At 38.3% G+C, this 121896-nt stretch overlaps 9 protein-coding genes across 19 annotated transcripts; 3 read left to right on the forward strand and 6 right to left on the reverse strand.

Moving 5' to 3' along the window:
* Nucleotides 1–20392: 20392 nt before the first annotated feature.
* Nucleotides 20393–33087, reverse strand: LOC121193374 (myosin light chain kinase 2, skeletal/cardiac muscle-like). 2 transcript variants are annotated; one of them, XM_041055620.1, is made up of 15 exons: nt 31354–33087; nt 28677–28814; nt 28173–28269; nt 27461–27905; nt 26763–27100; nt 25006–25111; nt 24410–24503; nt 23876–23985; nt 23434–23575; nt 23270–23340; nt 23056–23184; nt 22825–22977; nt 22626–22704; nt 22416–22470; nt 20393–22127 (listed from the first exon to the last, which is right to left on the reverse strand). In XM_041055620.1, the coding sequence occupies exons 1-14, from the start codon at nt 31897–31899 to the stop codon at nt 22417–22419; spliced, it is 2502 nt and encodes an 833-aa protein (XP_040911554.1). In that variant the 5' UTR covers nt 31900–33087; the 3' UTR covers nt 20393–22127; nt 22416. The 2 variants fall into 2 exon arrangements, with proteins under 2 accessions (XP_040911554.1, XP_040911555.1); XM_041055621.1 differs by lacking the exon at nt 28677–28814 and having other exon boundaries at nt 20398–22127; nt 31354–33060.
* Nucleotides 33088–44077: 10990 nt separating this feature from the next.
* On the forward strand, nt 44078–49283 carry wrnip1 (WRN helicase interacting protein 1). The gene is made up of 7 exons (XM_041056071.1): nt 44078–44741; nt 45416–45610; nt 46329–46567; nt 46927–47150; nt 48019–48174; nt 48246–48325; nt 48465–49283. The coding sequence occupies exons 1-7, from the start codon at nt 44088–44090 to the stop codon at nt 48744–48746; spliced, it is 1830 nt and encodes a 609-aa protein (XP_040912005.1). The 5' UTR covers nt 44078–44087; the 3' UTR covers nt 48747–49283.
* Nucleotides 49284–49461: 178 nt separating this feature from the next.
* Nucleotides 49462–51196, reverse strand: LOC121193658 (chymotrypsin-like elastase family member 3B). Its single transcript, XM_041056072.1, has 7 exons — nt 51077–51196; nt 50821–50909; nt 50642–50724; nt 50321–50446; nt 49962–50072; nt 49675–49817; nt 49462–49584 (listed from the first exon to the last, which is right to left on the reverse strand). Exons 1-7 carry the CDS (start codon nt 51114–51116, stop codon nt 49580–49582), a joined length of 597 nt encoding a protein of 198 aa, XP_040912006.1. The 5' UTR covers nt 51117–51196; the 3' UTR covers nt 49462–49579.
* Nucleotides 51197–51837: 641 nt separating this feature from the next.
* dhx30 (DEAH (Asp-Glu-Ala-His) box helicase 30) lies at nt 51838–60704 on the forward strand. Of its 3 annotated transcripts, none has more exons than XR_005895220.1 (20): nt 51838–52010; nt 52656–52792; nt 52901–53011; nt 53125–53391; nt 53484–53633; nt 53713–53865; nt 54246–54707; nt 55061–55444; nt 55581–55659; nt 55753–55857; nt 55960–56135; nt 56250–56456; nt 56552–56633; nt 56723–56916; nt 57018–57177; nt 57805–57962; nt 58338–58441; nt 58528–58667; nt 59080–59404; nt 60398–60704. XR_005895220.1 is itself a non-coding variant. In XM_041054350.1 (19 exons), exons 1-19 carry the CDS (start codon nt 51839–51841, stop codon nt 59337–59339), a joined length of 3501 nt encoding a protein of 1166 aa, XP_040910284.1. In that variant the 5' UTR covers nt 51838; the 3' UTR covers nt 59340–59770. The 3 variants fall into 3 exon arrangements, 1 of the variants encoding a protein (XP_040910284.1); XR_005895221.1 differs by having other exon boundaries at nt 59080–59401; XM_041054350.1 differs by lacking the exon at nt 60398–60704 and having other exon boundaries at nt 59080–59770.
* Nucleotides 59759–71467, reverse strand: LOC121192611 (alanine aminotransferase 2-like). Its single transcript, XM_041054354.1, has 12 exons — nt 71442–71467; nt 63301–63390; nt 63100–63189; nt 62865–62973; nt 62514–62647; nt 61722–61965; nt 61553–61632; nt 61309–61445; nt 60683–60857; nt 60375–60530; nt 60165–60277; nt 59759–59947 (listed from the first exon to the last, which is right to left on the reverse strand). The coding sequence occupies exons 2-12, from the start codon at nt 63364–63366 to the stop codon at nt 59857–59859; spliced, it is 1395 nt and encodes a 464-aa protein (XP_040910288.1). The 5' UTR covers nt 63367–63390; nt 71442–71467; the 3' UTR covers nt 59759–59856.
* LOC121192612 (ranBP-type and C3HC4-type zinc finger-containing protein 1-like) lies at nt 65101–73552 on the forward strand. Of its 6 annotated transcripts, none has more exons than XR_005895223.1 (10): nt 65130–65582; nt 67936–68110; nt 69136–69228; nt 69330–69471; nt 69557–69647; nt 69744–70029; nt 70735–70838; nt 71068–71166; nt 73163–73230; nt 73414–73552. XR_005895223.1 is itself a non-coding variant. In XM_041054357.1 (9 exons), the coding sequence occupies exons 1-9, from the start codon at nt 65319–65321 to the stop codon at nt 71308–71310; spliced, it is 1305 nt and encodes a 434-aa protein (XP_040910291.1). In that variant the 5' UTR covers nt 65101–65318; the 3' UTR covers nt 71311–71907. The 6 variants fall into 6 exon arrangements, 4 of the variants coding, with proteins under 4 accessions (XP_040910291.1, XP_040910290.1, XP_040910289.1 ...); XR_005895222.1 differs by having other exon boundaries at nt 65132–65582; nt 71065–71166; XM_041054357.1 differs by lacking the exons at nt 73163–73230; nt 73414–73552 and adding an exon at nt 71260–71907 and having other exon boundaries at nt 65101–65582; nt 69333–69471; nt 71065–71166.
* Nucleotides 72532–103521, reverse strand: gpaa1 (glycosylphosphatidylinositol anchor attachment 1). Of its 2 annotated transcripts, none has more exons than XM_041054352.1 (13): nt 103441–103521; nt 102992–103112; nt 102536–102715; nt 102255–102366; nt 76296–76443; nt 75979–76080; nt 75633–75829; nt 75328–75524; nt 75040–75193; nt 74814–74885; nt 74519–74712; nt 73855–74028; nt 72532–73766 (listed from the first exon to the last, which is right to left on the reverse strand). In XM_041054352.1, exons 2-13 carry the CDS (start codon nt 103063–103065, stop codon nt 73523–73525), a joined length of 1848 nt encoding a protein of 615 aa, XP_040910286.1. In that variant the 5' UTR covers nt 103066–103112; nt 103441–103521; the 3' UTR covers nt 72532–73522. The 2 variants fall into 2 exon arrangements, with proteins under 2 accessions (XP_040910286.1, XP_040910285.1); XM_041054351.1 differs by having other exon boundaries at nt 74519–74715.
* A 749-nt stretch (nt 103522–104270) lies between these two features.
* exosc4 (exosome component 4) lies at nt 104271–105628 on the reverse strand. Its single transcript, XM_041055429.1, has 3 exons — nt 105422–105628; nt 104893–105099; nt 104271–104783 (listed from the first exon to the last, which is right to left on the reverse strand). The coding sequence occupies exons 1-3, from the start codon at nt 105590–105592 to the stop codon at nt 104424–104426; spliced, it is 738 nt and encodes a 245-aa protein (XP_040911363.1). The 5' UTR covers nt 105593–105628; the 3' UTR covers nt 104271–104423.
* Nucleotides 105629–106592: 964 nt separating this feature from the next.
* On the reverse strand, nt 106593–116729 carry prkacbb (protein kinase, cAMP-dependent, catalytic, beta b). 2 transcript variants are annotated; one of them, XM_041054860.1, is made up of 10 exons: nt 116344–116729; nt 112202–112263; nt 111995–112123; nt 111610–111708; nt 111424–111506; nt 111090–111216; nt 110900–110995; nt 110017–110139; nt 109680–109844; nt 106593–108128 (listed from the first exon to the last, which is right to left on the reverse strand). In XM_041054860.1, exons 1-10 carry the CDS (start codon nt 116387–116389, stop codon nt 108003–108005), a joined length of 1056 nt encoding a protein of 351 aa, XP_040910794.1. In that variant the 5' UTR covers nt 116390–116729; the 3' UTR covers nt 106593–108002. The 2 variants fall into 2 exon arrangements, with proteins under 2 accessions (XP_040910794.1, XP_040910795.1); XM_041054861.1 differs by lacking the exons at nt 112202–112263; nt 116344–116729 and adding an exon at nt 115497–116236 and having other exon boundaries at nt 111995–112121.
* Nucleotides 116730–121896: the final 5167 nt, after the last annotated feature.

Genomic DNA, 121896 nt, shown 5'->3' on the forward strand with positions numbered 1-121896 from the left:
CATTACTCAGTCCCTGCAGAGCTTTGACACATCTGTGCTGCCAGCGTCTCATTCCAACTCATTCCAAAGGGGATCTATAGGTCTGAAATCTGCAGACTGTGCTCTGGAGTAAACAAAAGCTGTCAGTCATGTACTTGGAAAAGTTTTGAGGCATATGCTAGTTCATAACCTGTGTAAACCTGCAACCAGCAGCCTGCATTGCTCAGGCAGAGTGCACGGATCTATGCCACAAAGTATGATCAAAATATTTAAAATTTTGAAAGCGTGTTCTTAATCTTGGAAATTTGATAAAGTTTGACAAAATATTCTCAAATCAAAAGTTACTACATCATCTGGGTTTTCAGCCTATTTTTTCTCTGGGTATTTCTGTTTTTTATCAACCATTTTCCATGAAAGGCTAGCAGGTTGCTAACATAAATAAAAAGAAAACATTATTTGCTTTGTTGCAACTTTATTGCCTCTCTCTGAGAAGAAATTGTTTTAAGATTTCTGAACAGATAGAAAAACACAGAGATATACTATGATATTAAGGGAGAGAGAGAAAAAGGAAGAGAGAGCGATTGTGATAAGAAGTAGGCAGCAGCCCAGACAAACATGGCGTGGCCCTTCCTTACTAACATCCTGAGGAGGAAGCTGTGGTGCTCTGGCCCCTCTGCTGCAATCCCTCAAAGACGAGCTCCTCCAGCGGGTCATCGAAGTGAGCCAGGATCAGCGCTTATTAACACTTTCCCTTCCGTTTTTTCCCCTCTGTCTAACTATCTCTCTTACTCATTTTTTTGTTAAACTCAACCTTAGATCAACACGTACGTGCTGTCTGCCTTTCTGTCTGTCTAGATATCTTGTTGTCTGTTTCACACTTGCTTGCCTGCTTTTTTGCTCCCACCATTGTCTCTTTTTTACAATTTATCTCTCTTTTTCCATCATTTCCATCAACTTCCCCTCATTCCCTTCCTCTCCACTCTCCACATCACTTATTTTCCACACCTGCTTGTCATGGGTCTGAGTGTAAATCATATACCAAATCACTGCAGATATCCACCAGACATGCAGGAGAGCAGGCAGAGGGAATAGCCTACTCCCGGCTCCATAAATCACCATTCAGACAGTCAAGCTAATTGCTACTCAAATGGCTCCTAACGAAGCTCTAATTGAATAAGGTGGCTAGTGCGTTTAAGCAGCACAGTAAGCTGAACTCTGGAAACGATATCTTGGAACGTGTGTGTTTAAGCGAGGCAGGCCTGCTGGCACCAGAGACACTGCGGTAAATGGTTCAGTTTAGCATTACAGTGGTGGCTCCCTGCGGGCCTGTCCTCCACTATAGCAGCAACCTGAGGAATCGCAGGCGCTCAGAGAAAAGGCTGGAAAATAAAGAGTGAGACCAGAGGAGAACCAGGTCGTGCCAGTAAAATATGTACGCCGCAAACACCACAGAGTAAGCAATTTACACACAAACTCACAAGTGCATTTTTGTTGCAAAATACAAATGTGTCTGTGTTTAAGTCGTAAATGTTTATAGATTGTTCTTTTATGTTCTTTTTATTACATATTTCTTTTTGTTTTGAAAGAAATCTGCTATCGGTTTTCAAACACTGAAGGGTTGACAGACATGTTTTGAACAAGGCGTCACCATCAAAAACATAATATAGTCCAAAAAACAATGAGCTCACCACTTTTTTTTTCACTCTGTTGGGTAGGTAAGACTGCCATGTGTTGTTATTCTACTTTCATTTTGTTCTCACATCTATTCATCCTCTGCTGTGGTTATCTACCCTCAGCATGCCTGTCCAGCACAGCAGGGGTCCCCCGGGAGAACAAACCCACACCGGCGGGTATGAAGCAGTCCCACAATCCCCATCTCCCTCCCCCTTCCCTCTCCAACTCTGTCTGCCTTCTCCTGTCCCACCGTGTCCCTGCCTATATGCCCCGTCAGTTTCCCTTATGACCTGGTTGCTGATAAGACTGGAGGCCCCGCGGTGCCCAGCGCCTGGTGCCAGCATTTCCCTCTCATTCAAAGTCAGTCCTGCTGTGTCACAGATGGGATAGGTGATCAAAAACAGCAGCCCCGCTAAAAAGAAAGGAGCAGAACTATGAGACAATAGGGCTCCATGACATGGTAGCATGGCCCTTTTAACCCTGTGTGTAGCTCCTTTCTCACCATGATAGATTTCTTTTATAGCAGCACAGCTGTTAGGATGGCAATATCGGTCAGTCCACCACTTTGGTCTAGACTGAAATATTTCAAATATTTAATGTATTGAAATGTTTCCAAATGATGAATCTTTGATGATCCGTTGACTTTTACTCTAGTGCCAAAATGAAATTGGTTTTGAGTGAAATGTCTTAATAATCACTAGATGGATTTCCATGAAATTCGGTTCACAAGTTCATGTCCACCTCGGGATGAAATGCATCTATTTTGATGATCCCTTTATGTTTCCCCTCGTGCCATCAGGCCGAAATTTCACTTCTAATCATCTATTTTATGATCATAAATCTGCAAAACTAATGACCAACAGCCTAGTCTATGCTTTGTGTTTGATATTACTCAGCTTTTTTTTCTCTCCGTATTTATGATGAAGTCATTTGACTGGGGAAAAGTGCTCTGATTTGCTCCATTAAGTCAAACGTATTTGGTCCCCATGTACTGCTGACTAACACCTATACTAGAAGACACGCACCCTTTTGCACACACTGCCACAGATGCATGTTTACATACAGCGTTTTCATTCACTCGCTCACTCGGTAATTCACTCAAGAGTGCACGTATTCAGAAAGAGTGTGTGTGTGTCTGTCTGTGTGTGTGCCTGTGTCTGGCATGGCTGAGTGTAGTCCCTGTTACTATTTGTCTGGACACATATAACAAGGCTCATCAATCTTCTTCAGGGAGTGTTCAGAGTTTGGATTAAAAACACCTGGGGCTCCGCGGGCTGACTCATGAGGTGGAAACACGCTACTACCCTGTCAGAACACCGAAGAGCAGTCAGTCTAACACGACCTCAGACAGATAGAGATGGAGACCTGGGCAGGGTACAGAACCCGGCTGGCGCTGTGGCGTTCTGGGAGCTGTCTGAAACATTATCCCCTCTTGCAGAGCACCACTGGAAACAAAAGAAGGAGCAAGATCACTTAGCCTGTGAGCCACTTCATTCAAAACCACAATAAATCTGTTGGAAAATATTAGAAGTGGAAGCAATGATTGTGCATCAGCAGTAAAAAAAAAAATGCACTTTTTGGCAATAAGGCTTGGACTCACTATACCATGCACCTCCTACTGGTCAACGATTGAAGGAAAATCTTAAAAAGCCCCAGAAGTGAGTCTTTGTGGTCTATTTGCCTCCCTGAGCTACAGATACAAGAGAGGTGAGACCTGAGGGAGACTTAAAAGTGTGCCCATGTTAGGAAGGAAGAACAGGCAGTCTGAGGGAGCTTCATAAACATGCGCGTGCATGCGCGTGCGTGAGTGCGTGTGTGTGTGTGTGCGTGTGCATGCGTGCGTGTGTGTGTGTGTGTGTGTGTGTGTGTGTGGCTGAGAGAGGCGCTTTGACCCCGGTCAACTCACTTGACATCTCTGCACCTCTGCCTACCCCAGCTGTATCAACACAGCCCCGCTCTACCCAGGCAGGCAGTGGGCCGGCAGTGTGTCAAGAGCCCGGCTTCAGCCCATCACACAGAGAGTGACTGGGTGTTTGTGTGAGTTTGGGTGGAGGGGATAGAGGGTGGTGGAAAAGGACCTGCACCCCTCGCCACAGCTCCACTCTATGGAATTCAAATTATTCCTCTCCACCCCCACGTCCCCCACTAGCAACCATGCCCTGAGTAAACAAGCAGCTGGGGTCAGGGGCAAAGCAATCAACACCACTGGGTAGCTCTTAATGGATTGCTGTGTTTGCTGACAGGTGCCTTCGTGGTGCCTCAGAATCAATATGAGAAGAGCATCCTTGTGTGACATGTTGTCATGCAACAATGCAGCAAAGATGATGTTACATTGTTCTTTTGGCCACAAAAAAAAGCCTTGGATGTTAAAAATCATGGCACAAATTAGAAGTGTGCTTTATAGTTAATTTAGTGTTTCAACGCACTCTTATTCCTCTACCCTGTTCCATTGTGTCCAAAATTACTCTTTTGCTATGTCATTCATTCACTATATAAGTGGGTCACTTTGTATCACTTTATTTTATAAGACCTTTACAATGATCCATATGTATATAATATTTATCCATATGTAAGTATGGAAAACAAAATAATTTATGTAAACGTATATCAAAAGGTAATTGTCATGAGCTGCAAGGAAGAGTCAAGAAGCTTACGATGACCTATAGATACATTTTATTTTTACTTGACATCTAGTGGTCGCGTCAAACAGCCTAAATCTTTTCAGCAAAAGACAAGACATGTTTACTGTCAAGTGACAAAGCCCCCTAGTGGCAGTCAAAATTATGATGGGAGCAAAAGAGGAAGTCTTTTTGAACACTGATTTCTAACAGTTTTTCTTATGCGTATGTCCTGCACTAGTGGCACTTATTTAGCAGACACACCCATGGGTGATATCAGAGGTCTACATGGTCATTTACGTTGGAGGACTCGTTGACAACAAACCCTGTGTTCAGATTTCATAAATGCTCTACAAGAGATTACACTGAGTTACAGAAGCTGTGAGGAACAACAGCAAGCCCTGAGGTGACAGCAGGGCATCACCTCTGTGTATTTCATGCACCTATTAATCATCAACATTTTGCGTCACCGCTGACAGGTGAAGGGTTGCATAACTGTAATTTACACATCTGTAAGTTCAGGAGCAAAGGTGAAGCATTGCATTGTTGAATATATTTAGCAGAAAGTAATGGAGACATTTTTTTTTTGTTCCATTGTTGGAATTGGAATTTTTACAGAAATTTTGCACTTGCATTTCATTGCACTGGACTGTAAGTGACAGCAAATAAGGAATTATTTGGGACAGAAATCATAGTCCTCCTCTTACCCACCAGGGATATGAGCAGTTTGTAGTTGTCTTCATATCATGCTTCACTCCAGACTCACTTTGGACGGGAGCCGGAAGAGGATGTGGACATGGGTGGAGGGAGAGTGGAAGAGGAGGACTCTGGAAGGGAGGTGTTTGTCTAGACATATAATATGAACACCAGAAATTTTTGGCATATGGTGTATCTTGCCTTTGCATGACAGGGAGGAAAGACACATTATAACATTATCTCCAAAACATAAGTGTAGACAGGCTGCTTTGGTTAGGGCCCACGCCATTTAGCAACATGCCTACTTCACTTGACCTTGCAATAGGCTAACTCCTTTCACATTTTTATGAACAAATTTGTTAAGATGAGGAGACACTGCCGTTTTCTTTTAAGGGTGATACAAATGTCACACCACAGGAAGACTGATTTTCTATGCAGGCAGCTCTGCTTGAGCAGCTGTTAAAGATATGATGCATGTTTAATTTCTGTCCACTGGGTCCCTTTTCAAAGGATTTAAGGATGTTGTATGCCCTCAGCAGTGACATTAAAAGAAAAAAGTCTGCTACTTTGCTAATCCTCTCTGAACCTCTAATATCATTACTGCGGTAAATTCATCTTGGGGGAGGAGGAATGAATGGGCCTCTTTGTTTTATTATTATTATTTCTGGCACAGGGAACCACACACGTCTGTGCAGCGCTGACCGAAGGTCTATACCCAGATGGCAATGGTGCTACAACTTATTGTACAACAAACACATCTTTCAGGCTTTCGAGCCAGCACCGGCCTCAATATGGGCTGGGACAAGGGCCAAACAATGCATTACCTCTCACCGCCTAACCTCCACTGCTTCCATCTCACATAGTTAGCCCTCCTCTGAACAGGAGCATCCCAATCCCCGGGTTGATTTACTGTCTGAGGGATGCTATGGGTTTCCTGCTCCAGAGTACACAGAAGCCACAGTAGGACACAGCATGCAGACAAATATCCTTTTGACACAATAGAGCAGTATATGGGCAAAAGGGAACACTCAAACTTTTAATTGCTTATCAAATATTGCATGCTTGCCACAGGATGACAAATGACTATTTGAAGTTGAAAGCTTTCATGGGGCCTTGAGTGCTTGGGTGTGCGGTTCTGTACAGTCTGTGTTCTGACAGCTGGCAGAGGAAAAAATTAACCTGGCAGAAACCTGCTCTCCACAAAAAAAGCAGTCAATAACAGGAACTCAATCAAACTGCCCTGGTTTCCGGTAAGCTATGCACTCTGGACTGCCTGGTCTGACAGAGGCTGGCTTGCTGAAAGACTGGTTGGCTGCAGGTCGGCCCCCACCGCAGCACAGAGAGCGCTCAGTTGGCCCCGTTGTACCACACTCATTTGTACCTCATCTGAATGAGGTTTCGTCTTTTATTCAGGTGGGTAAAAAAAAATGTGCCTAACACTGCAAGGATTTGCCAAAGAAAGTACTGAGCCCCAGCCTCAAGTCAGGTTAATGCAACATGAAGATTTGAGTTATCCTGTGCTTGCTTTTCAAGACACACAAAGTGATTAAAAATAGAACATTTTTGGGAAAAGCCACTTGCTATGTGATGTCAGGGAAATAAAAGAACTGGGAAGGACTACTGACTTTTTAAAGTGATATTCTACCCAAAGAGCATCTTCCAAGAATTAAAAAAGTTTTGTCCTTCATAGAGAACAGAGGCTGCGGTCAGCTTGGATTCACTGTAATTACAATAGATTCCAATAGTAACAAGTTTCACGGCTGAAAGAAAACATCCATAGAAACTTGTCAAACCGCTCCTGCTACATAATCCTCTTTTCCACTGTCAACTTGTACATTCAGTATTTTCCAAACTGCGCTGCGGTGTTACTTTGAGCACATGAGAGGCCATCTCCGGCTCTTCCACAGTCAAGTCATGGCTCTGAACTGCTGTGTTCAGCTAGCCTGATTGCTTTCAATAGCCGAATTGTTTTGGATTTCATTTAGTGAATGTAATGTTTTGATACTTCTGTAGTTAATCTTACCAAATTGGAGATCACGTAGCTGTCAGAAATCTCTGACTCAGGAACACAACTAGGAAGAATAAGTGATTGTTTTTTTTTATTTTTTTTCCAGCTCAATAGTTTGTTTTTTCACGGCCTGAACATTATAATGTGAATGCAGCATAAGCAGCTGTAGTCAAAGCGTGAAGGCAAATATTCTTCTGAACACACAGATATTGTTTATAATTGCACAAATGATAATAAAGACACAGTGTGTAAAGACAACAGCATGGAAGTAAAGACAAAGCTTGGATAGATGTTTCCCATTCTTCCAGGTTTTATGTTATGCTAAATATGTTATGTCACATACTGATCCCCTTCTCTGTATAAGAGCAAACAAGTATATTTTTCAAAATGTCCAACTTTAAATATGATGCTAAAATGTAAAATGTTTACAGGTTGAAAAGTCTACATGAAGCAGAGCAAACTGATACAGATACTCTAACAGGATGGTGGTCAAGAAAGGGTTTGAGGTGGATGTAGCGGTACGCATGGCACCTAATGTCACAGCCAGCAAACCTCAAGAGTGACAATTAGGACTGGCACCATAGACCTTCCACGCCTGGATTGCGCAGGTCCTGTCATCACCTCTACCTTGTTTAGTCTAAGTGTCACTGTCTATCAACTCACCGTAACACAAAAATATTCCTCTGTTTTCCCTGCAGACAAAGGAGGAGGCAGTTCTGTGAAAATCAGATCCAGAAATGTTTTGGAACATTTAATGTTTTGTAGAGATTTTACCCAGAATGAGAGGGCCTGTGTGTTTAGTGACACACAATGAAGTAATACTCACTGGTGTTCATTTTCTAAACTGGCTTCTGTCTCAGCTGTGACGTAGCTTCATTTCATCAGCCAAGTCACCATCCAGGATCCCGTGCATCCTCAGTTAGACATTTTTATTCATCCTCCATCGTTGTATTCTTTCTGTTTTGGAGTCACAGTTGGTAATATGTGATACAAGAACAGTTTTTTATCAGTGATGATGCTGTTTTACACATAATTGTAACTACAGAGATATATGGATGCAAAAACGTCCCATGAAAGCTTTGCAAATTTTTTTTTTTAAACATGGTGCGGTTCAAACTATCTGAAAATGTTTAGACTGTGTTATGTTGGAAGTGAAGCTCAACATACACAGACCTCTATTTTTATTTAATTTTTTTTTTTTACATTTCATTCCATTGTTTTTAGCATATACGTAACATTGCGTTTACGGTCAAACCCTCCGCATCCCACAACCTTTTCATCAGTTATTTGCTCCATGTAAAATTAATTAAAATTTACTGCTGCTCCATTAAAAATATTAATAACATAAAGACTACCAAAAAGATATGATTGCCTTTTGCTGGATAGCTAATGTTACTGTTACCTTATCATTATCATGTTTGCTTCATTAATACAAGTACACAACTTGCTCTTCTATGTATAGGGAAAAGCTAATAAGAGCACAACTTTCAGGTAACTGAACAGCAGGCTCAGGGAGTGTGGTTTGGGTTTCAGGCTTAGCAATGATCCCTCTGGAATGGGCTTCATCATGTACCTTTTATCAAGCTCCCAAAGTTATTAACACCTATTTAACAGATGTCATCAAGGCGCCACCCTCTGGTAGTAGACCTCATCTGCGCTAAGCAACAACTAAATATCATAAAATATTTTCAATCTTTCATGTACTTGTCTCAGAAGAGTCCTGCTTCATGTCCATGATAAAAGACACAGAATGGGTGTCTAAATATTCAATATTAGCAGTATGCTGCTTCCACAGTGGCCCCCACACCATCACCTCTAGCATACGCACACAGAGACCACCACCCTCTCTATCTGTACACTTTCTCACACTCTTTCTTGCCCTACCATGTTTAGAGCCATGGCTTCGGACTAATTGAATAAGCAGCGACCCTGTGGACTGCCTCTCTGAGGGATTAGGATATGATCTCAAAAGAGCGCTCCTCTGAGGGCAAACACAGCCAATTTAGAGCCATTTCATGCTCTGCGCTCCAGCACACGAGAGGCCGGCACGGAGGCCACACACACACAAACACACACACACACACTAGAGAAAAGTAATTCATCGGCTTTCAAATCAAGCATGCTTTAAATTCTGGTCTTTCTCTTATGAAACACAGCTGTTTTCTCTTTTTTTGATCTCTTTCGCTTCCCAAAATACTACAGACACCATTAATTATCAAAAACTACCTTGGTATGCAAAACACCTGAATCCCAAATGTTTGCAATTACATGTTAAATTATAAAGATAATAAATAATGAAGATCTTGAATATAATTACAAAACAATATTCATATATTTATATTTTTAAATAAGTGACCAATAAAAAAACGGTCATTTTCTTAGTTTCTGACTGTTGATGATAATTTGATTGTATTTCAAATCTCAGTATTTTTTTTGAGTCACCCAGCAGTAACCCCTCTAATGTTTTCACCCTTCTGGCTCAATGCCAAGGCTTTGTTTCATCAAATTAATTGTCTGAATCCTGTTTTTAATGATGCTTGGATCCATTACTTTAATAAAGTCCTCTCTACGGACTGTTTCTTGTAATTGGAAAACGTAAAACGATTTAATTTACAGATAAGAATCCCTGTAGACCTTATGACCCAACATTTTCTTTTTGAAAATTCTCGTGGCAATGCTGCAGAATAAGACTGAAGATTTGTTTCCTTTGTTCACATTTCATGATGTAAACTCAAAACAGCTCACAGACAATTCTATAAAAATAATAGCTGTTTTTTTTTTTAAATGACACTTTCGTGCAAATATTAATTCTTTTCCTTAACGGTGTGACAGTCACAGTGGGAAAAGTTTTGTAACCCTCCAGTCTCTTTGTCTTTTTACTTGTCTGATTTGGATTTTCACTCCCTTTCTTAAATATGAAATTCATAAGCATTCACATCACCTTAAACACCATTTCTAGGGGCTCTAAGGTTCAGAGGAAGCAAGTCAAACAGTGTGTGTTTTATTACATGCCTCAGTAATCCAGGAAAGGGGAAGCACATGTCTCGGTGAAATATGATCGAATTCAGATTATCTGTGGATATTTTGCCCCATTTTAACCTCTCACATAAAATGAATCATATAAAAGTCTCTCCTAATTCAGTATATGTTATTTGTTATGCAGAGAGTCTTCGTCTTCTTCCTCCTCTTCTTTTTCTCCTCTCAGGGCAGCCAGTGCAGTAGTTTATGTCTGCCTTTCTTTTTCCAGCTGCCTGTTAGGATTGTGGCTTCCCCTGTGGCGGTGTATTTCTCCCCCCTGGCAGAAAGAGAAGTATGCCATTAGTTCACCAGACCTGCCATTGCTGTCAAAATACAAGCAGGGAGTAGATCTATTAGATACCTATATTTCCTGGTAGAACAGCCTCCATCACTGCCTTCCCCCTTGGCACATTAAATAGAGAGACAAAACCCAGATGACTGGTTCTGAATCTATGAAAACATGGACTAAGTACACTGCTTTGGATGTGGATTCTAAAAGAAAATAATGAAAAAGCCACTGGTGGAAAAAAATTGTTTCTCAAAGGACAGTTCAATTGAGAAGACACAGTCTGCTGTCGTGGTTTACTATGATGTCAACTTTTTTTTTTTACTTTTACTGTTTTTACTGGTTTTTATTTGTTATATACATGTTGCACCATGTTTGGAGAAGTCACAAACATACAAAAGTAATTGTAAATGCTAGTTGCAAATCCTCTGTGCAATTTCACCTCATCTATCTTTATCATGAGAGTCAAAAACAGTTGGAAGCCATCTATGGTATTTAGTACTGGGGTTCAGTTCCACAATGAAGCGAGGCTGATTCCTTAAGTAGCTGAGGGAATAGTGCAAGAAAGATTTGTAATAAAAGCCCGCTCAGGTAAATCACTTTTCAACCTGTCATCACCCGCAAGGGTAATATTATTGGAAACAGACGGTGTGTATAACATGTGGATATTGGCTGCTCATTTCACGGTCCCTTAAGACTTGGGCACCGGTGAATTCCATACTTCTTTATGAATTATCTTTAAACCTCATTTTGGCAGACATTTTGATGTCTGATTTCCCCACTGATAATTATTTGATAGCCCACCCTTTTATCTATAAAGTCCATTGTCAGTGGTGGCGGAAAAATTCAGATCCTTCTTATATAAAAGCAAGAAAATCACACTGTAAAAATACTCCACAACAAGTAAAATTCTCGCATTGAAAATATTACTTAAGTAAAAGTATAGATTTTTTGTTAACATGTACTTAAAGTATCAAAAGTTAAGGTACTCCATGCAGAAAACTAGCCCTCTGAGTGTTATAGTATAAAATGTCCCATTATTGGATTATTGTTACTGATGCATTGGTGTTTAAGCAGCAGTTTACTGCTGCATGTACTTCTGGGAAGTTTAAGCTGCGCAAATCACTGGGTTGATAATTGACTCGAATTTGGGTAAAAATATCACTTGCACCAATGGGTTGTTTTGACCCAGTGTTAGTGTAATTTTTACGTTACTGTTAGGTTGTTTACACAAACTGAGATATGGTTATTTTGATCTAGTTTATACAAAACAAACTCAAGCTTGATATTTTCCTTCGAAATAAAAGGGGATAAAACAATAAAGTCTCAAGAACCTCAAGTTTGTACTTAAGTACAGAACTAGAGTAAATAAAATGCACTTTGTTTCATCCCACCCCTCTCAGAACAGAAAGTTTGGTACGTGAAGTAAATAAATAATGAAGTAACTCGGTGGCTGTAATATCACAAATTAAACAAAGCAAAAATAGTCTTCTTTAATAAAACAATCAAATATAATGAATAGGCCTCTGGTGAAAATGTCAAGTTTGTGATCTCAGAAAAATTAATTCAGCAGTTATTTGACTACCCCCTCTGTCTGGCCAAAGCCTTATCCACTAAGCTGAGTCTCAGGGCGGTCCACTGTTTGTGTGAGCTCTGAATCTGCAGGCTTTACAGGCTTTCCTCTTCCCCAGGCAGGGAGGAGAGGCTGCTGACTCCACAATCTCATCCCTATATCCCTCTATCCCTCTTCCCCCATCCCTCCATCCCCCAGTGTCCTGTTTACTCTCTGCAGCCCTGCGGCCGTGCCACCTCGGAGACACTCCAGACCACCAAGGTCCTGGCGGCTTCCTCGGATTGGCCAGTGACGGCCCTCACCATGGGAACAACGGGGAGAGGTGCTGGAGTGGGTGGGGGAGTGGCGCTGACGGTGGCTTAGTGGTGGGGATTTTCTATGCTGTGGGACCAGGCAGCAGGGTGAAGGTATGATTAAATGTGGCTAGTCCTTGACATTCAAAATATATAGGAATGCTGTTGCGTTGTGTGGCCAGGTGACCTCTCAATGGGCTCCACAACAGAGGATTTTTGTATTTTTAAGTTTTTCAGTGGTTGACAACCATTAGAAAACCATGAAACCAGGTTGAAAAAGAAATGGCATTTTACTGAGACTATCTAGAGAAAATTTATGAAGATGTTGCATCTCTCAGTTACACAGCCACAGAAAATGAGCATTTTCTTCTTGCAAATTATACTGTTACATTATTGTTTCTGCTCTGGTTGGCAGGAGGTTTTCATACCATCCTACTTAAATTTCCTCTATAGCCCTGAATGTAATGGGAGATGTTATTTTTGACACTCTGAGAAATAGGGAGGGAAGGTCATGTTGGCCTAATAATGTTCTGGGATTCTTTCCAAAGCTTTAGTCGCCCTCTGCTGGTCAAAGGCTGCACTGTTCTTCTTCCCTTGTCAGCAGCAATGTGGTGTGTTTGCACAGAAGTACAACCTACCACCAAAGCAACCGCAGCAAGCTCCATCATGACATCTATTTTTGCATGGGTGGTCCCCTTTACATTGTTGAACTCAGTGACAGCAAGCTCTTATGAATGTAAAAAGAAAGCACTGCTCCAATTCTGGAAAGTAAAAAGAGTTCTGCTTAGGTCAGTCTGTCAGCAGCCCATCAAAGCAAACAGCATTGGCCAAGCAGCGCATGCAGCTATTGAAGGGTTTTCTCAAAACGCTCCCTGGCAGGACATTGTATTCTCTGCAAGAAGGCTGCTCTTGTGGAATGATGAGAGAGTAAAGGGGAAATTAGTTTTGTTTTGGAAACGTTGTATATGAGGTGTTCAAGGGCTACTTTTTGGAGGAAGACATCCAGACAGGGATAAAGAGAGACTGCTGGAGAAAGAGAGGTGGGGAGGGGAAAAGAGCGGGGGATACAGGTGTGTGTGCATTAGTGTCAACATGGAGTCAGTCTGCACTAATTTTCTGCTGAGTTTCTGGAAAGTGGGTTCGCGCTCCGAGGCAATCAGCACTGTGTTTTCCCCATGCTGACTAGAGCTCTGCAGGTTGTGATGGCCTCTCCCTTTCAGACTGGAGGGAGGGAGTCTGCTGAGACAGCAAATGGGGGAAAGGGTCAATGATCAAACAAATTTAAAAAAATCTTACTTATGTTTGTGTACTTTTAGTAAGCAAGACCGTGTCCCCTACATATCGCTGGATCACAAGATTCTTGATTCCCCTTACTGAGCAACCCTCATTTGTGTCAAAAATAGAAGTTTCCCAGATGAGGCTACAGTCCATCTTTAACTTCAGATTTTGTGCCTCTACCAAGACAGAGAAGCACACAACAACAACAAAAAAAAGCCTCTAAAAAAATCCACGCACTTTTCAGCTGAAAAAAGTGAAAGACTGCAACTGAAACAAAACCTCTAACACTGAGGAAAAGGGGGTAATTGTGGGCCCTGACTCCAAAGTGTTTGTGCAGGGTCTTCGAGATTTTGACAGCCACAGGATATGCGTGGGCCATTGTTAGTCCCTCCAAGTGCTACCTTGGTGGTACAACTTCCTCCTCTCCCACCAAACCTCCATGCCCACACACATGCACACACAAAACTGCATGCACAAATCACAGCTATGCATCATGTTATACATGATGGGTAGGATTTATTGAAAAAGACAGAAACTCAACGGTTCTATTTCATTTTCATCCTCAAATTTTATCACTTTTTTATTTGTTATTCTTTTGGTTGAAATTTAATATAGAATTAGTTGTTATGATATGTTACCACATTTGCTGCTTTAACAGTTACTGCATGAGTCAGAAGTCAACTTAGCTGAAGAGAAAGCAGATATTTTTTGATGATCCCAATAATAACCCTATACCAAAAGATGTTACAGAATTGCTTTAAAGACAAATCCTTACTTTAGCTATGATTTAACATGAAATATATAAACATTTTAAAATTAAAGAACTAAAAGTAAAACCATGATTGATAATGTATTTTGACCCTTTTAACCCTTTTATGATTACATTATTTACTTAAAATAATAAAGCTTTGGTTAAAAGCTTGGTCAAAATTTCTTATTTATTTATTTATTTATTTTTATTAGTAGATTTCCCATGCATGTCTTTTTTACATTATTCTTTTATAAAACAGGTCATAAAAGAATATAAAAATGTGATGTATTAAAATCCTTTTCACAGATTTTTTTTAAAAAAGCAAGCAAAATCTTGAGATCAAATAATTTTTCCTCTTCAGTATTGCATTTAAATTTTCTTTGCTAATAAAATTCTCTTTAAAATATGTTGCTGTGATACTGACTATAATAATGTCTTTCTAAATCTGCTACCAATTAACACACCAAAGACATGTTCATGTTTTTTTTTTTTTTCAGGTTTTGCAACATCAGTATATCTATATATTATGCAGATGTTAAACAGTGTAAAATGTAGAATAGAATATCAAGGGATCAGACTACATTTTTAACAAGATAATTGTAAAATAATTTTATAATAAAAACTTGTTGTGGATTTCACTGTTAATATAAAAGAGTGTTTACTCTTGTCAGAAAAATCTACCTGATAGTGTTTCCCGGCTGCAATAAATCCCCGGCCCCTACCAGTAAGAGTATGAACATCATCCAAAACGCCCCTGAATAGACACAGACACAGTAAATCTTTTTTGCCTGTGCTGCCTGCCACACAACACATAAAATGCCTCCCTCAAAATGGGCTCTTTGTGTGGTCAAGTGAATATGGCCTGAAGAATGAACCGCAGCACTGTGACTCTTTTCCTGTTTCCCCTGTCTAAAAGCAGACTGGACTGAAATGAAGGCTGGCTCAAAAAAAAATGCCAAACCAAGAACAAACCAGGCAATGAATTTTTAGCTTAAATATGGTCAGGTATCTGTCCTCAACAAGATGCATACTGCCACGACAGAAATTAACTCGTTACATCTTCTGCTTCACCTCAGTCCGACCCTTGTTTCTCACTTTCAGGGTTGTGTCATCTATCGAATCCTCCCTCCTGTCTTGAGCTCCATCGTGGGAAACATTTCACACTACAATAGCAGCAGAGGCACGGGTTGCTATTTGGGTGCCTTGTGCTGTGTTTTTGTTGGCCATTGGAGCTGTTTTTGGGAGTCAGACAGAGAACAGGCTAAGGGTCTTTTCCCCTCAGTGCGTCCCTGCTGCAGAGAGACCAGGGCTCAGTTCATCGATCACTGTGCACCAGGAGGGAGGACAGACTCTGTGGGTGGGATAAGAACATAATCGAGATGTGTATAAGATGGGTATGTATGAAGCTTGTGCATGTCTAGTATTTGCGATACTGTAACAAATGAAAGTTTTGCAAGTGTGCGTGTGTGTGGGCGAGTGTAAGTTTCTGGGAGCTGATAAAGGGGATCCAATAAAACATGACAAGGGTATGTTTTGGGCATGAAAAGTATGAAAAGTAGATGTTTGTATGGGTAAAGGGTCAAGAAGCAGTTCATTTATCTGACTGGGAAGGTCTGATGTGATAAAACATGCACACAAGCAGCATGTTCATACACCCACGCCTGCACACAGGCTCGTGTTAACACAGTCGCCTGAGATACAGAGAACATGCTCCTTCAGTCTGTTTGAACAAGACGCTTGGCTCCATTTAGTTCCTTCAGCAAAGACTCCTCAGCAAGAGCTAAAGCATAAAAGAGCAAAGCACATACACACATGGAGGCCTGATGGATTATGGCTCTCTTGGCCACTGAGGCCTCTCAGCAGGGCTGGCAGACTGAACAGAGACCCCGTGCAGGCCGAGGGGTGAGCCAGAGGGACGAGTAAATACAAAGCTGATGGAAAGGGCCCCATTGTGGGACCGCCTGACCAGCAGTAGGGCCCAACCTGGAGATGATATGGAGCCAGCAGATGACCCAACAGCGGGGAACCTCCAAGATCATTAAAGGCTTCAGAGTGGCCATTTGATCAGTGTTGAAACCACCGACTGAAAACACTGGACACAGCAAGCTGCTGTGTTCCCCCCTTGTCTGGAAATCAATCTGCATGTGGGTGGGAGATGGCTATTTTCATTTCAAAAGTCATGTTGTACTGTTACTGAAAAAATGTGTTGCAGAATAAAACAAAGGAGCATGTACAGACTGATCACATAATTATTTATCTACTCTGTCTACTTTATCTATTTATCAAGCTCCCAATAATAATTAATGACCACATTAGACTAATTAGACATCATGTGATACAAAGAATCCATTATCCAGATTTAAGCTTGCAGTAACTGATCCTGTGGCCAAATGGGGGCAGCAGAAACAAGCTGTAAAGACAACACTGTATTATCACCTTTTAAGTTGACATAGGATAAGCTTGTTATCAAACAGCTGTCTTTTCATGCATCCAGCAGATATGGAGCAACATTAGCATCCATTTGTACTTGTATTGGTGCCCACTTGATGAATGCAAGTTCAATATTCAGTCTCCTTTTAGCTCTGTTTTGGTCTCCACCAACTCTTGAGGAAAATATCTGGCTCCTCAGCTGTTAAATGTTCCACTATGTTCACCAGCTACTCTGTAACTGTGTCTGCCTGCCACTACCACTTGGTTCTGAAGTGGTAGTGTGCACTGGATTTTTAGAGTTTTTTTTTCCTCACTGAACACAGCTGCCTGCTGTGACCAAAATCTACAGTGATGAGAACCAGGAGAGTGAACCATAATATTAAAGTTGCCGTCTGGGCAGCTAAACAATGAGCTGAAACTCACTATAAAAGCTTTGCAAAGCCAAGGGGAGCTGCAATTTCACATGATTATCTGCAGGTTCATCATTATGAGTTACACCTTTCACACTGTCATTGCTGACATCATTGTCATATTGCTTTTATTAAACTTGCTTCAAGGCAAAAATATTTAACTTTAACATTAGCTAATATAAGCCACCATAAGGTCCTGGTAAAACCAGGCCAGCTAATGTTTTGGCAACAAGACTCCTGAGTGTACTGAATTGAGCAAAGGTGCGTTTGCTTTCATAAGCAGAACATTTTTTTTCTTAAGTTACATAGTTACAAAGCTTTAAGTGATCAACATCATAAAAAATGATCCTTCCAAATAACTGGACACTACCAATGATATCCCAGTGTAAGATGACTACATTTAGGGAAAACCATAAAGGGATAAGTAGACATTGTGTTCTTACTGGTGGCAAACCTCAGTGGTGTTAAAAACAGATCACTCACACAGCATGTTCCCACTGCTGGACGTGACGACACGTGTTCTGCCATTAACTGAACATAAACGTGGTCTGTTCCCCCTCTCTACGCAAATCAGAACCACCTGCCCCCAGGCTCTGAGAACTGGCTGGTCCTCTCTCAAGACCTCCTTGGAGAGAGACAGCACCTCTTGTTTGGACAAACGTCAGGGCCCACTTCGGGGCTCGTACATGAAACGAAGAGTAGAGCAGGGAATCTTACCCTTCACATAGCCTCCTACAACCCTGGGCCCCGTCTACTCCCTTCTGAGCAGGGCCCAATATTTTTTAATTACGTACAGGAAACTCCTGTTACAAAGGACACTTTCTTAGTCAATCTGCAGGGAGGCTGCAAGGAGTTCTGGGGTCACCCTCCCATTTTTTTTCCCTCTGTCCTTTCTAACAGAGTGTGTGTGGGTGGTGGATGTATCAGCTAACAAACTGGGGAGCATGCCACCCAGAGATCTGGGTCAACGCTGACAGCCTACCTTCCCAAAGCCAAGATGGCACCTGGTTTCTCAATGCAATCCCCTTTTTACACATGTACCAACACCAAAATAACCCCCAGTGTCCCTACCCCTAACACGCTCCTACCCTGACCAAACAAACCAACTTCAGCAGCAACTTCTGTCTTACGTTCTTGTTCACACATACGATACTGTGATACTTGTCAGTATTAATGCTATTATAAATAGGAAGACAAAGAGTTAGATGTCAGTTAGTGTTTTTTCACCCTCAGCTTCTTTGCTCCGGTGGTCTCTAACTGACAGGAACTCAGACACTATTTGTTATCTTTAGGCCCAATAAGTCCATCTGGTTTTGGTTTGGCTCCTCGTGATTGCCCCTGGAGATGTGGATGGAGGGGACTTAGGGGTGATGTGGTGGAGGGGCAGATCTAGGAAGCTTTTTTCTCCTCTTAAATTGAATTTCTCACCATTCCAACCTGGGCCTTGGACCAGGGAATGAGCGAGAGCTCGCGTTCGGCTTCCAACCCTCAGGCTCCTGAAAAGCTAAGCAAAAAAGTAAGTAAGAGGGGGGAAAAATCCTTGGAAGAAATCAGTATCACCTGTTTTGCCAACCAACTCGTATGTTCGTAGTAATGGCTATTAACTGACTCAGATTCTCTCTGCCTGTGTTTGTAATAGAGGAATGTATGAACTCTCTTTGAACCATTCCTGACATGAAACTTTTTGTGTCTGATGAAATGATGTGTGAAAATAAACAAATAGCAGACTAAACAAAGCTGTCGGTCCTTGGCAGGAAATTAGGATGGAAAGTTTTTGAAATATATGTGTGGGGTGTTATATTTAAATGTTGTAAAAATGTTATTAAATTAAATTTTCTGATGAATGTACACTACACCAGGAGAAACATTTTGCCAAAAAATAGGCAACGTCTGTGGCAAAGGTAGTGTTGATGGTTATACATATACAGGAGCCAAAATAAAATAACTTGTCTATCCAGCTAACTGGCAAGTAAAGCTAGTCGGATGTTTATTTAGATATACAATCACTATCTCAGGAAACTGTTGACTTTTCTTTTTAAAGTCTTCTCATGATTTTATTTGAATAAAAATTAGTTAAATGAAAAAAAAAATTGAGCACTTTTATTTTTTATTCTAATTGTATGCAGCTGTTTTTTGTTTTTCAGTTGCCTTTCATAACTGAATTCCAAAAAAGGAGCCTGAGCCCAAGTCGATTTCAGGTTTTCACATGGACGGAAGACAGTTTGTCTCTCTCACTCATCTCTCTTTTCACTGTCCAGTGCCTGCTATATAAATCAAAATGGAATAGAAATGAAAATAACCCAGAACTGTGAATTATTTTGTTGGCCCTTACAATTTTATGGCCATGACTGTCTCAAACTACTGGATGTAAAAGTGGTCAACTACTGGGTTTCTATGCTTTTTGGTGGTACAGTTTGCTTTTCTGGTATTTCTGTACAATTAAATACATGTTTCCCATGGTACTCCCCCATAAAGTCTGCACGTATCCCTGACTAACCCTGTGGGTTCTGTAAAATAAGACCTTACTGTCTTTTAAAGGATAGAGCAGGCTGAAAGTTAAGGTATACTTTGTGGAAATGTAGCTTGAAATGTACACATGCTCTTCACAAATTCACGTTGCTTTTTGTTTCTCAGCCCCTCTTGTGACCTCTGTAAAAATCCTTGATAGCCACTTTTTTCTCCAGTGTGTCTGAGTCAAAGACCCATTCCCCCGGTATCATCATCGTCCCACACACTCAGTTTATTTTCTCAGGTGAACAAAGCGTATTGCACACACTGGCTCCCTCAGATGCTCTTTATTAGGCTCCTGGAGTCAGCTGCACTTTCATCTAGAGTAAGAGTGTGTGTTTGTGTGTTTAAGCTTTAAATAGACCTGAACTGGGATTGTAAAATTCTCACCAAAAATAATGCACTACATTGTCACAGACAGACAATAACCCAGCAAGAGTATGAAGATATAAAATAAAAAAAAGGTTCATGTGACTGTCTCAGAATTACCGAAGAGAGAACCGGAAATCGTGCTGAAAACATTTGGTTGAGTTTAGACTCATGTTTCGCATTAGTAGACCACAAATTGGTTATGATTTGTTTCAGAAAGAGTGTGTCATTACCCCAGTTGTATGTCTAAAATGTATGTATGTCACAATTTAAAAATGCTACATATTGACAAGTGGCATACTGTTCTTCAAAAACATCCTGTTTTTATTTCTTCCATTATAAAAACAGACCTTATTCACAGATAAGTTTCAAGATATCTTCTTGACAAGGTGTGATGGGGCATTCACTGAGACCTCTATGCCTTTGGGTATGCAAGGGGTTTTTAAGATTTGCAGTGAAATTCCCATCTTCTAACCTCGGTTCAACCTGCCTGACATTTTAAATTCAAGAGGAGAACAGTTTTCAACTTCATAATTAGACAAAATGCAATTTAGCTGAATGCTTGAAAATAAAACCTAGATTCAAGGTTCAATTTATCGAAATTGCACAGGTTTCCTGTCACTTATTTATGCAAGCATTTTTATTGAACACTGATTTGTGTGTCCTCATTTTCATATTGCCTTCACCTTTAAATACATGAACTTTAAGCCCCTTTATAGTTTTAGGGTCAAGCATCAAGCAAACAAACTCTGATTTAAGACACAAGTTCAGTTTAATGGATGTGTACACACTTCACAAATACATGCTGATCTTCACTCAGTGGGGACAACTGCTTTTACCAGCGCTCTATGTTCAACAATTTGTGTAACATTCATCATGAAGTTAAATTAAAATAACATAAATGGAGTTGCTACTATATTTTATTCACTTAGGCAATATTAGACTAGGTAGCGTTTAACTATAAGTTAGCAAACCTTCACAGAAGGCATTTTAAAGATAACTTTGCAATGTGGAAAAAGCATCTACAGTGACATGAATCTGCAGCCAGAGTGGCACTAGAGTGGTATGACAGCTCAAGCATACAGTACAATAAAAAAGAAAAAAAGAAAAAAAAAAGTTTAAAAAGTTATTACTCTGTTTCTGTCAAGTTTAAGCTTTAATGGCTGATAACATAAACACATAACAACATGCAACAAAGAGTGAAAATACTGGTAAGACATAAACTGTTTTGGTGAATTGCATTTTCTTTATAAACACCAGGACAAAGCAGGATGAAATAGATGCAGGAGACATGAGTAGATCTGACTACACAAGCCTTTTCAAGGGAACTACGGTGGGTTCATGTATAATATGGGTTTAAATAAATAACAGTATAAAGTGCACTTAGTACAGCTCATGACACCAACCACACAAATTCCATTCTGTCCATACGTACAATATACATCCCCTAAGATATGAGATATGGAGTTTAATCTACAGTTCAGCATCTATTTACAGCCCAAACAGAAGGAGAGAGAGATTATTACATTCACAGATGAATTATGCTGTCGCCTTCATACAGGAACAGTTGAGGTATGTTTCTAAACATGAAAGTTCTTATCTACCGTATCAGCAGAAAATGAGAACAGCAGAAAACAATGAAAGCACAGTGTATTTGGTTATCGATAAGTGAGGGTGAGTGGATATTTGAAAGTGAAGTAGATAGTACAGTGTGTTCGACTTTCAAGGCAAAGTTGCCACACACAGTCAAGCTCATTTATATGATAATATGCATCTAATGAAGCTAGGTCAGATTATGACTTTAGCACCATTTTGAAATGCCATACCTTACAATAATGTAATGCAACAAAACACTACAAACTGCAAACTCAGCAGCTGAGTTATCACTTCTCTGACACAGCCTCAATAATAACTGAACATCGCAAGCTTCACAAAGTTGTTATAAGATGTTGTTATTTTCTTCACCTGTTGTTTCTCAAGCATTACAAAAACGAGTTGTATATTATTGATGGAAAATGTCGTACAGCTTGCTATGACTATCAACAATTAAATTCCATTTGAATAAAGCTGTCAACTCTTGTATATTTATTTGGTATACTGGTTGCATTAGCCCAACACAGTGGATCACATTTCAAGAAAATTCCGCAGGTGCATCAACTGAAATTTAGGTAATTTACATGGACAGGAGGGTTGGTCCGAGTGGCCTCAGCTGGAGCTGTCACATCACTGTAGAGTCCTAAAAAAAAAAAAAATTTTTACAAGAGGGACAGTCATTATATCAGTAACAGGCAGCTACTGAATCTCTTGTCTCTGCTACTCTACCCTGCACAAAATTTGAGACATGCTTCCCCCTTGTGGATGTTTTGAAAGTATTCCTGTAAAAGGGTTGAATGCAATATTTACATCTCCACTGACAAGCATAGAGACTTATACTGGTCAAATCAAAACAAGAAAAAGTGACACTGAAATAAAAACAAACAAACAAACAAACAAATAAATAAATAAATAAATAAATAACACCAACCTCAACTATCAGTCGTGGGCACACATGATGATCGTCGTGATCTGCACATATTTTTCTGTGAAACAGAGAAGGTCAGTAATTATACTTAATTGTCACTGTTGTCACTATCATTATGATTTATCTTCATATCTATATCTATGTATTTATGTATTTATGTATTTATTTATTTATTTATTTATGATACATGCAGGCCAGGACTGGGTATTCTACCTTTGTATGAAGGCGATGATGGAGCACTGGGTCAGATAGCCAAGGATGTCTTAAGGCCTCAGATGCCCCCATCCTCCAACTAATAAGAAACACAATGACATAAAGATTATTCATTGCATAGACTGTATTTGAATGTTAAGTGTCACTAGATAATCTCAGTTTAGGACAGAGATACAGCGACACATAGACAGATGAATACCTTTTATTTATAACGAGGAGCCTGGAGATGAAATCTTTGGCTTCTTCAGATGTATCTACAAACTCTTGCTCCTCGAAGTTCCATTGACAGGCCAAGATGTTATTCAAAGTCTCATTGTCATCATCTCCGAGGAAGGGAGAGAGACCACTCAGACTAACAAGAAGAGACAAGTATTCATTTACACACTGGTCTTTTAAAAAGGAGTGTGCAAGTGTTTGTGTGCTTACTTACAGCATGTAGGTGATGACACCGAGGCTCCACATGTCTGTGTTGTACGACACAAAGTCATAGTTGATGACCTCTGGAGCGAGAAACTCTGGAGTGCCAAAATTCACTCGCAGCTTCTCCCTTGGTTTATATCTGTGTGGAAAATTCATAACAATGACATTTTACATTTTGCATGTTTACAGCCGTCAATAAAACCAAAGCAAATCCCAGTACTTACATCCTGGCGAGACCAAAGTCGATGATTTTGATCTTATTTGTGACTCTGTTCACGCACAGAATATTTTCTGGCTGAAATTCATGACAAAACAAATTATTTTAACCGAGAAGCTTTAATTAAACTGCAGGAATGAATGAATTCTGTATGAATTCAAAGGGACTTACCTTTAAATCCAAGTGTAGGATGTACATTTTGTGCATGTGCTGCAGGCCCTCACAGATCTGCCTGATGAACACCACTGCATCCAGCTCCATTAAAGTGTAGTTTTCATCAATTATCCTGTCAAACAGCTCTCCTCCACCAACACTAAGGTTAAAGATAAATGCAGAAAAAAAAACACTCAAACACCTCAAATTTAAAGCATTTTAAAGTTTTGTTTTATTTTAACAAAATTGTCCATACTTTTAAGAATACATATGTCACACAAAAGTAATTAATAATTAAATAGGTTAACAGAAATTCTGCTGGGTAATATTGGTGTAGCTCTAGTCCCACCAGTTTAATAGAATTTAAGTCTACAAAGGATAATGTCTTGCTACAAAAGTGATCAATAAGCTGTTTTCAAAGATATAAACACGTGCTGAAGATATAAAAGAAAGAGCATACTATTCAAGTACAAGGATGATGTCATTCCTTGACTCATAAGCTGCATAGAGCTGGATCAGGCTGGCATGGTCCAGATTATTCATGACCTGGATCTCATTCTTCACCACCTCCTACCAAAAACACAGGCGCAGACATACAGACAAATGCAGAAGCAGACAAACAGACACATATGCAGACAAACACGGACACACAGACACACAGGCAAGTGAGCAAACACACACACATATGCACACACACACACACACACACACACACACACACACACACACACACACACACACAGACACGATGAGAGTGTCAGCTGTTCCCTGCTATGAGACAATGCATCTTCTCTTCTAGGTCAAATATTTCTCACCTAGGTGAGAAGTATTCCCTTTGCTTCTGTTCCAAGTGTGGCCTTGTTGTGTACCAGTATGTACTAAAAAATGTAACTGAGCCCCTCTCCTGCTTTTTATATCATATGGCGTGGCTCTCACCGTACTTATCAAAATAGGACTAATTCATTACCATGACAGTGTCCGTCAGATGCTGTACCTTTTCTTTCTGACTCCTGGCTTTGATGACCTTCGCTGCCAAAGTGAGACCAGAGGAGTTTTCAACACATTTATGCACTTGGCCAAAACGGCCCCTAGAAGAGAGACAGAGAGAGGGAGAGAGAGAGATGGGGGAAAAAATTCAATTTCCAGAGTTGCCAACTCTCTCATCTCAAATTGTACATCCTACAAGCCTAGACACAGTTGTGAAACAAGACAGAGGTAGTGTGCTATGTGCTTTCCCATGACAAATCAAAAACTGATCTTGCTTCAAACAGGGATGTTTTAGTAGAGTGTTGAGTTTAATCTGTTATTTCATTAAATCTGAGCTGGGCTCTGTCTCCTCTTTGAAGACTTGGATTAACACTTAGTGATTAGCTACCAGCTGGCACAGAGGATACAATTTCACATACCATTCAGTCCTAAAGTAAAAATAACTGCTGTGACTCTGAAGTTATGAACCAGAGGAGAAAGGAAGAGACGAGGGGGGAGGGTTACGCAATTAGGCTTTAAGGGAATTGAAACTCTTTCTTGCTATCTTTTATTTATGATTCGTCAATTTAATTTTTTTACATTACACAGAAGGACAACGCTTACCCGCCCAGGACCTCCTGCCAGTTGATTGTGTAGAAGTTGCTGATCTGGTTAGGCTTTGCCGACACAATGCGGTGATTAAAAGGAGCCGCTGGAGGAGGAGTGGTGTCTGAAATAGGATGGGGGACAAGAGAAAAGACATTCTGTTTTAATAAGTTACGAGGAATGTGAGAACACAGGAGCTCCATTGTTAATCAGCCACAGTGAGGCTTCTGAAAAGGTTCATGGCTGCCATAATCTGGTTAGCACATTGTGTACTAGCATGATATAATAAACATCAACTACAGACACAGTTGTTGCCTTAATATGACAGTGGAGTAGCCATGCTTTATGTGAGGGTTGAGTTAGGCCTAGAGGCCTAGTTCAGGTTTGTAACTCCACCCAGGAATGGGTGGGGATAGATATGCCTACCTTTAAAAAGCCAGGTGAGAGTGCAGCACTTCCTTTGTCTGAGGCCTCCTGCTAGCTGTGCTTTGGTGTGTGTGCAGATCTTTGTAGTCCTGTGAGCTTGTAGGCTGTGGATGCCAGGGGATTCCATAGTAGGCCACCCCACATCCTTAAGTATGTAACTTATTTAAAGGTAGTGTAGTGGGGCTATGTCCTATATATGTATGAACACACATTTTTTTTTAATAGTGCTTGTCACCTTTACAGGCCCAGATCCAGACTGCTGCTTTGCCTGAGTGGTTCTTTTATTCATCGAATGTCTCTGCTTCACTTGTTTTTATTCTCTATATAAGCCTTGTCTTATTCATTTTATTTGTTTGTTTTAGCAGAACCAACTGATTTTACATTGTTTTTATTTTTAGGTAGAGGGCCAGTCTGTGGGGGGTAGTATCGCTGGGTACACATTTCTGCATGTTGTGTGGTAATATAAATGGTGGTGGTCACATAGGCATGTTTGAACTTTGTTGTGTAGTGCAGTGCTTAAAACCTTGCAGTGATTGAATTATCTCCTAGCGGGCACCTGGTGAGCACATGGTGTATTAGCTGAACGCGCTAGGATCTCCCCACAGCGAGGACTCTACCTTTGTTTTAAGCTTTTATTATAGTGGTTGGTTGGTGCTATTTAGGCTATTTCCTTTTTTTATCTTGTAGAATAAAAGCTATCAATTGTACTACCTGAGTGTTTTTGTTATTTTAGGCCTCTTAGCCCTCACTCCTCCTGTTTTAATCATCTTGATTTAAATAAACAAATTATTTGTTTTTAATGCATGTCTGCTGCTCTTCCTTTGAACTGTTATATTATTTGTGTCACCAGTCAGTAGTAGTTATATTGCCTTGAGGTTCATGATTTTAATTCCTCAGGCCTCTCTACATTCTGAGTTGGGTCACATTTAGCAGAATATATGTTCTGGTCATAGTGCTAGACAACCTTAAAGACTTTATATTACTTCACACTGCTGTGCTGTACCAACTTAACATTCTCAGCTGGGCAAACTGTGTAATGGCGACACTGTTACTTCATTACCTCAAACCTTTGGCATTTCTGTACTGCAGTTTCTGTTACTTCTCAGCTGACATATACACTGCATCTGCCATAAGCTAATATCACAAGATATATTTGCCTGGTATGACATGATATAAAGCATAGACCAACTCCAGACTCCCATATTTACACACACAGGGTCTTCACCTGTCTCCAACATGCAGATTTTGCTATGACTAATTTATTTTGGAGCTGCCTGACTGTGGGTTTTATCTAGACCCCCAAAAAAAAAAAAAAAAAAAAAAAAACCAGCCAATGAGTCCTAACTTACCAATTAAGAACTGCTCGGCATCCTCATTATCCTCCTTTTCTGCATGATTTTCCTTCCTCTTGCTCTCCACCCTTTGTTTAAGGTTTAACTGGATTTCAACCCCATCTGCCCTAAAGATGCCCCAGCCCTCAGACTCAGGCTTCTGTTCATCCTCCTTGTTGTCCTCTCTCTCCTCCTCCTCTTCTTCCTCCTCCACCACCACCTGGCTCTGATTTGTGTGGTCCTCCACCACAAAATGTTCCTCAGTCACAAAGGACTTGGTCGCTGTGCTGCTGATCTTGGCTATCTGGTCTTTCTCGGCCTCTGCAGGTGGGGTGACATCTCTGTTCTCATCAGGGCTGAAACAAAATTGATGGTAGTTTTCATTTGACTTTTTTTAAAATCATAAATCAAGAGTTTTTTTTCTGTAAAAAGACATGGCTGAAAATTTTTGGAAAAACAAAATATGAGTCAGTAAATCAAAAACACATCCAGATGATTGTAATTGGATAAGGCCGAGTACAAATAAATTCTTACATTAGATGCATATGTTGCTGATTATTATGCTGAGAAAAAAAGACAAATAACAAAAATAACAATTAAATGATACAAATTACTTAATATATTTTTATATTATTTAAATATATTGATTTATTTTCTAATGATCAACTTGTTGATTAACTGACTAATCATTGCAGCTCTTACAGGGGTTAAACTACCTTGTGGCAATGGGTTCTTTTTCCTTGTCATGGGCAGCAGGGAGTTCTGGGACTTTAGCTTCTTCTTCTACAGCAGCAGCTTCCTCTTCCTTCTTTTCCTCTGCAACTTCAAGCTTTTCATCTTCTTTCTCTTTTACAACATCTTCCGCATGAAGCTGGGGTTCCTTCTCTGCAACTACTGCCTCTCCCTCAGGCACCTTTTCCCCCACCTCCTCCTCACTAACTGCCTCGACAACCTCATGGTTCTCAGCCACTTGGGAATCTTCACGGCGGTAGTCCACCAAATTACAAGCAGCAACATCAGGTTGTTGATCTTTAGGCGGCACTCCAGCCTCCAAATCCAGACAGCCGGGGGTGAGCGGGTGACCTGATTTCTCTGTGTTTTCCCTGTTGAGTTTCTGCACCTCTTGTAGAAGCAAAACCTGCTTCTTCAGAGAGATAGAGTCTCGGAAAAAAAATCACAGAATTTGGATTTAGACTTTTACAGCCTGTTAAATATTCATCATAGCTTCCTTCGTGTTTAAGACTTGATTGGTTTCTGTGTCATGGTATACATGCTAGTAGGCTATAGCTATGTATGTAATAGAATATCACACTAAGATGTGCTTTGAGATCAAATGCATGCTTTCGTGTTAAATAGCAACGGAACATGGAAGTTTAAGCACTGACGTGCAGTATTTTTGCAGAGAAGATCATATGTTGAGCTCAGTACCTGCTGTTTCTGGGGGCTTCATCTTCTTTTGAGCTTTCTGACTCTTAGGGCTCAAACACGGCTTCTCTGTCTCATCTTTACCTTTATGGTCTTTAAACTGAGAAATACAAATAAAAACAGTTAAAAGAAAAAAATCTATATATTTTATCTACATAAAATGTTTACGTTTTCAAAGAAATTATCTCAATTAAAATGTTATACTGAAGGTTTGCACTGGTGTTACTCTCTATTCCAAAGCTAATATTAAAGGCAGTGATTTTTTTTTCTTTGCCAAATGTAACTCATCATCACTCTGATGTGTCTATGCAAAGATTTCATATTATTACACCTTTTTTGTCAAGAATATCCCCACGGTAACTTTCACAGTATGGAGCCCGACCTTTAAACTAAAAACATGAAGAACAAGGTGCCAGCCTGAAGCCAGAAATGCAAAAGCACATAAACTTACGTATTACAAATAAAAACGTCCTGTGGAAATACAGTCTATAAGAACCATAAACCTACAAATTTTCCACATTTGCGAGTGGCGAGGAAATGCTTTGGTCCATGGAGCTTTATCTTGTGAGAGGGCTGCGGAGAACTGGGCTCACATGCAGGAGTTATCTGTTGATTCCCTTTACTGGCTTTATTAGAAGTAGTTTTCTAGTAAAAAGACAAGATGGCAGTGCTTAGTAGGGTTATACGAATGCACATGGAATGGTATAAATATCACATATTAAGTATGGAAGTCAATAAAACACTGATATGATGAAGTTAGGTTAACATGTAAAGCACACAAACAACAAATATATCAAAAATCACATAAATAATTCAATAAAATGACAGTGACAGGTAGATTTGATGAAGTTAGGGTCACATGTAAAACACAACACAAATGAAACAATAATTCAATGAAATGACAAAGAAAAGAAAAAGGACAAAATTATAAGCAACACCTTCTCTCTCTTCAGTTTACTGATTGGCACATTTAATGCACATCTCCATGCGCACGACTGACTTGTATGGCATGCCTTTGATTATTCATGGCAGAAGGATAGACAGCAGCAGGGCAGTGAATTTATAGCTTATCACTTGTCTCACTCAGCAATGGAATGCAATGCTGACCCTGAGCGGAAAATATTACAAGTGACCATAGGCTGTTGTTCAAATTTCTCAGCTGAGGAACCTCACTAAACACCCCCATCACAGGTTAGCATGGAAAAAAACTTTCTTGAACCGCAGGGTGGCCTCACATTTGTTTTATGAATGCTGTCGAGAGGTAAACAGCACATGGAGATGTTTGGAGTGCAGTGTTTCCCCAGCGACAGCGGTGTTTTCAGAAGTTCAAATCCCTGACTGGGAGAGTGGGGAAACATGTAGAGGCCACAGTAACAGACAGAAATCTCACACCTCAGAAGGTGGAGGAAGATGGAGTAACCACCTGACAAGTACTCTGACGACAACAGAAATTCCCTGAAATGTGACTCACACGGAAGCCATCAGATTGGTATGTGGTCATTAATCATCCGAATATAATTTAAGCCATAAATGTATGATCCAGACCTTTAATTGGTTTGAATTCAACAAGTCATAACTTAATTTAGTTCAAATATGGATACAAAAAAGTAACTGTGCTGTTGCACATTGTGCACTATGACATAAGTATTTCTTCAAGTATGTGATAACACTGTCGCATGATGTCAGAAACACTCAGGTGAGTTTGCTCTTTGCTTGTAGGTCACAGAGTTAAAGAGATATGACTCTATCGTCTGCAGCTATGCAAGTGATAGGAGTGTGGTGATGTTTGTAAGTGCAACTCACGCCTCTGATGTCAAGCAGCACTTTGCGACCTTTACATAAGGTCATGTTCTGTCCTGTGATTGGATAATTAAGACAAAAGCCTCGGGTCTGATTTTTGGGAGGTGACTTTAGAGTCACAGGAAATTCTTTTAAGTCTAAAAAGCCTACAAAAATTGTACATGTGAGTACCATTTCCATTCTGGACAATCCAGCCAAACCAAAGTTGAAACTTTGGACACTAAGTTACAAATGTAAATTCTGCATCCGGACATACGAGAGCAAAGCTTAGTGGAGCAAGAGTAATCTCAACTCTCGCTGAGGTCATATTTACATAAGTATATTTACTTTTTTTATTTTTCTGAACCTGTACCAGCAGTTCTCAAACACTGCATGCTGTGTTAAATACAGACCTTTACTGGAACCTCTAAATCAAAAGTACTTTGACAGCATTATCAGCAGGACTCCAAATAAAATTTTATGAAGAGCTATTTTGCGCTGCAGGAAGTTCTGCAGTTGGCACAAGAAGCACATGGTGTAAGACTTTAGGCAATACCTACTTTACAGCAGAGGGGAAACCACTAGAAAACTAGTGATACAGAACATACAAAATAGCTGGCACAGAACTGGTGAGTCAGTGAGAGGAACAAACTGCTAAAGAGAGAGGGGGAGAAATACTGACTCATCACAATTTGTTGACACCTGACTCCTGGTGAGCCGAAGGGGTTAAAGCCCTTTTAGACCCCAAACACAGCAGCTCCGATCCAAAAACAGCATTTCTAAACAGGGACACTCACATTTCACCCCTGGCCTCACACCGGCCCTCTCGTGCCCTGCCGGCAGGGAGCCTCATGCCAAGAAGGCCATGTTGCACTCAGCACGGATACAGATCTATATGTGAGTTAAATATGGACTTTATATAAATTACAAGTGACATATTTATTGTGCAGTAACGTATTTACTGTAAAATTAGTGTTCTTAATCACTTTACCCTCAATCAGCAGTTGGCAAGTGTAAACATACCAAAGTCCAGACACTGCCTACCACCCTGCCTTTTTTATGGGCAGTTTAGCAACCAAGCCAAGTCACATTCATAGGCAAGAGAACTCTTGAAGTGGTCAGCTTTGCTGCTATGATCATTTTCACATGTTCTGCCAAGAACAACAAGATCCTGGTAAGATCTAAGAAATCAAAGTCAGCAAATATACGACATCTTTTACAGCACTGACAAGGACAGAACTAGATGTCTTGAGAAAGACGACAGGCTGCAACACCGGGGAACACTGATGCTTAAGATGATAACTACACACTTGGAAATAACAAATAATTGGAAGTTGGTGGTTTTTACTGTACTGTAGGTATACACTTAAAGCAAAGATATTTCTGAATTGGCTGTTAGCCTCACCTTGTCAAGCTTCTTGGTTATTGCATCTGTAGATGATTTTTTCCTGAAAGCTTGCTTTCCTTTATTGTCTTTGGGTTTGGAGCCCTTCCGCGCTGCAGGGCCTTTGAACATCAGCTCCATTATCTTCGAACTCTTGACTGTCTCCCCAATGAAGCTGATCACTTGCTGCATGCTGAGGACCAGTTTTTCCATCCCTTCCAGCTTTTGAGCCTGCTGCTCGGAGCGCTGGTTCACCACCGACATGATGGTGCTCATCTCCTGGCATATCTCCCTCACTTCTCGCCCCACGACCTGAGTCTGGTTCACTACCCTTGGTGGCAGATGAATCTCCTCCTTGTCAACCTTCAGATTCTCCATATCCTTTTCAATGCCATCAATGTCCTGAGACATCCCATCTAGTCGGCTGAGGACTTTTTCTTGAATGTTAATGAGCTTGTCCATCTTGCTGCTCAGTGACTCAATGCGATTTTGGATGAGGTCAAAGCTTGCGCTGCTCCCATCTCCTACTGTGTTTGTTACCAAGGCACTCATGGCTTTCAGTGGCATAAAAAATCACGTTAAGACACCAACTTGAGACAAAAATAGAACCAGTAACGTCCGTGAAACAGACGGAAAGACTTTTTCAAAAATCGTAGCCAGCTCTACCCTTCAGTGCTCCACGTTGGTGTGCAAACCAATTAAAATACAGAATTGTGAAACCAAAAATCCAGCAAGAAAAGGTTAAAAAATCACCAACTCTCTAAAACTATAAAGCTCACATAAAATGAGCTAGGCATAGAATAAAGTAAAAAGAAAATCAGTTTCTCTCCCACTTTATCACTGGCACCTGCTTCTCTCCACAATAGAAATGGTATTGAGAATGGAGGGAGCCGGTGTCCCTAAATGTAAATGGACAGCCTACGTCAGCAGGGGTCAAGTGTTTGGGGTGGGGGCTTGGCACTGCTTGGGCTATGAGACATTTGAGAGCCTTTAAGTGTTAAGCCCACCACCGTCACTGACCTGTTGGGTGTCAAAATGGTCACTGTACACAGTACTTCTTCGTCATGCAAGACAAGTGGGACAATGCTTATTCATTTTTACAGTTTTTAGTATTCAAATGTCAATGACGTTAACTTGTCGTAACAGGTGGACATGTCCACATTCTTGAATGGACAGCTAAGGTGTCCAAAAAAGGAGAAGTGTAAAGTTGGAGTTCACAGGGGTTTTTGTTGTTGTTTGTTTTTCTTTTAAGCAGAAGAAGAGATTTTGAGATCATTTGAAATTAGAAGCTATGTTGACAATTTCAAAGAAATTATTCAAATGAGTGTCATGGCATTGAAGAGCCTAAAAGGACTGGGCTGCTAGTTATTTGGCACAGCTGCATGTGGTTCTGTCTGTGTACAATTCTGAATGAGAACCATGTTACAGTGCAGTTTCCCTCTTTATCTCTTGAGTGCCTGTAACTTTCACCCAGTGTCAGGGGAAACGTGAGGAAGCCTACGGTTTCTGGCTAAGAGGACCTACAGTAAGATGTTTAGCCCTTCTGCTGAAAGAAGAGATGGGTAACACTGATGATTTATACTATGTCTACTCACTGACAAAAACATCCACTGATAACCTCCCTTAAGTGAGTAAGGGATCAATTTTAACTTAGCGCTTGTAATATGAGCGTAATCCGTGTTCCCTGTAAATCCAAATATGATTTATTCTAACAACAGACATGTGTTTATGTCAACTCACAGGGTACAAACACTGAAAATAAGATGCTGCAGTCAAAATTATTTAAAGTTTAAATAACCAGAGGCTGCAACATTCTCACGGTTGGATAATGAAGCTATTACCTGGCAACTTTGCCCGCACAAACTTCCCTAACTCATTTTGCCCCCATAAATTCACAGATGATAGAGCTGAGAAGGAATCCAGCTTTGCTCAAGCCACCATGAAATACTTTTGACAACAGAGGCACAGACTGCAAACTGAGCCACCGTGAACGCAGCCAAACTCGCCTCACTCCGGTGGCTCAAGCCAAAATCTGGGCTCATGGGTGCAGGAACCAAGGAGGGATGTGAACTTGGCAGATTGAATGGGGTCAAGTGGGGTAAGGTGAAGGAAGGGACGGGAAGGAGTTTACCTGTCAGCTCATATTTCATGACAAGTCATCACACCAGGTTGCATATTACTTTCTGTCTTATTTAGAAAAGAGCCAAGCTGCGCTGTGCAAAGCCTAGTGGAATTTTCCTACACCAATGCTTGTAAGAGCAGACTGACCTACTGCATTCCCCTGTATTTTTATTTTCATCTGGCCTCACTCGCGTAAGATGGCTGTAGCGGAAAGAACAAGTGACTCTGACGGGGCAGAAACAGATGGGAGTAGAAACAACCATCAATCAGTCAGGGAGAGACAGGGACGCTTACACCTGTCTCTGGATGCCAACAGATGACAGACAACGTAGGTCATTTGCAGCATGTTGTGTCAATTTGAGGGGCATGGACAGTCAACTTTCTTATCCAGTGGTGTGCAGGGAACAGACAGACTGGAATTTTTCCACTCAAGCCACAAGAAGAACATTAAGTATTTCTTTACAAAATACTTAATGTTCTCAAATAATTGAGAGAAAAAGAAATTTAACCATAATTTTGGTGCACACTAAAGGTTAGCATGCGAGACTGCACTATCACATTATGTCTTGCATTGCTTAGAGACAGAGGGGCACTTTAAGGCTTTTAAACCCTGCAAGGTATATAAACAGACCTTAGGCCTTTGAGGCTCACGGCATAAAGCAAATATCGAGTTCATATCATTTTACAGTGAAACTAACGCCAAAGAAAGTAACAGCATCATGACTGGTCCTCTATCACCTTCTTTGCCAAGCCCGAGCATGTGTACACACAGCCCGAACACACAAGGTGGCAGCTGAGGAATCACTGCCCTGTCTACTGGTGCATGACTAAAATGTTGTTTAGTTAATGTGACAGCAAAATTATCAGGATGTTTGGAGACATTGTCAACTGCATGAATGCTCAGAAAGCCTGTGTAAAATATGATGTATAATTCTGTGTTTGTGTCCAGGTTGATCTTGTAGTTTGAACTTAAGGACTTCTAGAGTGGAAAATATTTAAAGGTAAACTGATATATATCAGAAGGCTTTGCCCCTTTATGCAGTTAAACGTCAAACTTATCAGGTCACCATGTACCCTTTGTACATGGTGTGTTTGAGTGTGCTCATTCTTTTTGTTTGTTAAGTGTGTTGCTAAGAGTATAAATGAAAGTGATTTATTATCATTATCATAATAAATCTGGGGCTGCAACAAATGATTGTGTTCATTATCGACTGTTTTGTAGAGTGTTTTCTTGATTTTCTCGATTGTCTATTGTTTAAAAAAATTGCACATCACAGTCACCTACAGCCCAAGATGATGTCTTTCAATGTTGTATTTTTGTATGACCAACCTTTAAATCCAAATATATTCAGTCTAGCATGATATGCGAGATAAAATTCTCACATATAAAAAGCTGGCACTGGAGCATGTTTGGCATTTTTGCTTGAAAAAAATGTCTCAAAACAATTAATTGATCATTAAAATGGATCAACTAATTGATTAATCAAGTTATCATTGTAGTTTTAATATACTGTTATTATTTGCGAATAGATGACCTGGTTATAATATGCATGATTATGAGAATATTTAAGATCCAAACATTGTTGTGGCAAAATAAATGAAGGCCTCAGGGACCTTTTTGTAAGCAACAACTGCTGCTGTTCATTAAATTAATGGTTTTTATACACCAAATATAGTGCATATTGAACAGGATGGTATTTCCTCCTGACGGTGCAAAAACTGAGAGAAAAAAAGGACACTTGTTTGCACAAACATTTTTAATCTGGACAATTTTTTTTCTGAACAATCCATAGGTATGGAGGGGCATATGGTTGAATAGTGACTTGCGTGGCTCTCTGTATTAGGCTGTTTGTTTGGCATTTGGGAGAAGGTGTACTGTTAAAAATGGAGCACCACCTTCCTAACAGAGAACACAATGTCCTGGGAAGCACTGGGTCTGTGTGCTGTGGCTACTGTCCAGTCACCTCTCCAGTCTCCACTCACACATTGCGCAGCCTGCCAGCTCCGGCTATACTTTCTCTCGGAAACTTGTGGGCTTAAATGTGTGTGGTAGCCATGAAACTTTACTCCTTGTGCTAATGTCTAAGACGTCTCTTCTGTTCTTCCCCTGTCATCTCAGGTTTTCTCTTGGCATGTAAACACATTTTTCTGCTGCACTTTGACATAGTTCTTGGTTTTGTTTATACAGAGTTATAGAACTAAATTAGACTGCATTAGGCTGATTCAATACATTGAGTGAGCGCACTGAGCGTGCACACACACACACATATTCAAATACAAGCCTGTCTCTCTTGTGAAATGTGATAAATGTCTATGTTAAAACATGCAAGTTGAAGAATCCAAATGTTGAGAGGTTTCACATGATACGCACTTATGCCTTTTGGAACTTGACATGCTCAGACAAATCTAAATTATGTGAAACTGTGTGTTTCTTGTACAGTTATTGATTAAAACTAGCAGAGATGAAAAGTAAGTACATGTACTCAAACGAGCATGCATCAATAATGATAATCAAATACTATAATATATTATATATTTAATAGTGTACCACTTTGAAAGGTAAGGAAACCTTACCTTTGATATTTTAAGTATATTTTGCTTATAATACTTCAGAGAAAATTTACCTTTCCATGTAATGGTTTATTTTTATACTGTGGTATTGACAGTGCAAATTACTGAATTAAATGATCTGGGTCCTCCACCACTGCTAGGTTTTTGAACAGCAGGTGGCATTGTTCATCTGCATCAAGGGTGAACAGTGAGATTCCAGAGGTTTGAACAGAGGCTGTTTTCCCTGTAAAGTGTGAAAACATCAATAGAGACATCTCACACAAGTTCTACATAATCCGCATAATCCACTTCTTCTCAAGACGAGAGAAAGAGGTGCATTCTAATGTTTGCAAAGCAATGCATTAAGCCTGCTCACATATTAGACTGTTTGACTCTTTATATAGCAGGAGTAGTTCTATTTTTTGGTGCATAAGGGATGCAGCTAAGGAGTCATTTCTATTGATTTGATTTTCTATTGACTGATTTCTTAGAGCTCAAGCTAACCTGTTTTAATAGTTTGTTTTGTTCGGACCAACCAACCAAACCAAAAGGATCAGAATCCTGCTTCTTGGATTCAGTGCTTTTATGGCATTTTTGTTTTTAAAAAATGACATAAAAAAAGAGAATATTTTTAATCAACTGACTGATTAATCGCTAAATTTCAGTCAGACTAAGTGTATTCGCATTGAATTGGTTTTAAGTAAGAATGACAAATTGACTCTTATGTAACTGGGGAGGCAGCACTGTTTTGAAAAGAGCTGCTGAAGTACTTTTATTTCTGTTCAGCACAAGTAATCTCACTTGAACTTGACTAATGCTTTCAAGTTCACTGCCTTGAGGAAGATATTCCCAGATGCACTAGTATTACCAGTATGGAAATTTAAGAAGCACTTTACATTGAGGATGTCATAAAGGGTATTAAAGATTAGTGGCAGAATGCAAAGAAAGCCTAGCCACATACTTGTGGATCTCCTACAGTAAATGTCAGTGTGGATCTCCTAAATGCCAAGAGAGGAATGGAAACAAGAGAGGGTGAGAGGACTTCAGCTTGTCTCTGAGGCACACTATCACAGCACTACAGATAACTACAGAATGTGTGTATTTATAATCTGTGCACTGTGTTTGTATTTATACAGAGACAGGATTCTCTCAGAGGGAATATGCATTTTACAATTTAAAACAGGTAACGAGATATCTGGTCATATTTCACACTTTGAAAGAAATAACTAATCCATGAGATGCGGGTATTATAGGGTAATGAAGCACTAAATATTATCAGGCAAAAAGCTTTTTTGCACTGATCTATAAGAAGTTCAGGTCTCTTGCTTTTTCAACCACATGCACTATGACAGGAATGTCACCACTAAAGCAAAGTAACGTAAAATCTTTAATCACTAGATGGCAGCAAAAGCAGGAGTTTGTGGCTTCAGTGTGCCTGTCACGCTCTACCGCTAGAGTTCATTGTGCCTTCACAGCAGATTTTAAACTCTGTGCTCATAAACACCACCAGCTCCTTATCTTATGTTTTATCCTTCCAGCTGCTATCCATAACATGGCAAAAGACACATGCATCTAACTACCAGTCTGCCCTTTCACTTAGATTCTGAGAATCACATTACTGCTGAAAGGATAATCTCCATATGTTGAGCTAACTAATTAAATTAGATGTGACATTTAGCTGGGGCATAGCGTAAAGAAAGTGAGTGTGAAAGTAAGCATTTGATTGCACAAATAAAATGTACTTCAAAGGCAACGCAAAATAGTCTCATATGCAGGCCATGCTACACAAAAGCATGAGCTAAGTGTGTATAGTTTTCTAGACATAATAGAAATAAATAACCGGATGCAACAAGCAGAAAAGAAATAAGAATAAAGTACACATAGGATAACATATCATTCATCCATTTTCTATACCGCTTATCCTCTTAAGGGTCACAGGTGGGGCTGGAGCCAGTTCCAGCCAACTTCCAGCCAAGGCAGGGAACACCCTATACAGGTGGCCAGCGCATCACAGGGCTCATTTATAGAGACAAACAGTTATTCACACTCATATTCACACCTATGAGCAATTTAGAGTTGCCAGTTAACCTAATCTACATGTCTTTGGACTGTGGGAGGTAGCTGGTGTGAAGGAACGCACTTAGGAACCCACTCAGGGAGAACATGCAAACTCAAATATTATATAACACAAGATGAACACATTGTCAAATAAATCCATTTAAGTAAAGAAATTTGCCGATATTAAAAGTTGTTTGAAATTAACATATAAGTTAATCACTAGGTCATTTGTTGTCTAAGGATAAAGTAACTCTAGCACTTTGATTAAAGAAACTTATTTCCATTAGTTGCAACATTATCCATGTCATACGAAATTGCCAAGCGCCCACTCTGCATGAAACCTGATGCAACAATACATCACAACAGCACCAAGCCTTGTGAGCTGGATATCGCCCACAGAATTCAAGCAATTGTTGTGCATCAATAATAAATCATGTGTTTGAGGCATCACAGCCTTTTCAAAGGTACCTAATAATACTAACAACAAGAATAAACAGATGAGGGTGACCCTGTCGCTGAATGGTTAGGGTGGGTACCACTTGGGTGTAACGTCCTGGGCAGCAGGTCCCCGATGTGACTCCAGGACGGCAGGACGCTATACTGCATGTCACTTCTCTACTCTCTCTTCCCACTTTTCCTGTCTCTTTTCACTATATCACAGTGTCTATCTGATAAAGGTCAAATAAAATAAAATAAAATAAAATAAAGAATGAACAGAACAAATTTGAAGCAAGGACACCTCTATTTAATAACATCACTGTAGAGATACAGTACAGTAGTAGTTTCAAGAAACCATTCTTCTATCATGTTACGTCTTTAAAATACATATTTCTGTTCTATTAAACATGACCTATCAGTCACTATTTACCTGTACTGCAGATTGATAATTTTACAACCCCAGATGCATCTCAGCACATAAACTGAGACACTGAAAATGATGTTCCACCCAAAAGAAGGAGCAAAGGAGCGACAAACAATGATTATAGCCCTGTATGTCAGTAAACGCTTTATGAAACAACTACTTATCCAGCTCCACAGGACATTCCTACGAGGACTGTAAGATTATCAAGTAAGGGTGGTCATTAAAGCTGGTGCCATCCCCTCTGACGACAGTCCAAAAGTGTTGACAAGATGTGTAGTGTTAGTTACTAATAAAGGCACCTAGACTGCAGATACAATACAATCCATGCTTGTTTCAGAGAAAAAGAAAACATAACTCTACATACAATAATAATTTTCTGCAGTGTGGTTGCATTTGTGTACAACATACCTATAGATGATGATGAAGATGTAAATTTCCAGGATAATGAAAATTATGAAAATGGTGACATGACTCAAATATGTTTTCCTCTAAAAACGGCAGCTTTGGGAGCGGTAGATCAACCATCCAAAAAGCAACTTATGAGTCAAGTAATCAAGCTAAGTCCTGACAGAACAAGGTTACTATTATTGTCACGTTGCTTTTGGAAAACAAAAATGTTAGTGTTCTAATGTTTGAGTATTATTCAGCACATCTAATATCCGTGTATATACCTGAATGGCAGGTGGAGTAGATGCTTTGTGCCTCCTCCTGTAGCAGAGTAAATCACACAGCCTGCGCCAGAGGTAGGAGGCGAACAAACACATGCTGTTGACTACCCAGATGTCCCAGCCTGTGACAAATTTCTCCATGGCTTTCGCTTTGCTGCTCATCCTTCTTCTATAGTCTCTCCCTTCCTATCTTTAACTACAAAGGATCTCTTGGAGCTTAGGGAGAAGAGTCTCAAGTGGAGAGTTAAGGGAGATGACAGCTCATTCTCAGGGTAAGGACCGCCCTAACAGTAATACTACACTATCCTTCGCAGCCAGTGAAAGTTTTTGGCACGGGCGAATCGGCCGCCCCCCCGGGGCGTGGGGGGGCGGCACAACCACGTGAAAATAAAATCATCTGCGCCATTGTTTTCTATTATCTATCATATTACTGTGAGGGGAATTGGCAAATTGGCACCGTCCCCATCTCACAGCATGCACCTCCAGCATATGCATGTAGAAACGGCACCCTGACTCAGTGTGGTGGTTAGGTTGGAAGAGTGTGGGAGTCCTCCCTAGTGATGGTCCTCTGACACTCGAGGCTCCGACACATGCGCGGTAGCTCATTAGGCAGTTGCTACCAACGTGTGGTTTGGTCACTGACGTTTGAAGCAGGTGAGTGCTTCGGACGTCATACGAATCACCTGATTGGTTCGGTTTGTCATGTGAATCACGTGGCGGGATCGAGTGTGTTCAGAGATAGAATAGCTCTGTATAGCGGCGGTCATTTGAATTTTTCTTTGCAGAGTATGTCGGTTTGTTGCGGTTGTTAAGTGTTTTGAGAGTTGTAGTGTAGTGTTGATAGTGTATTTTTGGAGAATCTGTATATATATATATATATATAATATATATATAATATATATATATATATATTATATATATATATATATATATATATATATATATAATTAGATATAGATAAAGAGTTATATAGATAGGTAATTCTAAATAATGTTATTTATATAGATAAGACATATAGATTCATTACATATAAACACACACATACACACACACCCACACCCCAGCCTCATCTGTGCCGTCTGAACAGGTTTTTTCCAAGGCTGGGGAAATAGTTTGTTAAAGAAGAAACCGATTGAGTCCAAAAACTGTAGAAAAACTGTTATTTCTTCTCATAAACTCATAAACAATTACACAAGCACACCCACTGCCCTGTTCTTCAAGCAAACCCTCTTTACCCACATACACATAAACCTCTTTACCAAAGAAGCCCAAAACATACCATGATATAATCTGTATTAGCACCAAGATTATGTAGGGTTACAATCAGCCAAGCAAAATAACAAACATGGTCTTCTATTATTATTATTATTATTATTATTATTATTATTATTATTATTATTATTATTATTATTAATCCACTTGAAACCACATTATCATCTGGTGCAGTCAAACAGAAAAGTACTATTTATCTAGCTCCATGACAGTCAGACTCCCCATCTCCCAGCATATGGATGTATAGACGGCACCCTGACTCAGGGATTATTATATTGTTTTTATTTTATATTATTGTTATTCTCTGCTGTTGTTATGTGTGATTGTGTATATTTTTGCCACTTTTATATATATATAGAGTGGGGGGGGGGGGGGGGGGGGGGGCGCTAGGAGGGGGGTGTTGCCCAGGGAGTAATTCAATGTAGAACCGCCACTGTTCGCAGCCTCTGTTAATTCAGTCAGCCACCCTCCACTCACACCACCACTCAAGCGCCAAAGGACGGGCAGTTTGTTCTCATGACAAAAGAGTGACAGGTGCCAGCGAAGGGTGTCTAAGAGACATGCTCTCTCTCACTCTGTCTAATCTCTCATCTTCGCTAGAGAGCAGGTTTTTTTTCTATGTCCTTTCCTCCCATATTCCTTTCTGTAAATATGCGAACCACGGCCTACCAAAGGCAAGATTAATCTTCAACACAGCACTGACATTGAGAACTGAGAGAATTGTGATAGGGGTTCTAGTCTCCCTGTCAACATAGACACTGTGGTGTGGTGTAAATAAATAGCCTGCGCTATTGGATTACTGCTGCAAATGTCACACCAGCCATCACATGGGGGCTTACACGCAATGATCTCAGCAACAGCAATTTTATATGAACTTTTATTGTTTGCAAACCTAAATTACTGCATCCAGTGTAAACACATCAGTAATTCACATTTAATTATTAATGAATCCAAATGAACATAGAATTAGTATTAAATGAGGGCTGGTATCCCAGCATGATTTTTAAACTCAGTACAGTATGTTGTGCAACAATCACACACTTTGGGTGTGAAACCCATACAGATGCAAGGCCAAGAATGCATCATCTGGCCAACAGTGGCCAGTCACAGCTATGTGAAGCATGTCTGGAAACTTCCCCAGCCTCCTCTGGCTTCAACACAGGCTCTGCCAAATACAATAATGAGCTCACTTTTGGATGGGAGCTGTAGTCTCACTGCTCAAATGAATCTGTTGGCTGCCATGAAGGGGTAAAAGCAAGCCTGGTCTTTGATTGCTCATAATGTCTGAGTTTGCTTTACAGTAGACTACTTAAGTTTCAGCTACAGGATTTGATTAATTGAATCCCAGGCTGCATGTTTTACACTATTTTTGGCACATCTCGGTCATCACATAATATTGCAATTGATAAAGCTGACAAATCCAAAGCTCACTGCACATATGCAGTGTGCTGAGTAGGCACTACACACAGTGTCATATTTCGCCACTTTACAATCTGGTAAATGTTATGGTGTTCGTTTTTCACAATCAAAATAAAACCATATTGAATCATTGTTAAAAATAAACATCAATGCCACACCAGTTTTTTTTAAATAAAGAGTGACTGGTGGCATAATCTCTGTTTGCAATTCGAGCAAATTAGTGAATTTATGACCATTATTGAGTTAATGTCTTTAAAAATGCATTAGCACCCCCTTCTGGTGCTCCTATGGACTCAAAGGGCAGATTCAAAAACGATATAAATACTCCTTCATAAGTACCTTTTACAAGGAATTTATATAAGCATGGATACCTCTGGTTCAAACTTCCCTTCCCAGAAGCAGCACATGGTTTTCACCTTCTCAAAGTAGGGCAATAAGGCCAGCTTGGTCATGTTTCAGCCTTTGGCACACTAATGAACTGACTTCAACTTGGCCATTCTCCCTGAGGGGGACACTTGGCCGCCAGCCCTTTCCTTTGGATCTCTCTCTCCATCTTCCCGGCCTGGTTGAACTCTCTGGTGTGTTTCTCTTGGCTGGATATTTTATCTGAGCAGAGACGGAGAGAAAGACTGAGGAGGGCTGCAGTAAAGCACCAATTAAGTTTGTAAGAAAATACCAGCGTTAAATTATTTCAGACTTTTGTTTTTTTAATTATACTTAATCTATTTTTTCCTTTCTTTAATTTATAAATCACTTACCATAATATTGTACAGCTGTAGCCTTAGCAGTATTCTCACTCTCAGCTGTGTGTTATAAAGCCGGACCGCGACAGAAGGGACGGGCGGCGGGCATTGTGGGAGATTCTCACTCTCAGCTGTGTGTCATTATTGATGATTTTGCATCAAGAAAGGCCAGAAAGGTCAGGTTTTAATTTTTGGTTGTTAGATTAATTTTAATAGTGTTGTACATTGATTTCCTTTAGTGTGTTTTCATTTGTGTGATGGATTTGTGCTATTCAGAATATTTATTCTATATTTTATTGGTATATTATTCTTTTATTTTCTTTATTATTCTAAAGTAATAAAATTATTTTTTTATTTTATATTATTATTCTCTGCTGTTGTTATGTGTGATTGTGTATATTTTTGCTACTTTTATGTATATAGAGTACATTAATTTAATTTCTGATAACTTTCATCTCTAAATTGTTTTGGCAATATTGGAGTTGGAGATTGTTATAATATAAATATTGTTAAAACATGGCTGTTTGTGTCAAGTGTTTTTTCTTTCTTTTGGGGGGGAAGTGGGGTGGGGGGAAGTCGGGCGGGGGGGGCGGTCGCTCGGAGGGGGTGTCGCCCAGGCAGTAATTCAATGCAGAACCGCCACTGCTGTACACAGTCACCACTTGTTGCATTCAAGTACTGTAACACCTTCGGACAAAAGAAGCGTCCCTTGCCCACATTGAGGTTTTGAGAAAGTAAGCTACAATTCAAATTTAATTTAAAACATCTTTAATTAGCATTGTAGTTAGCGTTTATACCGGAAGCGTACCGTGAACCAGAAAAGTCCTCAAATCGGATGGTCCCATCAACATATAAAAGCACACAGACAGGAAATAAATCAAATACGACGTTGTTTTTTTTTTTTTTTTTTTTTTTTTAATATATATTATTAGAATGTTATATTTAGCTAGTAACAAGGGAACCTAACAGGGTATAAAGTTTAGCAAAAGCTAGACTAACAGTTCGTCTCAAAACAGTGTTTGGTCACGTGATTAAAGGTCAAACGGTTCGCGGGGAATCAACATGGCGAACGAGATGACATCCACGGTGCCGGAGTCGGTGCAGTGTCCCGTTTGTTTTAAGGACTTCAAGCCGACCGCAATTAACGGACACCTCGACGTCTGTCTGCTGAAAAGCGCTACCGACGACAGCCCGTCCACCACAGACGAGAAAGGACCTCCTCTAAAGAAACCGCGTATCAGTGCGGAGGCTGCACCGTCCAGTCCTGGTGTCAACAAAACTGTGGCCGGCTCCTCCTCCGTGGCAGGGACCCCGACATCTGCGCCGTTTTCTCTGTTTCAGACCAACAAGAGTAAAGTTTCGGTTCAAAGTGAACGGAATAGTTTCTTTACCAGTAAAGAAAATGCTGCAAATGCTGTCAACAAGGGGATTCAACGCAGCGCCCTGAATGAGACTAAAGGTGGGCCATCAGGGACAGAGACTCAGAAGAGCCAAACATCTGTGTCCAGCGGACAGACACTGAAGGCTCCACGTGGTTTGTCACCACGGACACTGCTAACCATGGACAAGCCTTTGGCGGAGGTACTGCGACCAAACACGCTGGAGGAATACTTCGGTCAAAGTAAAGCTGTAGGACAGCAAACGCTCCTCCGGTCACTTCTGGATTCGCACGAGATACCATCTCTGATCCTCTGGGGACCACCGGGATGTGGAAAGGTGTGGTGGTGTCAGCTGAGACGAAGCACCTTACACGATGCACCATCCCCATGATGCATTCATATGAGAAGACCTGATTTTCATTTATTTTCCCACTGTCTCATTTGCAGTGCTTGTAACACTGGTATTTTGGTATTACCCCCAAATAGCTTTATCTGAAGTTTTCATTCAGACTGTGTCTGCCAGGTTGGTGCTTTCAACTCTTCTCTTTGTCAGACCTGGTTACAGCATGTTAATGACTTCTTAGGTATGCCAGTCCACTTATATGAATTGTTGTACAGCAGCTTGCCATACTTAGACTTTCTCAACATGCCTGACTCACACTTAACCTCTTTAACGCCCTCTGTGAGTTGTCTAACAGTAGTCAAGTTTCACAATTGAGTGGTTATTTTCGTAGCTGGTTCAAATGATTTACAGTGAAGACAAGATTTATAAGGCTCTCAAAGCAAGGTGCATTATATAACCTGGAATATTAAATGTATGACTCAGACACTGGAGATTAAAGATGCCATGTATGTGCGAATAATTATTAACATCCCCTACCCTATTGTCAAGTACAAAATGTTTTTTTGTCAGTGTGGGGTAATTTTGGTTTTGCCTCTAGGTCCATTTACATTCCAGAAATCAGATCATATGTTTTAATCAAATTACTGAAATGTTTTGTTGTCTTTCAGACCACTCTAGCTCACATAATAGCCAGCGCCAGTAAAAAGAATGGCACAGCTCGCTTTGTCACTCTGTCTGCGACCAGCACGTCCACCAATGAAGTCCGAGAGGTGATCAAGCAGGCGCAGAATGAGCTCCGGCTGTGCAAGAGGAAGACCATCCTGTTCATTGATGAAATTCACCGCTTCAACAAATCCCAACAGGTTTGTTTTTCATTAATTCATCTTTGTTATACTACAGGTTGTCAAGCTAACATTTAGATTTATCCTCCATTTCTTTGTCAAATATAGGAAGTCACACCAATGTTAGTGTGTTTATCATTAGGTTTGTTTTCACTTTTGATATTTTCCGGCTTCCATTTAATCTGTTAAGATGGTCGTGTTTTATGATGTTATCCCTCTTGCTAAACCACATTTGAATTTCCCCTGCAGTAAAAAATACAAGGTTATGAATAGCTTACATCCTACAGCCTAGTATGTCTACTGCCGGTCTTCACAGCTCCATTATTAGAATGTGCTCACTCAGTAAACACACAGCTGATCCCCTCTTAAACAATATGCACCAACTCCTCTATTTGACACATATCATGTGACTACTCTCTGCAGTTATTTGCTGTATGACAGCAAATCCCTGTATTAGCTGCCAAGGAGGACCAGTTCAGATCCTTGCTTAATGACCCCATAAGATTCAAAGCATGAAAATACAGTGCACCTTAATGCAAGTGTTGTCAGTGACTTTGTCTTGCAACAGTTGCAGCAAAATGAGAAAGTTCTCTTATGGAGCGAGTGTTATGAAAGTAGTCAAATAGATACTTACTTTATATATTGTCACTTCATAGATGAGGTGATTGTTATACCTCTTTTCACTTCATGCTTCCTTTGGCCTTTTCTTCACCCAGTATATGTGTGTGTGTATCTGTAGGACACCTTCCTTCCTCATGTGGAGTGCGGGACGGTAACTTTGATCGGAGCGACCACAGAGAATCCATCCTTCCAGGTGAATGCTGCCCTGCTGAGCAGGTGCAGGGTGCTAGTTCTGGAGAAGCTTTCTGTGGAGGCCATGGGCTTGATCCTGGACAGGGCTGTGGCCACACTCGGGATCAGAGTCGTGGGACGAGATGCAGCAAATCCCAAAGATCAAGACCAAACAGATGCACATGAGTAAGTGCTCCTCTGGGGGCTGAGCCCTCTGTTTCCCACTTATCATGACCGGATGTCACCCTTGGTTGTTATCTGAGTGATTTAAGAGACTTGTGGGGAAATTTATGTTTTCATGTATTCATCATCATACCCAGTAACAAGCGGTGATCTGAGTTTGAAGTTATTTCTTTCTCAGGTATAATATGATAATACTGCAGTGATCTTGTTGTTAAATGAGCACACATTGCTACTATTCAGGTTTTTTCAATATTTGTCATCATTGTCGATTCAGATTCTAATCCTCAGGCCCTGATTCTTTACAACAGGAATTACAACAGTAAAAAATATTGACACTGATATGTATTTTTCTCTTTTCCAAGGCCAAAGATTTACATTGAGCAAAAAGCTCTGGACACCATAGCCTACCTCTGTGATGGTGATGCAAGAACAGGACTTAATAGCCTGCAACTGGCTGTTCAGGCTCAGTTGAGTTTGACCCATTCAACAATGTTAGCACAAGATGGTTCTCCTCAAGAGGTACTGGTGAAGGAGCAGCATGTGAAGGAGGGTCTTCAGAGGTCCCATATTCTCTATGATAAAGCTGGTAAGCCCAAATGTACTTATTATGTCAGTGTTGCAGCAGTTACTTACCAGAGTGACCCCTGGTAACCCCACTGATCTGGAAGGTGTCTTGTGCAAATTCAGGGCACCTTAAATTTATTAAAGCAGCATATTGTACAAATCCACTTCTTTAAAATCATCTTAGCAGTTTCAGTATAACACCTGCCATCAATGTCTTCAGTTTAGATAAGTTCTAAATATCTTGAGGGTTTGATCTTAACAGCCCTGTCATATTACCTTTTATCACATACACTTTGTCACGGAGCTTTCATATGATTTAAAAAAAAAAACTTGATAACTGATAGAACCTCGGGGTGTTTCTAACCGTGCATACGGTTGCCATGGAGTTCCACGTTGTGTGTTTCCTGTGTGTGTGTGAATGACACTCAGAGGTGTTACGCTAAACACATTTAAAGGGCCCCAGTGCCCTTTACAACATGAAACATAAAACTATGGCTCAGCTTAAGACTCATGTGTTGTACATTCTTAGAACTAGAAAGTACTATTACTTGGTACTTTCTTAACCGACAGAGCTAACCAATTAATAGTAAAAAATCAATGCTCTTTGAGTTACAGTGACCACAGTATTGGCAGAATTGTGTTTAGTAATAGGTGGAGCTTTTAACATCTGCTGTACATACTGTAGTTTCTGCTGCTCCAGTCATTTACATCTCCCTTCCACAGTCCTCCACACTGTCCTGTTACATAACACTCAGCTGTCCCAAAAGATTGAGATTTACTGTTCCCTGTTTCACGGGGTGATGATACTGCCCCTCAGCTTGACTAATAACCTTATATCAGTCGCTTCATGTGTTGATGTACTTCTGTGTATGTGTCTGTGTTACTCAAAGGCGAAGAGCATTACAACTGTATCTCTGCGTTGCATAAGTCGATGAGAGGCTCCCATGAGAATGCCTCTCTGTACTGGCTGGGTCGCATGCTGGAGGGCGGGGAGGATCCCCTCTATGTGGCTCGCAGACTGGTCCGCTTTGCCAGCGAGGATGTTGGTATGTGCAATTGCTGTATCACATCATCTCAGGTGTTTTATCTTTTAGAATTTATTCTGAGTCTCTCTCAGGTATGGCAGATCCCTCCGCTCTCCCTCAGGCTGTGTCCGCCTTCCAGGCCTGTCACTTCATCGGGATGCCTGAATGTGAGGTAGGCTGACCTGACCGATCAGTGATGGTTTTACACAGTTTTCCATCAAAATATCTAATTGCCATACCTGAGTCATTTATGCCACAGTTGTATTTTAGTCTTATCTCTTTTATTATCCTCCTGTTCATCTGAATGACAGGTGATCCTGGCTCAGTGTGTGGTGTATCTGGCACGAGCACCTAAGTCTGTGGAGATCTACAAGGCCTATGATAATGTGAAGGCCTGTTTGAGGAGTCACAAAGGCCCCCTGCCTCCTGTGCCCCTGCACCTCCGCAACGCCCCCACAAGGCTGATGAAGCAGCTGGGCTACTCTAAAGGCTACAAATACAACCCAGCCTTCAGCGGCCCTGTAGAGCAGGCATACCTACCTGAAGAGCTACGGGGGATGGATTTCTTCACCTGGACGCCCTCAGACCCATGAGTATCTCTTGTAATGATTAAGCCACATAATGTATGCTTAAACCAAAACTGCTGAATGAAAACAATCTTTTGACATTAACAGTAGTTGCTGATCCAAATTCACACCTGCGGTTTGGGCTTTTGGCATGTTCATTTTTTTTAGAGGTAACAGAAGAATTAACATCACAGCCATTTCCATTCACATATTATGCCATATTCAGATGTATATACAGTTTTAATTTAGTCAATTGTTTTTGATTATAAATGATGCAGGAACCATTTACAGTTTGATTTACTTCTAAATATATTCATAATAAAGGCCTTAATTCATTCAACAATAGCAAAAACAGACTGTAAATATACACAATATATCTTTGTAATTCCATAATAGATGTGTAAATGTTTACTATGTTAATATGTGCATGTTGAGATTTACCTTTCTCTTGTCCTGGTAAAAAATTTCATTCATTGTTTAAACTGATTAAAATGTTTTAAATGTGTCTTATGAATACTCATCTCCTTTTGATGAAATACATGACAAATATAAAATGAAAATTTTATTCAACAGTTTATTGTTCAGTCACTTCTTCAGTTTTGGGCCATGATCTGCAAGGAAATAACACAAGACTAAGTTTGTACACTTCACAAAAAACCCTCAGTATAAAGTGATATTGTGTAAAGTGGCATTTTTGTGTGGTTTCCCTCACCTCACTGATCTAGGGGATGAAAGAGGCCACACGCGTAAAGACTGTGGGCTTTCGAGGAGTATTACATCCACGTCCATCCACGAAACTAGTCACCCCTTCAACGTACTATCTACCGTCTCTGCCCTTGCAATTCAGAGGACCACCAGACTCACCCTGAAAGATGACAGCAGATATTGGTGCATTGGAGAAAATGTTATGGTTTGTATCAAACAAAGCAAGCATTGTTGTGTCATTGTTCCTTACATGGCATGCTGACTTGCTCTCTCCTCCTGCACAGACCATTATTGTCTTCGCTGAGCTGCCCCACCACTCGTTTTGACTGCTGATACTGTGATCCACTACAGGAAGTAGGGCCTGTTGTAGTGTGGTTGCCCGGGGACCTCCAGCTAAAGAGAAATTGACACAGTCATTGTAATAACAGCTGAGAATTTCAATGATATTTGATGGATCTCTGCAGCTCCCAGAGTAATTGAATATTTTGCTTTACGCAACATAAGGTGGGTGTCAGCAGACTTGGCAGCAGATCTTACAGTAGAGACGACCCCAGCCTGTGACGTAACAGGGCTGGTTGTAGGCAAGCCGGTTCAACCTTATCATTGATAACAGCACTCTTCTCCAGCTTGAGCAGGGCAATATCATTCCTATGTAACAGAATGAACACACAGAATTAAGCATACATTTTCCTAATATACAGCGTAACTGTATAAAGTCCCTGTTTGTTCTATGTGGTAAGGTGTGTTGATTTACATTTACAACTTTTATTTACTCAGCTGCTGTTCAGCAGAAACTCTCAGCAACTTTTTCAAGGACATGTTTACTGTGTTTCTTAATGATCCATCACAGATCTGGAGTGCTGGGTTGAATATGCCCAGAAAGGATGACGACCTACCCACAAGAAACACAGTTGTCGTTCCATTTGGGATGGATGAACATTTCTTTCACCATAATGAACTGTTCAGGTCCCTCTTCCTTGTTCATGTCATGCTCAGCAAGAACCACCCTGTATGTGTGGAATCTGGATTGGAGGGGAAAAAGAGCCTGTCTTTAAAAATTAGTTTTAGAAATGAATATCGATTACTATTTTTAACCTGGAAATGTCATGTGACCATTGCAAGAAAAAAAAAACACCCTGGATTTATTCAGGGACCTCAAATATCATTTATTTTTGTTTTAAAACAACTGTGTTTCTGAGATGCAAACTTTTCCTCACGTGATGCAGTGTGCAGCAGTCAAGACCCAGTCAGAAGCAATAAGTGTTCCTCCACAGGTGGGGAAGAAAGACTCCAAAGAAACCTACAGATACACAGAAAACTGAATGACTTAGATCAGCATGTGAAGCAGATGGGTGAATTTCTGTTTGTGAAGAGTCAAGTGTTTGCTCTGACTCACCTGCCATGGCCAGCTGTAGGGACGGGCTTCCTCCCCATTCACCACATGGCCAGTGTTGGGCTGGTAACTGGGTACACCACACCCACACACACACACTTCAATGCAGTGAGAAAAAGAAACAAGACAGGCTCAATAAAAGTAGCAGGGTCCCCAAAAGGTATACAGTTTTTTCTCAAATCAAGATATCAGCTTGCGTCATTTTGATTTTAAGAAGTAATTTTCACCAATAAATACAATGTGTTTAACATGAACTCACCAGTTGTGACAACCAAGAGGAGGACAAATGCCACTTCCATTTCTTATTGATCCAGAAGAGCTGTTTTTATCATGCAGAGCTATTTATGGGCAGCAGTCCAGACACAGCCTGAGAATTTTGCTCCTACTCTCCAGGTGGCGAGAGCTCTGTGTGCAAGCAAAGAAGTCAGATATTGGCTGAAACACAACATGTGCAAAATTGAGATAGCCCACTAATACAATGTAATGAGCAAATTTTTATGCATTTTATCCACACTTGAGATCGCAAAAGGAAGAGAGTCATACATTATGACAGTGCTAGTAATACTTTAAGGAAGAAGTTTATTTGTTGATTAAGAACTTTGTGAATGGTGGTCAAGACAATTTGGTTTTGCTGATGGACCATTTCTAGATCCCATACCAAAAACCTTAATTTACTTATTAGGTGATTAGGGTGTTTTTAAGGGGTTTTGGTTTTGCCTTATAATATTTTACAAATGTAATATGACTTAAAAAAAATAATAATAAGTGATTTGACAAATTAAATGTAGATCAAGGGTAAATGTCTGTACCCCTCAAAGTCTAATTAACTTGAGCTTTAGAAATGTATTTTTTTAAGAGGTTTGGGTTTTTCCCCTGACAACTTAATAATATACCACTAAAGAGTCAATAAAAGCTACAACCAAGAGAGTTTTGTGGGAGTCATTTATTCTCCCCGCCAGACGGTGTCGCTGTGAAACTGTCTACTTCCGCTCACTGCCGCAGAAGAAGTTGTAGTTTAAAGATGGCGCTACCCGGTGTTTTACTCGTGCGGCTGAGAGGGCTGAGAAAACTCGCCAAATGTGTTTATACCGGAGGCAAAACAGCGTCCAACTTGAACAGAGAAATGCGGTGGTACGCGACAAAAGCCGGAAGCTTCGCTGAACCCGGTGCATCGTATTTCCAGTCCAAACGAGGTGAGTGAAACCTGCTGTTAGCTAAGTTAGCTAACTGCGAAGAGCCGACAGCTCGCAGCGGTGCTAAACCTCAAGGACATCCATCCTAAACACGTCCTAAGACATGACAGTCTCTTATTTAATGGACCTTAAGTAAATAACAGTAACGTAATAAATACATTAAAACAAGTCTTTCAGAAGAAAACTATATAAAAGCAGTTTTCATGACTAGCAGTTTTTAGCTGATGACTTAATTGTGGCAGAACACCTCTTCAGATTAACTAAAAAGCAAGAGAGGTCTCGATTTAAATATGTATTTATGCATGTCAGCAGTATGTCAAATAAATAAATAGTAATAAGATTCGTAAGACCAGTTTCCTGAATTTCTGAGTATGGATGTAAGACCAAAACAAATGTGTGCATGTGTGATTCAGTGCTGGTTTCACATAAGGAGCAGCAGATGAATATTACCCCAGAGGAAATGGCATCAGAAACAAGAGATAGATCTTTAGGAGTTACTGGAACAGCTTAAACTGCAAGAAATTCTGAGTAGTTATTTAACTGACCATTTGGGGTAAGCAGATGGCCGGCCAACACAATATAGTTGTGACACCCTTTTTCCAAGAACTGTGCATGTGTATCTGAAGTTTCGTTTTTACTGTTTAGATAACTTTAGCCCAGACCTCCTGAAGGAGTTTCCAGATCCCAAAAGCCTCTTGAATAACACCATTTCTCGCTCACTGGGAGTCAGTGACCTGTCCCATCTCATCCAATACAGCTACACTGAACATGCAGGTGTCAAGGTGAGAACGAAAGTCATGATGATCTATTGTTTCTGGACACACCGTATAACTGGTAGGTAGTGTATCTCAGAAGTGAGCTTAGTATTATAACATTTTTTTTTTCTGTAGAAAGTCACTGTCACACTGCGGTGGCCCTGCAAGTTTGAAGAGGAGGGTTATGGTTCCAAGAGAAGCGATGCAGAACGACTTGCTGCAGCAGCTGCTTGTCTCAAGCTCAGAGTAAGAATTCGCACTGTAAAAAGTGGACTCATCCCTTTTTTTTTTTTAAATTGTACTTCTCTGCAGTGCTTTGATCATTCTCTCTCACCCCTCTGCTCTCTCTTTGTGCACAGGAAATGGGTGTGATTGGTCCAAACAATCAGCTCCCCAGGAGGAGATCTGGCCGGGGGAGAGGACGGCCACATTCACCCTTTTTTGATGAGGAGGATTCTTGGTCAGATAATGTCTACATGTCTAAAGCTGAAGCTAGTGAACAAAAACGATACCTGCCCCCTGTAGAGGACACCTCCGATGTCACTGAAGCTCTTTCCCTATTCCCTCAACCTAAATCTCTCCTGGCCAGGGTCATCCAGGTGGCAACATCATCTGATAGAATCAGGGTTGGTAGCTCTAATCCCTGCCACAATGAAAACTAATCACTCTTATCTCATCATATATTCTAAATCCATTTCACTGTCATCTGTCATTACAGGAGCTAATGAATTTCAGAACAACAGGAGGGAAGCAAAAGAAGTGTACACTGACCCTGCACTGGCCTGAGGACATGACGTTCACAGCTACAGCGAGCAACAGAGTGACGGCAGAGAAGAGAGCTGCAGCTCTTGCTTGCATGAAACTGAAGGTTGGAATGCCTCTGGAGAAATACTATATTCTTGCATGTTAGAGCTGTACTAACATATGTGTAATGTTACCTGTTTTAGGAGCTACAGCTGCTGGATAAAAACAACAATCCGCTGACTCATGCCAAGTACCACCATGAGAAGGTGAGGGAGGCTGGGGAGAAGGACAGACGCCCCATCCCACTGGAAGTCCCAAAATACTTGGAGGATCACATGAGAGAGTATCTCACACAGGTGAGTAAGATGGATGGCATTTGGAAGTTTTACCTTTTTTTATGTATATATGTATGGCCAAAAAGAGTGGAGGATGTTATAGCAGCACAATAATGCCCAGGGTTTTGCAATGACCACATATAGGTGTAACATTTGGGTGCCCACGTACTTTAGGCTAGTGGTTCTCAACCTTTTTGACTTGTGACTCCTTGTTACAGTTTATGGTTTCTTCTGTTAGATGGTTTGCTTTTTTTTGTTGTCCCCAAGAAGGGACAGTATTTCACAAGAAAAAAGGCAAAAAGAGAGCCAGAAAAGTTCCTCTCAGTTTGGGAACCACTACTGAAGGAAAGGTGTTAACATTTTAGTTATCTGTCAAAGCTAAAGCCTCATCTTTGTAACAGTACCCAGTGACAACAGAAGTACAGAAACTATGGGAGGAGGAAGAGGCGAGAGGACAGCAGACAGTAAACCAAGAAGAAGAGGAGGACATGGTGACAGACGCCATCACAGGCAGACCGTACAAACCTTTGTCTGAGCTGGAGGCTCAGCAGCTCAACATCTACCTGCAGGAGGAATGGGAGCGGGCGAACCCTAGACTGAGTGTGGCGCTCCCGGTCGATGACCACCGTCAGCTTGTGGTCTCGGCTGTGCAGTCCTCCAAGGTGGTTGTTATCGCTGGTGAAACGGGATGTGGCAAAACGACACGGATCCCCCGTTTCCTGCTGGAGGAGTGTGTGAGAGGAGGGAAGGGAGCCGAGTGCAACGTCCTGGTCACCCAGCCTCGTCGGATCAGTGCTGTGTCTGTGGCCCATCGTGTTGCTCATGAGATGGGCCCAGCTCTAAAACACTCTGTGGGATATCAGGTAGGGATTTACAGATTAAACGACAAGTCGATGGACAACTAACTTTTATATAGATTTAATAATTTTTAAAACAATAAACACTAAATGTTACCTGGGTCCAGCGTCTCACTTGTGAGGATTTCCTGCTTTTATTTGTCTTATGTGGTAAAGTGTTATCATTAAGTCATCATTATTTTAGAAGCAGGTGTAAAACTGGCTGGTAGTTGTCTATTGAATTGTTAATGTTATTTTATTTTTCATTAATGAAATCTTCTAATTTAGTATTAATTTAATAGACTTCCGGATTTTAAGAGTAAAGCTGATTCCTCTATGAGTTTTTATAGAGTCAGTAAGTAATTCTTCTCTGTGAACAGGTGAGACTCGAGAGCCGACCCCCAGAGCACAGCGGAGGAGCCTTGCTCTTCCTCACAGTGGGTGTCCTGCTGAGGAAGCTGCAGTCGAACCCGTCCCTGAAGGGAATCAGTCATGTGGTGGTGGATGAGGTCCATGAGAGAGACATAAACACAGACCTGCTGCTGGCCTTACTGCGCTCCAGCTTAAAAGAGAACCCCGACCTACGAGTGGTGCTCATGAGCGCTACTGGAGACAACCAGAGACTGGCCCAGTACTTTGGAGGCTGCCCAATTGTGAAGGTGCCGGGGTTCATGCACCCAGTGAGGGACAGATTCTTGGAGGATGTGCTGAGAGAGATGGGACGCCGACTGCCAGTCCAAGACAAAGAGGAGACAGACAAACAGGTGAGCCTCAAGTCTGATGGATTTGTAACTTTTCGATGTGTTGAGTTCATTTCAAATTCATTCCACTTAAGTATATATAATGCACAAGATTCTTTAGTGTCATCCTTTGTCTCATGAATTTGTATTTTATCTTAAGGGAGAAAGCGATGAGGTTACACCTGATCTAGATTTAGTAGCTGATGTAATCGAGCACATTGACAAACATGGAGAGCCAGGTAACTAATGCACTATCTCTAACTTGCCTTTGCTTGTTTAACAAAGCTTTATTAAGCTCTATTTCTCTAACCTTCTTTCCCCTCATGCTTCAGGTGCAGTGCTGTGTTTCCTTCCCGGATGGCAGGACATCCGAGCAGTTCAGGAGAAACTCGAGGGGAAGCCCCACTTTTCCTCAGGCTCCCAGATGATCCTGCCGTGTAAGAGCACAGACAAAGACTTGTGTAATGTTTTCTAACTATAAAAAGAGGATTTCTCCCCATGAATAGAAAGAATTAATATTTTATTTCCCTTTTTTTAAGTGCACTCTAGTTTATCAGTGGCCGACCAGCAGGCTGTGTTCCAGCGCCCCCAAATGGGCCAGAGGAAGATTGTGCTCACCACCAATATTGCAGAGACCTCCATCACCATAGATGACATTGTCTATGTTGTGGATACAGGAACTCACAAAGAACAGAATTATGATCCACGGACGAAGGTTAGTTAACAGTATCTGCATTTAGCTCCAGTTTCTCATCAGACCATCTCAGATCTTTTATGTGAAACGGCAACATATCAGTTCTAAGCCAGCCTGTTTGGTTTGACTTTCCAGGTCTCCTGTCTGGACACAGTTTGGATATCCCACTCAAATGTCACTCAAAGGAAAGGGAGAGCAGGGCGATGTCAACCAGGACAATCCTACCACCTGTTCCCGCGGAAACAGCTGAAATCCATGTCTCCGTTCCCAATCCCTGAAATCCTGCGCACCCCGCTGGAGAGTTTAGTAGTGCAGGCCAAAATTCACAGTCCTAACCTCAAGGTACTGACAGAAAATATGGCTTTTGTGCATTTTTTAAACTGTTATATTTTTCTTGCACATTGAATGATGCCCTTTGTTATTTTTAATGTGTGGAGGCTGAAGATTTCTTATCCCAAGTGTTGGACAGTCCAGAGCAAGAGGCTGTGAGAGACGCCGTCCGAATTCTACAAGACATCGGTGAGTGACTCACAGCAACTTATGTTCTGGGTTGCTACATTGCATTTCTATGTTGGGTTAAATTCATGTCAGTGCTTTTATTTTGGCAGGTGTTCTGGACAAGACGGAGGCCCTGACGTCTTTAGGAGAGCGTGTTGCCTGTATGTCATGTGACCCTCGGCTGGGCAAAATGCTGGTCTTGAGTGCCATGTTCAGATGTGTTTTGCCCATGTTGTCTATAGCAGCCTGTTTGACCAGAGACCCGTTCCACAACAGCCTGCAGAACAGAACACTAGTCAAGGAGGTGACACACACGTTTATTGATCTATGCAGTTGTAAAATAAACCAGACCCTTAAATAGAACATACTGATTGTCATTCAATCATCTGTGCTCTGTTTGTTCAGGCCAAAGAGGCTCTGAGCGACTCCAGCTACAGTGATTATTTGGTGTTCAGTAGAGCTGTGTTAGGTTGGAGGAAACTTCAGCAGGAAGGCGACAGAGAGGACAGGGATGAATATCTGGACCAAAACACTCTCTCAAAGGCCAGCCTTCGATTCATCAATGGTTAGTATGAAGCATCAGTTTCGTAGGATTTCGTCCCTCAAAAACAGATCAGGTGGCTCGGACGTGTTAAGATAGTTGTGGCATTCACCAATTCTCTCTGTGATACTACTGAAATTTATGATTTGTCCTGACCCAATATTCAAGCTATTTACAGGCAGTCTGTGTTTCATTCATATGCAGCATCATAAGCATCATCCACTGTTATAACACCCGACAACATAACATCAACTAGTGTAGGTTGTGATATTGTCCTGTCTATTATCTCTCTGTCACATGACCGCCTCTCACATTAGTCATGAACTGCTTTGCTTTAGACTTTATTTACTTTACTACTATCCTTATATGGCAGTAGATTATGCTAATGGTGAAATCCCATCTTCTCGTAAAACAAATGATTTATAACAAGTTTGTGAATTACGAGAACTAAGTAAATATGACTTGAAAAATTTTTATGAAGAAACTTCATGGAGAAATAGCAAGGGAGTTTTAGGAAAAGAGGAGGAAAATGTCCTTGTATGAGGCCCAATGTCCACTGTTGGGACTTAAAAGCGCCCCTTCTAACTTTTTTTTTTTTTTTTTTAACTTGCTTCACAAAATAATTCCTCTTCTTGTTTCATCCCGTTGCAGGTCTCATCTCTCAGTTCAGTGAGAACCTGCATGACGCTGAGCTGGTTTCTCGAGCCAGCGAGTGCCAACGTCACACTTCTCTCTACAATGAACACAGCAACCAGGATGAGCTGCTTAAAGCTGTCCTGCTGGCTGGACTCTATCCCAACCTCATTCAGGTACATGGCACCTTCTCAGAATGGAGTCTTAATTTAATTTGGCTTTGTTCAGCTTATTTCCTGTTGTTCTCCGTCAAAGAATTTAGACGTCTTTGTTTGGGCTTATGTGGAGAAGTATTTATTGTAGCTGTTTAGGTATGTCTTTATTTTTCTATTTATGTAGTGTTATTGTTCCTCTGTTGCGCTGTTGTCATTACATTATCACCAATTTCAGATTATTGTGTTTTGTTGTAATAACTTTTTTAAATTTTCCCAAACCTGGTTGTGCCTCCTCTGACTCAAATCCCTCATTAGAGATCCTGAGTATTTCTAATACCTCTTTCTGAGTTTAGACTTCAGCTTGACATGCATATAATTTTTTTTTTTTTTTTTAAGGTGAAGAAAGGTATCGTGACCAAAGCGGGACGCTTTCGCCCCAACAGTGTGGTTTTCCGCACACTCAGTGGACCAGTGCTGCTTCACCGCTCCACAGTGAACAGGTTGGAGCATGTTCATAAATTCAGCTACAGCAGGTGTTCACTTACATCATGTGTATGTAAACTTAACGTCTTCCTCTGTGTTATAGAGGAATGGAAGAATTCCCCAGCCGCTGGTTGACCTTCTTCAGTGCAGTCAAGTCCAACGGGAATGTTTTTATCAGAGACTCTTCTGTGGTCCATCCACTCGCCCTGCTGCTGCTCACAGACTGTGATATCACAGAGACAGGTAGGACATGTACTGCGGTCCATCAGGAAGATTCGAATTGAAAATGCACTGGTGTTTCTAGGTGCTGATTGGCTGGATTGGTTTTCCAGCCAGTGTAAAAGCTGTCAGTGAGCACAAAACTAGGATTATATGAATCGGCTTCAAAAGCCAGAGATGTGCGCAGCAGTTTAGAGGTGTGGAACAAGGTTACCCAGCACTCTATGCTGACTTTAATAAAAGCAATTGACATACTTGTCAACAGCACATAATTTATCTCAGGCCTGTGCATCAAAAAAGCATTTTGCTCACAAAGACGATAAAAAATATTGTAGATTCTCATCTGAAGCACCTAAAATATGATTAGCCTACTAGATTTCCAGATTTAAATCTTCCTGCCTTCATAAATAACTTTTTTTGTTCTCTTATGTCCAAGTGTATGGAGACAAAGTGGAAGTGTCATTTCCTGGTCGCTCGCTGGTCCGCTGTGAACTGCCAGTTGAGACGTGGGAGCTGCTGTGGGAGCTACGCACTTCCATTCAGACCATGCTGTACCGAAACCTCAGAAATCCCGAAAAGGCAATCGCCAACTCTTCTCAAGATGGAAAGCTCATCTCTTTACTCACAGAGCTGCTCAACAACACAGACTCAAACCCGTTGGCTCATGATCACAGCAGCGACAGTGAGGTTGATTGATGAGCACTTTATATGTGTGCATGTTGGATCTCCTGGCTGGTGCGGAGGACCCAAAAAAGAAGGTGGTATGTTTTTTATTTACTTTATTTTTTTATTTAATTTTATTTTATTTTATTATGGAGGAGATGTTTTTGTGTTGTTTAAGAAATTTGGAGTACTTGAGTTAGTACTTAATGCGCTGAGCTGATCAGGACTCTTTAAGAAGAGAAACCCACGGTAGACTGTTGTTTGCTTTTTGAGGTAAATGATAAACCTGAACTGTGGTGTGAGAAAATCCATTTGGATTTTGGACTAAGGTTTATTGTTTGCGGTTATTTGCTTTCTGAAAAGCAGAAGTTGAGTTTTACTCTAACGAGTAATGGCAATGAATGGCTGACCAAAGGTCATTAAAATGGACTGCATGCAGTAAATGTAATTTATTGTAATAAATATTCACATGTCAACATGAGGAAAATGCTTGGATTTTTTTTTTAATTCTCAGCATTGAATCACCGCACTATAGAAAATAAAACTTTGCTTAAGAAAAATCCTTCATAAACTGTGTGTGAAAGCTGGTGAGGCGGTTCAGTAATTCCTCCATGATGTCCCCAGGTGTCATGATGCAAAATCTGCAGAAAGAAAGGAGGGTTACAGACCTGAGGTGTAAAATGCTCCAAACATGCATTTACAGTGTACAGTTACATTTAATGCCTTTTTGAAATATGCAATTCTTCTATGACGTGGTCCACTTTCACCATACCACAGTTTGTCCAGTGGAAAACAGGCTTTTGATGTGGCATTTGTTAATACTGTATTTAGAATACTTCTTGCTTTTATGCAGTATACCTGATGTGGTGGGTGCCGTTCTTTTGTCCATACTCAGAACCAGGACTGGCCAACACACCAGCCTCCTCTAGCAGTCTGAGACAGTAGAAAGTATCTGGCTGCATTCCCAATTCCTAAAATATCCAAAGACATCACATTTTATGACTGATCCACCAGATATGTGATGATTTTTAATGATTATATTGCCAGTATTGCAGTGTATGCAATAACCTTCGCTTTCTGAATGGCTTTAGGTGGAAGATGCAGTCTGGGGAACAAAAATGCTCCTCCCTGCACTGGCTGGCAGCTGAAACCCTGCAGACTGTTTACAACCGCAAGGGCCCTCTGCACATTATGAACCAGCGTGGTGCGGATGTGTTGAGTCTCCTGCAGAGGAGCAAGTAAAAGGCAAGAACAATAAATAATCAAACCGGGGCCTGGAGAAATGCCATTTTTAAACTTCCTAAGAAAAGCATTTAACAGGCCACACCCTGTTAAATCAGATAATAATCTGAACTACGTATCTCTGTTTGTCTCACAATGTTATAAAGATGATATGATGGATCTCCTGGTTGTGGAGGGTTCATCATCAGATCCAGGGCCATCTGTCCCAACATTGGGGCACAGCTGTCTTTCGAGAACAGGTTGTTGATGTGTTTCATAACATCAGGGTCCAGATTTACCAGCTCCACATATCCACCACGTAGACCACACCTAGTGGGAGAGACAAATCCAAATAGAGCCGTAACACACTGACAAAACTATCTCACGGCATGCACATTTAGTAGCTCATAGCACATATGTGTTTATTAATGTATTTGTCAACAGCTATAATTTGCCCTGTATATTGTGATTATGAATGCCAACACAGTAAAACACAACTGCAATAATATAAAATTTGTCTTCACAGGAGAAGTTATAATTACTGACAAATACTGTACATTAACAAGAACACTTAAAATGCCCTCATAGCTGCAACAACTGTAACACGACACAACAAGATTAATTAGGGTTAAGATTAACATGTTACCGACGTCATCTTCATGGTTTTGTCAGCTACTGTTTCCAGGATCAAGAGTGAACTATGTCTTAACATTTCTAAAGAAGATCATCTAGCACAGATTAGCTGACAAACTCCCAATGCTCACCAGGACTGAGAACTTACTCTCCCATGAAGCCTTTGGACGCTGAGTGGAAGGACGCCAGCTCCACTGTGTCTGAAAGAGGAGGCCCCATCTCTGCTAGCACCCTCTTGTAGGAGACAAACTCACTCTTATCCCTGTAAACGCAGCCCTGATAAACCTGTGGAGAGGGAGATAGATCCATGTGTAAATTTACTCTACGCATGAATTTATGTGAATGAATGTTTCATTACGCTTGGATAGATAATAATGTTTGAAGACATCCACCTCATCAGCCAGAAGAAAGAGCCTCTTCTCTGACACAAACCGGATCACCTCTTGCATTGACTTTCTGGTTTGAATGTGACCTAAAGGTGACATAGCATGAAAACAACCACATATATATTCTTTGATATAAAAATATACTTAGATGTTCTCCATATGTATTTTTTACTACCTGATGGATTTCCAGGGTTGATGACATACAGAGCAACAGGGTTACAGACACCCTTGGCTGATTCCAGTGCCCGATGTAGCTCCTCCACCTGCAGCTCCCAGCCCTGCTCCTCGCTTAAGTAGTAGGGAACAATGACTGCTCCCAGTTCCATTATGGACACGTTGGTAGCCCAGTAGCATGGCACTGGAGTTAAAATACCTGTCTTGGTTGAAGCCTCGTTGTTCACCAGGACCTCAAGAATGTTCTGTTGAGCACAGGAAAAGACTGGGTTCACTTGAAGATGCTGATAATTTACAGGAGGAAGAAGCTAGATACAACACACATAAAGTATGTTAGCAGCCTACATGGTTCTGTGAATTGATACTGGACTCTGGGGGGCAGGAACAGGGTTAGAGATCCAAAGGCAGTGAGAGAAGCAAAACGACTGCTTCTGTCTGGAAGGGTCTCACACAGATCACAAACCACAAATCTAAAGCCCCCCCAACTCCATTAATAACTGGCCAACAAATTGAATGAGTTCTACTGTCATATTGAATGACAATGGGACAGTCCTGACACCATCCCATGTAACTCCATCCACCAGCTCCAGCCCACCAAATTCACTGACCACCTGTCTGATAGGAGGCAGCACTTGAAGCTGGGGAAACAGGTCTTAGACTCCAAAACCATCAGGACAAGATCCCCCCAACCCAACCCTTCACCCACATTCTACGGCATCAAGGCAAATTCCTTGTATGTGAAAACCTACTTGGCAATAAACCTCGTTCTGATGTTAGTAATACTGACTGTTACCATGAGCGACCACTGTGAACCTGGGCTGATGTATATGTTTTCAGGGTGAGATGGAGCCCCACTGTCCCGTCTCGTTATGAACTCCGAGATTCTCTGGACTATTTGTGGTGTACCCGCTGTAGCAGTATAGGAACCTGAAGAGAGAACACAGATGCTGATAAACTTTCACAAAACACAGACTGGTAAGAAAATCTGAGATGACACTGTAGAACAGACTGATTGTGTAATATTCTGTTTTTACACATATGATTATATTACGTATTCATATTATATAAATGTTCTTATTGTTTTTTTTATAGCTTGAGAAAGCTTTTAATAATTTTATTCTAACACCACATACACAGCCCTTACCTACACTACCTCCAGCACATTCCCCAAGCAGCCTCTGAGCCCTCTCCCTGACATCCACAGGCAGCCTGTCACCATTCATAAGCTGAGGGTAAATGCATGCTGCAAGAACCTGCAAAATATGAAGACACACCTTAGACAAAGACAAAGATTTTAGTTCAGAATAAAATGCAGGGGCTTGTACATGCAGTTTTTACAGATCTTAAAAGCTGTGCAGGTTCTGAAGATCACAGATTACCTGTCGGACAAATGACAGAGGTTTCACACCTGCCCTGTGAGAGTCACCCCAGATGACATCAATCACGTCATTGTATGGCTTCCTTACTCCCTATTAACAGGTGAATTCAAAGCACAGGTTCCACATATCACAGCACAGGATGGAAAATTTACTCTAGTGTTCATATATTGCAGATTTATGTTAATATCTTTTTGTCTTTACCTGTCTGAGCTCTTCCTTGATCTGGCTTGCTCGTCTAGCCAGGACTACATACTTCAACTGTTTCATGTTCTTCAAGTTTGAACTGATCTCCTGCAAATAAGAAATCTCTGCAGTTTGTCTGTAACTTCTATAAAACCAGACCAGCACCTGTCTTGAGCTGAGCTGTGTCTTACTGGTGAACCTGTTGCAAGTTCAATTACACAGATGAAGATAGGACGTCGAGTTAAAGATATACATGGGAGAAATGTGGTAATATGTGCAGTATTAACAGTGCAGTTGGCAGAAACCTCAAATATAAAAATTTACCCTTTCATTACATATTAACTTTTAGTCCTGACTGTGCATGAGACACAGCTGAAATCACGAATATCTTTTCCCCAACTATAACCACAAGCAAATCAGTCTGCATTGTTATAGTTTATAATCACGGAAATCTGACAAAGATTTGAATTGGTCAGCTGTTTGGTTTGACCTGTATACTCTATGTATTAAATCCACATCAAGATATAAAGATATTTAGTACACATGAGAGACAAAATCTAAATGAGGAAAATCTTATTCATGTTCCTAGACTACAAGCTTATAAAAGTAGAAGCAATTGGCTGCAAGTTGTTTATGAAAGTCTCAGCTGTCTGTACATACCCCTCTCTATCTCACAATATCACAATGCAGTACAACACAAGCAAGAAATGTGGGTGTTATTGCTGAGAGAGATGAAGCCAGATTATTTGCAGGAGGGCAACAAAAGGTCAGGCCTTTTGTTTGCCTCATGCAGAAAATTCTCTGCTTTCATTACAGACAGGCTCAACTACTGCAGTGTACTGATCTCAGGTCTTCACAAAAAGTCTATAAATCAATTACAGCTCATACAAAGTTCTCCAGCCAAAGTTTTAAGTGGCATAAAGCAAACCGCCCACATCACTGCCACTCTAAAGTCCCTACCCTGGTATCCAGTTAATCTTAGGACATAATTTAGGATCCTATTATATACAAAATTGGCAGTATTAAGTAAAAGTGAGTACAGCTATGTGCAATGTCACCAAAATGTTAAATGATTTTTGTTTTTTTTTTTTGCATTCTAAAGTCAGCAGGTTAGCACAATATCTGTTTTAGGGTGACCTCTTTGTGGTCATACCAATTTAAATAAAATTTAATTGTTATAATTTATTAAAATTTAATTTAATTTAATTTAATTTAATTTAATTTAATTTAATTTAATTTAATTTAATTTAATAAATTCTGCAATGCAATCATATTATTTTGGACACTTTGTTGTTCTGGATTACTCCAAAGTATTATTGTCCTTTGTCAGTCACTGAGTCTATATGTTGATGCCTCAGACAACTGTAGTTTGTAGCAACGTACGACGTGCAATAAAAGTCATTGAGCTTGTATTTACAGAGTAAGGCAGTAACCTTAACAAATGTACTCCACTGGAGCTATTCAAAACGAGACTTTGTACTAAAATATGACCAATTATATTTATCAAACAGAGGAAACTAGAAACAAAAGCTTGTTTCTAATACAAGTCTGCTTCAAATAAAGGCCTGTCACTTCTGAAGTCGATGTGAATAAAGGCAAGAGGCCAGAATAAATCTTGTATATTTCTAATAAATAGCAATTACTTTCTAAATTAATTATCTAGTAATTGTGATACAGTAAGTCATGATTATGGAATACAGAAGTCTTAATTTGCGATTTTTTTCTTTTGTAAGTGCAGTGCGCTTTTGTCATTTTGGAATTTGTGTCAGCTCGGATGTTCTACGGTCACGTTTCTCTACGGACATAAATAAGAGACGTACTCCTGCACTTCCTGTTTTGTTTTTCTTTCGCTCGGTGCTCGGGTCGGACAGATATGGAAGAATTTGCGAGGCGAGGAGAAAACCACAGCTTGCCCGTGAAGAAACACGCTCTCTTCAAGTACCGGTGGACCTTATAAACCACACGGTAGCAGCGGGCAGCAGTAACACCCGCCGCGGGGCTTGAGACACCCTCACCTCGTCACTAGTGTCCGCGACATGGCACTCAGCTCCGGCGGCTGGGCTCCTCCAGCCCCGGCCCCTGCCTCTTCCCAGCAGGCTGCATGCGGCGGGCCTGCGCCGACGGCTTGCTGCAGTACTGTTTTGATGTCAGTCCGGGTTTCCGTGTGCCATTCCGGGATCCGGCCCCTGTGTCTCCCCGGAGCAGGCAGCGAGACCCTGCGCTTACAGCTCAGCATGGACCCGAGCCGGGCCGGAGAGTTCAGACTGGCGCTGAGAGACACGAGCGGAAACCGCAGTGTGGTGAGAGTTTGCGCATACACCTATGTGTTTAGAAGAAGTGCTTTCATCGTGCACTTAAAGATGTTTGTGATGAACCCTCTCACTGAATCACGTTCATATTTTATTCCAATATGGGCCTGTACACGCCATTTTATGGAGCAGTCAACCAGAGAGATGCAGCTCCATACATTCAGATTTGGGGATAGAATCACATCAGATTTCTTTCAGAGCATGTTTATATCATGACAGCTTGTTTCAACACCACCCAAGACTTCCCTCTTGATCCAGTATAACAACTATGTACCAAACATTTAATAAATATCTTAAGTCTCCCTCTTGATTTGCTTTTTAACTGTACCCATCTAACAGTAACTCCTGTTTAGGCCTAATTATCAACAGTACAAGCTTTGTGATGTAAACAGCTTCAAATTGTTATATGTGAGTTACTACTAACTACTAACAGTAGTTAAGAGGTATTTTAGTTTCACTTTCATTTTCAGCCTTCTCACTAACCACTACACATTCAGTTTTATTGGAAATCATAACTTCCTAAGGCATTGATTGTAGTAGTAAACAGCTTCTGTCACACTCTCCCTGGACTTAGCGGGAAAAAAGGTGGGTATTTTCCCTATTGCCTGTTACCTCCACAACAAACTACTAGTTTTCAGGCTTGAGTTTGACATATTTAACATAACAGGCTAATAATTTGTGTACCATGACACTTCTTTCTCTGTATCTTGCTGAAAGTCTAGATTCATCCCTTTAAACTCTACACAGAATTCAAAAACCTGCTACTTTTTCGACACTGGCTGCATTATGATATTTGGTGAGGTGAATAGAGTTTTCCTAGGAGCTAAAATGAATGCTGATGAGTGTAACTGTGAATATAGACAATAAAATGGAGATATAAATAGCAATGTGGAGCAGTAGTGAGTTTAACAGGAAGTTTCGGCAACCTACACACCCACCTTCAAACCAGATCAGAGGTAAATTCACCTAGATGCTTTACCACCACCTTGGCACACACTTTGGTCGCATGAGGCTTAAAGTTAGTCAAACGCAACATCAACAAATGCATAATTTCATACTTAATTACATCATTTCACATATTTCAGCTTGATTGGGACAAAGTACTTTACCCTGCCCTGATATGGACTGTAAAGCCTGGTGAAGATTTGAGAATAGCAGTTTTTTTCTCTCCGGTTTTCATTCAGCCAACAGCTTTGTGTTGTGGGATGTAATTATATCATTGTAGGTCCACCAGTGTGTTACCTGTTAAAGTTGGGTTCTGGTGATTTAAAAACAAAAAACAAAGTCAGAACTAAAGCAGCTGAGGTCAAGATATCCTGATTCCTAGTGTGGGTCAAGCTCCGAAAACACTTGGCCCTACAGTTCCTATAATGCAGCTAATAGTGTTCATCATTATACCCTCCCTGCCTGGTACATGTCCATGTCTTTTAAACTCCACACTCCAAGTTTATTAGCAAACTTTATGGTAATGTGCTTCAGTCTCAAGCTCAATCCAGTGTGTTTAGCCTTTAACCTTTCAGCGCACTTTTGTGACCTCTTCAGAGGACAAATTTACACGCCATCAGTAAAGTAGGTGCTTTAAACCCTACAGTTCTTTTTTGCATGTGGAGTTACTTTTATGTACTTAACCTGAAAAATCTCAGGGACTCTTTCTCTTTCAGTATTATGGGTGATTACTGTTAGTGGTCACATCAGCCCAAGCTGTAGGCACACATGGTTGATCATGCTTGAAGCTGTCCTTACTTTACCCGTCTCTCTCACTATGCCCTAACTTAACTCTCATGTCTGTCCTTTGTTCCTCATGTTTGCTATGGGCCGTCTGCCTAAAATATGACAGGCACTCTGGCAGGAGGCAAACAGACTTCAGTGCCCTGATGATTCCTCCATTGCCACATTTAAAGTCACAGGACATATTATACCCTAAAATCCCTGTGATGCCAAACTCCTTCATTTATGACAAGTCTTTCTCTGTCAGAACAAGGATTTAACTTGCTTTTTGCCGTATTTCAGGGAATTCTTTCCTTATTCTCACAGTGCCATAGTCCTGCAACATGTATTACATTAACAGTTACGAAAAGGTCTCACATAGGCGTATTTGCAAATTCTAAAGGATGTCTTAATCTGACAAGGGCTAGAATGTAATTTTGCTTTTTACCAAACTGAAAACAGAGATGTAGAGCTAAAACGAGTCAGTATTTTTTCAATTTGGTTGGACTAATTGGTACAACCCTTTTCTTTCTATTCTTTTTATAAATAAAAATGAATGACATGCACTACATTTCCTGCATTTTGGCCTGAAAGAATGACAAGCATAGTTAACGAGTTGTTTTTTCTTTACCCCCAGTTTATTGCAGAGTTTGACCTGCGCTCTGTGCAATATGAGGTCAAGTCTCCTCGCTGCCATGAGATGCGTCTCGCTGCTCCGCCCCACGACTGCATCCGCTTCAATTTCCGCTGCGACCGAGAGGCCGAGGAGTGGGCCACGGTGGTGATGTCGTCACTGAGAGAGGCACATAGAGGTCTGTCTGACAAATGTCTACTTCATTCCTCAGCTTGTCTATAACCCAACTATATGTGTCCCCGTTTAGATTTACACATCTTTTAGGCCAGAGAGAAAATATGCCAAACCAACCTGAGAAGAAAACTAATGTATAAATAATGTATAATAAGCTGCAGGTTGAGTAAATATTGGAAGGACAAATTAGTTTCTTCAGATAAAAAATAAAGAGACTAGATGCATAGCACCGTAAGTAGCCTACTTCAGGCTGTTCTTTACTATCAAATATTTATAACACACAGTTGGGGCCAGTTTTCAGAGTAAAAGAAAGTACTTTAGGTGCTCTGTAGAGCTGTGTTGATAAAATCGATTCTCCTATTCTGAATCGATTCTCAATTTATTTTCTAAAGATCGATTCGTACGTGCTCGCGTACGAAAACGCGTCATCGAATTAACGCGTGCGCGCGTGGTGTGAAGCTACCAAACAGTGAACATAATTTAGTAATTCCCAAGTTTGCACTTTTTTATTTTTTACATTGACTAAGCATTGCTTACTGTTTGACGATGTTCATTGTTTGGTAGCGTCACACCACGCGCGCACGCGTGAATTCGATGACGCAAATTCGGACGCGAGCACGTACAAATCGATCTTTAGAAAATAAATTGAGAATCGATTTTATCAACACAGCTCTAGTGCTCTGAGGGTGATTTGCAGTTGAAAGCTGTGTGAGCAAAGTGACAAAAATACCAGCACTGTGTCTGCTGCATGGAAGACGTAAGTTGTTACAGACTCTATCAAGGTAGATTCTAGTAGTAACTGTAAACTGGGACATTTATGAAGAAATTATTAAGTCAAAGTATCACGCCTGCAAATTAAATGTGGGTAAGGAAATGCAAACTTGTGTGTCTGTGACCTGAAACTAACTAACCTTTTCCCTGTGATTAATGTGTGTTGCTGATAAATACTCTGGGCCTCTAGCAGTGCAAGTGCATCTAGAATAAATATTGACATACTCTGATATTATTGTTTCATCTCTTCTCTGACAGTTGCAAATATTAACACGTACGAATCAGATGGCAGACAGAACCAAACGGCAGCGACTATGGAGCAGTGGAGCTCAGCCTCGCTGCCGCTCACCGGTGAGTATCGCCATTTATCATCATGTGCCCCCGCCCGCTCCTTATGTAGATAAAACATTCTCCAAAAATCTAACTTTTGATTACTGCCTCATGGTCTGTAGAAGAGCTGTGCTTGGAGCTCGCCAGGGCGATTGAAGCAGGCGACACTCAGGCCGCTTCCCAGCACGCATCCGCCCTGGCTCGGCAGAAAGCAGTGCTGACCATTCAGCTGTCTGAGAAGAACTACGCAGACGGAGAGATTAGGTGAGAGGTGTGGGCCACTTTGACTGATTTGGTATTCCAGTTTGTGTGTGTGTTTGTAACTTACAGTGCGGTATCTGTGTTGTAGTTTATCTGTGGTAGTGGAGGACGTTTCGTCGTCCTGCTGCGTCACGGTGAAAGTGTTTCCCTACATGACTGTGGCTGCGCTCAAGCAACAGGTTAGAAAACTATCAGTTAACCACTAATGCAATAAAAAAATATATCACGTATTAACTCTTGCAGCTCCACCAACTCGCTCCACTTTTCCTCTTCAGGTGTTTCTTGAGTACGGTTTCCATCCTCGCGTACAGCGCTGGGTGATCGGTCAGTGCTTGTGCACCGAGCCGAGGTCATTAGCATCCTACGGTGTGCAGAAGGACGGCGATACAGCGTACCTCTACCTGATCTCTGCCCGACAGGCCCGCATTACCCGCCAGCTGTTCCAGCAGGACCTGGAGAGCGCCCTCCTCGCCCCACCCCTCCCCCCAGGCAACGGACCCACCTCCCAAGATTGGAGGGGTTACAGCACCCTGCCCTCAAGGCTACCCCACAACAACCAGGGTCAGTTCAGTAAATATCACCTTTCTGTCACAGTTCAGGCTGAAAGTTTTTTGAACAGTAATATATTTCTCATAATTTTGATTCAAGAACATCTGATTTAAAACTATCAAGGTGAAGTTAAAGTGCTGCCTTTATAAGGGTTGTTCAAGTGTATTGAGCTGAGCTGGCCAAATTACCAGAAGTCAAAAATTCCCAGAGACAAAACCTCACCAGAGCAGATATTAAGTGTCTGATGATTCCTATGGATTAGAGATTTCAGTCAGTCAGAAACTGCAAACAATTTGCTACAGAGTTTTAAATAAGACAACTTCATTTAGGTTTATGTTAACTTTTCTGATCTAAAAAGGCTACAGTTCCCACAGTGTGCTGCAGTATGTTTTGTCAGTGATTCATTAATTTTCTTGTTGGCATGAAAGGTCTTTTCAAAAAAGTTTTCTTTATATTTAGACTTTTCTAGCCTTCTATAATACTTTGTTTAGTTCAGTGCCTCCCTCCTACATTGTTTATCTGATCTGGATGTAAAGTCACGGTAGCCTTGTACTCCCTGTTTAAATCCAATGTGCTGGAGTACAGAGCCAGCCCCAGAAAACATGTGTCACTGTCCAAATATTTTCTTGACTTGCTGTAAATACTACGTTCAAACTAAAGAAAGCACAACTCTGTGAGCTTGTTTTTTATTGTCTTTTTTTTTTTTGTCAACTTCAGGGAGCACAGGAGGAGGAAGTGATAGACCCAGTGATATCAAAGATGTCCTCGACATAGAGAATCTGCAACTGAATGATCACACCAACAAAGCCAGTAAAACACAGGTATGCGACCAGTATATACTGTTTAGAATTTTCTTTATCCTTAAAATGAGCTGCTACTTGATCCTGTAGACCTCCAGGAATTAAGCTAAGTTAGTCTTGCCTTTTTAAATTGCACAAAATGCTATAGAAAAGTTAACTATGAGCTGTCAGACTCTTCACAAGCAGGCAGAAATAGTGAAGTTACCCAAAAATCCTTCTAAATCTCTATCAACTTTTATCCTCTCAGCAGACAGAGTGGGCTTGTCCCTCATGCACTTTCATCAACAAGCCTTCTCGCCCGGGCTGCGAAATCTGCGCTACAGCCAGACCCGACACACACATCCAACAGGTACTGCATGATATCTCACAGTCAATACCCTTGTACTACTCTGCTTAACATTTCCCCTGAGTGACAGTCAGTCCTTTTTCATCTCTCACAAAGGAGAAAGGAAGGCGAGAAGACCGGGGGGAGTCTGCTTTAAGCAGCAGCTGACTGCCCATCATCACAGTCGGGTTGCAATTTCTCACTCACTTACACACAAACGCATACATACACACACACACACACACACACACACAGTGAGGATGCTACATCTGCCACATACATGTTGACAAAATACTCACACCAAGACTTGTCAAGGGCGCTGAGAGTCCTCTGACGGAAGCACTGTAGCATGACACAGGCTCAGACAATGAGTGTCAGCGTCAGCTTTGACCGTTTATACAGACACGACGTGACCATGACATACATCTGAAATTGGCCAGACCTCTTTCTTATTTATTTTACAGGGTTTGTGTGTGTGTGTGTGTGGGGGGGGGGGGGGGGGCGCAAACAACACAGATGGCCTAATATTTATTTTATGGGAGAAAGTAGTGTTGTAAGTTCTTTGAATTTGATTGCAGCCGAAATTGAGGGAATGTCGTACTTTGTTTCTGCCAACTGTGAAATGAAAGGAAAGGTGAAGCCTTGCGCAATACCCTGTTCTGTTCAAGTGTGTCATCTGTTGGTGCCAAAAAAAAAAAAAGCCATGCAAAATGGACAGAAAAGGAATGCCGCATTTACAGGGTTGTCAAGTGCTTTTATTTTTTTACAACATTGTATTAAGTGTATTATTTTTAACAAGATGCATTGCGTAACTGATGTAAAATTTTAGCAGATGATCTTCTTTTACTCGATTCCCTCTGGGCTGTGACAGCAATGGAATGATCTGTTTTCAGAGCATAATACTGTAAAAACTTGCATTAGCTGAATAAACATAATGGAACTAAACAAAACCTGTTAATCCATCTATTGATCTATTTTTCTAAAATACTCTGATTGATGGACAAATTGCAGTTCTACTTCTACATCAGGCTTTCAGTGCTAATATTAATTAGCTTTCTTTTTTCTTTTTGTCTTTTTTTTGCATGGCTCTATGGATTCCATTCCAGACTTAAATATCTCAAAGTTTAGTTCAGACATTCACATGGTTCCCAGACAGTGTCACCTAAGGACTTTGGTGATACTGTGACTTTCCCTCTTGTGCCACCATCAGGTTTAAATTTTCACATATGTTGCAAAATATCTTTCTCTGCTAGACTGATGGGGAAAAAAACTGTCAACATTGCTGGTTCCCAGATGATTTATCTTAATTACTTTGGAGATGCTCCAAGTTTGCCTGCAGTACCAACATAAGGTTAACATTAACAGGATTTAGTGTCAGTACAGCGTCACAGAGCTGCTAGTGTAACTATAAACTCACTAAATCACTGAACTTCACCTTTTTTTTTTTGCACAGTTTGTAGCAGGTTTAAGTCTTCAGTTGTGTAAATGCAGCTGGTTGTGTTGCTGACATTCCAGGTGTTGTTTTTTGTGATTTTTATTATTTGTGACACAACAAATTGCTAACTTACGACAAAATATAGGAGCAATTAAATTTTGAAGTAAATTTCCATTCCTACGTGTTGAGGTTGTGTGTAAGTTCAGTAATGTACAGCAAAGTATCATGCTCCAAACTTTTCCAGTCTTTTATTTTGGCATTTATAAATAGAAAATAAACACATTTCAAAGAAGGTTATCAAAACAAGTATAAAAATATTGGGTGTAATGATGGCTTGTTCAACACATACACGTGTATGAAAGTCTTGAAGGACACAGACAATTAACCAGCCATTTGGTTTATTCTGTCTCTTCACTGTTTACCCTCAGAATAAACCATGTTGGTACAGTCTAAACTTCTTCCATCATTACAACCCTGCCTGATAAAAAAAAAAAAAGTGTAATGTTTTTCCACATGTATCACAGGCAACAAAAATCTTTAGAAAGAAATTCTTAAACCAAATTCTTTTTTTTTTTTTTTTTACAGAAAGCAACCAAACCATGACATTTACCATTACCAGTGAAAAGATCATCCCCTGTTCCACTAAAGTATTTGTAAGTGAGATGTTTAGTAAAAAATAGTCCATTCTTCTGAGTGTATCAAGAAGACCTGATTTTCTCTGTTTTAAGAATGAAATAATTGGAGTTGATATTGACATACCAACAAAATGTCCAAAAAAGGGAGTCAATACACTCTTTCCACATCACCTGTAGATATTTCTCTTCTTTTCTCTCCAGTGGATTTAACTGTCATTCTTCATATTCCCCCCGGTGAAGACAAACCTGAGAATACCTCAGAGGGGTTTTCTCCCCATGAAAGCCTGCGGACGTCCTGGGTGACTGGCATCTACTTCCAGAAGAGGATGTTCCAGAAAATCAGCCAGCACGGATATACCAGCAGGGCTATGAGTGGGTAGACCAGAGAGCCATACAGGGAGTGGTCCAGGATGCCCTGCGAGATGACTGACAGGTAGAGCAACCAACCATCCTGGAAGCTGACAGGCATTTCCTGTAGCTCTTGGAAGAAAAAGACGGAAAAGAGGAGAGTGCAGGCTGGGCTGAGGATGACCATGATGAAGGCTGACAGAACCCTAAGGGAAGGAGAAGAAGAGAGAGAAGTATTACTTCCATATAGGCAGTACAACTACATGTCAAGAAGAATCTGTGAGCGTTTCTTACTTGGGGACATGGGGGGTGACAAAGGCAGCCACAGGGACCAGGGTGAGGGCCAGGATGAAGCCCAGGGAGAAGTTGATGAGGGCAGTGCAACCCAGCAGCACAGCCAGGTACAGCACCGCAACCAGCTTCAGCACTCTCCAGCCTTGCTCCGTCCCCTCCCCTGACAGGAATGCCCTGAAAGTTTCACAAGATTCCCACTGTTTCAACTATTTAGTCATTTTCAGAGCATTACTTAGCTGGTGACATGAAGTAATTTCAGAACCTGTTGTTATCTACTGTGGTTGTACATCACCCTTTGCAAACTTGTGAAAAAACTCAGCATGAGAAAGTAAAGTTGGTGAATGTGTAAAAAAAGTGTTACTTAAAATGTGTATGAGAATGTGTACTTGACTGTCACACACAATGTGGGAACTTTGGGTGCCAAGCTTCACACAAGCAGAAAACTTCAACACAAGTTTTCTACTGTGAGACTAGTCACGTGTTAACAAAAGCAGTTCTTTTTCCTGGTTCTTTGTTTAACAGGAATTCTCAGCACAGTGAGCTCAGAATATTGTATCTCTTAACATAATGGTGCCATCTTTAAGACCAGGAAAAGGGCATTAAAATTACAGAAAAAAAAGAATATGTTAAAAATCTGAGAGGTGTTGCACGTGTTGGTAGCTACCTGTGCGTATTATGAGGCAAAGCCAGCCCTGCCGTGTAAACAGCAATAGCTGTCAGCACCACACCTTCAGTCTCAGACACCGGGAAGTGTTCAACGGCCATCTCCTGAAAACGGATTGGCAGCGTGTACAGAGCTACTCCAGTCAGGTGGCTGATCACCAGAGGAGTCAACACCGACAGCACTCCTGGACTGGACTGCTGGAAGGAAGCAGATTTCATTAAAGTGGTAACTTATCAACTCAAGTCATGTAAATACTTCCAATATCTGCCACGTTGTTGGGATGTGTGTGTCTCACCTGCTCAATGTCAGCAATTCCATCTTCTGTTCTGGGTGCTGGAGTTGCAAGTTGGACCCACAAGTCTAAGGCCTGTAGCACTGTCAAGGGAAAATCTGACGACCAAGCACATATCAACAGCAATGTAGTAAGTCATTCTTTTAACAAGTAATGTAATCCTGTCAAATTCTTTTAACAAGTAATGTAATCCTGTCAAATTGCAGGTAAAAAAATCATGAGAGGATACACGAAGCAGCAGGATGACGGCAAGCAGGCCGAAGGCAGGCATGTAGTAACCAATAGAGACAAAGTGAGAGAGTGATGGCATGAGGTAGAAGAAGTAGGACTGGTGGAGGCGCTCCAGGAGGTTATTCAGCTTACGATACATTCCTTCCAGAAGCCTAAAAGATATTCATTGGGATAAAAACAACAGGGTTCAACTAAAACTAAAAATAACTTGTATAATCTACAAAATAAAGCACATAAATATATTAAACCTAAATACAAGCAAAAGTCTGTAGACACTTGCTCTGACCTGCCAATGGTGGTGGCGTCAGTCTTGTACTGTCGGAAGCTGTTGATGCCCTTGATGGTGGCAGCCTCGATGTGGTAGCGCAGAAACAAGCCGTGGTCCCCCCAAGGCCGCCCGCTGGCCTGCTTCATCACCATCAGCATCATGGTCTGGACTGCGTGGCTGTAGCCGGATACACTGTCCCAGTCATTCCTCTGCAGCTATAGAGACAGGTAAAAGTCATATATGACCAATCCTACGCCCAGGTGATCATCATTCTTTTCACCAAACACCCGAGAAAAGAGAAAAGGCGGCAAACAAGACTTTACCTTGCCCTGAATGGTGCAAAGGACTCCTATCTTCTGGCAGAAGGCATAGAAGAGGTTGGCTAAATCCAGGTTGGGTAACTGGCCGTTGAGGCCTTCCAGTACCAGGTCCAAGCTGGTGATGACATCACTGCTGAGCTCCAGGGACAGAGCTGCCTGGATTGAACCACCACGGCCCTGCAGCGGAGACCAGTCCATTCCTAGATGAACCAATTGTACGGCAAAAGGAAAGTCAATTGAGAAATTGGTTGAATTGAATGGTGCTGACTCCCAACGCAAATGAATGAATTCAATACTTGCAGGGATATTTGTTGATGTGGTTTGTAACTGGGTGAAAGTAGGTGCTCACCTGTGGTGTTGGTGTGGTGGTAGCCCTCCAGCCAGGCCTGCATACCAATTAGATCATGCTCGTTCACAAGGAAGATGATGTCCTTGGCCCAGTAAATCTGATCTGTTGAGGAAAACAGCAGTCATTAACCCAAGAAATGCAACTGTAATGTCATTCAAATTGTGCTAAATTGTGTTGAAGCCATGCAACTGATGTGAAACTGCAGTGCTGACCAGAATGCAGTGACATTTATGGCGCTGCATGCAGTTATACTGTGTTGCAGACTGTATGTTTGTATATAACACGGGCTGGAAAAAGGCAGTGGCAGCTATACTCACTTCTGAAGTAGTGTGCCAAACCAAGCAGCAGTCCCACAGCTTGGTTGTTGTTATCACCCGGGCTGCAGGGAGCACTCAGCACTAGGGCTTCAGTCCGTGGAGCTCTAGGTGCCCGAAGGATCCCATACACATTAGTGCCTTTCACCATCTGAGAGGATGGGGAGAGATGAAAAAGAGACACAGAATTTGCAAAAATCAGTCAGTCACATGCCAAGAGCAGAAAAGTGAACACAGAAGCGCCTTAACACTAGGGATGCACTGATCCACATTTTTTCATTTCCAATCCAATCCCGATACCTGAATTTGGATATCTGCCGATACCAATACTACTAATACTACGATTCCAGAGCTCTTTTTGCTTTAATATTATTGTTGTAATTATTGTTGATTTTATATGATGCTGAAATAAATATTCTCTACAGGCAAGTATATGTATAAATGTATGCACGTATGTCCCTAAAGGCAATTTGAGCTAAGTATAGGGTCTAGTGATGGGAATTCTGGCTCTTTCGGCTGCCAAGCAGCTCTTCAGATTGTTTTGTTGATTAAGTATGACTTTTTTTGGCCTATTTTGACGCCTTACTATACTATGAGGTTTTTTATGACATTTTGAGGTCAAAAAAAATGTAGACTTTTTTTGGCCGAAAAAAACACCTTACTATACTATGACGTTTTTTATGACATTTTGAGGTCAAAAAATTTTTTGACTTTTTTTGTCCGATTTTGACGCCTTACTATACTATGACATTTTTTATGACATTTTGAGGTCAAAAAAATGTTTGACTTTTTTTGTCTGATTGTGACGCCTTACTATACTATGACGTTTTTTATGACATTTTGAGGTCAAAAAAAATTTGGACTTTTTTTGGCCGAAAAAAACACCCTACTATACTATGACGTTTTTTATGACATTTTGAGGTCAAAAAATTTTTTGACTTTTTTTGTCCGATTTTGACGCCTTACTATACTATGACATTTTTTGACATTTTGAGGTCAAAAAAATGTTTGACTTTTTTTGTCTGATTTTGACGCCTTACTATACTATGACGTTTTTTATGACATTTTGAGGTCAAAACATTTTTTTGACTTTTTTTGGTCGAAAAAAACGCCTTACTATACTATGACGTTTTTTATGACATTTTGAGGTCAAAAAATTTTTTGATTTTTTTTGGCCGAAAAAAACGCCTTACTAAACTATGACGTTTTTTATGACATTTTGAGGTCAAAAAAAATTTTGACTTTTTTTGGCCGAAAAAAACGCCTTACTATACTATGACGTTTTTTATGACATTTTGAGGTCAAAAACATTTTTGACATTTTTTGGCCGAAAAAACCCCTTACTATACTATGACGTTTTTTATGACATTTTGAGGTCAAAAAATTTTTTGACTTTTTTTGTCCGATTTTGACGCCTTACTATACTATGACATTTTTTATGACATTTTGAGGTCAAAAAAATGTTTGACTTTTTTTGTCTGATTGTGACGCCTTACTATACTATGACGTTTTTTATGACATTTTGAGGTCAAAAAAAATTTGGACTTTTTTTGGCCGAAAAAAACACCCTACTATACTATGACGTTTTTTATGACATTTTGAGGTCAAAAAATTTTTTGACTTTTTTTGTCCGATTTTGACGCCTTACTATACTATGACATTTTTTGACATTTTGAGGTCAAAAAAATGTTTGACTTTTTTTGTCTGATTTTGACGCCTTACTATACTATGACGTTTTTTATGACATTTTGAGGTCAAAACATTTTTTTGACTTTTTTTGGTCGAAAAAAACGCCTTACTATACTATGACGTTTTTTATGACATTTTGAGGTCAAAAATAATTTTGACTTTTTTTGGTCGAAAAAAACGCCTTACTATATATGACGTTTTTTATGACATTTTGAGGTCAAAAAAAATTTTGACATTTTTTGGCCGAAAAAAACGCCTTACTAAACTATGACGTTTTTTATGACATTTTGAGGTCAAAAAAAATTTTGACTTTTTTTGGCCGAAAAAAAACGCCTTACTATACTATGACGTTTATGACATTTTGAGGTCAAAAATTTTTTTGACTTTTTTTGTCCGATTTTGACACCTTACTATACTATGACGTTTTTTATGACATTTTGAGGTCAAAAAATTTTTTGATTTTTTTTGGCCGAAAAAAACGCCTTACTAAACTATGACGTTTTTTATGACATTTTGAGGTCAAAAAAAATTTTGACTTTTTTTGGCCGAAAAAAACGCCTTACTATACTATGACGTTTTTTATGACATTTTGAGGTCAAAAACATTTTTGACATTTTTTGGCCGAAAAAACCCCTTACTATACTATGACGTTTTTTATGACATTTTGAGGTCAAAAAAATGTTTGACTTTTTTTGTCCGATTTTGACGGACAAAAAAAGGCCGAAAAAAACGCCTTACTATACTATGACGTTTTTTATGACATTTTGAGGTCAAAAAAGTTTTTGACTTTTTTTGTCCGATTTTGACGCCTTACTATACTATGACGTTTTTTTATGACATTTTGAGGTCAAAAAATTTTTTGACTTTTTTAGGCCGAAAAAAACGCCTTACTATACTATTACGTTTTTTATGACATTTTGAGGTCAAAAAAAATTTGGACTTTTTTTGGCCGAAAAAAACGCCTTACTATACTATGACGTTTTTTATGACATTTTGAGGTCAAAAAAATTTTTGACTTTTTTTGTCCGATTTTGACGCCTTACTATACTATGACGTTTTTTATGACATTTTGAGGTCAAAAAAAATTGTGACTTTTTTTGGCCGAAAAAAAACGCCTTACTATACTATGACGTTTTTTATGACATTTTGAGGTCAAAAAATTTTTTGACTTTTTTTGGCCGAAAAAAACGCCTTACTATACTATGACGTTTTTTATGACATTTTGAGGTCAAAAAAGTTTTTGACTTTTTTTGTCCGATTTTGACGCCTTACTATACTATGACGTTTTTTATGACATTTTGAGGTCAAAAAATTTTTTGACTTTTTTAGGCCGAAAAAAACGCCTTACTATACTATGACGTTTTTTATGACATTTTGAGGTCAAAAAAAATTTTGACTTTTTTTGACCGATTTTGACGCCTTACTATACTATGACGTTTTTTATGACATTTTGAGGTCAAAAAAAATTTAGACTTTTTTTGGCCGAAAAAAACGCCTTAATATACTATGACGTTTTTTATGACATTTTGAGGTCAAAAATTTTTTTGACTTTTTTTGTCCGATTTTGACGCCTTACTATACTATGACGTTTTTTATGACATTTTGAGGTCAAAAAAGTTTTTGACTTTTTTTGTCCGATTTTGACGCCTTACTATACTATGACGTTTTTTATGACATTTTGAGGTCAAAAAATTTTTTGACTTTTTTAGGCCGAAAAAAACGCCTTACTATACTATGACGTTTTTTATGACATTTTGAGGTAAAAAAAAATTTGGACTTTTTTTGGCCGAAAAAAACGCCTTATTATACTATGACGTTTTTTATGACATTTTGAGGTCAAAAAAAATTGTGACTTTTTTTGTCCGATTTTGACGCCTTACTATACTATGACGTTTTTTATGACATTTTGAGGTCAAAAAAAATTGTGACTTTTTTTGGCCGAAAAAAACGCCTTACTATACTATGACGTTTTTTATGACATTTTGAGGTCAAAATTTTTTTTGACTTTTTTTGTCCGATTTTGACGCCTTACTATACTATGACGTTTTTTATGACATTTTGAGGTCAAAAAAAATGTTGACTTTTTTGGCCGAAAAAAACGCCTTACTATACTATGACATTTTTTATGACATTTTGAGGTCAAAAAAAATGTTGACTTTTTTTGGCCGACAAAAACGCCTTACTATACTATGACGTTTTTTATGACATTTTGAGGTCAAAAAAAATGTTGACTTTTTTTGTCCGATTTTGACGCCTTACTATACTATGACGTTTTTTATGACATTTTGAGGTCAAAAAAAATTGTGACTTTTTTTGGCCGAAAAAAACGCCTTACTATACTATGACGTTTTTTATGACATTTTGAGGTCAAAAAATTTTTTGACTTTTTTTGGCCGAAAAAAATGCCTTACTATACTATGACGCTTTTTATGACATTTTGAGGTCAAAAAAATTTTGACTTTTTTTGGCCGAAAAAAACGCCTTACTATACTATGACGTTTTTTATGACATTTTGAGGTCAAAAAAGTTTTTGACTTTTTTAGGCCGAAAAAAACGCCTTACTATACTATGACGTTTTTTATGACATTTTGAGGTCAAAATTTTTTTTGACTTTTTTTGTCCGATTTTGACGCCTTACTATACTATGACATTTTTTATGACATTTTGAGGTCAAAAAATTTTTTGACTTTTTTTGGCCGAAAAAAACGCCTTACTATACTATGACGTTTTTTATGACATTTTGAGGTCAAAAAAATGTTTTGACTTTTTTTGTCCGATTTTGACGCCTTACTATACTATGACGTTTTTTATGACATTTTGAGGTCAAAAATTTTTTTTGACTTTTTTTGTCCGATTTTGACGCCTTACTATACTATGACGTTTTTTATGACATTTTGAGGTCAAAAAAAATTTTGACTTTTTTTGGCCGAAAAAAACGCCTTACTATACTATGACGTTTTTTATGACATTTTGAGGTCAAAAAAAATTTTGACTTTTTTTGGCTGAAAAAAACGCCTTACTATACTATGACGTTTTTTATGACATTTTGAGGTCAAAAAAAATTTCGACTTTTTTTGGCCGAAAAAAACGCCTTACTATACTATGACGTTTTTTATGACATTTTGAGCTCAAAAAAAATTTTGACTTTTTTTGGCCGAAAAAAACGCCTTACTATACTATGACGTTTTTTATGACATTTTGAGGTCAAAAAAAATTTTGACTTTTTTTGGCCGAAAAAAACGCCTTACTATACTATGACGTTTTTTATGACATTTTGAGGTCAAAAATGTTTTTGACTTTTTTTGGCCGAAAAAAACGCCTTACTATACTATGACGTTTTTTATGACATTTTGAGGTCAAAAAATTTTTTGACTTTTTTTGTCCGATTTTGACGCCTTACTATACTATGACGTTTTTTATGACATTTTGAGGTCAAAAAAAATTTAGACTTTTTTTGGCCGAAAAAAACGCCTTAATATACTATGACGTTTTTTATGACATTTTGAGGTCAAAAATTTTTTTGACTTTTTTTGTCCGATTTTGACGCCTTACTATACTATGACGTTTTTTATGACATTTTGAGGTCAAAAAAGTTTTTGACTTTTTTTGTCCGATTTTGACGCCTTACTATACTATGACGTTTTTTATGACATTTTGAGGTCAAAAAAATTTTTGACTTTTTTAGGCCGAAAAAAACGCCTTACTATACTATGACGTTTTTTATGACATTTTGAGGTAAAAAAAAATTTGGACTTTTTTTGGCCGAAAAAAACGCCTTATTATACTATGACGTTTTTTATGACATTTTGAGGTCAAAAAAAATTGTGACTTTTTTTGTCCGATTTTGACGCCTTACTATACTATGACGTTTTTTATGACATTTTGAGGTCAAAAAAAATTGTGACTTTTTTTGGCCGAAAAAAACGCCTTACTATACTATGACGTTTTTTATGACATTTTGAGGTCAAAATTTTTTTTGACTTTTTTTGTCCGATTTTGACGCCTTACTATACTATGACGTTTTTTATGACATTTTGAGGTCAAAAAAGTTTTTGACTTTTTTAGGCCGAAAAAAACGCCTTACTATACTATGACGTTTTTTATGACATTTTGAGGTCAAAATTTTTTTTGACTTTTTTTGTCCGATTTTGACGCCTTACTATACTATGACATTTTTTATGACATTTTGAGGTCAAAAAATTTTTTGACTTTTTTTGGCCGAAAAAAACGCCTTACTATACTATGACGTTTTTTATGACATTTTGAGGTCAAAAAAATGTTTTGACTTTTTTTGTCCGATTTTGACGCCTTACTATACTATGACGTTTTTTATGACATTTTGAGGTCAAAAATTTTTTTTGACTTTTTTTGTCCGATTTTGACGCCTTACTATACTATGACGTTTTTTATGACATTTTGAGGTCAAAAAATTTTTTGACTTTTTTTGGCTGAAAAAAATGCCTTACTGTACGATGACGTTTTTTATGACATTTTGAGGTCAAAAAAAATGTTGACTTTTTTTGGCCGAAAAAAACGCCTTACTATACTATGACGTTTTTTATGACATTTTGAGGTCAAAAAATTTTTTGACTTTTTTTGTCCGATTTTGACGCCTTATTATACTATGACGTTTTTTATGACATTTTGAGGTCAAAAAATTTTTTGACTTTTTTTGTCCGATTTTGACGCCTTACTATACTATGACGTTTTTTATGACATTTTGAGGTCAAAAAAAATTTTGACTTTTTTTGGCCGAAAAAAACGCCTTACTATACTATGACGTTTTTTATGACATTTTGAGGTCAAAAATTTTTTTGACTTTTTTTGGCCGATTTTGACGCCTTACTATACTATGACGTTTTTTATGACATTTTGAGGTCAAAAAAAATTTTGACTTTTTTTGGCCGAAAAAAACGCCTTACTATACTATGACGTTTTTTATGACATTTTGAGGTCAAAATTTTTTTTGACTTTTTTTGTCCGATTTTGACGCCTTACTATACTATGACGTTTTTTATGACATTTTGAGGTCAAAAAAGTTTTTGACTTTTTTTGTCCGATTTTGACGCCTTACTATACTATGACGTTTTTTATGACATTTTGAGGTCAAAAAATTTTTTGACTTTTTTAGGCCGAAAAAAACGCCTTACTATACTATGACGTTTTTTATGACATTTTGAGGTCAAAAATTTTTTTGACTTTTTTTGTCCGATTTTGACGCCTTACTATACTATGACGTTTTTTATGACATTTTGAGGTCAAAAATTTTTTTGACTTTTTTTGGCCGATTTTGACGCCTTACTATACTATGACGTTTTTTATGACATTTTGAGGTCAAAAAAAATTTTGACTTTTTTTGGCCGAAAAAAACGCCTTACTATACTATGACGTTTTTTATGACATTTTGAGGTCAAAAATTTTTTTGACTTTTTTTGTCCGATTTTGACGCCTTACTATACTATGACGTTTTTTATGACATTTTGAGGTCAAAAAAAATTTTGACATTTTCTGGCCGAAAAAAACGCCTTACTATACTATGACGTTTTTTATGACATTTTGAGGTCAAAAAAATTTTTGACTTTTTTTGGCCGATTTTGACGCCTTGCTATACTATGACATTTTTTAGGAGATACTATGACGTTTTTTATGACATTTTGAGGTCAAAAAATTTTTTGACTTTTTTTGGCTGAAAAAAATGCCTTACTGTACGATGACGTTTTTTATGACATTTTGAGGTCAAAAAAAATGTTGACTTTTTTTGGCCGAAAAAAACGCCTTACTATACTATGACGTTTTTTATGACATTTTGAGGTCAAAAAATTTTTTGACTTTTTTTGTCCGATTTTGACGCCTTATTATACTATGACGTTTTTTATGACATTTTGAGGTCAAAAAATTTTTTGACTTTTTTTGTCCGATTTTGACGCCTTACTATACTATGACGTTTTTTATGACATTTTGAGGTCAAAAAAATTTTTGACTTTTTTTGTCCGATTTTGACGCCTTACTATACTATGACGTTTTTTATGACATTTTGAGGTCAAAAAAATTGGCAGCTGCACTGCTGCTGAGAGGAAGGCTCTGCAGAGGGTGGTAAAGGCTGCACAGAGGACTGTGGGGAACAGCCTGCCCACCACCTCAGACCTCTACAAAGCACGATGCAGAGGGAGGGCCCTCCGCATCATGAAGGACTCCACCCATCCCGCACACAATCTTTTCCAACCCCTCCCCTCAGGCAGGCGGCAGAGGAGCATCCGGAGCAGGACCACCAGGCTCAGGATCAGCTTCTTCCCTGAAGCTGTAAGACTGCTCAACTCTAGCCCTGCCCTGTAGACCGACCTCCCCCCACCACCACACACTGACAGTCCTGCACTACAACACTTTATCTGTCTCACTAAGTGCAATACTTGGCCACCATAGGGCAACATGCTCATATAGGTGCAATACACGGACTACATCTGCACTACCACTACCTCCTACTTGCACATGAGTATTTATGCACGTGCTAACTTCGGCTTCCTTATCTTATCTTATTTTCACTTTATTTAATTGTTAACTGTTTAAATTTCACAGTGTTTATATATTTCTTGCTAATGTTTATTTTTATTTTCTCTAATGTTATATTTATTTCTCTACTCTAATGTTTATATGTTAATATTTTCTACTCTAATGTTTATATTATTGCCCTTATGTTTAGATTTCATTCTTGTTCACGTCTTGCTCTGAATGGCTTAAACTGGGACCTGAGTACTAATTTCGTACCATAACATGTAAATGTCCTGGTATGACAATAAAGTTCCTTGAACCTTGACCCTGATCCTTGATCCTTGATCCTTACTATACTATGACGTTTTTTATGACATTTTGAGGTAAAAAAAAATTCTGACTTTTTTTGTCCGATTTTGACGCCTTACTATACTATGACGTTTTTTATGACATTTTGAGGTCAAAAAATTTTTTTGACTTTTTTTGTCCGATTTTGACGCCTTACTATACTATGACGTTTTTTATGACATTTTGAGGTCAAAAAAAATTTGGACTTTTTTTGGCGGAAAAAAACACCTTACTATACTATGACGTTTTTTATGACATTTTGAGGTCAAAAAAAATTTTGACTTTTTTTGGCCGATTTTGACGCCTTGCTATACTATGACGTTTTTTATGACATACTATGACGTTTTTTATGACATTTTGAGGTCAAAAATTTTTTTGACTTTTTTTGTCCGATTTTGACGCCTTACTATACTATGACGTTTTTTATGACATTTTGAGGTCAAAAATTTTTTGGACTTTTTTTGGCCGAAAAAAACGCCTTACTATACTATGACGTTTTTTATGACATTTTGAGGTCAAAAAAATTTTTGACATTTTTTGGCCGAAAAAAACGCCTTACTATACTATGACGTTTTTTATGACATTTTGAGGTCAAAAAATTTTTTGACTTTTTTTGGCCGAAAAAAACGCCTTACTATACTATGACGTTTTTTATGACATTTTGAGGTCAAAAAAAATTTCGACTTTTTTTGGCCGAAAAAAACACCTTACTATACTATGACGTTTTTTATGACATTTTGAGGTCAAAAAAGTTTTTGACTTTTTTTGTCCGATTTTGACGCCTTACTATACTATGACGTTTTTTATGACATTTTGAGGTCAAAAATGTTTTTGACTTTTTTTGTCAGATTTTGACGCCTTACTATATATACTATGACGTTTTTTATGACATTTTGAGGTCAAAAAATTTTTTGACTTTTTTTGGCCGAAAAAAACGCCTTACTATACTATGACGTTTTTTATGACATTTTGAGGTCAAAAAAAATTTTGACATTTTTTGGCCGAAAAAAACGCCTTACTATACTATGACGTTTTTTATGACATTTTGAGGTCAAAAAATTTTTTGACTTTTTTTGGCCGAAAAAAACGCCTTACTATACTATGACGTTTTTTATGACATTTTGAGGTCAAAAAAAATTTTGACATTTTTTGGCCGAAAAAAACGCCTTACTATACTATGACGTTTTTTATGACATTTTGAGGTCAAAAATGTTTTTGACTTTTTTTGGCCGAAAAAAACGCCTTACTATACTATGACGTTTTTTATGACATTTTGAGGTCAAAAAAAATTTCGACTTTTTTTGGCCGAAAAAAACGCCTTACTATACTATGACGTTTTTTATGACATTTTGAGGTCAAAAAAGTTTTTGACTTTTTTTGTCCGATTTTGACGCCTTACTATACTATGACGTTTTTTATGACATTTTGAGGTCAAAAAATTTTTTGACTTTTTTAGGCCGAAAAAAACGCCTTACTATACTATGACGTTTTTTATGACATTTTGAGGTCAAAAAAAATTTTGACATTTTTTGGCCGAAAAAAACGCCTTACTATACTATGACGTTTTTTATGACATTTTGAGGTCAAAAAATTTTTTTACTTTTTTTGGCCGAAAAAAACGCCTTACTATACTATGTCGTTTTTTATGACATTTTGAGAGTCAAAAATTTTTTTGACTTTTTTTGTCCGATTTTGACGCCTTACTATACTATGACGTTTTTTATGACATTTTGAGGTCAAAAATTTTTTTGACTTTTTTTGTCCGATTTTGACGCCTTACTATACTATGACGTTTTTTATGACATTTTGAGGTCAAAAAAGTTTTTGACTTTTTTTGGTCGAAAAAAACGCCTTACTATACTATGATGTTTTTTATGACATTTTGAGGCCGATTTTTGGCCGATTTTGACGCCTTACTATACTATGACGTTTTTTATGACATTTTGATGTCAAAAAATTTTTTGACATTTTTTGGCTGAAAAAAACGCCTTACTATACTATGATGTTTTTTATGACATTTTGAGGTAAAAAAAAATTTCGACTTTTTTTGGCCGAAAAAAACGCCTTACTATACTATGACGTTTTTTATGACATTTTGAGGTCAAAAAAGTTTTTGACTTTTTTTGTCCGATTTTGACGCCTTACTATACTATGACGTTTTTTATGACATTTTGAGGTCAAAAAATTTTTTGACTTTTTTAGGCCGAAAAAAACGCCTTACTATACTATGACGTTTTTTATGACATTTTGAGGTCAAAAAAAATTTTGACATTTTTTGGCCGAAAAAAACGCCTTACTATACTATGACGTTTTTTATGACATTTTGAGGTCAAAAAATTTTTTTACTTTTTTTGGCCGAAAAAAACGCCTTACTATACTATGTCGTTTTTTATGACATTTTGAGAGTCAAAAATTTTTTTGACTTTTTTTGTCCGATTTTGACGCCTTACTATACTATGACGTTTTTTATGACATTTTGAGGTCAAAAATTTTTTTGACTTTTTTTGTCCGATTTTGACGCCTTACTATACTATGACGTTTTTTATGACATTTTGAGGTCAAAAAAGTTTTTGACTTTTTTTGGTCGAAAAAAACGCCTTACTATACTATGATGTTTTTTATGACATTTTGAGGCCGATTTTTGGCCGATTTTGACGCCTTACTATACTATGACGTTTTTTATGACATTTTGATGTCAAAAAATTTTTTGACTTTTTTTGGCTGAAAAAAACGCCTTACTATACTATGATGTTTTTTATGACATTTTGAGGTAAAAAAAAATTTCGACTTTTTTTGGCCGAAAAAAACGCCTTACTATACTATGACGTTTTTTATGACATTTTGAGGTCAAAAAAGTTTTTGACTTTTTTTGTCCGATTTTGACGCCTTACTATACTATGACGTTTTTTAAGACATTTTGAGGTCAAAAAATTTTTTGACTTTTTTAGGCCGAAAAAAACGCCTTACTATACTATGACGTTTTTTATGACATTTTGAGGTCAAAAAAAATTTTGACATTTTTTGGCCGAAAAAAACGCCTTACTATACTATGACGTTTTTTATGACATTTTGAGGTCAAAAAATTTTTTTACTTTTTTTGGCCGAAAAAAACGCCTTACTATACTATGACGTTTTTTATGACATTTTGAGAGTCAAAAATTTTTTTGACTTTTTTTGTCCGATTTTGACGCCTTACTATACTATGACGTTTTTTATGACATTTTGAGGTCAAAAATTTTTTTGACTTTTTTTGTCAGATTTTGACGCCTTACTATACTATGACGTTTTTTATGACATTTTGAGGTCAAAAATTTTTTTGACTTTTTTTGTCCGATTTTGACGCCTTACTATACTATGACGTTTTTTATGACATTTTGAGGTCAAAAAAGTTTTTGACTTTTTTTGTCCGATTTTGACGCCTTACTATACTATGACGTTTTTTATGACATTTTGAGGTCAAAAAAATTTTTGACTTTTTTAGGCCGAAAAAAACGCCTTACTATACTATGACGTTTTTTATGACATTTTGAGGTAAAAAAACATTTGGACTTTTTTTGGCCGAAAAAAACGCCTTATTATACTATGACGTTTTTTATGACATTTTGAGGTCAAAAAAAATTGTGACTTTTTTTGTCCGATTTTGACGCCTTACTATACTATGACGTTTTTTATGACATTTTGAGGTCAAAAAAAATTGTGACTTTTTTTGGCCGAAAAAAACGCCTTACTATACTATGACGTTTTTTATGACATTTTGAGGTCAAAATTTTTTTTGACTTTTTTTGTCCGATTTTGACGCCTTACTATACTATGACGTTTTTTATGACATTTTGAGGTCAAAAAAAATGTTGACTTTTTTGGCCGAAAAAAACGCCTTACTATACTATGACGTTTTTTATGACATTTTGAGGTCAAAAAAAATGTTGACTTTTTTTGTCCGATTTTGACGCCTTACTATACTATGACGTTTTTTATGACATTTTGAGGTCAAAAAAAATTGTGACTTTTTTTGGCCGAAAAAAACGCCTTACTATACTATGACGTTTTTTATGACATTTTGAGGTCAAAAAATTTTTTTGACTTTTTTTGGCCGAAAAAAACGCCTTACTATACTATGACGTTTTTTATGACATTTTGAGGTCAAAAAAAATTTCGACTTTTTTTGGCCGAAAAAAACGCCTTACTATACTATGACGTTTTTTATGACATTTTGAGGTCAAAAAATTTTTTGACTTTTTTTGGCTGAAAAAAACGCCTTACTATACTATGATTTTTTTATGACATTTTGAGATCAAAAAAATTTTTGAATTTTTTTGGTCGAAAAAAACGCCTTACTAGACTATGACGTTTTTTATGACATTTTGAGGTCAAAAAAAATTGTGACTTTTTTTGGCCGATTTTGACACCTTACTTTACTATGACGTTTTTTATGACATTTTGAGGTCAAAAATTTTTTTGACTTTTTTTGTCCGAAAAAAACGCCTTACTATACTATGACGTTTTTTATGACATTTTGAGGTCAAAAATTTTTTTGACTTTTTTTGGCCGAAAAAAACGCCTTACTATACTATGACGTTTTTTATGACATTTTGAGGTCAAAAAAAATTTCGACTTTTTTTGGCCGAAAAAAAACGCCTTACTATACTATGACGTTTTTTATGACATTCTGAGGTCAAAAAAATTTTTGACTTTTTTTGGCCGAAAAAAACGCCTTACTATACTATGACGTTTTTTATGACATTTTGAGGTCAAAAAAAATTTTGACATTTTTTGGCCGAAAAAAACGCCTTACTATACTATGACGTTTTTTATGACATTTTGAGGTCAAAAATGTTTTTGACTTTTTTTGGCCGAAAAAAACGCCTTACTATACTATGACGTTTTTTATGACATTTTGAGGTCAAAAAAAATTTCGACTTTTTTTGGCCGAAAAAAACGCCTTACTATACTATGACTTTTTTATGACATTTTGAGGTCAAAAACGTTTTTGACTTTTTTTGTCCGATTTTGACGCCTTACTATACTATGACGTTTTTTATGACATTTTGAGGTCAAAAAAATTTTTGACTTTTTTAGGCCGAAAAAAAAACGCCTTACTATACTATGACGTTTTCTATGACATTTTGAGGTCAAAATAAATTGTGACTTTTTTTGGCCGATTTTGACGCCTTACTATACTATGACGTTTTTTATGAAATTTTGAGGTCAAAATTTTTTTTGACTTTTTTTGTCCGATTTTGACGCCTTACTATACTATGACGTTTTTTATGACATTTTGATGTCAAAAATTTTTTTGACTTTTTTTGGCTGAAAAAAAAACGCCTTACTATACTATGATGTTTTTTATGACATTTTGAGATAAAAAAAATTTTTGACTTTTTTTGGCCGATTTTGACGCCTTACTATACTATGACGTTTTTTATGACATTTTGAGGTCAAAAATTTTTTTGACTTTTTTTGTCCGATTTTGACGCCTTACTATACTATGACGTTTTTTATGACATTTTGAGGTCAAAAATTTTTTTGACTTTTTTAGGCCGAAAAAAACGCCTTACTATACTATGACGTTTTTTATGACATTTTGAGGTCAAAAAAATTTTGAATTTTTTTGGCCGAAAAAAACGCCTTACTATACTATGACGTTTTTTATGACATTTTGAGGTCAAAAAAAATTTTGACTTTTTTTGGCTGAAAAAAACACCTTACTATACTATGACGTTTTTTATGACATTTTGAGGTCAAAATTTTTTTTGACTTTTTTAGGCCGAAAAAAACGGCTTACTATACTATGACGTTTTTTATGACATTTTGAGGTCAAAAAAATTTTTGACATTTTTTGGCCGAAAAAAACGCCTTACTATACTATGACGTTTTTTATGACATTTTGAGGTCAAAAATTTTTTTGACTTTTTTTGGCCGAAAAAAACGCCTTACTATACTATGACGTTTTTTATGACATTTTGAGGTCAAAAAATTTTTTTGACTTTTTTTGGCCGAAAAAAACGCCTTACTATACTATGACGTTTTTTATGACATTTTGAGGTCAAAAAAGTTTTTGACTTTTTTTGTCCGATTTTGACGCCTTACTATACTATGACGTTTTCTATGACATTTTGAGGTCAAAAAATTTTTTGACTTTTTTTGTCCGATTTTGACGCCTTACTATACTATGACGTTTTTTATGACATTTTGATGTCAAAAATTTTTTTGACTTTTTATGGCTGAAAAAAACGCCTTACTATACTATGATGTTTTTTATGACATTTTGAGATCAAAAAATTTTTTGACTTTTTTTGGTCGAAAAAAACGCCTTACTATACTATGACGTTTTTTATGACATTTTGAGGTCAAAAATTTTTTTGACTTTTTTTGTCCGATTTTGACGCCTTACTATACTATGACGTTTTTTATGACATTTTGAGGTCAAAAATTTTTTTGACTTTTTTTGTCCGATTTTGACGCCTTACTATACTATGACGTTTTTTATGACATTTTGAGGTCAAAAAAATTTTTGACTTCTTTTGGCAGAAAAAAACGCCTTACTATACTATGACGTTTTTTATGACATTTTGAGGTCAAAAATTTTTTTGACTTTTTTTGTCCGATTTTGACGCCTTACTATACTATGACGTTTTTTATGACATTTTGAGGTCAAAAATTTTTTTGACTTTTTTTGGCCGGAAAAAACGCCTTACTATAGTATGACGTTTTTTATGACATTTTGAGGTCAAAAATTTTTTTGACTTTTTTTGTCCGATTTTGACGCCTTACTATACTATGACGTTTTTTATGACATTTTGAGGTCAAAAATTTTTTTGACTTTTTTAGGCCGAAAAAAACGCCTTACTATACTATGACGTTTTTTATGACATTTTGAGGTCAAAAAAAATTTTGACATTTTTTGGCGGAAAAAAACGCCTTACTATACTATGACGTTTTTTATGACATTTTGAGGTCAAAAAATTTTTTTACTTTTTTTGGCCGAAAAAAACGCCTTACTATACTATGACGTTTTTTATGACATTTTGAGGTCAAAAATTTTTTTGACTTTTTTTGTCCGATTTTGACGCCTTACTATACTATGACGTTTTTTATGACATTTTGATGTCAAAAAATTTTTTGACTTTTTTTGGCCGAAAAAAACGCCTTACTATACTATGACGTTTTTTATGACATTTTGAGGTCAAAAAAAATTTTGACTTTTTTTGGCCGAAAAAAACGCCTTACTATACTATGACGTTTTTTATGACATTTTGAGGTCAAAAATTTTTTTGACTTTTTTAGGCCGAAAAAAACGCCTTACTATACTATGACATTTTTTATGACATTTTGAGGTCAAAAAAATTTTTGACATTTTTTGGCCGAAAAAAACGCCTTACTATACTATGACGTTTTTTATGACATTTTGAGGTCAAAAAATTTTTTGACTTTTTTTGGCCGAAAAAAACGCCTTACTATACTATGACGTTTTTTATGACATTTTGAGGTCAAAAAAAATTTTGACTTTTTTTGGCCGAAAAAAACGGCTTACTATACTATGACGTTTTTTATGACATTTTGAGGTCAAAAAAGTTTTTGACTTTTTTTGTCCGATTTTGACGCCTTACTATACTATGACGTTTTTTATGACATTTTGAGGTCAAAAATTTTTTTGACTTTTTTTGTCCGATTTTGACGCCTTACTATACTATGACGTTTTTTATGACATTTTGATGTCAAAAATTTTTTTGACTTTTTTTGGCGTAAAAAAACGCCTTACTATACTATGATGTTTTTTATGACATTTTGAGATCAAAAAATTTTTTTGACTTTTTTTGGTCGAAAAAAACGCCTTACTATACTATGACGTTTTTTATGACATTTTGAGGTCAAAAATTTTTTTGACTTTTTTTGTCCGATTTTGACGCCTTACTATACTATGACGTTTTTTATGACATTTTGAGGTCAAAATTTTTTTTGACTTTTTTTGGTCGAAAAAAACGCCTTACTATACTATGACGTTTTTTATGACATTTTGAGGTCAAAATAAATTGTGACTTTTTTTGGCCGATTTTGACGCCTTACTATACTATGACGTTTTTTATGAAATTTTGAGGTCAAAATTTTTTTTGACTTTTTTTGTCCGATTTTGACGCCTTACTATACTATGACGTTTTTTATGACATTTTGAGGTTAAAATAAGTTTTTGACTTTTTTTGTCCGATTTTGACGCCTTACTATACTATGACGTTTTTTATGACATTTTGAGGTAAAAAAAAATTGTGACTTTTTTGTCCGATTTTGACACCTTACTATACTATGACGTTTTTTATGACATTTTGAGGTCAAAAAAAATTTTGACTTTTTTTGGCCGAAAAAAACGCCTTACTATACTATGACGTTTTTTATGACATTTTGAGGTCAAAATTTTTTTTGACTTTTTTTGTCCGATTTTGACGCCTTACTATACTATGACGTTTTTTATGACATTTTGATGTCAAAAAATTTTTTGACTTTTTTTGGCTGAAAAAAACGCCTTACTATACTATGATGTTTTTTATGACATTTTTAGGTAAAAAAAAAATTTGACTTTTTTTGGCCGATTTTGACGCCTTACTATACTATGACGTTTTTTATGACATTTTGATGTCAAAAATTTTTTTGACTTTTTTTGGCCGAAAAAAACGCCTTACTATACTATGATGTTTTTTATGACATTTTGAGATCAAAAAATTTTTTGACTTTTTTTGGTCGAAAAAAACGCCTTACTATACTATGACGTTTTTTATGACATTTTGAGGTCAAAAATTTTTTTGACTTTTTTTGTCCGATTTTGACGCCATACTATACTATGACGTTTTTTATGACATTTTGAGGTCAAAAATTTTTTTTGACTTTTTTTGTCCGATTTTGACACCTTACTATACTATGACGTTTTTTATGACATTTTGAGGTAAAAATTTATTTTGACTTTTTTTGTCCGATTTTGACGCCTTACTATACTATGACGTTTTTTATGACATTTTGAGGTCAAAAAAATTTTTGACTTCTTTTGGCAGAAAAAAACGCCTTACTATACTATGACGTTTTTTATGACATTTTGAGGTCAAAAATTTTTTTGACTTTTTTTGTCCGATTTTGACGCCTTACTATACTATGACGTTTTTTATGACATTTTGAGGTCAAAAATTTTTTTGACTTTTTTTGGCCGGAAAAAACGCCTTACTATACTATGACGTTTTTTATGACATTTTGAGGTCAAAAATTTTTTTGACTTTTTTTGTCCGATTTTGACGCCTTACTATACTATGACGTTTTTTATGACATTTTGAGGTCAAAAAAATTTTTGACTTCTTTTGGCAGAAAAAAACGCCTTACTATACTATGACGTTTTTTATGACATTTTGAGGTCAAAAATTTTTTTGACTTTTTTTGTCCGATTTTGACGCCTTACTATACTATGACGTTTTTTATGACATTTTGAGGTCAAAAATTTTTTTGACTTTTTTTGGCCGGAAAAAACGCCTTACTATAGTATGACGTTTTTTATGACATTTTGAGGTCAAAAATTTTTTTGACTTTTTTTGTCCGATTTTGACGCCTTACTATACTATGACGTTTTTTATGACATTTTGAGGTCAAAAATTTTTTTGACTTTTTTAGGCCGAAAAAAACGCCTTACTATACTATGACGTTTTTTATGACATTTTGAGGTCAAAAAAAATTTTGACATTTTTTGGCGGAAAAAAACGCCTTACTATACTATGACGTTTTTTATGACATTTTGAGGTCAAAAATTTTTTTGACTTTTTTTGTCTGATTTTGACGCCTTACTATACTATGACGTTTTTTATGACATTTTGATGTCAAAAATTTTTTTGACTTTTTTTGGCCGAAAAAAACGCCTTACTATACTATGATGTTTTTTATGACATTTTGAGATCAAAAAATTTTTTGACTTTTTTTGGTCGAAAAAAACGCCTTACTATACTATGACGTTTTTTATGACATTTTGAGGTAAAAATTTATTTTGACTTTTTTTGTCCGATTTTGACGCCTTACTATACTATGACGTTTTTTATGACATTTTGAGGTCAAAAAAATTTTTGACTTCTTTTGGCAGAAAAAAACGCCTTACTATACTATGACGTTTTTTATGACATTTTGAGGTCAAAAATTTTTTTGACTTTTTTTGTCCGATTTTGACGCCTTACTATACTATGACGTTTTTTATGACATTTTGAGGTCAAAAATTTTTTTGACTTTTTTTGGCCGGAAAAAACGCCTTACTATACTATGACGTTTTTTATGACATTTTGAGGTCAAAAATTTTTTTGACTTTTTTTGTCCGATTTTGACGCCTTACTATACTATGACGTTTTTTATGACATTTTGAGGTAAAAATTTATTTTGACTTTTTTTGTCCGATTTTGACGCCTTACTATACTATGACGTTTTTTATGACATTTTGAGGTCAAAAAAATTTTTGACTTCTTTTGGCAGAAAAAAACGCCTTACTATACTATGACGTTTTTTATGACATTTTGAGGTCAAAAATTTTTTTGACTTTTTTTGTCCGATTTTGACGCCTTACTATACTATGACGTTTTTTATGACATTTTGAGGTCAAAAATTTTTTTGACTTTTTTTGGCCGGAAAAAACGCCTTACTATACTATGACGTTTTTTATGACATTTTGAGGTCAAAAATTTTTTTGACTTTTTTTGTCCGATTTTGACGCCTTACTATACTATGACGTTTTTTATGACATTTTGAGGTCAAAAAAATTTTTGACTTCTTTTGGCAGAAAAAAACGCCTTACTATACTATGACGTTTTTTATGACATTTTGAGGTCAAAAATTTTTTTGACTTTTTTTGTCCGATTTTGACGCCTTACTATACTATGACGTTTTTTATGACATTTTGAGGTCAAAAATTTTTTTGACTTTTTTTGGCCGGAAAAAACGCCTTACTATAGTATGACGTTTTTTATGACATTTTGAGGTCAAAAATTTTTTTGACTTTTTTTGTCCGATTTTGACGCCTTACTATACTATGACGTTTTTTATGACATTTTGAGGTCAAAAATTTTTTTGACTTTTTTAGGCCGAAAAAAACGCCTTACTATACTATGACGTTTTTTATGACATTTTGAGGTCAAAAAAAATTTTGACATTTTTTGGCGGAAAAAAACGCCTTACTATACTATGACGTTTTTTATGACATTTTGAGGTCAAAAATTTTTTTTACTTTTTTTGGCCGAAAAAAACGCCTTACTATACTATGACGTTTTTTATGACATTTTGAGGTCAAAAATTTTTTTGACTTTTTTTGTCCGATTTTGACGCCTTACTATACTATGACGTTTTTTATGACATTTTGATGTCAAAAAATTTTTTGACTTTTTTTGGCCGAAAAAAACGCCTTACTATACTATGACGTTTTTTATGACATTTTGAGGTCAAAAAAAATTTTGACTTTTTTTGGCCGAAAAAAACGCCTTACTATACTATGACGTTTTTTATGACATTTTGAGGTCAAAAATTTTTTTGACTTTTTTAGGCCGAAAAAAACGCCTTACTATACTATGACATTTTTTATGACATTTTGAGGTCAAAAAAATTTTTGACATTTTTTGGCCGAAAAAAACGCCTTACTATACTATGACGTTTTTTATGACATTTTGAGGTCAAAAAATTTTTTGACTTTTTTTGGCCGAAAAAAACGCCTTACTATACTATGACGTTTTTTATGACATTTTGAGGTCAAAAAAAATTTTGACTTTTTTTGGCCGAAAAAAACGGCTTACTATACTATGACGTTTTTTATGACATTTTGAGGTCAAAAAAGTTTTTGACTTTTTTTGTCCGATTTTGACGCCTTACTATACTATGACGTTTTTTATGACATTTTGAGGTCAAAAATTTTTTTGACTTTTTTTGTCCGATTTTGACGCCTTACTATACTATGACGTTTTTTATGACATTTTGATGTCAAAAATTTTTTTGACTTTTTTTGGCGTAAAAAAACGCCTTACTATACTATGATGTTTTTTATGACATTTTGAGATCAAAAAATTTTTTTGACTTTTTTTGGTCGAAAAAAACGCCTTACTATACTATGACGTTTTTTATGACATTTTGAGGTCAAAAATTTTTTTGACTTTTTTTGTCCGATTTTGACGCCTTACTATACTATGACGTTTTTTATGACATTTTGAGGTCAAAATTTTTTTTGACTTTTTTTGGTCGAAAAAAACGCCTTACTATACTATGACGTTTTTTATGACATTTTGAGGTCAAAATAAATTGTGACTTTTTTTGGCCGATTTTGACGCCTTACTATACTATGACGTTTTTTATGAAATTTTGAGGTCAAAATTTTTTTTGACTTTTTTTGTCCGATTTTGACGCCTTACTATACTATGACGTTTTTTATGACATTTTGAGGTTAAAATAAGTTTTTGACTTTTTTTGTCCGATTTTGACGCCTTACTATACTATGACGTTTTTTATGACATTTTGAGGTAAAAAAAAATTGTGACTTTTTTGTCCGATTTTGACACCTTACTATACTATGACGTTTTTTATGACATTTTGAGGTCAAAAAAAATTTTGACTTTTTTTGGCCGAAAAAAACGCCTTACTATACTATGACGTTTTTTATGACATTTTGAGGTCAAAATTTTTTTTGACTTTTTTTGTCCGATTTTGACGCCGTACTATACTATGACGTTTTTTATGACATTTTGAGGTCAAAAAAATTTGTGACTTTTTTTGTCCGATTTTGACGCCTTACTATACTATGACGTTTTTTATGACATTTTGAGGTCAAAAAAAATTTTGACATTTTTTGGCCGATTTTGACGCCTTACTATACTATGACGTTTTTTATGACATTTTGAGGTCAAAAAATTTTTTTACTTTTTTTGGCCGAAAAAAACGCCTTACTATACTATGACGTTTTTTATGACATTTTGAGGTCAAAATTTTTTTTGACTTTTTTTGTCCGATTTTGACGCCTTACTATACTATGACGTTTTTTATGACATTTTGATGTCAAAAAATTTTTTGACTTTTTTTGGCTGAAAAAAACGCCTTACTATACTATGATGTTTTTTATGACATTTTTAGGTAAAAAAAAAATTTGACTTTTTTTGGCCGATTTTGACGCCTTACTATACTATGACGTTTTTTATGACATTTTGAGGTTAAAATAAGTTTTTGACTTTTTTTGTCCGATTTTGACGCCTTACTATACTATGACGTTTTTTATGACATTTTGAGGTAAAAAAAAATTGTGACTTTTTTGTCCGATTTTGACACCTTACTATACTATGACGTTTTTTATGACATTTTGAGGTCAAAAAAAATTTTGACTTTTTTTGGCCGAAAAAAACGCCTTACTATACTATGACGTTTTTTATGACATTTTGAGGTCAAAATTTTTTTTGACTTTTTTTGTCCGATTTTGACGCCGTACTATACTATGACGTTTTTTATGACATTTTGAGGTCAAAAAAATTTGTGACTTTTTTTGTCCGATTTTGACGCCTTACTATACTATGACGTTTTTTATGACATTTTGAGGTCAAAAAAAATTTTGACATTTTTTGGCCGATTTTGACGCCTTACTATACTATGACGTTTTTTATGACATTTTGAGGTCAAAAAATTTTTTTACTTTTTTTGGCCGAAAAAAACGCCTTACTATACTATGACGTTTTTTATGACATTTTGAGGTCAAAATTTTTTTTGACTTTTTTTGTCCGATTTTGACGCCTTACTATACTATGACGTTTTTTATGACATTTTGATGTCAAAAAATTTTTTGACTTTTTTTGGCTGAAAAAAACGCCTTACTATACTATGATGTTTTTTATGACATTTTTAGGTAAAAAAAAAATTTGACTTTTTTTGGCCGATTTTGACGCCTTACTATACTATGACGTTTTTTATGACATTTTGAGGTCAAAAAATTTTTTGACTTTTTTTGGCCGAAAAAAACGCCTTACTATACTATGACGTTTTTTATGACATTTTGAGGTCAAAAAAAATTTTGACTTTTTTTGGCCGAAAAAAACGCCTTACTATACTATGACGTTTTTTATGACATTTTGAGGTCAAAAATTTTTTTGACTTTTTTAGGCCGAAAAAAACGCCTTACTATACTATGACATTTTTTATTACATTTTGAGGTCAAAAAAAATTTTGACATTTTTTGGCCGAAAAAAACGCCTTACTATACTATGACGTTTTTTATGACATTTTGAGGTCAAAAATTTTTTTGACTTTTTTTGTCTGATTTTGACGCCTTACTATACTATGACGTTTTTTATGACATTTTGATGTCAAAAATTTTTTTAACTTTTTTTGGCCGAAAAAAACGCCTTACTATACTATGATGTTTTTTATGACATTTTGAGATCAAAAAATTTTTTGACTTTTTTTGGTCGAAAAAAACGCCTTACTATACTATGACGTTTTTTATGACATTTTGAGGTCAAAAATTTTTTTGACTTTTTTTGTCCGATTTTGACGCCATACTATACTATGACGTTTTTTATGACATTTTGAGGTCAAAAATTTTTTTTGACTTTTTTTGTCCGATTTTGACACCTTACTATACTATGACGTTTTTTATGACATTTTGAGGTAAAAATTTATTTTGACTTTTTTTGTCCGATTTTGACGCCTTACTATACTATGATGTTTTTTATGACATTTTGAGGTCAAAAAAAATTTGTGACTTTTTTTGTCCGATTTTGACGCCTTACTATACTATGACGTTTTTTATGACATTTTGAGGTCAAAAAAATTTTTGACTTTTTTTGGCCGATTTTGACGCCTTACTATACTATGACGTTTTTTATGACATTTTGAGGTCAAAAATTTTTTTGACTTTTTTTGTCCGATTTTGACGCCTTACTATACTATGACGTTTTTTATGACATATTGAGGTCAAAAAAAAATTTGACTTTTTTTGGCCGAAAAAAACGCTTTACTATACTATGACGTTTTTTATGACATTTTGAGGTCAAAAAAATTTTTGAGTTTTTTGGCCGATTTTGACGCCTTACTATACTATGACGTTTTTTATGACATTTTGAGATCAAAAAAAATTTTGACCTTTTTTGTCCGATTTTGATGCTTTCATGACATTTTGAGGTCAAAAAAGTTTTTGACTTTTTTTGTCCGATTTTGACGCCTTACTATACTATGACGTTTTTTATGACGTTTTGAGGTCAAAAAAATTTTTGACTTTTTTTGGCCGATTTTGACGCCTTACTATGACGTTTTTAATGACATTTTGAGGTCAAGAAAAAATTTTGACTTTTTTTGTCCGATTTTGACGCCTTACTATACTATGACGTTTTTTATGACATTTTGAGGTCAAAAAAATTTTTGACTTTTTTTGGCCGAAAAAAACGCCTTACTATACTATGACGTTTTTTATGACATTTTGAGGTCAAAAATTTTTTTGACTTTTTTTGTCCGATTTTGACGCCTTACTATACTATGACGTTTTTTATGACATTTTGAGGTCAAAAATTTTTTTGACTTTTTTTGGCCGAAAAAAACGCCTTACTATACTATGACGTTTTTTATGACATTTTGAGGTCAAAAAAAATTTTGACATTTTTTGGCCGAAAAAAACGCCTTACTATACTATGACGTTTTTTATGACATTGTGAGGTCAAAAATTTTTTGACTTTTTTTGGCCGAAAAAAACGCCTTACTATACTATGACGTTTTTTATGACATTTTGAGGTCAAAAATTTTTTTGACTTTTTTTGTCCGATTTTGACGCCTTACTATACTATGACGTTTTTTATGACATTTTGAGGTCAAAAAAATTTTTGACTTTTTTTAGCTGAAAAAAACGCCTTACTATACTATGACGTTTTTTATGACATTTTGAGGTCAAAAAATTTTTTGACTTTTTTTGTCCAATTTTGACGCCTTACTATACTATGACGTTTTTTATGACATTTTGAGGTCAAAAATTTTTTGACTTTTTTTGGCCGATTTTGACGCCTTACTATACTATGACGTTTTTTATGAAATTTTGAGGTCAAAATTTTTTTTGACTTTTTTTGTCCGATTTTGACGCCTTACTATACTATGACGTTTTTTATGACATTTTGAGGTCAAAAAAGTTTTTGACTTTTTTTGTCCGATTTTGACGCCTTACTATACTATGACGTTTTTTATGACATTTTGAGGTAAAAAAAATTGTGACTTTTTTGTCCGATTTTGACACCTTACTATACTATGACGTTTTTTATGACATTTTGAGGTCAAAAAAAATTTTGACTTTTTTTGGCCGAAAAAAACGCCTTACTATACTATGACGTTTTTTATGACATTTTGAGGTCAAAATTTTTTTTGACTTTTTTTGTCCGATTTTGACGCCTTACTATACTATGACGTTTTTTTATGACATTTTGAGGTCAAGAAAAAATTTTGACTTTTTTTGTCCGATTTTGACGCCTTACTATACTATGACGTTTTTTATGACATTTTGAGGTAAAAAATTTTTTTGACCTTTTTTGGCCGATTTTGACACCTTACTATACTGTGACGTTTTTTATGACATTTTGAGGTCATACACAAATTTGACTTTTTTTGGCCGATTTTGACACCTTACTATACTATGACGTTTTTTATGACATTTTGAGGTCATGCACAAATCTGACTTTTTTTGGCCAATTTTGACGCCTTACTATACTATGACGTTTTTTATGACATTTTGAGGTTAAAAATTTTTTTGACTTTTTTTGGCCGATTTTGACGCCTTACTATACTATGACCATTTTTATGACATTTTGAGGCCAAAAAAAATTTTCACTTTTTTTTGGCCGATTTCGATTCCTTACTATACTATGACCATTTATATGACATTTAGAGGCCCCAAAAAAAATTCACTTTTTTTGTCCGATTTTGAAGCCTTACTATACTATGACCATTTTTAAAACTTTTGGAGGCCAAAAAAAAATTTCACTTTTTTGGCCAATTTTGACGCCTTACTCTACTATGACCATTTTTATGACATTTTGAGGCTAAAAAAAAATGACTTTTTTGTCCAATTTAAAGCCTTACTTTACTATGACATTTTTTGGCATATTTTGAGACCATACTAAAGTATGAGCCTGTAAAGAGCCGGTTCTCTAAAAAGAGACGTGTCACATTGAGACACGCCTCCATTCAGGAAATCCATTCCACATTTTGCAGCCAGTTAGCAGAGCAGCTGGCAGGGAATCACTTGTTGAGTCATTTCAGCAGACAACATCAAAGCACAGAAATGGTTCATGGATTGGAAATCTCCGCAGGTTGGATCAGAAATTTCCAATCCGTGAATTATGTTGGTATCGGAACCCGATACCGATACTGGATCGGATCGGCCCCATCCCTACTTAACACAAAAACAAAACAAGTTGTCCAAGATGACAAACTCACATATCTCTCCTTGTTTTCATCAGGAAAGGGAAGAGTGCGAGAGAAGCTCTGGGCAAACACTTCTAGCCCTCTAGCCTGCATGGTCTTCACCAACCAATCCACAGGCATCCCACTGCAGAGAAACAACTGGTCACACAACTGGTGCAGAATTGTTGCATAAGAGCAAACAGTCTAAGGCTTAGTTTGGTGACTAAAGTCAGAAATCTTGAAAACTAGATTGTATTCATGCTTTCTACCATGTTATCTCTTTTTTTTTTTTAATTGAAGCTGCTGTTACTTACCCTACTTTCTTCTTATGTGCTGCAAACTCCCTGGCTGTGGCCAGCGCCCTCTCCCCTGCTGGAAACCGCTCCTCTACCATGGTCGACCCCATGGCATTCTCTGACATGTATGTCCGCAAAGTGAACGGCTCAAAAGATAAACCCATGAACCAAGCCACGCCCGCCAGATAGCAGACCAAACTGTGGAGTGACAGAAATTATATAAGGTATATACACAGTTGCCCAGTGGAGACTATAATAAAATGCAAAATGGGCTTTAAAGGAGAGTCACTGGTGGTTCACTTTGAAACATTAACTCCTGGGCACAGGCACGTAACCACCCCCCACGTGCGCTTGTCATGTCTTTATCCTTATTTTGCGTCTCTTTGTGGTTGTCACTTCAGTCATTTCAAACAAAGGCTCTGACCCCTTGGGCCCATACGCCTGTGCAGGAATCGTTCCCTGCTCAAAACTCACCAGAGTGGGGCATTGAGGCGAGTGAGCAGGCTGATCAAAGCCCGTCTTCTGTTTGGGTCAGACAGCAGCCCCATGTTGTTGTCCGCTGTAACACAATCCTGAAGCCTGGACACACTGGACCCTTAAGGCAGAACACACATTGTAACTATAATATAGAACACGTAATTATAGATCATTTATCAATGAGACAGACAAACGTAAAGATGGATATCACGAGTTTTATCTTTATATGACGATTCATTACTCAAACGCAGGTCATCATAAGGGTTTTCTCTCGCCGACTGTCACAGCATCCATTGACAGCTGCGGTTAGCCTTCTGTTAGCGAGCTGGCTAACTTTGCCGGATGGTGAAATATTTTAAACCGCCGCCTTCTGCCAAGGCGAGATGGCTGTTAAAGGTTATTGGGTTTATTTTTCAATAGTTCGTGTAATATGTTTGGAGACATACCTTTTTCCAGTGTAAAGCCGGTCACATCGACCTGCAGAGGTGGAGCTCATTCACAGCAGCTACTGCTAAATGTTCTCAACTTCCTTGTTCCTGCGGGAACACTGATGTGGCGGACTAACATCCGATTGAATAAAATAACAGATTTCACATGCCAAGAAAACATTAAATTACAGTGTAATTACAGAGTAAAGAATATATAAAATGCAACTGCTTTGGATTTTCGTGGATGTATCAATCAACTGTTTAATTGTTTTTATTTACTATCACTGTTATTATTTCATTACCCCGCGACACGGCCCAGGATAAGCGGATGTAGATGATGCTGACGATCATCATTATTTCAATACTAAATTGACCTTCCAATCATCTTGGTTTTTGTGTTCAAACGCTCAAACCAATTTTGACAACATAAATTTGAAAATTCCCATATATGAGTTTGAGTTATAGATGGAAAATCGGTTTGTCAAATTGTAGATGAACAACACATAACAAAACACTGAAAACTGAGTTTCAGTCTGGCATTCAACATATCTAAAAAGCGATCAATCTTTTCAAAGTGCTAAAAAGATTCCGGTTTTGTGTTTAGATTTTTTTTTAATATAGGCACTTTTGGTTTGAGGCTCTATCACGATCTGGTGACTGCAAAGTCCACAGCATATTCAAGTTCTTCCTTTAATTTGTCACTGTCTTTATATGTTAGCTGTCAGTCAGACTAAGAAGTGAGCAGCTTTACCAATTTTTCACACTGAGATAAGAATTATGCTTTTAACTACTTGAATAAATATCTTAATTCAGCCATTCGCAAATAAACAAGCAATAAACAAAGGATGCAGAGTTCACATATTTATTGTTTTCTCTACCACATATATACAAAAGTACAGAGAAATCTGCTATGAATGCATAAAAAAATGCAAAGCTTCTCCATCATTCCTCTCCATTCAAAGTCCAATAACACAGTCCAGATGTTCTCCCTCTTCCCTGCATCACTCTCCAGTGAGCACTGACACTTCTTGGAGATGCTGTCGCACCACCTCATCCAGCACCTTGCTCACACCTTTACAGGCAGTCATGGCAGCTTCGATCAGAGTCTCTAGGTGATCCTGATGTAGTCTGGCGTCCATCTGCAGCAGAGCGATCTGTCCGCTCCGGGGCAGAAGAGCTAAGGCCAGAGAGCTTACTCCCCCACCTTCCTCTGCGTAGCAAAGGTCAGCGAGGGCTGTATCGTCCACAAACCCGACGGTGCAGGCACACACATAGTCCAGCATGGGGATGCCAGCGTCAATTACCGCCAAAGTGGCAGCATTCACACAGACGCTATAGTTCCCTCCATCTGACTGCAGAATCTGTTTGGGAATTAAAGTTTTCATCTACTTTGCACAGTTCAAATTGCAAAAAAAGTAAACATAACCCCATCACAACCAAGTCCCCCTGTTCAACAGTCTAATTACTAACCTTGACATAGATGTCTATCTGAGACCGTGGGTAGAGCTGGGTCATCACAGCAGCTTCAAACGTCTGCTTGAGGTGGAGGCTCATCTCAGTAGACTTGCGGTCCCCATGGGGTCTCCTCTTCCTCTCTGCTGTGCTAAATGTCGCCATGCTGTACTGACAGTTGATAACGGCCCGATCGTGAAGAGTGCGACTGCGTGAACCTCGCATCTAGTGGGTGACAAACACAAACATCTCATTACATCTCTTTATTATGTATGTGCTATTCTTAAATGACATTCTGGAGATACAGCACGGCAGCAACAACCTGCTCTCACTCTTTCGTGCTCATCTGGATTATGGATTAACATGTAAACAACAACAAAGCCCTTTTTCCAAACACACAGCAACGCACCTACTTCAAGCTGCTGAGTTACACTCTGCACAGCTTTACAGCCATTACTGACACTCATTTTACAAAATACATATATATATACTTTTATGTCATCTTCAAACTAACTAGCTAACCACCCTCGCCATCCATGATACTTACTTCATGTGGACCGTACACCACAGCCAGAACTTTGGTGTTTCCCTGCTCTAAATACGCAGAACCGTCCGCCTGAGCGAACACACCCATACGGGCCTGGACTTTCCGCAGCTCGGCGGCTTTTCGTCCATCTAAACGGTATCCTTGGTCGGACAGCAGCTCCAGACCCGCCATGTTTCCGCAAACTTCGAACAAACGGCAACGCAACGCCCCACGTGTCTGGCGCTGTACTACATTAACCACCCGCCCTCTCACCGGATGAGCTACGGCAAAGCCAAAGGTTCAAAAATGTTCGGATTTTTAGTTCGGAAAAAAGTAAAAGTAAATGGTCAACGCTATTTATTTGTTTCATAAATAAACTAAAAACATATCTGAAAACTACTGATAAATGCCAAAATAAAAAAAAGAACAAATTAAAATATAAACTTTTAGTGCTCTATTGCCCTTGCATGTGTTCTACTATTATATGTAATTAATGTAAACTTGTTTTATTTACTTTACAAATTAAATCCATGATCCTGAATTCCATGTTCAGAAAAATGGGTAAATTTGATGTGTAATAAATGGAGAAAAATAAAAATAAAGAAAACGTAACAGGAAAAAAAACTCCAAAAAATTGGCAACAAAATTACACTATAAATCTACTTTTTGGTAACCACTGTGTGCTAAAACCTTGGTTTTGTTAGGAAATTAGACTTTAAGATGTGACTTTTTTTTATTATTTATTTAAGATATGTTTAAACTTGAGGATCCCAAAATATCTGTTCAAGGACCACTGAATAAATCTGAGTGAAACAAAATGACCCATTTAATAACTGAAAAAAGTTAAAAACAAAAAACAGACAAAAAAAAAAACCCTCAGCTAAACCTAGTGTCTATCATACACTGTTGCCCATAAAGTTGGAATAATTTATTTTTCAGACACATTCCTCTTTTTATTCCTATTTATACACGTCAGTAATCACATTGGACGTTTTATAGTTTACATATACACTTTATCTATCAAGAATAAATCACATTGTCACAATCATTTCATGAGATGAGGTAAAATATATTTTATTCCAACTTCATGGGCAACAGTGTATTTGCGATACAACCTTTATGCAAATGTGCCCGTGAAACTGATGGCACAGTGGTAAATGTCATTGTGCAAGGAAGAGTTGTACAACTTCAACACTTTTAAAAATAAAATTTATTAGCATCTCTAATGTGTATAAATAAAAACATATATGAAACAATGCATATACGTATAATGTAATGAGCTTAACAATAACAGGGTTACATGTGATACAAAGGAGCAGTCTTTATTTCAGACAGTGTATTGTGAGGAAAACTGTACCTTGAAATCAAGCTTTCAAATATGCATACCTATAAGTTGCAAATCTACATTCTTTCACAAGAATGAAACAACATAATCTGTTTGGGGTTGGTAACAGGGAGAATATGGCAAATTGCAGTTCTGCGTTCCTGTTAGATTTTAAAACATCTTTGATTTAATACATTATAAATTCTGTACTTTTTTAAGGTATCACTAACAATGTTGAGGCACCAAGCCGCAACACTAGTCACACTGACCATCTCAACTTTACACTACACTCAATTAAAAACCCTAAAAAGGATTTCACTTCATTCTTTTCCATTTACTGAAGTCACATTGTTCCACAGACTCGAAACAATAGGTCTTTATAAGCTGACCTGAAATCTAGGGACAATATGACTATAATGTTAGACACAGCGACAAAAAAGAGTAAGATACCAAATGACAAATTTTACATGTAACTAACAGATCCAAAAAGGATCAAACAAACAGCTGGAGTTCCATTTTACTAATGTAATAAGGTTTTTTGTCATTTTCTGTGATGGCTTGCTGTGCCTGGATCAGAATACCAAGAAGACAGAGAGTGGATTCTTTAATGAAGGGTCTGAGGACTTAGCTCTCTAAGGCAAAAAGCAAAGAAAGGAAAGGACCTCTCTTCATGTGTCACCGAATGTTTTCTATTTGGTCATGCTTTAAACACCCGCTGTGTTCAAATGTCTTACAAAACTGACAGATATGCACATAGGACGAATACTACGTCTGAAAGCTGGCCAGTATTTTACAATAGCCAATGTGATGTGGACTTGTAACAGACCATTAAATATACATCGCTGATAACAAGAGGGAATACCCTCCAACCCACACAAGTGTGCATCAAACTGCCACAGACAAGTCACTTACAATGTGTGGACTATTGTTGGCCGTTGTCTCAGATTTTCCTCATAAATTTAAAAGTCACATTTTAAAAGGGGATAACAGCATCCAACACTAACTGCTTCAAAGTAAAAAAAAAAAAAAAAAAACAGTGGGTAGGTACAAAAAAAAAAAACAGAAAAGAAAAAGAAAAAAGTGGTCTGCTTTAATACGCAGGTGTACGTGACAGTGAGAGGTTATCGGCACCCAAGGATCATGGCGACCTCATTCAGCCTTGTGGAATGAAGGGACTATGTAGTAGATCTGAAAAACGATGGTCTCTGCTCCATCCCAAGTCTTTAGAAGAGTGCAAAGATCCCCTTATTTTCCCTGATATATCCATGTTACCGCATCCTAAAACTCTGCAAACTCTTTCGCGCATTTTTCTGTTAAAGAAACGCGGATTTCCTCCTCCTCGTAGTCGTCGAAGTTGCTGGTGTCCCCTGGGCCTCTGCACTTTGGTATGAACGGGGCTTCCACCTGGAAGAGAAATATATGTGTTAACAGGCATGGTTTATATTTATGTCCACACTGCCAGTCAGAAAAACAACAAGAGACAGAGAGAAAAGGAAAGGTATCATCCATCCAAAACAGCTAAAGCGTGAACGCTTGTGCTTTAGATGTGGTCAGACATCTCTTTGTATACTGTCCATACTGTATACTGTCTGTTCATCTAAAGCATAGCCCAACATTAAAAGGTACCTAATGTCCTAATGAATTTTGTTTTGCATATGACTGTAAACTGCCTATAATTTTTCAGCCATGACTGAGATGAACCTTCACAAACAGATTATTACCACTGTTTTCATCATGTTTTGCTGTAAAGTCCCACTTTTTGCAGATAATTGCTAAAAACATATATATTTTTTACCTTTAATTATACTTATTTTATTTTTCGTTTTTATTGCAGCCTATTTTCAATGAATTTACACATGAAATTTAACCAATTAAAAACTTGGCAGAGCATGTGAGGCAGCACATAGGCCTCTCTTCTGCAATTTAAGTTTCAGTCTTTCATAAATGTCTGTGTCATTTCTGTTTTCCAGGCTACATAACACTTTCCATGCATTCAAGGATACACCCAGTACACAGTGAACTACATATTCTTTGAGGCTCAAGTTTGACATGACACAAATTTAAGCCTTCGGTGTGCTATTTCTTCAAAGTTGTCAATCCACCTGCCTCAGCTCTGTATTTAGTAAACATATAGTGTGTTTGGCTGGTAGAGAAAAGACAGTGAGGGTGGAGAGATACAGAAAAAAGAAGATGACCTTATCTGACATTCCAAAACATACAGGAATTTATAACCAAGCTGTCCTGAAAATGTAATTTATTGTAGGAATGGTTATTAGTTTTGTAGCTTTTGTAATCCAATTCCAATTTTTCTTATAATTTCTTCATTATCTTTTAAGAAAAAAGCAAAAAGAAACAGAGTGAACGCAGGTCTAAAATCGCCTTTTGCAAAAAACCCTCCAGTATAACACTGCATTCTATCTTTATCATAAAACAGTGTTTAACAAAGTAAATATCACCTTTTCTGTCAAATGCAACTGACTACTTCTGCTTTTTAAAACTGTTTCTACATCACAGAAAGTTTAGAAATGCATTGTGTGATTGTACAATAACTGAGGTTAAACAGAATTAACAGATCAATAGGATTCAAGCTCCGGCTAAATATCTGCTTTGATTAATCGAAACACTCTGTTACTATTGTCCTCCCTGCAAAATGGCATGTGACACTGATACCTCACTCTCTGACTGCGCAGTTGTGAAATGACTGTTAACATTCACTCAAAAAAAATGTACTGTGTTTGGTAAACTTGGAACCCAGACCCATAAAATAAATTTGATGAACAGTCCTCAGGTAACTTCCTGTAAACAAAATAGTGTAAAATAATGTTGTTGCAGCATCATAGCTGAGAATTTTACAACTAACAAAAAATCAATATGAACAAATCAATATCTAATTAACTTGTTTTTTATATGGGTAACACTGTTTGGTGTCACTACAAAATGCATTTGGTGTCTTGCCTTTCTCTCGTAGATTGCGATCCAGTCTGTTGTGGCGAACCATTTGTGGCCCTTAATGTCGTTGACTCCGTTCTTCAGGTTGCCGTAACGTTTGGTCAGATCCACCTGCAGCAGGTTTCTCAACAGATCCTTCAGGTCGGAGCTGAAGTGGGAGGGGAATCGGACCTAGGAATGAGAAGATAGAAAAGTTTAGACTTTCCTTTTTAAGACTTAAATACAAGATTTTTGTACAAGCACATCAAGACAAATGCCAAACTTATTCTCAAACTACAGACACACATTTCAAATCAAAGGACATTTTTTTCTTCATGTAGAAATTTCCAAAATACTTGCTCACCTTTCCAGACACTATCTTCTCATAGATCTGAATAGGCTGATCTGCAAAGAACGGAGGGTAGCCAGCTGCCATTTCATAGATGAGAACGCCAAGAGCCCACCAGTCCACAGCTTTGTTATAGCCCTAAAACAGTCAAGACAGAATCAGGTGTCAGAGGTTTCTTACTAAGACATCTTCTAAATTTAAGAGGGAACTTAATGTGTCCCACATCCCCAACTGGACCAAATGATAACATTATGCTACGAAGATATTTGTTTTGGCACTTTGCATAAAACTGTAGGATAGGATGAAAGATGAGGATGAAAACTCCACACAAGGGTGAGATATATTTATGATACTGTTGTAGTGTGTTGCAATTTGAAGTTTAGCCTTTTTGTTATACCAACTTTACCTCAACCAAGTGATTTTCTATATTTCTCTAAATCCAAATGTAGTGTTTGCTTCCTGGCTGAAAGATAGTGTTGCAATAGCAAAGCGTGAGATTTTTCTAGTTGATAAAAACTTTTTGCTGCATTACATTATGGTCTACTAAGGCTTATGAAAGTGAAAAAGACTGTATCTCTTCCTCTAATACGTACTTCCTCTTGATGAAAAGTGAAGATGGTCAGTCTAAAAAGAAACCTTACTTTTACTACGGATGTTTTAAGTAGCTTGACAATTTTTTTCTTGAAAACTTATTTGTATAAGGGATTGAAAAAAAAAACTAAAATGACTAGACATTACTGATGTTATCTACCAGAGGAAGAAACTTATTCTGCTAAACAATGTCTTCCCAGAAAGGCAAAGTGAAATGCAAAAACTGAATTACAAGAATTTTAGGGTAGGCTTTTTTGCAGCACAGGAAAGAGAACATTGTGACATTTGTGCAACAGAAATTCCATACTTTGCTGAGGATGATTTCTGGCGCCAGGTACTCTGGTGTCCCACACAACGTCCAGGTCCTGCCTTTTACTCTCTTGGCGAATCCAAAGTCTGTCACCTAGATGGCAGGAGTACGCATACCATACATGGGCAAAGTGTGGACATATAGGACACAGCCGCATTATGTATTCATTCATTACGTTCTAGCTCACCTGAATGTAGCCGTGGTGGTCAATGAGAAGGTTCTCAGGTTTCAGATCTCTGTATATGAGATCTAGTGAATGGAGGTACTCAAATGTCAGCACTATTTGGGCGGCATAAAATCGTGCATGTGGTTCACTGGAAAGGAAGAAGAGAGAAGTGTGAGTTCACAGTCAAAAAAAAAAAAAACAAAACACACAATTAATCTCTAAAACTGATCAATGCTTGTTGTAAAACAGATCAAAACACCAGAAAATAAAAGATTAAATCAAGAGGCCATTGCACAAGATGCTTTATATTTTACATGTAATAAGTTAATGACTGTTGCAGAAGAGCAATACTCACCTGAACCTTCCAATTCGTCTTAAGTGTGAGAACATCTCTCCTCCTGGAACGTACTCCATCACCATGTACAAATTGGAGTTGTCCTAAAAAAAAAACAAAACAAAGTAAAAGACAGCTAAACATTGCTGACAACCTATTATATTTCAAGTACTACATCAAAAAAAAGAAATTACACACACACCGTACCTTAAATGCGTACTCAAGTTTGACGAGAAAGGGGAAGCTCACAGCCTGTAATATCCTCTTCTCATTTAACGTGTGTTCTATTTGCTTGAGTTTCACCACCTGACAGAGGGAAAGAGATAAGATGACCTTGTCAGGCAAATCTCACCTACACAAGCAACAGATAGCAAACATTGGGAGGAAAGGAAACTTATAGTTATTTATTTTTTCTTAGTTTTACTTGTGTACCCTAGTAACCCTGTAATGCAACAACAACAGGTCGTAACGTCATTTTCAGGACATATTAAATGGCACCAAACATTTACTGTCACTGCACATTTACAGCTAATGTCAACACTACTGTTTATTTGAAAATGTCCCATGAGGTCCGACACACGTTTCAACTGACCTTCTGCTTGTCCAGTATTTTCATGGCAAAGTATTGCTCTGTTCCTTTGTGTTTCACCAGCATGACTCTCCCAAATGAGCCGGTACCCAGGGTCTTTAATCTGTCAAAGTCATCTAGGCACGTTGTGCTCTGTGGAAATAACAAAGTGTTAGCCTAACCTGTGCACGAAGCTGTCAGAAATGAAGTTCAACTTCTCATTATTCTGACCTGTGGTGGGCATTCCCATTTCCGTAAGAAATCTTCTTTGGCTTTGGCTAGAAACTCTTTCACTAAAAAAAAAAAAAAAAAGGAGGGCAGTAAGATACAGTTAGCATATGCTTCTTCTTCAGCAACACAACTTGGGTTATTAGTAAAAAGTATAAGGACACATTCAGGTTTTGAACTGGCAAAAAGACCAAATGCTATCGTACTAGAGGGGGAAAGGAAGAAATGTGGGGAATGGAAATTAAAATTGTAAATCAATGGAGAAGAAAAAGGGGCAAAGTCAACTCTCATCTGGATATAAATCAAACAGGATATTAAAATACCACATACTTTATTCTAAAGGTAAAACAAAACACAAAAAAACAAGACAACAACATTCAAGACAGGCAGACTAGTGATGCATGCCAAGAAACTCAGTATGCTTTTGTAATTTAGTAGCCTTATTCAAAAGGGAAGGGTACCACAACACTTAAAAATTACAGGGTAGGTTTCTCTGAGCATCTTGTGCATCACTTAATACGGTTTTGGGGAAAGCTATCAAACACAGCATAAAAATGGTAAGCAGAGACAAACCAATGTATGGGAAACACAGCAGACAGCAGATATCCAGATTGAGAGAATGTGGATAACAAAAACACAGACTTATTATAAAAGCACACAATAAAAGCAGGCACATCTAGCAAGTTTTCACAATGAGACCAATGCCGTTTTGCCATTCTGGTCTTCTTTTGGAGGAATGAGCATACCAAAAGTCTCTATTGATCACCAAGGTTTTGCAGGAACAACCACCCACATGGATGGGATGATACGGAAGAGAAGACAGAAAGAAATATAGAATTCATGTACATAACAAATATAACACATCAACAAACATGAAGCATGTGTAGTGAATCAAAGCAACAAGAATGAAAACAGAGCTGACATACACCAGAGGAATTTAAACAGAGACTGACTGTCTACTGTGGCATTTGAAGAACAGGTGTACCAAAACGCTATGTCGTAGAAATTCAGTCGTGCATATTAGGACAGATTGTAAAGATTACAACCCATACTACAGAAAAAAAAAAACATTTAAAATCTACTCTGCACTACAAAGTTTCTGAGTTTTTGTAAACTTATGATGAGGGTTTCTTCTGCACCTAATTCTGAAAACTGAGATAAAATAATTTAAAACTTCTACAAAAAATTTCTATCAGTTAAGAGGCCGCTGTAAGATAAAGTAAGCTTTAAGAACAGATACTGAAGTTGCCTTAACAAAATAAAGCTTAACTGATCAGTTGTTTAATCAATTGGTTGATCAACGAAAAAAAGAATTAGAACTATTTTGATGACTGATTAAACTCATTTTTGAGTGCCAAATGTTTCCTAGTTTCTAGCTTCTCAACTGTGAGGCCGTGTGACTAGTAAACTTCTGGCACTTTAAAGACGTCACCTAGGGCTTCAGGACACTGTGATTGTCATTTTTCTATATTTTCAAACAGTCTATACACCAAACTAGAGTTGCATCAAACCATTATTTTCTTTCTCAGTTAATGTGAAAATTATTTTTTCGATTATTTGTTTGGTCCATAAAACAGTGAAAAATGTCCATCACAATTTTTCAAAGCCCGAGAGGATATCCAGAAATACTATGTTTAGAACAACCAAACATCCAAATCCCCAAATATATTCAATTCATATTCATATTGATGTAAACAGAGAAAAACAGAAAATCTTCACATTTTATATCTGGAAACCATGCATTTTTGCTTAAAATGACTTAGACGATTAATGAATTATAGAATAGATGTTTAATTTAATTTAGTCATGATCAAGTAACTAACTAAGCATTTCAGGTCTGACATTTTACAAGCCAAATGATTAATCAAGAAATTTACCTACAGCTTAATTGATAATGAAAATAATTGTTAGTTGCAGTCCTACAACATAACTTTCATGCTGATTTAATGTTCCCCATCCAGTTACAGAAACTTTATACTGTTGAAAAATATGAGCTCTTTTTGTACACACAAACCTCTCTCCAACATTTTGTACCTTGAGGGGAAAAATAAACGGTCCAAAGCCAGCACAGTTGGCCAGCCCTTCCTGACAGCAATGCCAAAATCCAGACAAGCATATCATGGTTTAGTTATGTTGGTCTGTCCTGTTACACTACGGTGTGAAACACAATACGCAGTCAGAGTGAAATGAAATAGGTGTCATGATGGCAACTGTTTAATCACCCTTTGACCAAGTGTGACTGTGCTGGTGCTATTCCAACTGATCCAGCTAATGGTAGTTATATAGAGTAAACACAGGTAGTCTAGTGTATAAACAGCGCTGTAGGTAACCAGGTCGTCTTGTCAGAGCGGCTACACTCCAGACAAATCTGCAGCTCAGGGCACACTGTCAGCTTAAACAGGTTTAACAGTTAGCCATGGCCCCAGGATCTCGGGATCATAGATACACTCAAAAGAAATGCTTGGCAGTATGGTAACTATTACTGATCTGACCATCTCTGTCTGTCTGAGTGTCTCTGGTTGGCACTGTTCACTGTGCCTGCCTGGTCTCTTTCAATAGGTCAATAAATCTCAGAGGAACGTTTTCACTGCATCATAAAGTGATGTTACTTTAAACAAACTAAGAACGTAACTGAACACAGATTGTTCTCTGCAGGTTTGTAAAGGTCCATGAAGGTAGAGGACAAATTCAGTGCACAAGTGACTGATTTTAAGGCATCAAATGCAACTGATTCAGCAAAAAAACATAAACGCCTTCAGCTTTCATGTTTGCAAACAGGCATAGGGAAACCTGTGTGATTTACTGCACGGGATGCTCAATGATGACCAGCTGCACACATCAAAGTCTACGAGCGCAAAGTAACACTGGCCTAGGCTGTGTTACGTCAAACCTTACAAAGCTTGTAATACCCCTTATCCTCTGACGAAGGTCTGATGACAAGCTGCTCCAGTCAATGACAAGCTGAGTGTGAGACGTGAGCCTTGATGGACCTTTACCACAGCAAGATTAAAAACGGGGCTCTAAATAAACACAAGTGACACAATTCAAGTGTGTTTGTGTGAGTGTGTGTGCATATGCCAGGCAGACAGTAGTAGGTCTCAGTTTTATGAATGGAAAGAGAGCATTTGTCATTTCTTCACCATATTTGGTCAGGGTGCTGTACAGAGAGAAAGCTTTGTTTATGCAGCCAAGAATAAAATGTAGCAGTGAAGCCCGAGGCAGAAACAGTCCCACACTGCCTTCAAGTACAATTTATTGGTTATTTATAATAATTACTCATGGGTTTGTGGTTTATTGCTGCAGATTTGATATCATCCGTGCAAAGTTTCTGTCTGATACAGCTAGCTGTGCTGACAAGAGGCTGCAAGGAAACATACAGTACGAGCCACGTCGTGATTGTCAAAAGCTGAGGATGACACCACGGAAGAGATGAAGGTGATGCTAGGCTGGAGATGTTTAGTCATTACCTAAAGACTTAGATGATGGGAGGCGACTACACGCCACGGCTAACAGTATACATGTGTGTACAGGCCTGAACAGCTACCACCATCAAGAGGCACTGAAATGACAGGGGCCTTCTGAGGGCTAATCCCCCCCTCACAGCTAAAGTTAGCAGGCTAGCTGGTCATCAAGCTTCATCCGTCTTGTGCTCCAGCTGGCATGCAAGCAACCTTTAAAACGTGTGAAATTGTCAACATGAGGAATTTATCGATAAGCATAGCAGGTCATAGCTCTGTGATATGCTTTAATAGCTTGTTAACGCTGTCAGTCAATGCTCCCATTCCCCACCCCCTTGCAGCCAAGAAAACCACAACATCCACGGGGTCTTCTTGCTGCTACATGCCCTGGCTAGGCCTTTAAATAATTTAATGCACAAAATCACACACAAAACAAGTAAAAAATAGCCTGCATGGTTGTTTTCCGTCAACTAAATGGCGAGTGTCTGCAGCGCTGGTGGGATAACTGTGCGGAGGATGAGGGACGGCCCTCCCCTGTTTTACTGTAGCTGCCAGATAAGACAGTGTAAGTGTTATTAACAGGTTAGCTAGCTACTTTTTGAAGGCTTGATAACTTTCAAACGCCAAAACACAACATCAAAACACAACATGAAACACCGCTGAGGCCAAACAACAGCCCGGACTCACCGCTCTCTAGCTCGTTGCCCTTCTTGGCGGTGGCAGCGTTCCCCATGGTGTGGAAGACACGGCGGTCGGTCCGACTGAGAAGAGATGGCGGTGGCTATAGCTAACCTTCCTACAACTGATGTTCCCGAGCTCAAAATAGATCAAAATAGGCAAACACAAATCGATACAAATATTTCTTCGCGCTCAAACGTGAGGAAATAAATTCCTGTAACCCTTCCAGCAGCCCCCCTCACTCTCCCTCTGTCTCTCCCTCTCCTTCTTCCCTCTGAAAGATTTCCGCTCTTGCTAGTTGAGTACTGTCTGTGTCGTTGACATGAAGCTAGCGGTCACTTCTGTTTCTGGCTGAGCTGCTGCTGCTTCCCCCCAGCCCTCCCCAGCCCTCAGCCGCACTCACGGTTTGGTTAGCGTTTAGACTGGACAGAGATGTTTCTGTCAAGATACCAAACAAGCCTCGCTTCCGCGTTTTTGGAGCATCACGATCGCATTCACAGATACGGGGTGACATTTGAGTGCTCGTTTGCCTGATTTTATTAGAGGCTAAATATAACTTAGGTGTTTAGAAATGCGTCTTCTTTGTATGATTTGTAATCTGTTACTAATGCAGCTGTTAATGGACACAACTGCGGTTTCAGGAGTGTTTATATGGTGCAAACAGTAACAGACTTTTGCCATTATGAATAAAATATAGAATAAATATTATGAATAGCACAAATCCTTCATCACACAAATGAAAACACACTAAAGGAAATCAAATTATAACACTATTAACAAAAACTAACAAACTAACAAACTAAAACTAAAACCTGGCCTTTCTGGCCTTCCTTGATGCAAAATCATCAACAATGTCATCATCTGAAACCTGCTCCCCTATTGAGTTATTGATACTGATGACAGCAAGGCCAGTGAGCCATTCCTGACACATGGTTGACCTCAGGTACGACTTGGTCAACTGTAGCTTTGAAAAGCTCCTCTCTGCTTGAGCCACAGTGACGGGCGAGTGAGTGCAATCCTGAGAGCTGGATTGTCAGAAAAACAAAACCGTGCAGGAATTATAGGCCTGTATTTATAATATGAATGAAATGTGCGTTATTTGGAAGAAAGTCGAGGTGACTATAGCCCTCTAATTCCATCAGAGTACTGGATCCCCCCTGTCCGTTCCGTTTGGGAGAGACCCAGAGGTGAACTGCCCCCCCTCCTCACACATCTTCTGAGCACGGCACCTTCTCAGCAAGAAAGAGCACCTGCAGGGGGCGCCAATTTGCCAAATCCCCACACAGTAATATGATAGATAATAGAAAACCATTTAGCGGCGCAGATGATTTTTTTTTCCACGTGGTTGTGCCGCCCCCCATGAGACGCCCCCCACGCCGCGTGATGTAAATGGTTTGGCATTAATTTAGCTTGTTTACATAACCTTGGTAAAATCTAGTAAAATCAGTGTTGGCATCATGACACATAAATATAGCCACTTTGTCATACGTTTTCTGTCCCAGTTGGCGCTGGGCCTGGAAGAATAAATGATGTAAAGATGAAAAATACACAAGACTAAAATGCATGCAGCATCTCAACCTATGTATTCATATTTTTATAAAAAGAAGATTAAAAGTTGTCTCACATAAGTGCTATACGAAGAGCGCAGCATGTTGAACGTGGGAGCAGTCCCCATATTCATTCCTTCCCAGGCATCCTTGAAAAATTCAGGCAACTTAAGAAGGACACCTCCATTAGAATTGTGGAAAAATGTCTCTGCCTGTGAGCCTCCTTAAATTCTGTCTTGAAGTTGCCCATAACGCTGCAACCAGTCATACTTGTGGGGACAGAGGAAGACAGCTGCTTGCCCATGGTACCTTTGGGTCTTGTGCTGTCCAACCTATTGAATCAAGACACATGGCTTTCCTCTCTGACCAACTAATTAAACAATGAATATGCCTCCTGTGTGACATTGATTTTTATTATCATGTTTGTACTTACACGGATGATGCTGTCACTTGCCTCCCAGCAGTCCAAAGAACAAGTTTAACTTTTGTCTGTTTAATGGGTGCTTCTCAAGGTAACCTGAAAAACAGAGGAAGAACACTGTATGCATAAACCTGTAATGTGACGTTCTTTGGCTAAGGACCATAGAGGGATGGCATACACACTATAAGAGATCAAACAAGGGCCACACGCTGACCACAAAATGCCACAATAAGTCCGAAGCACTCACCTGCTTTATTTAGTTGGTATATAATTTTTAAGCAGTCTTTGAAACTGTAAATTCCTGTGCCTCTCAAATTTATGTATTTAGAAATGACAAGCATTATAACCCTGGCAGAGAAATGAAAATGTTTAGATACAATTCCATAACAGTTAATCTCAAGACAAAATCTGCCTGTCCATTGAAAACTATCCATTTACCAGTACAGTCTCAATCTTCTCCTTTAGCTAACATTCACTTCCTCAAAATTTGGGCTCATTTCACTACATGCAGTCAAAATTACATAATTGCATACACTTACAACATGATGTGATGACTGGGATTTGCAGGATGATTGTAGCATTCAGATCACTGTATCAACACCAGGTGCACCTGCACAGCTTATTTAGTACAGTTGTGGTTAGGATTTCCATTAATTGTTACAGGTTTGATGTGGCGGAGAGTAACTACAACAATTTAGTAAAAGGATGAAGTACAGTTTTGAAGTACTTGTAATTTACTTGAGTATTTCTACTATATGCTACTTCTTCCAACCTCATTGTGTGAGTAGGATCATACATCCAGTAAGGGCTGAAGACAGCAGTTGGCAAATGAAGTGTTTACTGAAAGCAATTGCGAAGCAAGTGGATAAAACACTGCATATTCAAGGTTAGTTATTATGCTTCAGAAAAAGAATTAATACTAAAGGTACTGTAAAAATGAATTTGCACAGCAACAACAAACCTGGAACCAAAGCTGGCAAGTCTGTAAGCAAATATATATAGTCCCTTACAACGAATACAATAAGTGCTTTACATGAAGGCATTGATACAAAATGTAAGGGTTACACAAGACAACATAAAAAGACAAAGCATTGACTGTCAAATTACCCTGATGCTAGGAAGAAGCACAGTATCAAGCAAGTCCCCATAGGAAGTAATAAACATTAAGTGTAATATAGCTTAAATTCCACAACAGTAAAAATAAAAAATAACATCACTGTAGCACAGCAGTAAATTAACAGTTTCATTGATTGCTGTATTAGCGACACATTAGCCACAGACAGCTAGTGAAATGGCTATCTTGGTGGTTAGCAGTCATCTGATCACAGAAAAACTAAATTCACATCTCAAATTATAAATGACAATCATAAACGGCAATAATAGAAAGAGTCCCTACAGATTATGCTCCTACAAGGACATCTTGAAAGTAAATAACAGTAGATGCCTTTCAATATTTGTTTGGACACAGTTCTGACAAAGTGGTGAGTAACAGTATCAGTTGAAATGTAACTGACACGGAACTCTGCCAGTGGTGGTTGCTATAGCAACAGAATGTTCAACTGACAGCAACTGCGAGTGACGAAATACCACTTTAAAATTCTTCACCACTACATCAAAGGGGGAAATATGGTGCTTTTTCACTACATTTATTTGAGAACTTTCAAATTCAAAATTTCCAAACAAAAATACGTTAATAAAACAAGATTCATTCTTTTACATTCCACTACCCCACAATATGCAAAGCAGTTGAAAGCTTTTTTAAATTCTCCTTTAGATTACTTCTGAAAATGCATTTTAACCGAAAGCCTTCTTGTTACCTTCTCTCATTTGGGTAACATTGCAGGCATGTGTATTAATGCACAACCAAGTTTGTGTATGTAACAGTTGTTTGTATGTTTGTTTTTTACATAAAGCACTTTGTGATCTCTGGTTTGGATGCGTGCACTATAAACAAACACCAGGTTCCAAATTAATGTGATCAGTGATAATAAATATCTAGTGATATAGTCTAATGTTATTCTATGGAAAGGGTTGTTCTGCCTCATGAGTACTTGAACTTTTTTTATGTTCTGCTACTTAAGTGCACAAGTTCATGAGTATTTTTTACATTGTGTCACTGTATTTTTACTTACTCGAGGAAAGAATCTGTATCTTTCTTTCCACCACTGTAGTTTTGCTTACTAACAGACGGTATGGTGAGATCAAGGCCCATCAGCCGAGTGCCATTAAGACCCACAGCGAGTTTAAAAATGATTGGATAAACAGGGATAAGCCTAAGTGTTCAGCAGGCACTGGGTAATGCAGAGTACAGCTGACTATAGTGGTTGGGATGATGGAACTCACTGCACAGCCTTATGCAGATAACATGGGTCTAATTATCATGAGCATGTGGGATGGGAGGTTCCTCCCTCACTGACACACTCAGCCAGCTGTCATATTTTGATAAGGTGTCTGATGATTGGTGTTTCCTGTTTGATGACAGACTTACTGCATAGCCTAATCTCCTCCTTGGTAAACTTTTGTTGGTTGTTACACTATTACTCAATTAGATTTATGTGTGCATTCTCCACATTTGAATTACACAGGACTATTATACAACTTAGAGGATATCTTTTAGACATTTAATCTTAAGTTTCAAAATGTAAATTTAGACTATGAGTGAACTTCATGGTGTGTAGTTCAGCCGTTTACATTCACAATAGGAAATTTGGGCCAATCATCATTTTAGCTTTCAGCTCTGGAAACTCTTGAATGCCACTTTTCTTGTCAGATAGATATATCACAGTGTGATATAAAATGGTGTGTGCTTCCTTAGTTTACCAAGCATCAATTTATACTGTCATTATACTTTACTACACAAGAGGGCAGCACATCTCTGTTACATAATCTGTGGAGAAAACCTATGCCAGTTCTGTGTATAGGTGATGTTTTTGCATTGACCACAGTCACAGGGACTTGATGTAATTTCTTGATTAAAGTCAGTTGTTTTCAGTTTTACATTCTTTGTTCAGATGTTATAATTATATTGCATTTGGCTGATGTAAGTGAGCTGGCTGTCTACTGTGTGAATTTAACATTTCTCTTGCAATTAAGTTGCACTATTTGGGGCAAACGTGACAACCCAGTATGTCCTGTTAGAGCAGTGGTATGTCAATGTTAAAGAAATAAGCGTTTTATGTATCCATAGTTGTCCAAGAGTTTTTCCCTCAGCATATAAAGTATAGTGTTTCATTTTGTTTTTCATAGAAAATGTGTGCAAGACTGCAAAGAGATATTTTGGTTATTGAATGTGACGCTCATCTGTTTTCACTCCTTTATCTCCTCATTTCTCCTTTCCTTTCTGTTTTCTTCCCAACAAACAGCATGTCATGTTCATCCCAACTGACCAGCTGCTCTCCATATTGGCTTTCTTATGTTCCTTGCAAACAGACTGGGCTGCGCTTCAAAGAGAATGATTTATGCCCTTAAATGAATGAATGAAAAGCCATATCTTTCCAGTTTTCAGATTTTATCTGTTCAGAGCTGTAACTATAGACTGTGCTACATTGTTTCAGCCTGATGCATTCAACTAGTTTTAATCATAACAACAATTGC

The sequence above is a fragment of the Toxotes jaculatrix genome, chromosome 14 (assembly GCF_017976425.1).
Source record: "Toxotes jaculatrix isolate fToxJac2 chromosome 14, fToxJac2.pri, whole genome shotgun sequence".
NCBI classification, from domain to species: domain Eukaryota; kingdom Metazoa; phylum Chordata; class Actinopteri; family Toxotidae; genus Toxotes; species Toxotes jaculatrix.

Bases quoted from the DNA above. Each gene is read 5' to 3' on its own strand.
- LOC121193374 (XM_041055620.1), bottom strand. From the start codon at position 31,899: ATGCCACTGAAAGCCATGAGTGCCTTGGTAACAAACACAGTAGGAGAT. The intron at 23,341-23,433 runs GTAAGTCCCTTT...CATGAATTTCAG, and splicing joins TCCTACACTTGGATTTAAAG to CCAGAAAATATTCTGTGCGT. The intron at 22,471-22,625 runs GTAGAATACCCA...TCTGTTTCACAG, and splicing joins ATCATCGCCTTCATACAAAG to AAAAATATGTGCAGATCACG.
- wrnip1 (XM_041056071.1), top strand. From the start codon at position 44,088: ATGGCGAACGAGATGACATCCACGGTGCCGGAGTCGGTGCAGTGTCCC. The intron at 47,151-48,018 runs GTAAGCCCAAAT...TGTTACTCAAAG, and splicing joins TATTCTCTATGATAAAGCTG to GCGAAGAGCATTACAACTGT. The intron at 48,175-48,245 runs GTATGTGCAATT...AGTCTCTCTCAG, and splicing joins CTTTGCCAGCGAGGATGTTG to GTATGGCAGATCCCTCCGCT.
- LOC121193658 (XM_041056072.1), bottom strand. From the start codon at position 51,116: ATGGAAGTGGCATTTGTCCTCCTCTTGGTTGTCACAACTG. The intron at 50,725-50,820 runs GTGAGTCAGAGC...GTGTATCTGTAG, and splicing joins CCTACAGCTGGCCATGGCAG to GTTTCTTTGGAGTCTTTCTT. The intron at 50,073-50,320 runs GTAGGTCGTCAT...TCTGTTACATAG, and splicing joins GACAACTGTGTTTCTTGTGG to GAATGATATTGCCCTGCTCA.
- dhx30 (XM_041054350.1), top strand. From the start codon at position 51,839: ATGGCGCTACCCGGTGTTTTACTCGTGCGGCTGAGAGGGCTGAGAAAA. The intron at 53,634-53,712 runs GTTGGAATGCCT...TACCTGTTTTAG, and splicing joins TTGCTTGCATGAAACTGAAG to GAGCTACAGCTGCTGGATAA. The intron at 56,917-57,017 runs GTGACACACACG...CTGTTTGTTCAG, and splicing joins ACAGAACACTAGTCAAGGAG to GCCAAAGAGGCTCTGAGCGA.
- LOC121192611 (XM_041054354.1), bottom strand. From the start codon at position 63,366: ATGAAACAGTTGAAGTATGTAGTCCTGGCTAGACGAGCAAGCCAGATC. The intron at 62,974-63,099 runs GTAATCTGTGAT...CATATTTTGCAG, and splicing joins CTCTGTCATTTGTCCGACAG to GTTCTTGCAGCATGCATTTA. The intron at 61,966-62,513 runs GTAACAGTCAGT...TGTGCTCAACAG, and splicing joins GTTCACAGTGGTCGCTCATG to AACATTCTTGAGGTCCTGGT.
- LOC121192612 (XM_041054355.1), top strand. From the start codon at position 65,319: ATGGCACTCAGCTCCGGCGGCTGGGCTCCTCCAGCCCCGGCCCCTGCC. The intron at 68,111-69,135 runs GTCTGTCTGACA...CTTCTCTGACAG, and splicing joins ACTGAGAGAGGCACATAGAG to TTGCAAATATTAACACGTAC. The intron at 70,839-71,064 runs GTATGCGACCAG...TTATCCTCTCAG, and splicing joins ACAAAGCCAGTAAAACACAG to CAGACAGAGTGGGCTTGTCC.
- gpaa1 (XM_041054351.1), bottom strand. From the start codon at position 103,065: ATGGGGCTGCTGTCTGACCCAAACAGAAGACGGGCTTTGATCAGCCTG. The intron at 76,444-102,254 runs GTGAGTTTGTCA...CCATCCTCTCAG, and splicing joins ATGAAAACAAGGAGAGATAT to ATGGTGAAAGGCACTAATGT. The intron at 74,886-75,039 runs GTATCCTCTCAT...ACAGTGCTACAG, and splicing joins CCGTCATCCTGCTGCTTCGT to GCCTTAGACTTGTGGGTCCA.
- exosc4 (XM_041055429.1), bottom strand. From the start codon at position 105,592: ATGGCGGGTCTGGAGCTGCTGTCCGACCAAGGATACCGTTTAGATGGA. The intron at 105,100-105,421 runs GTAAGTATCATG...GTCACCCACTAG, and splicing joins TGGTGTACGGTCCACATGAA to ATGCGAGGTTCACGCAGTCG. The intron at 104,784-104,892 runs GTTAGTAATTAG...ATTCCCAAACAG, and splicing joins AGATAGACATCTATGTCAAG to ATTCTGCAGTCAGATGGAGG.
- prkacbb (XM_041054860.1), bottom strand. From the start codon at position 116,389: ATGGGGAACGCTGCCACCGCCAAGAAGGGCAACGAGCTAGAGAGCG. The intron at 110,140-110,899 runs GTATGGAATTTC...TGACTGTTTTAG, and splicing joins CAGAAATCATCCTCAGCAAA to GGCTATAACAAAGCTGTGGA. The intron at 109,845-110,016 runs GTGAGCAAGTAT...TCTCATTCCTAG, and splicing joins AGAAGATAGTGTCTGGAAAG to GTCCGATTCCCCTCCCACTT.